At 41.3% G+C, this 121803-nt stretch overlaps 5 protein-coding genes across 15 annotated transcripts; 3 read left to right on the top strand and 2 right to left on the bottom strand.

The window, feature by feature from the left end:
* The first annotated feature begins 11784 nt into the window (after positions 1–11784).
* LOC129869596 (regulator of G-protein signaling 21-like) lies at positions 11785–14740 on the top strand. Of its 2 annotated transcripts, none has more exons than XM_055944136.1 (5): positions 11785–12099; positions 12460–12516; positions 13010–13071; positions 13208–13374; positions 13563–14740. In XM_055944136.1, the coding sequence occupies exons 1-5, from the start codon at positions 12014–12016 to the stop codon at positions 13749–13751; spliced, it is 561 nt and encodes a 186-aa protein (XP_055800111.1). In that variant the 5' UTR covers positions 11785–12013; the 3' UTR covers positions 13752–14740. The 2 variants fall into 2 exon arrangements, with proteins under 2 accessions (XP_055800111.1, XP_055800110.1); XM_055944135.1 differs by having other exon boundaries at positions 11788–12099; positions 13007–13071.
* A 5729-nt stretch (positions 14741–20469) lies between these two features.
* Positions 20470–22773, top strand: LOC129869595 (regulator of G-protein signaling 21-like). The gene is made up of 5 exons (XM_055944134.1): positions 20470–20899; positions 21008–21097; positions 21274–21335; positions 21596–21762; positions 21887–22773. The coding sequence occupies exons 1-5, from the start codon at positions 20811–20813 to the stop codon at positions 22079–22081; spliced, it is 603 nt and encodes a 200-aa protein (XP_055800109.1). The 5' UTR covers positions 20470–20810; the 3' UTR covers positions 22082–22773.
* Positions 22774–25527: 2754 nt separating this feature from the next.
* Positions 25528–34920, bottom strand: LOC129869594 (ubiquitin carboxyl-terminal hydrolase isozyme L5-like). 3 transcript variants are annotated; one of them, XM_055944131.1, is made up of 11 exons: positions 34642–34920; positions 34019–34082; positions 30101–30206; positions 29478–29603; positions 29292–29353; positions 28923–29053; positions 28148–28211; positions 27940–28042; positions 26941–27054; positions 26697–26795; positions 25528–26469 (listed from the first exon to the last, which is right to left on the bottom strand). In XM_055944131.1, exons 1-11 carry the CDS (start codon positions 34715–34717, stop codon positions 26425–26427), a joined length of 990 nt encoding a protein of 329 aa, XP_055800106.1. In that variant the 5' UTR covers positions 34718–34920; the 3' UTR covers positions 25528–26424. The 3 variants fall into 3 exon arrangements, with proteins under 3 accessions (XP_055800106.1, XP_055800108.1, XP_055800107.1); XM_055944133.1 differs by lacking the exon at positions 34642–34920 and having other exon boundaries at positions 30101–30459; positions 34019–34081; XM_055944132.1 differs by lacking the exons at positions 34019–34082; positions 34642–34920 and adding an exon at positions 30352–34012.
* A 214-nt stretch (positions 34921–35134) lies between these two features.
* On the bottom strand, positions 35135–37102 carry glrx2 (glutaredoxin 2). Of its 5 annotated transcripts, none has more exons than XM_055944140.1 (4): positions 37005–37102; positions 36176–36245; positions 35923–36099; positions 35135–35482 (listed from the first exon to the last, which is right to left on the bottom strand). In XM_055944140.1, exons 2-4 carry the CDS (start codon positions 36242–36244, stop codon positions 35318–35320), a joined length of 411 nt encoding a protein of 136 aa, XP_055800115.1. In that variant the 5' UTR covers position 36245; positions 37005–37102; the 3' UTR covers positions 35135–35317. The 5 variants fall into 5 exon arrangements, with proteins under 5 accessions (XP_055800115.1, XP_055800114.1, XP_055800112.1 ...); XM_055944139.1 differs by having other exon boundaries at positions 37066–37094; XM_055944137.1 differs by lacking the exon at positions 37005–37102 and adding an exon at positions 36791–36998.
* A 16394-nt stretch (positions 37103–53496) lies between these two features.
* LOC129869593 (volume-regulated anion channel subunit LRRC8C-like) lies at positions 53497–100792 on the top strand. Of its 4 annotated transcripts, none has more exons than XM_055944130.1 (7): positions 53497–53610; positions 84823–84965; positions 91049–91423; positions 91607–92205; positions 92618–92939; positions 95956–96318; positions 96534–100792. In XM_055944130.1, exons 2-7 carry the CDS (start codon positions 84828–84830, stop codon positions 97098–97100), a joined length of 2364 nt encoding a protein of 787 aa, XP_055800105.1. In that variant the 5' UTR covers positions 53497–53610; positions 84823–84827; the 3' UTR covers positions 97101–100792. The 4 variants fall into 4 exon arrangements, with proteins under 4 accessions (XP_055800105.1, XP_055800103.1, XP_055800102.1 ...); XM_055944128.1 differs by having other exon boundaries at positions 91049–91432; XM_055944127.1 differs by having other exon boundaries at positions 84823–85034.
* The last annotated feature ends 21011 nt before the right edge of the window (positions 100793–121803 follow it).

Here is a 121803-nt window from a genome sequence, read left to right as displayed (position 1 = left end):
TTCTGCTGACCAAGGCCCGACAGACATGGGAATTAGAACCATAATGCCTTAGCTGTTTTTTCTATGAGGGGATTTCAGAAACCACAAAATATAACACTGTCAGTCTGACTTCTCCTGAATCTCCTGTTTCCTCGGATGCCAAGCCGTTTCACTTCCACCTCAGTTCAGAGGAAGTCTGTGAGGGTTTTGCAGACACAGACACCCACCCTGTCCTCAGAGCTGTGGAGAATGGTGTCCCTCATCCTAAAACTCAGAGTTGTGCAGAATGGTGTCCCTCATCCCAACACTTAGAGCTGTGGAAAATGGTGTCCCTCATCCCAACACTCTATAACCCTGACAATGGGTGACAGCTCGCTGTAGCACCTAGTCCATAGTGCTTTTACCTCTCCACTGGTTTTCCGATTGCAGGTAAAGGAAAGGAGGAGAACAGGAAGCCACTTTAGACTATTGGGACCCACATTGAGTCCTGCATCACAAAACTATGATAGCCTCACCTATCGTAGGTGTGTACGTCATAAGCGGCCGCAGAATCGTACGTGTGTGCACGTCCACTTGTTTTATGTGTCAATAAAGTTTCAGCAGCACACTGGCATTTGAAAGTTGCTTTGCATAGTTTGACAATAACATTGGCACTCCTGAGATGAGATTGTCCTCATATATTTGCAGTTTTTCCCCAATATACAATAATTATCCGATAATATGCCTCTTTACATTGTCTACTGTACCTTCATGTTGTAACACTGTAGTAATCTGCCTTCCTGTTCTTACACTATGTAAATGGCTGTGCTGTTACCAGGTTATTATTGTAAAGATGATTTATTTCATGAGATGTTAGTGAGATGCTAGTGCAATGCAACAACTCCTGCTAGCAGTTCAGATATTATTGACAGTAAGAACAAAACTGAAAACTGAGAACTGAGGCAAGACTGAGTCTCCTTTCTCAAAATGTTTAATATTGAAGTACAGAATTTCACAATTGACGCTATGTTGCTAAATTGAGTTAAAATCAGTAGCACTTTCACAATAGGGATTGCCAAAACACTGTAATCGGTGGAAATAAACGGTTACATTGACATCCTGAGGCGTTAGTTCACTCATGGTTATTGCGAATGTGAGAAAGCTTATGTTTCTAGTCATGTCAGAGATGATTAGGTGCAAGTTGATTTGAGTGCATTCTTTGTAAACCAAAATGATATTTACCAAGCAGATCTAGAACCTCTTTCTTGGTACCACACCATCTTACAAGGAAGCAGACAAGTCAATGACAAAACAATAACCTTACCAACTGTCTGCTGACACAATAACAAAATTACAGAACAGAAAAAATTGTCTCTACAAGACTTCATGCTCTACCACAAATACAACTGTTTTGGTTCAATGTACATTATGGACAGTGATGTGGCCGTCCCTCTCCCAGATAGACCCAGACAGACTAACAGAGCTAACAGGGTCCTACTCTATTCACAGGCCAGGCAATTAATGAATTGACTGTTTCATCTGCTGTCTCTTAGCTACTCATTATAATTTAATTACAGCTACATTTAATTAGCCAGTCATCTAAAGACCTCATAATAGGTGTCATAGCCCGAGGCTCCACTTGAGAGAAGAGAGAAGAGAGAAGAGAGAGAGAGAGAGAGAGAAATAGCTGCTCTAAGGGTAACTTTCTCTGCTGGAAGATACAGTAGCACAGTATAGTTCCACTAAACATTTAAGAATGTCACATCAGATATCACAATATAAAATCCCTCTGTCAGGGTTTAACCTCCAGGTCATAGTCTACAAATACTAATAATGGGATTTTTTGGGATTTTTAGTTGCCCTATACAGTCAACAATTACCTTTTATATAGTAAGAAATTAAATGAAGTTGAATGAATGTTGACTTCGATTGTAAAAAAAAAAAAATCTAATGAAATTTGACTGAAGTAATTGCCTGCAATAATGTGTCCAAGTACTAGAGTAAAAATACACATTCTAAGAATTGAGCCATTTACAATGTAAATGTACTTTTAATCTGTCTGTTTGTATATTTCAAGACATGGCATATGAGGGCGCAGAGAGATACCGGATGGGTTGGATGATACTTTTCTCGTTAACCATTTCTAAAAAAGATATACAGTACTTAAAAACTGGAAATCAACCAATCCTCCATAGTTAACAGTGGAAATGTCAAATTATTTATTATCTAAATGTTGAAAGTAGTGGGCGACAGAGAGAAACAAAATGGTACAGTTTGAGGCCATGTGGCCGAGAGTGATGCTGGCGCTGGAGATGGGGGTGTGAGCAGGTGTGTCTGGCCAGGGGTGATGTTGTGGATGTTTGTGTGGGTCTGTATGTTGTCATTTGTATGTGTATGTTTAGTTTTGTATTGTAAAAATAAAATACAAAAATAAAATAAATGCAGCCATTTACAGTATCAATATAGTTCTCTGTCAATCATGTTGACTGTAGACTGCAAGTCGACATGTCCCAATGTCCACATCCTATGATGCAACATCATGGCTGACTGGTAGTTACACACCCTGTGATGAAATAATACCCAAAAAATGACAATCCAGTGTTCTTTCCTGGAGGGCCGTGTATACAGACATTTGTCTATGCCTAGCACTAACACACCTGAGTCAGCCAATAAATTGATTGATTATTTGTAGCCCACATGTTCAAATCAAATCAAACTTTATTTGTCACACGCCGAATACAACAAGTGTAGACCTTAACGTGAAATGGTTTTTTAGAAGCCCTTGACCAACAGTGCAGTTCAAGAAAGAGTTAAGAAAATATTTACCAAATAAACTAAAGTAAAAAATAATTAAAAGGAACATAATAAAATAACAATAATGAGGTTATATACAGGGTGTACCGGTACCGAGTCAATGTGTGGGGGTACCGGTTAGTGAAGGTAATTTGTAGGTAAGGGTAAAGTGAAGTGATTAATACATACTGTATATAATAAACAGCGAGTAGATGCAGTGTAAAAACAAAAGGGGGGTGCGGCAATTTGATTAATTGTTCAGCAATCATATGGCTTGGGGGTAGAAGCTGTTTAAGGAGCCTTTTGGTCCTAGACTTGGCGCTCCAGTACCGCTTGCCGTGCAGTAGCAGAGAGAACAGTCTATGATTGGGTGATCGGAGTCTTTAAAAAATGTTTGGTCTTTCTTCTAACACCGCCTAGTATATAGGTCCTGGATGGCAGGAAACGTGGCCCCAGTGATGTACTGAGCCGTACGCACTACCCTCTGTAGCGCCTTACGGTCAGATACCGAGCAGTTGCCATACCATGCGGTGATGCAACCAGTCAGGATGCTCTCGATGGTACAGCTGTAGAACTTTTTGAGGATCTGGGGACCCATGCCAAATCTTTTCAGTCTCCTGAGGGGGGAAAAGGTTTTGTCGTGCCCTCTTCATGACTGTCTTGGTGTGTTTGGACCATGATAGATCATTGGTGACGTGGACACCAAGGAACTTGAAACTCTCGACCCGCTCCACTACAGCCCCGTCGATGTTAATGGGAGACTATTCGGCCCGCCTTTTCCTGTACTACACGATCAGCTCCTTTGTCTTGCTCACATTGTCTTGCTCACACATGCTGCATGTGTTGGTGTCCCTCTTTACCACCCTGAAACTCAGTTAAATTAGATACACCTGAATGGAATGGATGAAAAGATTGGAAATAGAAAAATTATAGAAAAACAAATAGGAAAACACAATTACTTCTGTTCCAGTAAATCACATCAATAAACATTGGATGAGTGTCTGGATCACCCATAGTAATCAGATTCATAATCTAATCTTCACTGAGGGTGACAGGCAGGACTTCCATGGAACATTGTGTTACCAAAGTGTTTTCCCCATAAGATACCATTGTTGTGTTTTCTCTCACACCTTTACTCTGTTACTGATACAATTTCAACACACGGGTAGTGATATGATATGGGGCTGGTCATTGGTGTTTATGTGAGTGGAAGTAAAGTGAGAGAATGCTGCACGCGCACATGCACACACACACACACACAGGCACACACACACACAGGCACACACGTACACTACAGTACATACTGTACCTAGGGTATGACTCATCTGTTCATCCTTGTCCAAATCTGATTCACCAAGACACACCTCTATTTAGTTTAGTTGTATTTGTGTAAGACAATGTATTTTCTTAGTATCTGCATGTACGTATGTATCTAATGGAAAACGTAGTTAGTTCACAATTAATCCCTAAAATATGTATGGAATTATAAATCCACATATAACCACATTATTGGTGCAAAACACATAACACAAGAAACACAAATCAAATCACCACAAAAGGTCACATCTATGTGAGTATATTAATTATTTCTTCCTGGGGTTTAGTTTTTCCATTTCCACTAGCACAAACAACATGAATTTTCATGTCCTCTGATGTCAGGGTTTATCTGTGTTCATTGTGAGCCCCTTTGGGACCCAGCCATTAGTCAAGCATGTCAAATGAGATATACATGAGGAGATTCTCAGTAGGTGTGTTGCCCTTCTGCTTTTACCCCTCCACATCACACACCATCTCAGTACCAGGGTTTGTAGCTAGGAAAGTTCAAAATACTCACACTAACTATAGGTAGATGTGACCGGCCGATCTCTCCACAGGAGTCCACAAACACACCACAACACTCTAGGGGGAACTCAGGGGGAAGCTTCAAAAAAATGATTTGCATGTTATGAAATTCCATGTGACTACAATTTCAGTGAGTCTTTCTATTCTTATCTATGGCTATGGTAACCTAAGACAAAATAAAGCAGCAATAAGAAGATAAATATAATCTGAGTCACAAGCCTTGTTGCAATAGATGAGAATATCGGACCACTCCCAGTTTAACAGACACACCTTCATAGGACAGTATGATGGTTACCCATTTAGATTGCCATGGCCCCTTTTTCTATTACATATTATTCCCCCTCTTATGTTACCAAAGTTACCATTCACAGTAAATGACAGATGTTGTCAGGAAGTTGTATTTGGAGGAGTATAGATGTGAGTAAACCCTGATCATATTAAGGTGGGCAGACAGACACTGCTCCATAACATCTTCCTGTTTTAAAATATGGTAATTTCCATTCACTGGCATGCAATGTCTTCAGAGGGAATAATTATAGTGTTGAATCATGAAAGATGTGTCGTCATAGAGTGTGATTTAGTAATATATGTACTATTTATACTATAAAACACAAACACTGTAGGAAATATCCCTCAAAAGTTCCATTATATTGATGAATGGGAAAACGGTGGAAGAAAGTGGAGGCAAATGTGAAGAAATTTGAAATTAGAATTGTACAGGAATGTAAATGCCCTGGGGGAGCTATGCTATGTGTTTATACCTGAGGTACAGTATCTAGGGGCGGCCTGCACCAGCAAGTCCCAAATGTCACCAGAACAAATCTCTCCTGAGACTCCTGAGATGCCCATACAGTGTACAGCTATCTCCTAGGAGGAAACGCTGTCATTTACATGAAGATGCCAAAACTATTATTTTCAATGAATTTAAGGATCTGCCGCAAAATATGACGGACGAGAAGGTAAGATAATGTACAGTACCAGTCAAAAGTTTGGACACAGGCCCCGCGAGTGGCGCAGTGGTTTAAGGCACTGCAGTGTTAGCTGTGCCACTAGAGATTTTTGGTTCGAGTCCAGGTTCTGTCGCAGCCGGCTGTAACTAGGAGACGCACAATTGGCCCAGCGTCGTCTGGGTTAGGGGAGGGTTTGGCCGGCAGGGATGTCCTTGTCCTATCGTGCACTAGTGACTCCTGTGGCGGGCCGGGCGCAGTGCACGCTGGCACGGTTGCCAGGTGTACGGTATTTCCCCCAACAGATGGCTGGCTTCCGGGTTAAGTGGGCATTGTGTCAAGAAGAAGTGCGACTTAGTTGGCTTGTGTTTTGGAGGACGCACGGCTCTCGACCTCCGCCTCTCCCGAGTCCATAAGGAAGTTGCAGCGATGAAACAAGACTGTAACTACCAATTGGATATCACAAAAAAGGGCTAAAAAAAAGTTTGGACACATCTACTCATTCAAGGGTTTTTCTTTATTTTCTACATAGTGAAAACTATGAAATAACTAAAACTATGAAATAACACATGGAATCATGTAGTAACAAAAAAAGTGTTCATAAACAAATCAAAATCTATTTTAGATTTTAGATTCTTCAAAGTAGCCACCTTTTGCCTTGATGACAGCTTTGCACACTCTTGGCATTCTCTCAACCAGCTTCATGAGGAATGCTTTCCCAACAGTCTTGAAGGAGTTCCTGTAACGGCAGTCTAGCTCTTCCTCCTCCTCGGACGAGGAGAGGAGAGAAGGATCGGAGGACCAATGTGCAGCGTGGTAATTTTCCATGAATTTAATTAACACAAAGACAAGATACTGACAAACTAATACAAAACAACAAACGACCGTGAAGCTACAAACGAAAGTGCAATACACAAGCTACTAATGTTAGACATAGACACTATACAAAATAACAAAGGAACTAACCGTCACAGTCCTAGCTGGTGCAGACAAAACACAAAGACAGGAAACAACCACCCACAATCCTAACACAAAACAAGCCACCTATATATGATTCTCAATCAGGGACAACGATTGACAGCTGTCTCTGATTGAGAACCATATTAGGCTGGACACAGAAACAGACTAACTAGACACACAACATAGAATTCCCACCCAGCTCACGTCCTGACCAACACTAAACAAGCAAAACACATAAGAACTCTGGTCAGGACGTTACAGTTCCCACATATACTGAGCACTTGTTGGCTGCTTTTTCTTCACTCTGCTGTCGAACTCATCCCAAACCATCTCAATTGGGTTGAGGTATGGTGATTGTGGAGGCCAGGTTATCTGATGCAGCACTCCATCACTCTCCTTCTTGGTCAAATAGTCCTTACACAGCCTGGAGGTGTGGTTTGGGTCATTGTCCTGTTGAAAAACAAATTATAGTCCCACTAAGCGCAAACCAGATGGGATGGAGTATCACTGCAGAATGATGTTTTAGCCTTACTGGTTAATTGTGCCTTGAATTCTAAATAAGTCATAGACAGTGTCACCAGCAAAGCACCCCCACACCATCACACCTCCTCCTCCATGCTTCATGGTGGGAACTACACACGGGAGATCATCTGAGGTGCAGTGAAATCTAATGAACATATCCTCTGCAGCAGAGGTAACTCTGGGTCTTCCTTTCCTGTGGCAGTCCTCATGAGAGCCAGTTTCATCATAGCGCTTGATGGTTTTTGAGACTGCACAATTTTTCCGCATTGACTGACCTTCATGTCTTAAAGTAATGATGGACTCTCGTTTCTCTTTGCTTATTTGAATAAACGTTTACCAAATAGGGCTATCTTCTGTATACCACCCCTACCTTGTCACAACACAACTGATTGGTTCAAACACATTAAGAAGGAAAGAAATTCCACAAATTAACTTTTAACAGGGTTTAGCTGGTTGAGAGAATGCCAAGAGTGTGCAAAGCTGTCATCAAGTCAAAGGGTGGCTACGTTGAAGAATCTCACAATTGTTCAACACCTTTTCGGTTACTACATGATTCCATATGTGTTATTTCATAGTTTTGATGTCGTCAGTATTATTCTACAACGTAGAAAATAGTAAAAATAAAGAAAAACCCTTGTATGAGAAGGTGTGTCCAAACTTTTCACTGGTACTGTATATATCTAGGAAAGGGGCCTTTTAAGCATTCAATATATACAAACACACAAATATAATATAATAAAACAAAATGCAGTAAGTGTTTTATATTTACACCAATACAGAAATAAAGAGAAGCTGTTGGTAATATATCAAGATCAGATCTTAATGTATACTACTTCCTCAATTTCCACAGGATCGATATCCTTTTAAGCCGAAAAAGATAGAAAAAAGACATTCAGTGTATTCTGATACAGAAGATAAATGATGACTCCTTTTCTACAAAAATAAAGTAAGTACAGCAACAGTAGAGACTATTTCACAACAATAACATGTCAAATAGTAATATTGATTTACAAAACCCATCTAATCCAAGAACGTGTCGTCAAGCGGACAGTAGAAGAATTCAACCAACTCTTGAGAAAGAGTTGAAGGACAAAAGTAAGGACAACTGTTTTAACTACGTTGCCCCAGAGTACATTCATTATCTTCAATAGTACAGTCTCATAAGACCACCTTCTGACTTTAGGATGCTAATCCCACAGGGTTCTTTGCAGCCTTCAGATCCTTCCTGCAGTATGAATTCCGTGAGGAGAATATTGAGTTCTGGCTAGCATGCCGTGACTACAGAGAGAACACCTTACCAGCCGACCTCTCTTGGAAAAATCAAAAGAGATCTACCAGGAGTTCCTCCATCCCCAGGCCTAGTGAGGGGTCAGTTAGTCAGGCTATGCTTCAGCTTTCACCTTGGTAGTAGCAGCTATCCAAATGCTAACATATTACAAGCTAAAGTATTATACCCACAAATGTAGCTATAATTCCTAAAGTGTGACTAGATAATACCATGTACTTTGCTGATGTGGGAAAAGGCTATTTCATAATAGAGACAGCAAGATGACGGGCAAAGATAACAGCCTCTCATCAGAATCATTTGACAACCATTGTAACTTTCTGACATGGGAAAATTACTCTTTCAAGATACAGATAGCAAGCAGATGGGACAAGATATGGTTTGAGCAAGCTCATGCAATGAATGAATGAATTGGCAAGCTTAAGGTGGAAAGATGACAATACCGTTCAGCTCAGGCCTTTCATAAAATTTTCCCTTCACACTATTTTTCATGGTTTGTGTTTCGCCCCTACAAATTAATGTTGACCACCACATCCGTGAGAAGATCAAAACATCCATGAAGTCTCCTGGTCTGTGCTGCTTTGATGAGGCAGTGAGAAATGTGTACAGACTGATGGAGAGAGACTCAATGCCCCAGGTTCCTCAGGTCAGACGCCTACCTAGGGCTCAGACGCAAAGCCAGGACCCTCTGGTAGAGGTCAGGGATCAAGGGTTTTGGAGTCAAGATTCACAAAGTCAAACAAGGAGAATGACCACAGGAAATGACTTATGAGTTGTAGATGAAGAATAAAAGAATATAAAGTATGGAGAAGGATTAGACATGAGTGGTGTGTGGTGATGAGTGGTGACAATGATTCAGAGTACTAAACAGTACATCCATTCCAACCTCTAGACCACGTGTCAAACTCATTCCAAGGAGGGCCGAGTAAATGCGTGTTTTTCGCTCCTCCCTTGTACTTGATCGATGAATAAGGGTCACTAATTATTAAAGACTCCCCTCACTTGGTTGCCTCGGTCTAAATTGAAAGGAAAAACTAAAAACCTGCATTCACTAGGCCCTCCATGGAAAGAGTATGACACCCATGCTGTAGACTGACTGACGAGTCAAAAGTGGCGTTTGCATCAAAAGTCAAATTCTAGGGAATTTATATAGATTGGAACGACGGTACAGAATGTCTAAATGGAAGGACTTAAGTTATGAATGGTTACAGAAATAACTTGCATATGGTTGCAAAAATGCAGAACATAAAGCTGTTAAATCTTCTATTAAAGTGTCCTTTGTTGTGGAAAAAGAACAAATCTGTCTCTTCATTCCATGTTAATTGGACATTATATATATCCGTCAACAAATAACTGTTATTTGTTTAACTCTGTAAATACTAATATAGCATGGATGTATCATGTCAGTTCAAATGTACATTATACTTCCATAAATCAGGATGTAAATGTTGTCAGGATGGAGGGTTATCATTGACTTGTCCTATGACACTGAGTAATTGTCTGTGGTCGGTAGGCAAGGAGACTCACACAAAAACATTTTCCACAGCCTGCTACCTGCCTACCTGTAAGGCTGTTGTGCTCACATGTCAACTGTCTCAGCTAATTAGCCAGAGCTAGCCCATTAACAGTGTCATGAAGTTGGGAAAAAATTTGCCCTGTCACTCTTGACCTCTCTCTGTAGATGGCCCTATTCCTCAAAGTTGTCTCTTAAAAAGGCCATCTGGATGGCTCTAACAATAACTGTGAGTTTGACTCAGGACACCCACCAGTGGATTCAGTCATATGCAGTGATGCGTGGCAAATCACCCTGAATTTGTCACCTTGTTAGGGACGTAATCTCATCACCAAGGAACAACAGTTTTTTTCTATGGCTACTTTTATCAACTATGCACTTCTTCGCTCCATCTAGATGTCCAAACCGCTGAAAGACACAAATGCCTGGAGGCTAACTCAGCAGGATCTTCAATTGAGCATTGCATGACGATTCTGAGATAAACTACATTTTATTACACATACAAGGTTATGAATAAAAGCAGACTTCAAAGGGATTGTATTATGTGAGAGTTGTTGTTCTATTGGATAGAGGGAAGACCAGACAATAGTGCCTTATCTTACTATTCATTTGCTCAGTAAGCCTAGAGCAAGGTATAATATATTATATTTACAAACATTATTTATTTATTTTTTGGAGGGGCTGAGGGCAGCTAGTGTAAGGCAATGATCTTGCTAGATGACCAAGAGCTCACCTCTCCTATATCACCACAGCACGTAGGCGACATCAAGCCACCTTGTCCCTCACACACAGTCTGACACAGTTTTGCTCAGTCCCAAGCGGTTGTCATAACAGCCGAAGGGAAGTGGGTAATGTGCAGTGCATTTCAGACACTGTCTGAGTTACTCAATGCCGTCACTCAGGAACCTCTAGAAAGGATACTGTTTGTATGGTGTTAATCACACAGGCGATTGCGGTGTGTTCACTTAAAACCTCTGGTCAGTTGAGCTTTACTGTATTATATAAAGGTAGTTGTGGTGGTGTGGACGAGAGGGCACAAGGCACATTAAATATAATTGGACATGTTTTGGTGTCCCTTGGTTGTGCTTGACTGCTTGTGGCCATCTTTGGGCAAGTTGAGGAGGACCAGTCAGTTACTGTGCAGAATGACAGACAGGCCATTGGACATGGCTGCCTACTGGTAAAGATAATTTGGCAAGTGAGGTTTATATGACTTTGGCAACTGTGTGCAAAAGATAGTTAGAAGAGAGTGAAAAATCTGATGTTGCCTACTGCAATCGCTCTACAGTATATCGATCAGACCAAAACTGCTGTTAATATTTGTCAATAGAGCAAGTTTGCCTTTGATAATCCATTCACAGGGGTTTTACCTGTAAACCATCAACCTTCAGAGAAAGAAACACAACTTGTGGTGCATATGATGCTTTTGGATATAACTTAAACATCCCAATGATGTTTCAACAGGGTACAAAAACGCAGTAAGCGAAGGTCATGATTTGCCTATCACTCTCACTGTCTCTGTCATTTGCATCTGAGCAGCGAAGATAAAAAAATACTGTGGACATACAGAGCATGCTTTTAACAAAGGGATATTCGGCCCTCCCTAAAAACAGAGGGAGAGAGAGAGAGCATGTCACAGAGAGAGGGGGAGAGAGAGCATGTCACAGAGAGAGGGGGAGAGAGAGCATGTCACAGAGAGAGGGGGAGAGAGAGCATGTCACAGAGAGAGGGGGAGAGAGAGCATGTCACAGAGAGAGGGGGAGAGAGAGTGTGTCACAGAGAGAGGGGGAGAGAGAGTGTGTCACAGAGAGAGGGGGAGAGAGAGCATGTCACAGAGAGAGGGGGAGAGAGAGTGTGTCACAGAGAGAGGGGGAGAGAGAGTGTGTCACAGAGAGAGGGGGAGAGAGAGCATGTCACAGAGAGAGGGGGAGAGAGAGCATGTCACAGAGAGAGGGGGAGAGAGAGTGTGTCGCAAAAAGAGAGAGCGCATGTCACAGGAAGAGAGAAAGAGAGGCTTCCTCTCTTGCTACGGTTTGCTGGGCTGGGTCTGATGTTTCAGTGTTTCACCATCCAGCCCCTAAGCAACGCGGCGCCCTGCATATAAGGCCTGAAGTGGGGGGAGACCCCTCCATACAGAGAGTGATCCATCGCAGCATGAGCAGCACCAGGAGACAGAGAGTGTGGAGTTAAAACATGCCCAGCCTAATCATCACAGAGACACTGACACAAACACAGCACTTCAATATGGAGCAGGACGACAGGAGGAGGAACAAGAACCTGTGAGTTTAGCTTATAGATTTTTTTATGCAGTCAACAGCTGTGGAATTTGGTAAATGTACTGTGGAGCTTTTGTATAAGTAATAAGCTTTATATTCAATGTAGTCTAGTAATACTATGGATGTGTAATATACTTTCTAAATACAAAATAATTTGTATAGTTTATTTTAAAATACTTTTACATACGTATTAGCTTAATACTACAACTATAGGCCACATATTGTATATAAACACTGCATATGTTATACTAAACCTGTAAATACCTCCTACCTAGATACTACTTACTGAGATGTCCTTATACAGCAATGGAATAAGTCTTGTTTTATGAGACGATCATGACATTTCTCTTTTTCTCTCCATAGGGGAAAGAACTTTATTTGCCGACTGCAATGCATGTTCTCACACTCCACATCTGAGAGGTAAGGAATCTTACTCTTCCGTACACTGTCACTCTGAGAGGTAAGGAATCTTACTCTTCCGTACACTGTCACTCTGAGAGGTAAGGAATCTTACTCTTCCGTACACTGTCACTCTGAGAGGTAAGGAATCTTACTCTTCCGTACACTGTCACTCTGCATTGATGCTAATTGTTATTATTTTGCATGTATTTTATTGTTCAAATACCATGTGTGTTCTAGCGTCCATCTATGGTAGTGTGTGCGGATTCAAATGAAATTTCAGGACTTATGTTAACTTTGGCACAGCACAGGCACACACACGCACGCACACACACACACACACACAAAGGCCCAAGTGTTTGATACGTGAAAGAACTTGATAACTGTGCGGCTAAAATAATTTCTTAATTATGTTGATTCTATGTGCCCTTTTGTCCTCACATCAAATACCAGATTATTTTTACCCAGATTTGACTCTAGTTGAGTCATCAAACACACATTTTCTTCCCAGCAGGCTAAGTTTAGAAGATACCCAACAATGGTCTCAGTCACTGGAGAGACTCCTTGAGTCTAAATGTAAGTTTTACTTCACGAGACGATCAAAATAGTTAGAGATAAGTAGCTAAATCAGATAAAACAAAAACTCCATGTGTGCCGGCTTGGGGCTGTATCAGTGTTTCATGCCTTGGTTTGTTTTTATTCTTCCCCACAGATGGACTGGCCACCTTCAGAACCTTTCTGAAGTCTGAATTCAGCGCTGAGAACATTGAGTTCTGGCTGACGTGTGAGGAGTACAAGAAAATCAAGTCATCGTTCAGAATGTCATCAAAGGCAAAGAAAATCTATGAGCAGTTCATAAAGGCTAGGGCTCCTAAAGAGGTAAGACTGTTATGTATTACAGTACATGGCTACATGTTAGAGATTCAAATAACCCTCTGTAACCTCATTGATGTTTCAATGTATTTCATCAACACCATCCAGTTATTATTAAACCACCCTCAAATGTCTCCAGACATGCTATATGAAATGCTTCTGTACTTTGTAAATCTAAATGAATCTTGTTCCAGATAAACATTGACTACTACACAAGGGAGCAGATCAAGAGGGCTGTGAAGACTCCTAACCTCCAATGCTTCGACGATGCCCAGAAGATTGTCTATGGGCTGATGGAGAGAGATTCGTACCCTCGCTTCCTGCGCTCAGACATTTACAGATCCCTCCTGGAGTCCCTCGCCGCTGACGCCGTCAAGGGATGATATGAGAGGAGAAGACGACAGGAAAACATGAAAACAGTAACTGGAATGTTTGGGCTTCTACAGGATGGAAGGCTGACCAAGCACAGAGAGACTGACAGGCCATGCCCTACAAAACATGGTTCCCACAATGCAGGACCAAACCCTGAAACACTCTGCAAGCAGGATTAGCCAAGAGAAAAATAAAGAAGCAAAGACAGAAGGAAAAGCAGAGAGGATATGGGGAACTCTACGGTGATGCGTGTTTGACCTGGATACTGCTGTCCTATCAGTGACTCTGGGAGTGACATGTCGTATCATAAGTGATCAGATCGTCTTTGACAGTGAATGAATCACATAGTGAATGACGATTGAACTGAAACACAACGTCAGAGAACCATGCAGTCCCCACTCAACCGGAGGTGCTTCCTGTCTTGATAAAGACAGAGAAGAGTGTGTGTGCGCGCGTGTGTGTCCGTGTGTGTGTGTGTCTGTAACAGGAAGCCTATGATACTGTGATAAGACATGAGATGCAGGGTGGACTTTCACTAGCAGTACTAACCTACGTTGTCAGGAGGAATGTAATGAAGGAAAGAGCATGTATTCAGCGGATATCGGCCAAATGAATATACTCTCCTTTACACTATGAATATTTAGTCTCTAAAATCAGTCAAGTTTTGTGAAAGGCATTTGGATCTTTACATTTGTAAGGCAGTTAAAGACTTCTTACACTCTCTGTCATTTAAGAATGCCCTATTGAGAAGTTGTGCAATTGTAGAGAGAAGAATAGTCTATGTCCAACTTTGTATATTGAATTTAACTCCTACTTATTTGATACAGAATGTTTCTGATTGCTTACTGAGCTTGCACAATAGAATGTTTATTCATTCAGATTTGCATGTTGTACTATTTATAACACACAGTCACTGTTTGGACGCGGACTTTTAAAATGCTTGTAAAAAAAGTTATGATTATGTAGGATGACATTAAATGATTAAATTATTTGCAGACAAGGTACTTGTTGTCAATCACTAATTAGCAAAAATCTCTTCGGGCTCACTCTCAACAACTAAATTAAAAACCAACATTACACATAGCGATAGCTTTCATCTTTACAGCTCATTACATAGTAAATGTCTCAGACAGTCCATGATTTATCACGACAATGTTTTACCAGCAAAACATAAGTATAATATCACTATTCCATGAAGCATGGTATACATTTATAAATGTGTGGCAATATTACTGCCAAATCAATGTCACATGCTAATGTTAAATGTTATCCCTTGACACACCACCTTCCCAGAAAGTAGTGAGAGGGCTATTACCATATAGTAAATCATGAGTTTGAGCACACTTGATGGTCTCCAATGCACGTGAAATCATCTCAATGTGCAAAAATAAAATGTCTCAATAAAAATACAAATAATTCACACACCAGACAGTTTATTAGGTACACCCATCTAGTACCGGGACCTACCCGCCTTTGCCTCCAGAACAGCCTGAATTGTTTGGGGCATTCCATACGTTTTCGGGAAAATGTTCGACAAGAATGTTGGTCCATGCTGACGCGATGGCATCACGCAATTTCTGCAGATTGGACGGCGGTACATTCATGCTGTGAACAGTCCGTTCCATCTCATCCAAAAGAAGCTCCATTGGGTTGAGGTCTGGGGACTGCGCAGGCCACTCAAGTAAACTGAACTCGCTGTCATGTTCCAGGCAATGTTTTTCCATTCCTCATTTGTCCAGTGTTGATGACTGCATGCCCACTTGAGCGGATTCTTCTTGTTTTTAGCTGATAGGAGTGGAACCCGGTGTAGTCGTCTGTGGCTATAGCCCATCCGTGACAAGGATGGACGAGTTGTGCGTTCCGAGATGCTGTTCTGCACACCACTGTTGTACTGTGCCAATATTTGTCTTTTTGTGGCCCGCCTGTTAGAGTACATGATTCTTGCCATTCTCCTTTGACCTCTCTCATCAACCAGCTGTTGTCGCCCACAGGACTGCCACTAACTGCATGTTTTTTGTTTGTCGCAGCATTCTCGGTAAACCCTAGACACTGTCATGCGTGAAAAGCCCAAGAGGGCAGCCATTTTTGAGATACTGGCTCCAACACACCTGGCACTGACAATAATACCACGCTCAAAGTTGCTTAGGCCACTCACTTTGCCCATTCTAACGTTAAACCGTAGAGTAACTGAATGCCTCGATGCCTGTCTGCCTACTTTATATAGCAAGCCACGTGACTCACAGTCTGTAGAAGCGATTCATTTTCGTGAATGGGGTGGTGTACCTCATAAACTGGCCGGTGAGTCTATATACATTCATACTACACATACATCTGCTGCTACCAGACTCTTATTTACTATGACTAATAATGCCCAATTTAAAAACATGCCCCTATATCCCCCGTTACCTGATACATGTGTAAATATTGTATTATAAATTGTGCCTTCCTGTGTTACACTTATGCTAAAATGTCTATTCTACATGCTTTTGTTTTTATCTGAAAAACTACTGTCTTGTTTCAAAAGTTGTTTTCTGCATCATGAACAACAGAAACAGGAAGAGCTGCTGAGTTTCCATTTCTCATCACAAGACCATGGTGATTATGAGAAGTAATGTGTTTTTACAGGAAATAGATATCTGATAAGAGACTGTGATCCTTGTGTTAATAACTATGACAACATGACACTGCATGTAAAGGTGTTTCATCATGGCAATGGCAGTGGGCCTAACATGTTATTTTGCATGGCTAGAAAAGTGTAGTGTTTTATGTGATCATTGTACACCACTGTAATGTTTGCCAAGTTCTGACTTGCCAAGCTTTTATTTGGCCTCAGAAACAAAACAGCACTAATAGTGCTTCCTGACTATGGATGCTTACAAATCCTAGTTGGAGACAAAATATACTTCACTGGTGGGAAACAGTACTACATAAGGCTTTTTGGAAGCATTGCTGTCTTGGTAATCACAATAAACACACCAGACCAGTTCCCTCTCTGTGTTGTGGTCCTCAAAACATTTGGTGATTTACCTGCTAGTGCCAATTCACAATGGGAATCACGACACACAGAGACGCAGATGTACTGTGCTAATAATGATCTAGAACAAAAATACCAAAGTGTTAACACTAAGTCCTTTTTTTTGCTTGCTGCAACCACATGCATGGCCTCTGCTCAAAGTTTGTCAAAGATGGATGGATGAATGGATGCTGTGACAGTTGAATACGTGACTCATACAGTATGAGGAAGGATAATATACATGTGAGAGTTATTCCAATGAAAACAGATCCCTCGCCAAGCACATCAACAAGAATGTAGTTTCTTAATGTGGCTATTGTCTGAGAAGTGAATTACCTTTTCATCTGACTGGGTGAGTACAGTATGCATGGGCTGGCTGGGCAGAATAATATTTACATAGGATTAGGCTACCATGTTACCAACACAGATTCAATATTGAATAAAGGAAAATCTACAACACATTGCAGGTGTTGATTTTCTTCATCATTTTAAAAGGTAAATATAGATAAAGTGACACAGTTATTGATTTTAGAGGTTGTGATTGTGAGTCAGGCACTCTCCCTTCCCAGGTACTATGATGACCACATGTCCGGATATCATGTGGTTAACTGCCCTTAACCCTAACCTAACACCAACATCAACCCCAACTTGAACCCTAACCATAACCCCAACCCACACACCACACTGCTGGATAGGATGGTTGTGGTTTAAATTCTGTGCAGTAGGATGGTCTAGGCCTATCTATATAACTACAGTTGTAGTCAGAAGTTTACATACACCTGAGCCAAATACATTTAAACTCAGTTTTTCACAATTCTTGACATTTAATCAGAGTAAAGATTCCATGTCTTAGGTCAGTTAGAATCACCACTTTATTTTAAGAATGTGAAATGTCAAAATAATAGTAGAGAGAATGATTTATTTCAGCTTTTATTTCTTTCATCACATTCCCAATGGGTCAGAAGTTTACATATACTCAATTGATATTTGGTAGCATTGCCTTTACATTGTTTAACTTGGGTCAAATGTTTCGGGTAACCTTCCACAAGCTTGCCACAATAAGTTGGCTGAATTTTGGCCCATTACTCCTGACAGAGCTGGCGAAACTGAGTCAGGTTTGTAGGCCTCCTTGCTCGCACAAGCTTTTTCAGTTCTGCCCACAAATTTTCCATAGGATTGAGGTCAGGGCTTTGTGATGGCCACTCCAATATCTTGACTTTGTTGCCCTTAAGCCATTTTGCCACAACTTTGGAAGTATGCTTGGGGTCATTGACCATTTGGAAGACCCATTTGCGACCAAGCTTTAACTTCCTGACTGATGTCTTGAGATGTTGCTTCAATATATCCACATAATTTTCCTCCCTCATGATGCCATCTATTTTGTGAAGTGCACCAGTCCCTCCTGCAACAAAGCACCTCCACAACATGATGCTGCCACCCCCGTGCTTCATGTTTGGGATGGTGTTCCCATCTCCACAGAGGAACTCTGGAGCTCTGTCAGAGTGACCATCGGGTTCTTGGTCACCTCCCTGACCAAAGCCCTTCTCCCCCAATTGCTCAGTTTGGCCGGGCTGCCAGCTCTTGAAAGCATCTTGGTGGTTCCAAACTTCTTCCATTTAAGAATGATGGAGGCCACTGTGTTCTTGGGGACCTTCAAGGCTGCAGAAATGTTTTGGTACCCTTCCCCAGATCTGTGCCTCAACACAATCTTGTCTCGGAACTCTACGGACAATCCTTCGACCTCATGTTTTGATTTTTGCTCTGACATGTATTGTCAACTGTGGGACCTTATATAGACAGGAGTGTGCTTTTCCAAATCATGTCCAATCAATTGAATTTACCCAGCTGGAATCCAATCAAATTGTAGAAACATCTCAAGGATGATCAATGGAAACAGGATGCACCTGAGCTCAATTTCGGGTCTCACAGCAAAGAATCTGAATACTTAGGTAAATATGGCATTTCTGGTGAATTTTTTTATAAATTTGCAAAGATTTCCAAAAATCTGTTTTGTCATTATGGGGTATTGTGTAGATTGATGATTAAAAAAAAATGTAAATACATTATAGAATAAGGCTGTAACGTAACAAATTGTGGGGAAAAAATCAGGTGGTCTGAATACTTTCCGAATGCACTGTTAATGGGCAATCTGAATTCAATCACTAGCCCTCTGGTATCAATCCCATGGCAAGATCCAAACACTTGTATTCTCTTTTGAGGAATTCTGCCTACTTGTAATACCACCGACTGACTATGACGTTGAGCAGTAATTAAATGACACTGATGTAAAATATACCACTTTGTGTTTACGGAACATTTAAAACATTGTTCCCGTATTTATGCAAATTCACAGATTTTCCATTACTTTTTTTGGTGGTGCCACAGTGACATACAGTACTCCACCTGCAGTATGCTGTACTTTCTGGGTAAGGACTAACATATTCAAATCACATCCATCATGCATTTGCATGAACCCAGACATCTTCTGACAGCTTCAAATACATATTAACATAGTAAAATAAATAAAAGTGTGGAAAGATGCAAAGCTAGTGAGAAGCCAGGTGATGTGTGCGCTATTAAATGACCATGCTGGTGGGGCAAGAACCAGTCATTCAGGTTGGAGCACTATGCTGATAACTCACTTATCACTCTGAGTCAGTTGGACGAATACAACCATCTATTCAGTGTGTGTGTGTGTGTGAGTGAGTGAGTGAGTGAGTGAGTGAGTGAGTGAGTGAGTGAGTGAGTGAGTGAGAAAGGGGGTAAGAAGAGAGAGAGAGAAAGGGGGTATGAAGAGAGAAGTAGGAGAGCAGAGGGGGAGAGCAGAGGTGAAAGAGTTTAGAGGTGAAAGGGTTTAGGTCATCTATACAGAAAACAAAGTGGTTAACCTCAAAACCTGACCAGTGACCCTCCTAATTATTCCAGATAGTGGTTAACTGCATTACCTGGCACATTGTTGCATCCGGTAATGTCCCTCCTCTTTCATATCAATCTAATGAAGGCAGTTACTAAGTTAATTGCAGGTTAGCTCATTTCTAACTGGAATAAAATGGGGGGAAAAACTTGGAGAATCAAATTGTATTCGTCACGTATATGGTCTACATCAGGTATAAAAGGTGCAGCGAAATGCTTACTTACTAGCTCCCTCAACAGTGCAGTACAATATCAAGCAATTTATTTCCAACCCCTTCTTCCCATGTTGCTATTTTTAACAACCCAGAAACAGGAATGTAAGAAAACGTGTTTGATGGGCTACAGCATTCCAATCAGTATGTATCTTACAGTAGGGCCTATACGTTGTGTTGTGAAGCGGATACTGCATCATGTTCAGTCCTCCACATTATCACACTTTCCATGCCTTCTTTTCTTACGACATCTCCTACTGCTTGATTAGATCTGATTGGTTTAGTTCATCAAATATTTTGTTTGTCTTTACAACTGCTATTAGGTGGGGGTTGGAGGAATTTGAGACTTGCGCCTAGGAGCGAAATACGTTTTTAATTGTATGAAGTATATTACAATAATTTCCTTTGATGTTGCTGTAACTTTTATCCTGAGACTTGGAGAATTTCAGTTTAAGTGGATAGGAAAGACCCCAACTCAGAAAAGGCATCAAGGCCCATGATAAACAAATGTTCATGTTGACAAAACAAGGTTTCAAACTCACCCTCTGACCAATCATATCCTCGTCAGTCCTCTAAACTTTATTATGGTTTTGGAGGGCCTTGGTGTGCCTCTACGTCATTGGCTCACCGCCTCACCCCGAGTTAAAAATGGAAGCACAAGCACTCTCAGTAGTGTAAACATTTACACTAAACAGCCAATCACATTCCCTAGCACTGCCTTTTCCTCCCTCAGGCTCTTACCATCAGCGGATGGGCTAGTCAACTGTTTACATAGAGTGCGCCAATCAGGTTACAGATCTGTTACTCTAGGCCCACCTTTCTAGCATGACGATATCAGAGAGAAACTATAAAGTGCCCTGACTGCTCTAGAGGGAGGTAGATTAACTTGCTTGCTATAGTCAGGACTATATTCAGTGTTTCACCACAGAATCATGAGAGAGTGTGTTGTATCAGAAAGGAACATGGCGTGTACAGACTGTATGAAGGCATCGGATATCTCTATTGATACAAAAGGAATCAAGTAAGTTATTTAATGATTAATGTTTGTATTATTAATGCTGGTTGTTATGATATTGTTCAGCAATGATAGCAGTCACATTATCCTAACAGGAATTATTGAATTTTTCAGGAAGCGAAACTGGAGGACAAGGATACGCTATCTTTTGAAGATCACCTCTTCTTCTTCTTCTTCAAAATGCATGGCAGGAAGATCTTACAGGTGAGGCTCAGGGATTTGAATTATGTACTATTATGGAAGTAAAGTAAGGACTATGATAAGGCTCTATATTCTAATAATGATCCAACTTAATATGTATCAATATAAGCAGTATTTACTACTACCACAGTATGCTTCTTGTACATGTTGCTCTAATATGACTTTCTCTTCTTCCTCAGGCCAACAGTGGAGGAAGTCAACCAATGGGCACAGTCACTTGACAAACTCCTGAGTCACAAATGTAAGTGCCACCCCCTGAGTGTTATAGCTCATTTGATAGCAGCATGATTGTATGAAACTGGCACAAAGGTCATTGGGTAACAATTTATACGAATTAAGTGAGTCAACTTGAAGTGAAGTACAGTTGTAACTAAACTGCACCTCTGATTGGTTGATATTTGACCCTTGACCTCAACTTAGCTTGAAGGCTTCTTCCACTGCTTGCTTTGACATTCCCTCTCTGTTCTCTCTCCCTCATTCCTTCCTCCTTCTGTCCTGCAGATGGAAAGGCAGCGTTTCAGATATTCCTGAAGTCAGAGTTCTGTGATGAGAACATAGAGTTCTGGACGGCCTGTGAGGAGTTCAGGACCATCACGTCTCTAGGGAAACTGTCGTCGAGGGCCAGAAGCATCTATGAAGAGTTTATCCAGTGTGATGCTCCTAAAGAGGTGAGATTACCTTTCACTACTGTGAGATGTGATTTGGGAACAAAACAACTATCTAATGCCATTGTGTGATCATTCTGATTGTACAAAGACTTACTGTGGTTCTTGTCTCTATGTTTGGCTGCAGATCAACCTGGACTACCAGACGAAGGATGCTATCCTCCAGAGCCTGCGTCTGCCCAGCCTGACGTGTTTCCTGTCGGCCCAGAAGAAGGTGTTTAACCTGATGGAGAACAATTCATACCCTCGCTTCATCCACTCTGAGCTCTACAAGGAACTGTGTGCCGTCGCCAGGGGAGAGGGGAAATATCTCAAGTTTTAAGATTACTACGCGGAAGGATTGGCTATATAGTCACGCATTACATGAAGTTGCACTGACACCATGAAGTTACATGGAATGTAAAACCATTTCACATTTGAGCCATATGGTCATTGGCAATGATGTAGTGTAGGAAGTACAGTGAATAAACTAGCTGTAAATAGCTTTGCCTTTACACTTGAAAAATGTTCATTCAACTGTGCATCCTTGGTTTTGCAGAGTCAGACAAAACAACACCAGGACCTTTATACACATGATTTTGCAGATCAGATGTAAAGTTGTTTTGATATTGTCTCAAAATGGAATTGCTTATCCAGTTGTGTTTGAATGCACTTTAGTCAGTTTCACCAAACACCAGTACCGGTAAATAACTGGCTACTATTTGCATTTGATTGTATATGATGTGCGCAAGTACTTTCTGGAACCAGTCATATAGGTTAACATTGGCAACTGTTTCGCTGGAGAGGTGAATGGGGGTGAATGTTTGCATTGCATAGAGGTGTTTACACTAAACATTGTAGTGGAAATGGTTTTAACCATTCCAATGAGTTCAGTTCATCGTGGGTGAACTTGCTGTAAATAAAACAAATGACAGATGTAAAGGTATGGTGGCAGCTGGACTGCAACACTACTGTTTTTCATTATTTATCGCTTGTTAAATATATTTATGTCAAATAAAATAATGTTGAATTCAGAAACAATGTATTTTCTCGTTACTGGGCCCTGAAGGTTTTAACACAGTGTTAGTAATGATTAAAAAACCACAGATCCAACTGAAATAACAAACCATATTTTCAATATGACAGCGAATGACTGTCCATGACATGATAAACTATACAAATCAAATTTATTTATAAAGCCCTTCTTACATCAGCTGATATATCAAAGTGCTGTACAGAGACTCAGCCTAAAACCCCAAACAGCAAGCACTGCAGGTGTAGAAGCACGTTGCACCTTACAACTTCCCAGCAGTAGGCCTACCTTGAGGCAGCTGAGGAAGGGAATGTTTTGGTGTAAAGAGATTACATGATGTCTCCCCGGTCTTCTCCCTTCCAGGCCTAATATCTACTCAACAAACTCAAACATCAAAAGACATAAATACCCGCATCAGATCAATTCCCTTTCTCACAAGTCCTGGATGAAATCCATCTACTGCACTCTACCAGTAAAATAACGTCTGGAGAACACGTAATTCTGCTTCCAATGGAACAGTGTGTTCCCACAGCGGGATGGGATCATATCAATAAGAGGTTCCAGTAAGAATTGTTCTGTGGTCCCCATGCAAATGAGAACATCATGACTGACGTAAGGTACTGTATCTCTGTACCACTGAGGATGTGCAGACTTTGTGTCACTTTCCTGACATGACAGAGCGCTGTTATTAAGGATGTGCATGAGCTCATAGTAAAAGCTGACACTGAACAGACAGCCAGACACCTCTCCTCTCAGACAGCTGGCCTGTAGTACTAGGACCCATGGCTTGTGTTGATATTTCACAGGCTTAATATAGGACAATTTCTCTCCTAACACATCTCAACCCAAACAGCTCAAAAATAACTCCATACACTCCTAACATGAAGGCATAATAAGACATACATCTAACACATTAGTCCAAACAGACCAGAAACAACTGAATATGTTTCTTAGCAACAGGCTAATAGTTTTGCAAAAGGGCAGTTTTCCCCCGCAATAAACAGCCAGTCAAAACTGTGCAAGAACTATGGTGGTGGATACTAATACACCACCACGAGAATCAGAAAACATATCCTTGCATGTCTTTCTCCCTCTGAGTTTGTGCTTAAGCTATATATGGACTCAGCCATATCAGGAAAACAGAGTACTACAATGTATGCTCTAACTGTGCAGAGATGTCAGTTTCATAGCACTTAACACCTTAAAATAACATATTAAAGCTCAGTTGGTATGTATTCCAAACATACACTATCTATTCATGACACATGCACGTGGCCTATTTTCAGGAAGTAAGTGTTCCTTCTATTCTTTTGGGTGGATTGCGAAACTTGTTTTATATGCTCCTACAGTGGAACTGGGCAGGCCTGCAAACAGCAGATTCTGCTCCAAGGAGTGCTTAGGTTATTGTATACACAGAAAGGATACACATAGAAGAGGGTAAGTTGTAAACGTCAGCCTAAGTACAGTAAATTCAAACCCAGAAAGGCATGAGTAAAGCATCAGGCACATAATTTCTTAATTATTAGTATACATGGAGCCGTAAGATTGAAGAGGTTTCATGCTTGAAAAGGACTCCCAAGTTTCTTACAGTACTCAAAAGGTCCAGATTTCATTTTCTTTGCTAAAAGTAGTTTGGCAACTTGAGAACAAGATCTACACAGCACCCAACTAAAAGGAAACATTAAATGTTCTAATCGTATATATTGCAGAAAAACTATTCCTCATAAGCACACTTTAAATCATATATAAATGCATGTTCATTGGCAGAACTTTAGTGTACTTTAAAGCTGTAGGCTACAGATCAGGCATACTAAAACCAAGTTACGAGTACTAAAAAATGAAATACACATTTGGTCACAAAACATGGCTATGGATGAAAAACAGAGGAAGGACAGCGTCTGTATGTGTCTGGCTGTCTGCAAGTCAAGGCCCTATGCAAGGCACAATCTGCAGAAGGTAAAAGGAGGAAATGACTGTTTGATGTGGTTAGCTATAGTCTGCCAGTGTTGTGGACATGGCTGACTACAACTAGCCAACTCTGCGTCAGAATTCTGCATCATTGTGTCAACCTAACGTCATATGGTCAAAACTCACTGCGCCAGCTAAGAGGTTCAGTAATGGTCCCTAAGGTGAAACATGACTAATGTCCTGATCTAAAGAATTTTAACCGGATTTGATATGCTTATTTTAGACTGAGTGGCACTTATCTAAAGGCAGTTGGATATGACACTGTTGCTTTGTACAGTCAATTACTGATCGGTGCAATACAGGGTTGCCTGTATGTTTGTGACATCGTAGGCGGCTCTTAGTGATTAGACATAGGTTGACATTTGTCATGAGTCATGAGTCATTTCTGAGTGATTTCCTCTTATATAGACCAGCTGCAAAGTTAAAATTGACTATAATATAAACATTTCATGAAAACAAGAAAGAGCTATTTGGTCTTAATTTACAGTCAGGGTTAGGAGTGTGGTTAAGGTTAGGATTAAAATCTGATTTTATGACTGCGCCAGCTAGTGCCCACTGCAGAGCTGCCTCCAGAACAAGATCCATGACAAAAAATCCTAACCTGCTGATTAAGACCAGCAGCATCAAGGAATTTGGGGATCATACACCATGGGATAGAACATGATCTGTGACATTAATGACTATTTATGGATACTAATAATGATGGGAGTTGAATACTATTAAACCTGCAAACTTACTTGCATACACACAAACTTGACCATGTGGGCCTACACTATGACAGAATGCAATTAACAATCAAACTACAACACATTTTATTATGAAAATAAGACAGGTTCATTTAAACATATCTTTCCAGGCATACATTACAGCTTAGGGGTAGACGCGGGTGGGAGTCAACACAGTTCGTATCTATCCCACTGCCCGTGTGCTCATGTCTGTGGGGGAAGGGAGTCACATGAATACGACGACTGATGAGTGTTAGTGCTGAGCCATTTGTGCTTTTTGAGGTCGGTTCGGTTTCGGTTCAATTATAAAAAATATAATCACGATTTTCGATTATTTTTTTCAACATTAAATGCATTGTGAAATAGATCTTTTTAATGGAAATTTCAAAGCCAAAAATAGTGAGCATTCAATTGCCAAAACATTAAAAATATTCCATTGTCTTTGTCAGGTCCACATTGAGTAGATATCAATAGAAAAATACTATGAAATAATACAATATTTCAGTTGTGTATATTACTAAGTTTTTATTTGATTACTTTATTTTTTATTCCTTAAAGTCATCATCTCATCTCTGCTCAGGCAGTAGCAGTCTGTAGCAGCCAGTAACGGTATCTATATGCTCCCTATAATGTACTGTCTTTAGTCATCATATTTAGCTAGCATGCCTAAGTAGCCTATGATGCAGAGCTGTCTGATGAAATCATTTGACTAGTTCTTCAAAGTAGATAAGGCATACTTTCACAAACTGTCTCTATCCCTCTTGTCGTTGTGGGTCTGTGTGTATCTAATTACCTTCAGACCAGCGTCCCACATAGTTCTTGACTTGATTTCTGCGTTGGGCTCACAAAAAAAACTAAATGGAATTAAAGTAATTAAACTGAAGTCGGTCGATTAGTTGTTTTATAACCCACCCCCCAAAAACTAAATGTTGGTTAATCACTCAGCACTAGTGACTGTGTTCACTTGGCTTCCTGGACATTTTTGGCACTCTGCTTCTCCTTTGCCTGTGGAGATGACATACATTAGTTAGTGCCAGTGAGCAGCTGTCTGTAAGAGGTAAATATCACCCTCTAGTGGATATAAGTTATATAACACTATACTTCAAAACAGTTAAAAAAGACAAAAGTTTGCCATATATTGCATGTACCTTGTAGAGAACCTTCAACTACTATCATACAACAAAAGTATACACACAAAATTCAAGTTTCTGCATCGGCTAAAGAGATCTCACCTTTTCCACCAAAGGTATCAACTGCTGGTATTCTGCCAGTGTCTTCAGTAGTTCCATGATGAAGGGTAGGTAGTTATGCTTTCGTCTGATGTTTTCGATCTTTAACAAAGCAAAAATAATTATATTTAAGGCAAACATTAAAATGTGTAAAAACCTCACTAAATGCCCATATCATTGTTTTTGTTGGCTAAATGCCCATACCATTGTATTTGTCGGCTATTTGACCCATGGTCAGTGAACACACCTTGTATCGTTTGAGTTTCTGATTCTCCTCGTCAATCAGCAGCTGATACTTGGCAATTTCTGATTGGATCGAGCTGAGGAGGGTGCTGCTCTGTTCTGTGTCCATTGGATCTTCCTGAAAAAAAAAAGGGTGAGAGTGTTTCCATTCGGTCAAATGTCCAACCAGATTTTTGTTTTCCGGAGAGATGTGAGATTTCCCGGCCATAACAAATAGAAAGCCATTTGAATGCCACCACATGTATGGTAATGCTTTTTAGGAGTGCCCACTTGTCAATATCCTGTTTCCGTGTCAATTTATCTTTCCAAATGTCTGTGCCTCCATGCTTGATACAGTAGCTAGTTGACTAGCTAGCTTGATTTGTACAGCTGTCATTTTTAAGATATCTAATGCCTGGTCGAGCAGCTTAAAGAGAAGGAAAGCTAAAATCACTTTGTCTTAATACTCCTCCTTGGTGTAAATGTCTGTAAGGGGGATTCATCTAGCAAAATGTCAAAAACTAGCTAAACATTTCTACTCTGCCTACATACAGCAGTGTCTGACTCACTGGTGATGGGAAACTTAGTGTGATAGTACCATGATACAATTTTTAAGGTTTGTTAGCGAGAGTGCAAATTCAAGAGACAGGCAGAGTAGATGATGATACGATTGAAATACAATCTGACCCAAACTCCATGCATAGCAATGTGATTTATAGAGGATTTTATTTTATCAGGATATTTTCTGCCGGATTGCAATGTTTTTATTTTTTGGTTATTTATTAATTTTATCTGCCAAATGCCGGCAATTACCGGCTAATGGAAAACACTGGAATGAGACCAACGTTACTTACTGCAGTTAGACTATATCTTTCATCATTAGCAGCAATTTTAAAGGACTTGATAAATGACAGTGACATGGGTGGAAGTCTATCCATGGCCCTGGAGGGCTGGCAATTGGAAGGTCCTGGCCTGAAGGCTGCCCCATGGGCATCATGGGTAACAGTGACACCACTTACAGTACCTCTGCAAGCTGGATCTGCAGCTCCGCTATCTTCCTCTCATAAATCATCTTCCTGTCTGACACGATGGCCATCAGGTTAAAGCGGATCTCTCCCTCACTGTACCTGACAAGAGTGACGGAAGATGCACAAGCAAGCATAAACACAAACAGCATCAATATGACGCACTACTCAACAGTGGTCAAAATGTAATGGATCCAAAATATTTACTTCTGTATTCTTTTCTCAATCACTGGCCGAACTGCGTTGATCCAATCGTCCTGGTTGCAAACACCTGAAACACAAAACAAGAGGGGGTGAAACTATACATAACATTATTAAATAAATATAAATTTCATGGTAGAGCAGTGACTAGACACATGCAAGCATGTATCCTACTTTTCCCAGTCATACAACCAAAGAGAAAAGCTATATATATCAATGGCCAACAACCATATAGTGTAGAATAGGGGTTGTCTGGTTCAAGACATCACTACCCACACTCCCAATTCACTAGAAAAAACGCTGAATCGCCATCCAAAAGAATATGAAACGGCAGCTTATTTCAAATTCAGTTCTCTATTACTTAAATGATGTAGGACAATAAAACAACTTTCTCTCTCTATAAATCTAAATACACTGAGTATACCAAACATTAGGAACACCTTCCTAAAATGGAGTCGTTGTCCCCCCCCCCCCCCCCCCCCCCCGCGCCCTTAGAACGGCCTCAATTCATCAGGGCTTGGAATCTACAAGGTGTCAAAAGCGTTCCACAGGGATGCTCGCCCATGTTGACTCCAAAGCTTCCCACAGTTGTGTCAAGTTAGCTGGATGTCTTTTGGATGGTGGACCATTCTTGATTCACACAGGAAACTGTTGAGTATGAAAAACCCAATGATCAATAAAGGATCATAGTTTTCACCTGGATTCACCTGGTCAGTCTGTCATGGAAAGAGGTGTTCTTAATGTTTTGTATACTCAGTGTATATGACCCGTATGTGCATACCGAGGTCGATGGGCCCTTCACGTAGTCCGTCCAGCTCATAGAGCCTGCCGTTGACAGGGACGTAACTCACAAAGTGGAATGCTTCCTCATCTTTCGCTGAAGACTTGGCGTCAAACTCAAACATCTGCTGTCTGAAAACAAAGAAACAATAAAATAACATGGCAAAAATAAGAAATTGACAGTTATACCTCATTAGCAGAGCAACTAACATCGTATTAAATCCAAAGCCTTTTTTCTCCCAAACTCTGTCTATTGAAAAACTACATGCAAACAAAATGGCAGTTTGTCTGCATACAGCCAAGCCTTCGATTTGTCTAGTGATGTCTGCGGTGAGACTATCATTCTCTGAAATCAAAAGTGTCAACTCACCTGGCAAAGCCGTTGTGAACTTGTCGAATAACTTCAGAGTTGCTGAGAGCCAGACCTTTCATCTTTATAGAAGATAATATCATCAATGTGTGGGTGTTATGTACATCCCAAGGACAAAACACCGACTGACAATAAAGAAAGAACAGCCTGCACAAAGTAAACGCTAACCAGAATCATGCAACTTACAGCAGCATCGAAGCTGAGTGAGAATTCTCTGAACTCTGTGAGTGTCTCTCCCAACAGCATGTCAGAGTGAGTGCAGTTCAGCAGCACACTGACAATGGCCTGGGTAGCACATGCGTTATTTATCACCTGAAACAACACACAAAGACATTAGACATATGAGATCCTGCCAGATGATCTTAATCAGAGTTACTTTTTAAAATTTTATTAACTTGGCAATACAGTGAAAAACAAATTCTTATTCACAATGACGGCCTACCCCGGCCAAACCCTCCCCTAACCCGGACGACGCTGGGCCAATTGTGCGCCGACCTATGGGACTCCCGATCACAGCTGGTTGTGATACAGCCCAGGATCGAACCCGGGTCTGTAGTGACGCCTCTAGCGCTGCGATGCAGTGTCTTAGACCACCGCACCACTCAGGATCCGAAATGCAGTCAATACATTGAACACAGTTACTGCAAGTAGACTCTTCTTCAAAATAGCTGCTATCAGCAGAATCAGTGCCAGGAGGAAAGTGACTTCTGAAAACCCTTCTGATGACTTTGAATATGTGCAAACTCTGCAATAAATACAATGAATATATAATTTCCCCCTTGTCAAAGATGTCTAACCAAACCATATACCTGCTTGGCAAAGAAGATGTTGTCAAGTCTTGAATCCTGAACGATAGAGCCTGCTGGTGCCTCACCTGGCTGCCACTTAAACAGGAAGATCAACCCATGAACTGGTCTGGAGGAAGAAAGAGAAGCCTAGTAGCTAACACACTTTTGTACATCGCGCTGTAACTTACTATTCAACCTAATTTTAGCGCCCAAAAAACGGAATACTTCCAGGTCAACTGTAATTTGACAAAAAGCACAATTTCTCCCCTTACCAGCAAAATCAATGATGAAACCTTCATGCTGCCCGTCTCTGCATGATTGAAGAAAGCAATGAGCTCCGTCGATCTTTTTAAAAATGGCTGGTAGGGAAGCGAAACCTACTGCGTAATAGGGAAAGTGGTAGATAAGCCATGTAGGGAAACAGCTTTTTTCATTCAATCTGTCCAATTTATCACCTCTAAAATGTAAATGAAACACTATAAAGAGTTTATATAATGTGTCATTATATACCTATTTGAAGGTTAGTGTCGAATTTGAATCAGTTTTTTAGGGCGGCGCTAAAGTTATCTTCAGAAGTAAACAGCGGCTGTCGCGGCTTTTGAGAGTCATGATGGCTTGCAGTGATGACGCAAAAATACATTCCGTTGTACAATTGACTAGGTGTGTCCTGGATGCAATCATTGATGAAACACAGTCTGGCTTCATGAGGAACAGACATATTTCTAACAATGTCAGACTAGTATTAGACATACTTGACTACTCAGACCTAATAACTGAGGATAGCTTCATATTATTTTTAGATTTTTATAAGGCATTTGACACAGTAGAGCATCAGTTTCTCTTCCACTCCCTTGAAAGACTTGGCTTTGGGAATTTTTTCTGTAAGGCTATTAAGACTCTCTATGCAAATGGTAACAGCTCTATCAAATTGAAATATGGCACCTCACCTAGATTTGAGTTAAAGAGAGGAATTAGGCAAGGTTGTCCTATCTCACCGTATCTGTTTTTATTAATCACCCAACTTCTTGCAAATTCTTTAAAAAATAGTCCTGTACAAGGTATTTCCATAGCTGGTAAAGAAATTATTATAAGCCAGCTGGCTGATGATACTACACTTTTTCTGAAAGACGCTAACCAAATTCCCATATCGATCAATGTGATACAATCTTTTTCCAAAGCGTCTGGTCTATACCTTAACATTAATAAACGTGAACTCATAGCTGTCAAAGATTGTGTGACACCTTCATATTAGGGTATTCCGGTAAAAGAAGAACTTACATATTTAGGCATAACCATTAAAAAGGATCAGAAGTCTAGAGGCTTACTAAATTTTAACCCTCTTATTAAAAATACCCAGAAGAAGCTAAATCAATGGCTACAGAGGGACTTTTCTTTAAAAGGTAGAGTCCTAATAACCAAGGCCGAAGGTATCTCTAGACTAACATATGGCGCTATATCTTTATATCTTGGCAGTAAAATAAGCAAGGAGATAGACCAGATGCTTTTCAACTTTCTTTGGAGAAACCGTACCCATTACATTAGGAAAACTGTTGTAATGAACACTTATGAGAATGGTGGACTGAATTTTCTGGACTTTACTACTTTAAATAATACTTTTAAGATCAATTGGATAAAACAATTCCTAAGAAGAAGACCCACTTCTATCTGGAATTTTATTCCTCATCATGTCTTCTCTACTTTTGGTGGCCTTAACTTCATGTTGTTGTGCAATTATAATATTGACAAAATTCCAGTGAAACTTTCTGCTTTTCATCGGCAGGTTTTCTTGTCATAGTTCTTAATTTATAAACACAATTTTTGTCCACACAGATATTATGTATGGAATAATCGGGATATATTGTATAAAAATACTTCTTTGTTTTTAGAATATTGGTTCCGAAATATTATCCTATTGGTGAGCCAACTGGTAAATGCAGAGGGTCTTTTACTCAGTTATAAGGAATTCCTATCTCTTTACAAGGTCCCTGTAACACCTAAAGATTTTGCAATTGTTTTAGACGCCATTCCCTCAGGTGTTGCTCTGTTATTCAGGAACGTGTCAAGACCTGACCCTCAGAGCCTACCTTCTATTGACCCTGTTGACTCATCAGTAGGAAAGATTTGTTTCTCTTTTGGCCCATTCAACAACAGAGCAATACGAACCTTGTTTCAGCAGGATGTTGTATCTTTACCTTATGTCATGCCTTATTGAAATGGATTTATTTATAATATCTGTTGGGAAAAAGTTTGGATGTTGCCACACATATACCTACTGGTTAACAAAATTAAGGAGGTTTCCTTTAAAAGTATTCATAAATATTACCCTGCCAACCACTATATGAAGAAGTTTAAGGAAAACATAAATTCAAATTGCTCCTTTTGTAATGACCACCCAGAAACAGTGTTGCATCTTTTTTGGCATTGTATACATGCAAGAAAACTGTGGCAAGACATCAGTAGATTTATAATTGAACACATTTCTTAAGATTTTACATTTACATTTAAGTCATTTAGCAGACGCTCTTATCCAGAGCGACTTACAATTTTACACTATTGTGGAGAGATGTACTGCTTGGATTCTTTACATACGATAAAAATAAGCTGAAACATTTTTATGTAATTAATTTCATTATTCTTTTGGCCAAATTTCATATACACAAATGTAAATTTACAAACAAAAAAACACATTTTCTCACCCGACAAAAATAAATTGAACTGTATTTTAAGACAGTTAAATACTCTACTAACAAAAAAGCTGTTAGAATTGTAAGTATGTCCCTTAAGGTCCTTGTGTAATTGTTATGTGATATTGTACCCCCTAGCTCGATTGTACATTGTATATAATCTATATATACTTGTGTTCCCTCGTGTACTTTCTGTATTGATTTGTTGTTAAGAAAAAATATATATAAAATTTAAAAAAGACTAGGTATCACCTGTCCCTTTGTTGTTTTTAATCTGCGAGAGAGGCTGTACGACACAGAATGAGTGCATTATGTGTGTGTAACGGATGTGAAATGGCTAGTTAGTTAGCGGTGCTGCGCGCTAATAGCGTTTCAATCGGTGACGTCACTCGCTTTGAGACCCTGAAGTAGTGGTTCCCCTTGCTCTGCAAGGGCCCCGGCCTTTGTGGAGCGATGGATAACGATGCTTTGTGGGCGACCGTTGTTGATGTGTGCAGAGGGTCCCTGGTTCGCGCCCGTGTCGAGGCGAGGGGACAGTCTAAAGTTAAACTGTTACACGTGACGTGCTACCTGTCCCAAACCTGCTGTTTTCAACTCTCTAGAGACAGCAGGAGCGGTAGAGATACTCTTAATGATCGGCTATGAAAAGCCAACTGACATTTACTCCTGAGGTGCTGACATGCTGCACCCTCGACAACTACTGTGACTATTATTATTTGACCATGCTGGTCATTTATGAACATTTGAACATCTTGGCCATGTTCTGTTATAATCTCCACCCGGCACAGCCAGAAGAGGACTGGCCACCCCTCATAGCCTGGTTCCTCTCTAGGTTTCTTCCTAGGTTTTGGCCTTTCTAGGGAGTTTTTCCTAGCCATCGTGCTTCTACACCTGCATTGCTTGCTGTTTGGGGTTTTAGGCTGGGTTTCTGTACAGCACATTGAGATATCAGCTGATATAAGAAGGGCTATATAAATAAATTTGATTTGATTTGATGTACGTTACGTCGTGACAGGTCACAATTTAACGTACAGCGTCAAAGGGACCGTTTTTTCAACTTTTCTCCAATACTATCGGGCTATTACCATGTCAATCAACGCATGAATAGAAATGCTGTTCACACCCCAGATTCTGATGCCAACAGTCCCATTAGTTTTCATTGCAGCCTCTTTGGAATAGGGTTAGTCAACAGCGTCACAGCAATATTCTGCATTTGTGAAGTGTTTCGAAGCAAAGAGATTAGGGCATAGCTTACTTCAGGTTTTCAAAGTTCTCTGGTTCCATACTCCATATTTCTTCCACCTGAGCTCCTTTACAACCTGGGTTAGTAGAAAGGGGAAATCTGGGTTAGTTACTACGATCATTTAAAGCAATAGCTAACTAACTATATGGATAGTGGACAGGACACTAGCTATTCAATTTAACTAGTCTAGCCATTTGAATTCGCAGAGGATGGCATCAACTATGACCAGTTTATCTAACTAGTTAGGCCTTCGTAATGTGTACAATATTCAACTGGAAAAGCATGCAGTAAAAATGTGTCAGCTTTTAAAGGAATTTCAGTAGTCAGCTAGCTAACCCAGATACAGAGCCAGTGGGTGTCATGCTAATGCTATCTCATCATGCTTAGTTAGCTACCACGCTGGAATAAATGACGCCACCTAGCTAGCACGTTGGCTGTAGCAGATAGCTAGATGGTGTTCAATCTGATTCACAAATAGCTAGTTATGTTTATGAAATTTGCTGCACTGCAAACTAACACTACGGTCACAAAGGATCTGCGTAGCCAAGGCTACTTAATTAGCTCAGACTTTGCTATGGCTTGTAGGCAATCTTGCTAGAAAGTACTAGTAGCATGCTAGCATATAGCACACTCACCAAAGCCTTTGATCAATTCTGTGAAAACCCCAGGATCACTTTCCATAAGACACCATTCTCCTGCGCTTCCAGCCATTTTTATTTATTTCAAGAACTGTAGGACAAGTAATGTTATTGCAGTAGACAAGCTTATATCTAGTGGCGAGTTATCTAGTAAAATGAATCAATCCGCTGCGTAAATTGTGTTCAAGCAAAATCTCCCGGCATGTCTTTCAACAGGAATCGTGTGCAAATCGCGCAAGGGGGGCTGTCTGTGCAAATTATTTGTCATAGGCCTATATTTATTTGCTACATACTATTATATATAGTTGTCATTCCATTGGGCATTTCAAATGTTGCCACGTTACTTCGCTAAAAATAACACATTGTAACAAGTAACACATTGTTGCTTTTATTATGAAGCGCTACCATAATTGTAACCAGTGTATCATGTTAAACCAGTTAATGTATTTCTTACTTCACGGGCATGCAAATAATTAGGCACAGTCCTCCCTTGAAAATATTGGAGTTTAATTCATTAAAATACTATACATTCCCTGAATGTAGACGAAGGGTGACGATAACAAGTGTGCATCTTGGTAAATAAACCACATAGAACCCATATAATGTATCACACAAAGTCGAGGAAACATTAAATAAACACAGGGTAAATTACAGTGAGAAATAGAACGGTTAGTCATTTGGTGGACTCAAACTGTCCGCTGCCCGAGCCTTCAGAGTTAGTTTTCACGCAGCACGGGGCACATTGTTCTATCAGCGGCAGCAGCTTTCCCTTCTGGTGTAGCTCCTTTGTGTCAGAGCCTCCTCCAATGCAGTTTCCATTGATGAAGACCCTCGGAACCTGTAACCACAAGTAATCCCATTAAAAATAACACACTAAATGGTGCTCATTAAACTAGAGTTCAGTTCAGCTGTTCTGTGTGCAAAATAATAAGAACAATGTTCCTACTGGTCTGGTCCCAGTTGTGTTTACTTAGTGTTATTGCTATCAACAACAAGATAGCAACATAGTCAGGTCAAATGTCTCACCAATAGAATCAGCAGATATGTACGCTACATAGATGTACAGTATGTATGGCATTTAGGGTAAACCATGAACAGTACTCAACAACCTACTTTTCACTTTGAGGGTTACAGAGAATTATCTATTATACTAAAGCTAAGGTGGCATATGCGAGAGAATGCAATACGTAATTCAGCATATAGCAATGTAAAACGCCATGGCAAAATTGATTGGAGAATGCAAATTGGTCATGATATAAACATGAGGTTGTTTCATACTGTTCTGGCACCGGTCATCTGCGCCAAGGCCTCTTGTAGTCGTCTTCCATCATTGTGTTCATCCAGCTCTATCACCTTGTATGTAGCACCAATTTCATTGAATACATTCTTGGCCATTTTGCAATATGGACATGTGGTCTTGGAAAATATGACGATGCAGTTATGAGACACCACCTCCTGAAGAGAAGAAAATCAATGTCAGACCAAGTCACCAACACACACAGAATCATGAGATAAAAATGTTAAATCTTACCTGTAGAAACTGACCACACGCTGCTGTGCTTGACAGACCACTTGAGCTGAAGGATGTGAAGTTTCCCATCCTGAAAGGACACACACAGGTTTTTAACTAGCCAACGTTATGTCAGTAAATAGATAACTAGCTAGCTAAAGCACTGATACAGACATGCACCAACCCATCAATGAAAATATTGTAGCAATAACCTTAAACATTTCAAGGCGTGTGCAGAAGAGATTATCCCCATTATCAGTGATAATAGAACAATCAAACAGGTGAGACTCAGTTTGTATTTTGTGTCCATTCTGATGTCAGCTAGCTATCTGTAGCGTTCGCTAGCAACCCGCCGAACATTCACAGCAAAGCACTGGCTGTGTACTAATCTGAAGGATTAATTTGCGGTGGGATAAAGATTACCGCAACCATCAATTAACGTTAGCTACCTATTTTCACGAGACTTGTAAACATTAGCATGTTGGTCACATTTGATTCCCTAGCTTTCAAGTTTCGCCGTCCAAATATATTACAATAGTTTAAAATGAGTAACACATGGCTGACTACATACATTATATTATACTGACATTATTATTTAATATTGGCATTTCAATTTTAACTAGCAGGGAAAGTGACCTTCGGCAACCGTTCCATACGAATCTGGACAGGAGTCCTCCTCGCGCTAACATCATTAGCAAAGAGAAAGCAAATAACATAGAATCAACCTGTTGGCGGAGGTGGAACATGCGGTTAATATACACTCAGTAGTGTAGAAAAACATTAGCGTTTCTGTGTGACCACTACCTCCACTTGCTCTGTTTGCGATTTACAATTGGCCGCACATGCTTACCTTGACTACCGGAAGTACATTATTATACAAGAGGGGTGGGTCAAAGATATGTATAACTAACCCAAGAAGGTTCATCTGCGTCAGTTAGTGGGAGCAAATGAAGCGTAGTGGGCAGAACAAGCAAGGAGGTGGGCAAAGCCATCCACAAACTATCGAGATCCTATTGGTGCGTTGTAGCATGTATTTGTATATTTCTGTTAGGAACGCCTTCTCTGTGAGTGTGCACTAATTCGATTCGACTTTGCGCTCCTTCTAAAAAAAGCAATTTTTTAACAAACTTTAGCAAACCGTCAAGTCTGTAAAAATGTGTGCACTGTTTTCGTTACATATTTTAGGTTTGGGAACAGAAAAATGTATTGAGATAAGATGTTTCATCGATGACAAAATTAGCAGAATGTCAGCCCAGTTTCACCTAGTTCCATCCTCCATCCTGCGACTGGACTTCCTCTCACTACCATATTTGGTGGTGAGAAACCGTTATTTTTCTTCTTCTTTGAGATTGGGTTGGCAGATCACATCCAACTTTTAATGTGCATACACCGCCACCTACTGGAGGGTGAGGCCTGTCACGGCCTACCTAATTTCAATTCTCCTCATGAGTCCTGTTCCTCTAAGAAAGTGAAACACAGCCCTAAACACCACTTCCCCCCCCCCACTACACTACCCAAACCCCAACCTTGTCCAGCCTTTCTAACATTTTCACACAATCTCTCCTTAGAGATTAATGGCCCCAGATGGGATGCCTGCCGTTTTACGGGCTCCTAACCAACTGTGCTATTTTGTTAGTTTTTTTCGCATTGTTTGTAACAAATTTTGTACATAATGATGCTTCTTCTCTTATCACCAAAAATAGCTTATTTTTATCATTATTTTCTCCCCTTTTTCTCCCCAATTGTTAGTAGTTACTGTCTTGTCTCATCGCTACAACTCCCATACGGGCTCGGGAGAGACGAAGATCGAGAGCCATGCGTCCTCCGAAACACAACCCAACCAAGCCGCACTGCTTCTTAACACAGCGGCATCCGCATCCGGAAGGCAGCCACACCAATGTGTCGGAGGACACACTGTACACCTAGCGACCTGGTCAGCGCGCACTGCGCCCGGCCCGCCACAGTAGTCGCCAGTGCGCGATGAGACAAGGATTTCCCTACCGAACCCTCCCTAACCCGGACGACGCTAGGCCAATTGTACGTCGCCCCAAGGACCTCCCAGTCGCGGCCGGCTGCGACAGAGCCTGGGCTCAAACCCAGAGTCTCTGGTGGCACAGCTAGCACTGTGATGTAGTGCCGTAGACCACTGCGCCACCCGGGAGGCACGAAAAGAGCTTCTTGACATCAGAACAGCGATTACTCACCTCAAACTGGATGAAGAGTTTTTTCTTTAATGAGTCCGACGCGAAGGATATACTGCTTTTTCGAGACAAGGCCCAAATCCCCGTCATCAGCGTGAAGAAAATTCTGAGAAAGTGGGGGTGGAAGGTGGGGTACCTTATACGAATTCGCTGACGAGTAGGTAGACCACCACTACCACTATTATTGGCCAATGTGCAATCATTGGAAAACAAACTGGACAATCTACAGTTAAGACTATCCTACTAACGGGACATTAAAAACTGTAATATCTTACGTTTCACCAAGACTTGGCTGAACGACGACATGGATAATATAGAGCTGGCTGGCTTCTCTGTGTTTCGGCAGGACAGAGCAGCTGCGTCTGGTAAGACGAGGGGTGGGGGTGTGTGTGTATTTGTTAGTACCTGCTGGTGCGCGATGTCTAATATTAAAGAATTTGAGGTAATATTTGCCTGAGGTAGAATACCTCATGATAGGCTGTAGACCACACTAGCTAACAAGAGAGTTCTCATCTATATTATTCGTAGCCATCTATTTACGACCACAAACCGATGCTGGCACTAAGACCACACACAATGAGCTAAATAATGCCATAAACAAACAAGAAAATGCTCATCTAGAAGTGGCGCTCTTAGTGGCCGGGGACTTTAACTTCTCTGCGCTACGGATCCCTTTTACGGGATCACTTTCCTTAACAACCGCTAGAATTGCAGGGCGCCAAATGTAAAAATATTACAAAAAATATTTATAATCATGCAATCACAAGTGAAATATACCAAAACACAGTTTAGCTTGTTGTTAATCCACCTATCATGTGAGATTTTGAAAATATATTTTACAGCGAAAGAAATCCAAGCTTTTGTGAGTGTAGCTTTCAATGCTACAACAGCTAGCCCCAAATTAGCATGGTCACGAAAGTCAGAAAAGCAATAAAATTCATCGCTTACCTTAGATAATCTTCAGATGTTTGCACTCACGAGACTCCCAGTTACACAATAAATGTTATTTTTGTTCGATAAATATTACTTTTATAACAAAAAGACGACATTTGGGTGGCGCGTTATGTTGAGAAAACTACAGCCTCGTTCCGGTTCTGAAAGGAAGATGAAAATTTCCAACCGTATCAGATTAAAAAATATTACTAAAAATATTTATAATCATGCAATCACAAGTGAAATATACCAAAACACAGTTTAGCTTGTTGTTAATCCACCTATCGTGTCAGATTCTGAAAATATGCTTTACAGCGAAAGAAATCCAAGCTTTTGTGAGTGTAGCTTTCAATGCTACAACAGCTAGCCTTATATTAGCTTGGTTAGCTTGGTCACGAAAGTCAGAAAAGCAATAAAATTAATCGCTTACCTTTGATAATCTTCGGATGTTTCCACTCACGAGAGTCCCAGTTACACAACAAATGTTCTTTTTGTTCGATAAATATTACTTTTATCACAAAAAAAACGCCTTTTGGGTTGCGCACTATGTTGAGAAAACCAAAGCCGTGTTCCGTTCGACAAATTCCAAAAAGTATCCGTAATGGTCGTAGAAACATGTCAAATGTTTTTTATAATCAATCCTCAGGTTGTTTTTAACAAACATAATCAATAATATTTCAACCGGACCATAACCTATTCATTAAGAGACAAGCGGAAAATGGAGAGCTCCTCTCGCGCACGCAAGAACTATTCGGAGGACACCTGACTAGTTATGAAAAATCTCGTTCATTTTTCAAAATAAAAGCCTGAAACTATGTCTAAAGCCTGGTCACAGCCTGAGGAAGCCATTGGAAAAGGAATCTGGTTGATACCCCTTTAATTTAATGGAAAAAAGACGGTCCAGGAAACACAGTTTATTTTTATTTTTATATCACTTCCGGGTTATATTTTCTCAGGTTTTCGTCTGCAGAATACGTTTTGTTATACTCACAGACAATATTTTTACAGTTTTGGAAACTTTGGAGTGTTTTCTATTCTAATCTGTAAATTATATGCATATTCTACGATCTGGGCCAGAGAAAATGTCCGTTTACCTTGGGAACGATATTTTAAACCTGTCTAGCTGTCTGGTTTTAAACCTGTCTGGTTCCACTAGCGGAACTCCTCCCACATTCCACTGAAAAGGCAGAGCGCGAAATTCAAAAAAATATTTTTTTGAAATATTTAACTTTCACACATTAACAAGTCCAATACAGCAAATGAAAGATAAACATCTTGTGAATCCAGTCAACATGTCCGATTTTTAAAACGTTTTACAGCGAAAACACCACGTATATTTATGTTAGCTCACCACCAAATACAAAAAAGGACAGACATTTTTCAAAGCACAGGTAGCTTGCACATAACCAACCAAACTAACCAAGAGCCAACCAAACTAACCAAGAAACAACTTCATCAGATGACAGTCTTGTAACATGTTATACAATAAATCTATGTTTTGTTCGAAGAATGTGCATATTTGAGGTATAAATCAGTTTTACATTGCAGCTACCATCAGAACTAGCACCGAAGCAGCCAGAGTAATTACAGACACCAACGTGAAATACCCAAATACTCATCATAAAACATTTCTGAAAAATGCATGGTGTATAGCAAATGAAAGACAAACACCTTGTGAATCCAGCCAATATTTCTGATTTTTTAAGTGTTTTACAGCGAAAACACAATATAGCATTATATTAGCTTACTACAATAGCATACCACACAACCACATTCATTCATGCAAGGCACGTTAGCGATAGCAATAGGCACGTTAGCGATAGCGAATAAACCAGCAAAAGATATACATTTTTTCACTAACCTTCATAAACTTCATCAGATGACAGTCCTATAACATAATTTTACACAATACATATATGGTTTGTTCGAAAATGTGCATATTTAGAGCTGAAATCCGTGGTTATACATTGTGAAAACTTTTTTCCCAGAATGTCCGGATATATTTCTGACACTCACCTATTCTGACCAAATAACTATTCATAAACTTTACTAAAAAATACATGTTGTATAGGAAATGATAGATACACTAGTTCGAAATGCAATCGCCGTGTTAGAATTCTAAAAATAACTTCATTACGACATGCAGCTTACATTATAGCGAGAGAGCGCCCAAAATCTGGGCGCAAACTAAAAGTAAACATGTTCGACAGATATATGAAATAACATCATAAATGGGTCCTACTTTTGATGATCTTCCATCAGAATGTTGTACAAGGGGTCCTTTGTCCAGAACAATCGTTGTTTGGTTTTAGAATGGCCTTTTTCCCTCTTGAATGAGCAAGCAAAACTAGCCAAGTGGCGCTAAGCTGTTCATCGTCACCAAACGCAAAGAACGCAACACGCCTAAACTCCCGAAAAAATTTCAATAATCGGATTAAACTATATTGAAAAAACATACTTTACGATGATATTATCACATTTATCAAATAAAATCAAAGCCGGAGATATTAGACGTCTATAGCGAATGCTTTTCAGAAGCCAATACTGATGACCTTTATGCGCTTCCTGAACAAAGGAATTCGGGGGTCATGTCATTCCAAACTCTCTCTTTTGACCATAGAAATACCTAGAAACCCCATTTCACCTCTCACAGCCTATTGACATCTAGTGGAAGGCGTATGAAGTGCATGTATAGTCATAAATTTCAAGCAAAATGATAGGGAGGCCCTGGAACAGAGCCTCGATTTCAGATGTTTCACTTTCTGACAGGAAGTTTGCTGCAAAATGAGTTCTGTTTTACCCACAGATATAATTCTACCGGTTTTAGAAACTTGAGAGTGTTTTCTATCCAATAGTAATAATAATATGCATATTGTACGAGCAAGAATAGAGTACGAGGCCGTTTAAATTGGGCACGATTTTTCCCCAAAGTGAAAATAGCGCCCTCTATCCTCAAGAGGTTTTTAATTAAGAAAAAAAATTCTGACCCCTAGCGTCAAGAGGTTAACCTGTCTAGGTCATGCCTTCCGCTAGCGGAACCCCTCGACAACATTCCGCTGAAAAGGCAACACGGGAAATTCAAAAATATTTTTTTGAAATATGTAACTTTCATACATTAACAAGTCCAATACAGCAAATAAAAGATAAACATCTTGTTAATCTACCCATCATGTCCGATTTCAAAAATGCTTTACAGCGAAAGCACAACATATGATTATGTTAGATCACCACCAAGTCAAAAAAACACAGCCATTTTCCCAGCCAAAGATAGGAGTCACAAAAAGCAGAAATAGAGATAAAATTAATCGCTAACCTTTGATGATCTTCATCAGATGACACTCATAGGACTTCATGTTACACAATACATATATGTTTTGTTCGATAAAGTTAATATTTATATCCAAAAACCTCAGTTTACATTGGCGCCATGTTCAGAAATGCCTCCAAAATATACGGAGAAATTGCAGAGAGCCACGTCAAATAACATAAAATACTCATCATAAACTTTGATGTAAAAGATACATGTTTTACGTAGAATTAAAGATACACTTGTTCTTAATGCAACCGCTGTGTCAGATTTTAAAAAAACTTTACGGAAAAAGCTAACCATGCAATAATCTGAAACGGCGCTCAGAAAATAAAATAAAAATTCCGCTCTGTTGAAGTCAACAGAAATCAGAAATGACATTATAAATATTCCCTTACCTTTGATGATCTTCATCAGAATGCACTCCCAGGAATCCTAGTTCCACAATAAATTGTTGTTTTGTTTGATAATGTTCATTATTTATGTCCAAGTAGCTACTTTAGTTAGCACGTTTAGTACACATATCCAAACACTTGTGCAGGTCCAGCCGAACGTCGGACGAAAACTTCAAAAAGTTATATTACAGGTCGAAGAAACTTGTCAAACTAAGTATAGAATCAATCTTAGGATGTTGTTATCATAAATATTAAATAACGTTCCAACCGGAGAATTCCTTTGTCTGTAGAGAAGCAATGGAACGCAGGTCACTGTCATGTGAAATGCGTGTGACCAGGACCTGGCTCTCTGCTAGACCACTGACTCAAACAGCTCCCATCCAGCTCCACATCACAGTAGAAGCCTCATTGAAGGTCCTACAGACTGTTGACATCTAGTGGAAGCCGTAGGAAGTGCAAACAGATCCATATCCTAATGTGCATTCAATAGGGACTGAGTTGAAAATCGACCAACCTCAGATATCCCACTTCCTGGTTGGATTTTTCTCAGGTTTTCGCCTGCCATATGAGTTCTGTTATTCTCACAGACATCATTCAAACAGTTTTAGAAACTTCAGAGTGTTTTATATCCAATAGTAAAAATAATATGCATACATTAGCATCTGGGACAGAGTAGGAGGCAGTTCACTCTGGGCACGCTATTCATCCAAAAGTGAAAATGCTGCCCCCTATCCCAAAAAAGTTTTAATGCAGGAAAACTTAGGTAAAACTGATTTAATTTCTACCAGCATGTCACATGTGCAACCAGAGGGGAAAACAACTCTAGACCACCTTTACTTCACACACAGAGACGCATACAAAGTTCTCCCTCATCCTCCATTTGTCAAATCTGAACATGATGACTCGCTCAATACGGAAGTGGTCAGATGATGTGGATGCTACGCTAAAGGACTGTTTTGCTAGCACAGACTGGAATATGTTCCGGGATTCATCCATAGGCATTGACGAATATATCACCTCAGTCACCGTCTTCATCAATAAGTGCACCGATGACGTTATCCCCGCAGTGACCGTGCGTACATTTCCCAACCAGAAGCCATGGATACCAGGCAATATCCGCACCAAGATAAAAGCTAGAGCTGCCGCTTTCAAAGGGAGGGATACTAATCCAGACGCTTATAAGAAATCCTGCTGTGCCCTCCGACGAACCATCAAACAGGCAAAGCGTCAACACAGGACTAAGATTGAATCCTACTACATCGGCTCTTATGGTCGTTGGATGTGGCAGGGCTTGAAAAATATTATAGACTACAAAGGGAAACCAGCCGCGAGCTGCCCAGTGACACGAGCCTACCCCAACCCCTCCTTTTACACTGCTGCTTCTCTCTGTTTATCATATATGCATAGTCACTTTCGTGGTATCCAATCGCTAGTAATTACTGTCTCATCGCTACAACTCCCGTACGGGCTCGGGAGACACGAAGGTCGAAAGTCATGCGTCCTCCGAAGCACAACCCAACCAAGCCGCACTGCTTCTTAACACAGCGCGCCTCCAACCCGGAAGCCAGCCGCACCAATGTGTCGGAGGAAACACCGTGCACCCGCCCCCTTGGTTAGCACGCACTGCGCCCGGCCCGCCACAGGAGTCGCTGGAGCGCGATGAGACAAGGATATCCCTACCGGCCAAACCCTCCCTAACCCGGACGACGCTAGGCCAATTGTGCGTCGCCCCACGGACCCCCCGGTCGCGGCCGGCTGCGACAAAGCCTGGGCGCGAACCCAGAGACTCTGGTGGCACAGCTAGCGCTGCGATGCAGTGCCCTAGAACACTGTGCCACCCGGGAGGCATGCATAGTCACTTTAACTATACATTCATGTACATACTACCTCAATTGGGCCAACCAGTGCTCCCGCACAGTGGCAAACCGGGATATCTGCATTGTGTCCAACCCACCACCTGCCAACCCCTCTTTTACGCTACTACTACTCTCTGTTCATCATATACAGTGGGGCAAAAAAATATTTAGTCAGCCACCAATTGTGCAAGTTCTCCCATTTAAAAAGATGAGAGAGGCCTGTAATTTTCATCATAGGTACACTTCAACTATGACAGACAAAATGAGAAAAAAAAATCCAGAAAATCACATTGTAGGATTTTTAATGAATTTATTTGCAAATTATGGTGGAAAATAAGTATCTACATGTACATACTACCTCAATCAGCCTGACTAACTGGTGTCTGTATGTAGCCTTGCTACTTTTATAGCCTCGCTACTGTATATCGTCTGTCTTTTTACTGTTGTTTTATTTCTTTACCTACCTATTGTTCACCTAATACCTTTTTTGCACTATTTGTTAGAGCCTGTAAGTAAGCATTTCACTGTAAGGTCTACCTACACCTGTTGTATTCAGTGCACGTAACAAATAGTCTTTGATTGATTTAATTTGAAATGCCTTTTATGCTCGCTTCAAGAGAAGCTACATTGAAGCATGCATGAGAGCACCAGCTATTCCGGACGACTGTGTGATCACGCTCTCCGTAGCCGATGTGAGCAAGAACTTTAAACAGGTCAACATTCACAAAGCCGCTGGGCCAGATGGATTACCAGGATGTGTACTCAAAGGATGCGCGGACCAACTGGCAAGTGTCTTCACTGACATTTTCAAAATCTCCCTGGCCGAGTCTATAATACCTACATGTTTCAAACATACCACCATAGTCCCTGTGCCCAAGAAAATTAAGGTAACCTGCCTAATTGATTACCGCCCCGTAGCACTCACGTCAGTAGTCATGAAGTGTTTTGAAAGGCTGGTCATGGCTCACATCAAAACCATCATGCCAGAAACCCTAGACTCACTCCAATTCACATACCGCCCCAACAGATCCACAGATGACGCACCTGGGCAAAAGAACACCTATGTGAGAATGCTGTTCATTGATTACAGCTCAGCGTGCAACCCCATAATGCCTACAAAGCTCATCACTAAGCTAAGGACCCTGGGACAAAGCGCCTCCCTCTGCAACTGGATCCTGGATTTCCCACAAAACACCAGTCTCAACGTCAACAGTGAAGAGGCAACTCTGGAATGCTGGCCTTCTAGGCAGAGTTGCGAAGAAAATGCCATATTTCAGACTGGCCAATAAAAAGAAAAGATTAAGATGGGCAAAAGAACACAAAAGAACACAGACACTGGACAGAGGAACTCTGCCTAGAAGGCCAGCATCCCGGAGTCGCCTCTTCACTGTTGACGTTGAGACTGGTGTTTTGCGGGTACTATTTAATGAAGCTGCCAGTTGAGGACTTGTGAGGCGTCTGTTTCTCAAACTAGACACTCTAATGTACTTGTCCTCTTGCTCAGTTGTGCACCGGGGCCTCCCACTGCTTTCTCTATTCTGGTTATAGTCAGTTTGCGCTGTTCTGTGAATGGAGTAGTGCACAGCGTTGTACGAGATCTTCAGTTTATTGGCAATTTCTCACATGGAATAGCCTTCATTTCTCAGAACAAGAATAGACTGACGAGTTTCAGAAGAAAGTTTTTTGTTTCTGGCCATTTTGAGCCTGTAATCGAACCCACAAATGCTGATGATCCAGATACTCAACTAGTTTAAAGGCCAGTTTTATTGCTTCTTTAATCAGAATGACAGTTTTCAGCTGTGCTAACATAATTGCAAAAGGGTTTTCTAATGATCAATTAGCCTTTTAAAATGATAAACTTGGATTAGCTAACACAACGTGCCATTAGAACACAGGAGTGATGGTTGCTGATAATGGGCCTCTGTACGCCTATGTAGATATTCCATAAAAAATCTGCTGTTTCCAGCTACAATAGTCATTTACAACATTAACAATGTCTACACTGTATTTCTGATCAATCTGATGTCATTTTAATGGACAAAATTTGTAGCTTTTCTTTCTAGAACAAGGACATTTCTAAGTGACCCCAAACTTTTGAATGGTAGTGTATATACGAGGCAGTGTCAGAGGAAGGCCCAAAAAATTGTCAAAGACTCCAGTCACCCAAGTCGTTCGTTCCCTCTGCTTCCGCATTTCAAGCGGTACCGGAGCACCAAGTCTAGGACCAAAAGGCTCTTTAACATCTCCTACCCCCAAGCCATATGACTGCTGAACAACTAATCAAATGGCCACCCAGACTATTTACATTGACCCCCCCCCCCCCCCAACAGAGACAGTGAAATATTCCTTGATATTAAAAAAGACCCAAGCCGCTAATATTGTGAATTTTTCAGTACTTAAGTGGCAATTATTTATTAGTACTCTATATGTGCTCTAGGTCATTGGACACCGTTAGACATGCACATGGTTATTCTTGTAACTGTAATGGCCAACTATGGTTACACCTCTTGGGTTTTTTCCAGAACAGGGGTTCCCCTTTCAGTGGAGTCAGCAGGATGTCATGTATTGGTTAATCCTGTAGAGTGCCAAGGTCTGTTGCTATGGTCCTACATGCATGAAACTATTTCTGTGACTCTACAGGTTGCATGTCCTAATATGAAGGCAATATGATAATGGTTGCTAAATGCCAGAGGTGATGAGCCATTAAGAGAAGTTACAATGAGTATGACATAAGGAAGACAAATGTGTAAGTAGCTCAGCTTTTATTATGAACTAATAAAAAGTCTAATTGAACTCACATGCTCTGGTATTTGTGAAATTTGATTGACCAAATATGTCCACAACACTAATAATAACAACAATGCAAACCTATAGATACACTTTCCTACTCATTCATTTCTGCTGCACTGCTTGTTGTAGCGCTGAGTGGAAATAGGAAGAACGCGCATTTTATAGGTTATAAAAGTGTTGAATACAAAGTGTTGATAGTGCTGAGTAAGAACTTAAACATGAACTCACTCATAAAAACAGCAGCTCTTTGCTGTATTCGTTGACAGTCTCTCTAGTCATGGTTTTAAACGTTTAGAAATCTCACAGTATCAATTTTGCTGCAGCTTTCTTCTATGCCTGCTATGTTACTGCAGACTCGGTCATCAAAAAGGCTTCTCAGTTTTTACCCCCAAGCCTTAAGACTCCTGAACAGGTAATCAAATGGCTACCCGGACTATTTGCATTGTGTGCTGAATTTAAAAAGATTGGAACAACCTTAAACTTATTTACATTTAAATATATGGATGAGCAATGACAGAGCGACACAGGCAACGTGCAATAGATAGTATAAAATACAGTTGAAATACAGTTGATGTCGGAAGTTTACATACACTTAGGTTGGAGTTATTAAAACTCGTTTTTCAACCACTCCACAAATATCTTGATAACAAACTATAGTTTTGGCAAGTCGGTTAGGACATCTACTTTGTGCATGACACAAGTAATGTTTCCAACAATTGTTTACAGACAGATTATTTCACTGTATCACAATTCCAGTGTGTCAGAATTTTACATACACTAAGATGACTGTGCCTTTAAACAGCTTGGATCATTCCAGAAAATGATGTCATGGATTTAGAAGCTTCTGATAGGCTAATTGACATCATTTGAGTCAATTGAAGGTGTACCTGTGGATGTATTTCAATACCTACCTTCAAACTCAGTGCCTCTTTCTTTGACATCATGGGAAATCAAAATAAATCAGCCAAGACCTCAGAAAAAATGTGTAGACCTCCACAAGTCTGGTTCATCCTTGGGAGCAATTTCCTGAAGGTACCACGTTCATCTGTACAAACAATAGTATGCAAGTATAAACACCATGGGACCACGCAGCCGTCATACCATACCAGGGCCCCGTGTGGCTCAGTTGGTAGAGCATGGCGCTTGCAACGCCAGGGTTGTGGGTTTGATTCCCATGGGGGGCCAGTACAAAAAAAAAAAAAAAAAAAAAAGTATGAATGTATGTACTTGTAAGTCGCTCTGGATAAGAGCGTCTGCTAAATGACTTAAATGTAAATGTAATACCGCTCAGGAAGGAGACACGATCTGTCTTCTAGAGATGAACGTCCTTTGGTGCGTTTTGTAGATGTACATTTTTGTAGTTGTAAATCAATCCCAGAACAACAGTAAAGGACCTTGTGAAGATGCTGGAGGAAACAGGTACAAAAGTATCTTTATCCACAGTCAAACAAGTCCTATAGCAACATAACCTAAAAGGCCGCTCAGCAAGGAAGAAGCCACTGCTCCAAAACCGCCCCAAAAAAGCCAGACTATGGTTTGCAACTGCACATGGGGACAAAGATCGTACTTTTTGGAGAAATGTCCTCTGGTCTGATGAAACAAAAATAGAACTGTTTGGTCAAAATTACCATCGTTATGTTTGGAGCTAAAAGGTTGATGCTTGCAAGCCGAAGAACACCATCCCAACCGTGAAGCACGGGGGTGGCAGCATCATGTTGTGGGGGTGCTTTGCTGCAGGAGGGACTGGTGCACTTCACAAAATAGATGGCATCATGAGGTAGGAAAATTATGTGGATATATTGAATCAACATCTCAAGATATCAGTCAGGAAGTTAAAGCTTGGTCGCAAATGGGTCTTCCAAATGAACAATGACCCCAAGCATACTTCCAAAGTTGTGGCAAAATGGCTTAAGGACAGTAATGTCAAGGTATTGGAGTGGCCATCACAAAGGACTGACCTCAATCCTATTGAAAATTTGTGGGCAGAACTGAAAAAGCGTGTGCGAGCAAGGAGGCCTACAAACCTGACTCAGTTACACCAGCTCTGTCAAGAGGAATGGGCCAAAATTCACCCAACTTATTGTGGGAAGCTTGTGGAAGGCTACCTGAAACATTTGACCCAAGTTAAGCAATTTAAAGGCAATGCTACAAAATACTAATTGAGTGTATGTAAACTTCTGACCCACTGGGAATGTGATGAAAGATATTAAAGCTGAAATAAATTAATATCTCTACTTTTAATTAGACATTTCACATGCTTAAAATAAAGTGGTGATCCTAACTGACCTAAGACAGGGAATTTATACTTGGATTAAATGTCCGGAATTGTAAAAAATAAGTTTAAATGTATTTGGCTCAGGTGTATGTAAACTTCCGACTTCAACTGTACATGTGAGATGAGTAATGCAAGGTATATAAACATTATTAAATTGACTAGTGATCCATTTATTCAAGTGGCCAATAATTTCAACTCTCTGTGTTAGTGATGGCTGTTTTACTTCCCAACATTGGGTTGATACTGATAGGATCGAAAGAAAGGCAGGGCTGCTCTCAGATCAGCTTTCTCATTCAAATCTTACCTTAGCATTAGAATTATTCCTCTATACTGGCAACGGATCAGCTCCTAGAGATACACTATTTATACAAAAGTATGTGGACACCCCTACAAATGAGTGGATTTGGCTATTTCAGCCAGACCCGTTGCTGACAGGTTTATAAAATCGTGTTTCAAATCACAAGTGTGTAGGCCTATGCCTATTTTGGAAGCCCGCAATTTGGGCAACGTGCTTGGCAATAGGCCTAGATGATTATTGAGTTGCAGCTGTCTATGTGTGAAGATAATGTGTTTTCAGGGCCGGCTCTAGGCCTTTTCGGGGCCCTAAGCGAGATTTACTTGGGCCCCCCCCACCTTGCGGGTAAAACATTTTTATGGCCTCCCCCTCTTGACGGTAGAGAGATAAATTTACATTTTACCATGGGGCGGAGATACTTTTGTGCAATTTTGTGACAAATTTCATGCAATTCTACTAATTTTGCAATGGGGCACAGAGAAACATTTAGAAGTTTTACAGCTAATTTACTGCAATTACACTCGTTTTGCCATGCAGTGGAGAGACATTTTTTCAGTTATAAAGCAAATTTCCTGCAATTCTACACATTTTGCCTTAGCTTACGCCATGTTAATGATATCTGAGTGAGAGTGACTAACAAAATCAATATGGGCACATGCCCTGCGTGACCGGTAGGTATCAGGCATTGATTACTACAAGTTTAGATAGCTGGCTAGACTACTTTACCAATCTAAAAATTGTTAGCTGACATGGCTAATTGAGTGACTGTCAGTGACTGACATGACAAGGGAAAAATGTATGATGCATAACCCAATTTCGAACTAACACCTTGTGTATTCTACTATTCTAACTTTCAACAGTAAGTTGACACCCCAACTGAGATCTTAAAAATATACATTGTTTTTTTCCATTCTTATGCCATTCTCCATTCTTATGCTGTGTGTGTCTTGAGTATAATTTAAAATGTTGACACAAGAAGAAGGGGAGACATGTGGCTAAGATATGGTGGGTCTCTCTCCAGTCCAGAATGCATGCTCTCAGCTCTTCAGAATGCGCTCAACTGTCTCCCATCAATTCTTGTGCATTCATTTTTTCATTGTGTGAATTGTTTGCCCTTTGATTGTTTATTTTGATCACTTCCCCATTATTTTCACCAGTAGGCCAAGTAAATGTATTGTTAATCCCCATCATTTGGTTACATTATTTCTGTTAATGTGCGTATTAATTACAGAGTTCACAATCTGCTACACTTGTGAGAATCAAGTTTTTGTTTATATTCTAACCATCATTACGAGTTTTGTCAATTTCTGCATTGTCTTTTGTTTGGAGTGCTCCATGTGAGCAACGGGCATGTGTCTGGTTTCTCTGTCCTGATAACGTTGAGGAAGCACACACCTGAGCATGCAAAGAAATAGGCCTACTTGGCCTGCTATGTGCAAATGCAGGAAAGTGCCCATTTGGGGATGTCTGATTTCTGATTATCTTAACTCACCACAAATAAGCTAAGCTTTTCAGTTTTTCTTCGCCTCACACAGTAAGTCAACAAAGTTTATTTATTTCAACATCCATTGCAAATGATAATAGGTCCTCACAATATCTGAAAAAATATTTTTCCAAAATCTCCCGGCCTCGATAATAACCAAGCTTCAGAATGAAAGAACAACATATCATGATCTGATGATCCCATATATCCAATAGAAACATCATAAAACCAGCTGTCTGTCCCGACCTCACTGGCGTCGGAAACTCTGTGGTTAAAGAAGGATTTTTAAGCTTTGAGACAATTTAGACAGGGATTGTGTATATGTGCCATTCAGAGGGTGAATGGGCAAGACAAAAGATTGAAGTGTGGGGTATGGTAGTAGGTGCCAGGCACACCGGTTTGAGTGTGTCAAGAACTGCAACTTTGCTGGGTTTCCACAACAGTTTCCCGTGTGTATCAAGAATGGTCTACCACCCAAAGGACATTCAGTTAACTTGACACAACTGTGGGAAGCATTGGAGTCGAAATGGGCCAGCATCCCTGTGGAACGCTTTTGACAACTTATAGAGTCCATGCCCCGAAGAATTGCGGCTGTTCTGAGGGCTAAAGGAGGTGCAACTTAATATTAGGAAGGTGTTCTTAATGTTTTGTACACTCAGTGTATGTTTTATTTTTTGGGGGGTCAGTTTCAATTCACCCCAGAATAATTTCTTACAATGTGGCTATGTGGTTGAGTTGTAAAATGTTTATGAAATGTACCATCTTACTGCCTCTCCTGATTCTGATCTGTCAAAATAAAGCATAAATAATTAAAAAAAAATATTCTTCATAGACCTTCATCATCAATCAACATTTAGGCTATAAACCATTTGTATTTTGATTGTATGAGAAACACAGTTTTTGTGTTTTCATGCTTCCTTGTACATGCGATGAAACTCCAAAAAGGGCTTTCACAAAGCTTTCTTAAAAACACTTTTGGTGTTTCAGAGTACTGCATTTCTGTTTTAAAACACATTCTGTGTGTAATCCCATTTACATTGGGTTTACATTCAAACACCCTCCCAAGATCTCAGTTTAGGGTCCCTCCTTTTCATGATTTCAAATCACAATCATGGTGTTTTAAGACTTTCTATTTTTACAGTATTTAACGGATGACTACAGTATTTTTTACAATATTTTATTTTGACTGGATTGTGTTGGGTCATTGTTAATAATAAGTGCAGCATTTATTGCAGTTTAAAATAGTTTTTGCTAAATACTTAACTCATGCTGCTTTCCCCTATTAATTTAAAATAATAATTTCTCAAAGTGACCTTTTTTTTGTTTGAGAACATGTCCCCCAAAAGGTCTGTGCACAGCCTTGACTATTGACATCACTTCCTTCATTGCCAAAGCTTTGATCCTACTAACTGGAACCAATCAAGGGTAGTCCTTCCTTTTCTTGAACAAATCTGAGATGGTCTTCCAGATAATACAACAATCTACCCCACAATCAACTTTCCGTTAGCATTGAACTAGCTAGCTCACAAAAAAGCGGAGGACACACCACTGGTGTGTTCAGTTAGATTAAACGTTTGCTATATTTCGTGGTTGTTTATAATGGAAGACACGTTTCCCAAAAACGATCTTCAACGTTCTTGAACAGACTTTCGACAGGCCTACATTTGCTCGGTTTGATGGGTGTGGCGGGGTGTGGCTTGAAGCAATTAGTGACGTATTTAAAGGGAAGCAGCCATTCCGAAAGCGTTCCCCAACCCCTCCCCGTTTTTCAACTGGTCATTCAGAACAGCACCGTTTCCGTTAAGTTGAACGTTGCACCCCGATTTTTCGTAGCCTACTGAGCGCAGCACTGGTCCACAATGACATGATCGCTGCCGCTACACAAAAAAAAACAGAACCTATAGGCGGACGAACATCAAGGGTAAGTCATATTTTGTTATTGTACTGATGGTAACGGTCAATGTTGTTTACATAGAGCAAATTTCGTAGCATTATCTGTGACTGTATTTGGGTTTTACTGTAAATTAGCCTACACATCGATATAGATAAACATTTTAACTTTCGCCTGTCTATAGCCCATGTAACCTGAGCCTCCTGCACTAGCTGGCACTGCTACCGAAGAGTGTTAATATTGAGTTAGGCAAACGCCACATATCTCAATTAGTTTTATGCCCACACATTGTCTAGGCTTTATTCTTTTGTTTAAAGGAAAGAAATATAAAAAGTGGTGGGGATTTCTCAAGTTTGGATAATTATATCACCTATTCCCGCATCTTCTACCCCTCTTCTCAAAAAGAAAATAGGAGAAAAGTAGTTGTGAAATGGCTTCACAGGCCATATGAATACCTGGTTAACTGTATGAGTGCCTATTTATTATGCGAGGCAGATCATTCACACCATAGATTAGCCTTATACTGTATAGCCTATGACTAACGCCTTGAGTTTGTCGATATCCTGTCTAGAGGGAATGTTCTTTTTTAAAATGTATATCTTATATTATAGACTATCGTATGATAGTGTAACGACAATTATTGACAATAACCTTGAACCCACCAAAAAGTATTGTCATAATCGGGTTTCGGTAGGCCTAGGTTGTTGGGCCATTAACCGAAAGGTACACTGGTTCGAATCCCCAAGCCAGCAAGGTGGAAAAGTCTGCCTTTCTTCCCTTGAGCAAGGCAGTCATCCCCCAACAACAACTGCTCCCTGGGCATTGATGACGTCGATTAAGGCAGCCCCCCGCACCTCTCTGATTTAGAAGGGTTGGGTTAAATGCGGAAGGCACATTTCGATTGAATGCATTTCGTTGTGCAACTGACTAGGTACCCCTTTCCCTTTCTTGTGGCGGGGTGTGGCTTGAAGCAATGAATGATGTATTTAAAAGGCAATGCCCATTCTGACAGTGTTCCCTAACCCACAACCCAACCCCTCCCCATTTTTCAACTGGTCGTTCAGAACAGCACTATTTCCGTTTTAATTGAACGTTGCATTCAGTTTTTTTGTACTGAACGCAGCCCGGATCCACAAGAACACAGCTGCCCTAGAAAACACCCATCGACATCCACTATAGACACAAGGCTGTGGGACGGACATCACTACGGACAAGCCCTGTACACATTGTGACTTATTTCATTACACCGTACGTCATCTCCACGCAATCTTTTTCCGCTACGGAGAGCATAAGATTGACATTTTAGTAATTTAGCAGACACTCTTATCCAGAGCAACACACAGTAGTGAATGCATACATTTTCGTTATTGTAGCATTGCAAGTGCCCTGATCTATCAACTGAGCCACTCAGGACTAAGCCTCACAATGCAGAACATGATGGAGGAGAGCCTAGTCTCTCGTCAGTGATCACATTTGTTTTGGGAGATTGCAAAATTAAACCTTTTCATTTAAGACAGGAGAAACATTGTTTCAAGTGATAATAAAACATGTTTCACTTAGTTACTTTTCCTCAACTTCTTTCTCTAACTTTCTGCCAAGTCACACTAGCCTACAGAGCTGCTAGGTAGCTAAAATCTTTAAAAGCTATGTTGAAGATACTGTAGCTAGCGACCGCCACCTAATAATTATAATTAAAAACAAACGTCATTACCATTACCAAAAAGTAAAACGTCAGACAACAGTCATATAATATACAGTGCATTCGGAAAGTATTTTTCCATATTTTGTTATGTTTAAGCCTTAAAAAAACAACCTACACACACAATGCCCCATAATGACAAAGTGAAAACAGGTTTGTAGAAAGTTTTGCAAACTTATTAGAAAAAAAAAGAAGTAAGCTTATTTGCATAAGTATTCAGACCCTTTGCTATGAGACTTGAAATTGTGCTCAGGTGCATCCTGTTTCCATTGATCATCCTTGAGATCTTTCTACAACTTGATTGGAGTCTACCTGTGGTAAATTGAATTGATTGGAAATGATTTGGAAAGGCACACATCTGTCTATATAAGGTCCCACAGTTGACAGTGCATGTCAGAACAAAAACCAAGTCATGAGGTCGAAGGAATTGTCTGTAAAGCTCCGTGACAGGATTGCGTCGAGGCACAGATCTGGAGAAGAGTACCACAAAAATGCAGCATTGAAGGTCCCCAAGAACACAGTGGCCTCCATCATTCTTAAATGGAAGAAGTTTGGAACCACAAGCCGTGGTCAGGGTAATGATCAAGAACCTGATGGTCACTCTGAAAGAGCTCCAGAGTTCCTCTGTGGAGATGGGAGAACCTTCCAGATGGACAACCATCTCTGCAGCACTCCACCAAGTAGGCCTTTATGGTAGAGTGGCCAGACCGAAGCCACTCCTCAGTATAAGGCACATGACAGCCCGCTTGGAGTTTGCCAAAAGGCACCTAAAGGACTCTCAGACCATGAGAAACATGATTCTCTGGTCTGATGAAACCAAGATTGAACTATTTGGCCTGAATGACAAGCCTCACATCTGGAGAAAACCTGGCATCATCCATATGGTGAAGCATGGTGTTGGCAGCATCATGATGTGGGGATGTTTTTCAGTGGCAGGGACTGGGAGACTAGTCAGGATTGAGGGAAAGATGAACGGAGCCAAGTACATGAAAACCTGCTCCAGAGAGTTCAGGACCTCAGACTGGGGGCGAAGGTTCACCTTCCAACAGGACAACGACCCTAAGCTCACAGCCAAGACATTTACATTTACATTTAAGTCATTTAGCAGACGCTCTTAAGACAATGCAGGAGTGGCTTCGGACAAGTCTCTGAATGTCCTTGAGTGGCCCAACCAGAGCCCGGACTTGAACCCGATCCAACATCTCTGGAAATACCTGGATATAGCTGTGCAGAGACGCTCTCCATCCAACCTAACAGCTTGTGAGGATCTGTGGAGAGGACTGGGAGAAACTCCCCAAATACAGGTGTACCAAGCTTGGAGCGTCATATCCAAAAAGACTCAAGGCTGTAATCGCTGCCAAAGGTGCTTCAAGAGTCTGAATACTTAGGTAAATGTGATATTGCAGTTTTACATTTTTATGAAATGTGTAACATTTCTAAAAACCTATTTTTGCTTTGTCATTATGAGATATTGTGTGTAGATTGATGATTTTTTTCATAAGCATTTTAGAATAAGGCTATAACGTATCAAAATGTGGGAAAAGTCAAGGGGTCTGAATACTTTCCGAATGCACTGTAATTTGCTTAACAGCCAAAGTGTATTATTTTACATTACTATTAATATAGTGTTCACTTATAGGAATGGGTAATTGCTTACACATGGCTACTTATTCGATAAAGCCATCACCGAAAACCACATTTCATCTTGTTCTGTGGTTTGGTAATTCCTGTTCTTTTGACCGACTCTAGCTGCACTAAAGACGACTCAAAGTTTGTAAAAATGATATGTATGTGGCATCCGTTTCTCAACAGAGCCTTCAACTGCAACATTGCGATACGACTCCGTTGCGACGGTCGCCCTTGAAATGAATGCCATCCGGCACCATGCAACGGACTGCTCAGATATAATGTAAATTAGGCATAAGGCACATTTTGTTATTGTATTATGGTTGATTGTAAAGGTCCATGTTGTTTACATAGTGCATATTTTGTTAGAAGGAGTAGTTACATGCACACAATAATACGATAATTGTGAATAGTCAGATTAATTTGATAGTTTGATTTAAATGTTTACATCCGTTGCAAGAACAGCATTTGACCTAATAATCCTGTTTACATGGACACATCTGAAATAGGCTACTTGGTGGGGAAATAGAAATAAACGTTCTACCAAAGCGACCATGTTATTTTAAGAGAAACAGATAAAGATTTTTTACTTTCGCCTGTCTATAGCCCATGTTACCTGAGCCTTCTGCACTCTGGTACTGCTACTAAAGAGTGCTGATATTGAGTTAGGCATATACCACATAACTCAATTAGTTGACTCACACTTAGCCTTTATTATTTTGTTTAAAGGGTAGAAATATGAAAGTGGTGGAGATTACTCTAGTTTGGATAATGATATCACCTATTCCCCATTTCCTACCCCTCTGCTTCTCCACCCCATGGCTTCACAGGGTATATGATTAACTGGTTAGTAGAATGAGTGCCTATTTATACGAGGCATAGAATTCACACCATAGAATAGCCTTATACTGTTTGTCAATATCCTGTCCAGAGGGGATGGTTTATGGTTGTTGTTTTTTGGGAAAGACCAATCTAATAGTCTGCTTTAAGATCAGAAAATAGGCTCAGAGGTTTGCATTATACGGTTGAATAATATTTACCAGTTGTAGCTTATAATATATTTCCGGTTTCCATTGTACAAGTTATTGTTAAAGGATTTGTCCTACGTAAGCCTGACGTTATTGCATTATTGTTAACATTTAAGACCTATTGTTACAAGTTCACTCTATTCTCTCAAAGGGACCCTAGAGTCTAATAATTTCTACAGTGTTTTTCCCTGGTCCTAATGAATAACTAATGAATCCATATTGAACAGGATGTGTTATCATGGGGACTGACTGGGGACTGGGTGTGATCTAGCGCTGGCAAAATTGTTGTATTATAGTGTAACCGTCCATGGACAATAACGGTGAAAAAATAAATAAACGTCTAATCATCTTAATACATTGATTTTAAGAGAAAGGGAGATTCAACGTTATATTCAAATAGCTATAGTTTTACCCAATAGCAGTTTTACATTTTTTACATGAAATGGGTAAAGTTGGTCGTCCTTTTACTCCTTAACTTGGTGGTCCTTTTACTCATAAACTCTTCAAAGAAACAATGAGCAAACACATAATAATATGATTTTTGTGGATAGTCAGATTAATATAATCCATATTTTAAAAATCAGGCTACCCGATGGGACTTTTGATAAATGCAGAAAATCGGTAATCAAAATAACAATTCTACCACAGTGACCATGTTATTTTTGCGAAACCTTTTTGATTCTGAGTTGGGACATAAGGTTTGTATGTGAAAACTATTTCTAAGATGCATGCTTTCAGTTTTTCCGAAATCACTTCACTCATAAAAGGGAGACTTTGCTAAAGGTGCTGGCATATGCGTAGATCAAATACACAGCTGGAATGCCAATTAAGCTGTTTACATGTCCTAATAATTTGAAAGATTGCTTAGAAAACTAGATGTTTTAATCAGCGTATGCTTACTTCGATTTTGACCTTATGCCAATTAAGATAAGCAAGGTAAGGTGTTTACATGACTATTTCAATACTGGGCCTACTGCTACAATCAGTTTAACATCTAATTATTAGTCTGCATGTAAACATACTCAATGCTGTGAAGTACAATTAGAGATGTTAGTAGTACTGTATAGTCTCCACAGTGAAATGCTCAGAATCTGTCTGTGACTTGTATTGTTGTATAGGGTATTGTTTTTTACTGGCATGGTGGTCTATTTAAAACAGTGCAGCTGTTTTTAATTGAACCTTTATGTTAAAACAGAGTCATGTTGAGACCAAGGTCTCTGTTTCAGAGCAGTCTTGTAATTACAAAAATATTGAAGGAATCTCCAGAGTAAGCCATCCCTTAGACGAGGCCTGGTCTGGATGCTCTAAATCGCCACAACAGAACAATTCATACTTTGGCTTATAGAAACATCTATAACAAAAATATCACATTTTTGGGCTTGAAAGTGCTAAAATATTAGTGTTAAATATTTTGCTGTAGCTCTCTTGAGACATGTTTTGATAGTTGTTTAGTGCTAAAGACTATATACACATTAATGGGATGCTGGCCCATGTTGACTACAATGTTTCCAACAGTTGTGTCAAGTTGGCTGGATATCCTTTGGGGGGTGGACACTTCTTGATACACACGGGAAACTGTTGAGCATGAAAAACCCAGCAGCGTTGCAGTTCTTGACACAAACCGGTGCACCTGGCACCTACTACCATACCCCGTTCAAAAGCATTTAAATATTTTGTCTTGGCCGTTCACCCTCTGAATGGCACACATACACAAGTAATGTCTCAATTGTATGAAGGCTTTATACATCCTTCTTTAACCTGTCTCCTACCCTTCATCTACACTGATTGAAGTGGATTTAACAAGTGGCATCCAAGCTTTCTCTTGGATTCACCTGGTCAGTCTGTGTCATGGAAAGAGCAGGTATCCTTAATGTTTTGTACACTTAGTGTATATGTCAACAATCCTTCATCCAAAGGACCCTTCCATGGATTACATTTCGTGAAAATCCCCAATATCATGTTTTTTTTTGTCCTGATTTCATATGGAATCATTCAAGAACAAAATGAAAATTATTGTCAAACAATGACCATCTAGTTTGCTAATCTTCTTTCTAGAATATGATACATCTGTTAATTCTTCGGTTGTTTCCTTATACATGCTATTAGGGCTGGGCGATATGGACAAAATATAATATCACAGTTTTTTCCAAAAAATGTGCAATAGTGGGCACTTTTTATTCAGTGTTGTTTGACATGACAACGAATCAAAATGCCAAGGAGGAGTTATTGTGACAGGGTAGAAACTAAAGTGTTGATAGATGTTTCCTAGGGGACCCTATAATCTTTGGCTACTTCAAATGTTTTCTCTGAGCTACTTCATGTAGCAAACATATTCTTGCTTTGCGTATACCTCTTTAATTTAGAAGATACTATTGCACAAACAACATGCTGATTTAGTTCTGCACCATCACTGGTATTATCAGGCTCTATTGCTAATTACACTTGCTCTTACTCAGTACATTTATTAGCTAGCTAGCGATTAGCATTAGCGGCTAACAATCAGCGACTAACAAGATTTAGGAACAACTTCCTAAGAAAAGACAAACTAGCTGTTTGCAGATGTAAGAAACACAAGCTAATAGTGATTTATATTAAGAAGCAAAGTGGCAACTTCATCGTTGTCATCAACATTGTTGCATATTCTGTATTGACCATGCAGACTGAATGCAAGTGTCTCGTGGTCGAGGAACAACAAATGCGCTCCTTGAGTGACAGGAGCCGGGGCTAGGTCTGTGTGGAAAGCAGCATGGAGAAAGAGGACTCAAGTAGCGAAGTAAACTATAAAAATGGACGTCAGACACTGTGTATCACATTTAACAAACCAAACATTCAAATAACGTTATAGAAGGTAAAGTAAAAACCCAAACCAGTCCATGCATCAATACTGGTATATCGCAAAAAAACGGTATACCGCCTAGCCCTACAAGCTATACACAAACACTTGAACTGACCACCTGCTCTGTTTCTCCGCATCTTAGCACACATGCACTCTCATGGAAACACCCAGACATACACACACACATATAAACTCAGCAAAAAAAGAAACGTCCTCTCACTGTCAATTGCGTTTATTTTCAGCAAACTCAACATGTGTAAATATTTGTATGATCATAACAAGATTCAACAACTGAGACAAACTGAACAAGTTCCACAGACATGTGACTAACAGAAATGGAATAGTGTGTCCCTGAACAAAGGGGGGTTCAAAATCAAAAGTAACAGTCAATGCAGCCGGTGGCCACACCAGATACTAAGTACTGCAGTGCATCTCCTCATCATGGACTGCACCAGATTTGCCAGTTCTTGCGGTGAGATATTACCCCACTCTTCCACCAAGGCACCTGCAAGTTCCTGGGGGGAATGGCCCTAGCCCTCACCCTCCGATCCAACAGGTCCCAAACGTGCTCAATGGGATTGAGATCCGGGTTCTTCGCTGGCCATGGCAGAACACTGACATTACTGTCTTGCAGGAAATCACGCACAGAACGAGCACTATGGCTGGTGGCATTGTCATGCTGGTCATGTCAGGATGAGCCTGCAGGAAGAGTACCACATGAGGGAGGAGGATGTCTTCCCTGTAACACACAGCGTTGAGATTGCCTGCAATGACAACAAGCTCAGTCCGATGATGCTGTGACACACCGCCCCAGACCATGACGGACCCTCCACCTCCAAATCAATCCCGCTGCAGAGTACAGGCCCTCAGTGTAACGCTCATTCCTTTGACGATAAACACGCATGCGACCATCACCCCTGGTGAGACAAAACCACGACTCATCAGTGAAGAGCACTTTTTGCCAGTCCTGTCCAGCAATGGTGGGTGTGCAGGGGGTGACTGGTGAGGACCTGCGTTACAACAGGCCTACAAGCCCTCAGTCCAGCCTCTCTCAGCCTATTGCGGACAGTCTGAGCACTGATGGAGGGATTGTGCGTTCCTGGTGTAACTCGGGAAGTTGTTGTTGCCATCCTGTACCTGTCCCGCAGGTGTGATGTTCGGATGTACCAATCCTGTGCAGGTGTTGTTACAGAAATTCTTTCACTGTGGCGTCTCACAGTACGGACATTGCAATTTATTGCCCTGGCCACATCTGCAGTCCTCATGCCTCCTCGCAGCATGCCTAAGGCACGTTCACGCAGATGAGCAGGGACCCTGGGCATCTTTCTTTTGGTGTTTTTCAGAGTCCGTAGAAAGGCCTCTTTAGTGTCCTAAGTTTTCATAACTGTGACCTTAATTGCCTACCGTCTGTAAGCTGTTAGTGTCTTAACGACCGTTCCACAGGTGCATGTTCATTAATTGTTTATGGTTCATTGAACAAGCATGGGAAACAGTGTTTAAACCCTTTACAATGAAGATCTGTGAAGTTATTTGGAGTTTTATGAATTATCTTTGAAAGACAGGGTCCTGAAAATGGGACGTTTATATACATTCATGCTACACACACACATCACAACTTCTGCTACCAGACTCGTATTATAGTTGCTAAATACTGCACAATTTGGACTATTGGACTATAAATTCCTGTATTATACTTAAAGTGCCTTCAGAAAGTATTCACACCCCTTGACTTTATCTACATTTTGTTGTGTTACAGCCTGCATTTAAAAATGATTAATGTCTCTCTGGCCTACACAAAATACCACATAATGTTAAAGTGTAATTATGTTTTTAGAGATTTTTACAAATTATTATAAATGAAAAGCTGAAATGTCTTGCGTCAATAAGTATTCAACCCCTTCATTATGGCAAGCCTAAATAAGTTGAGGAGAAATATGTTGCTTACCAAGTCACATAATAAGTTACATGGACTCACGCTGTGTGCAATAATAGTGTTTAACATGATTTTTGAATAACTACCTTATCTCTGTACCACAGACATACAATTATCTGTGAAGTCACTCGGTCGAGCAGTGAATTTCAAACACAGATTCAACCACAAAGACGAGGGAGGTTTTCCAATGCCTCGCAAAGAAAGGCACCTATTGGTAGATGGGTAAATAAAAAGGTGACATTAAATATCCCTTTGAGCCTGGTGAAGTTATTAATTACACTTTGGATGTTGTATCAGTAAACCCAGTCACTACAAAGATGCCGGCGTCCTTCCTAACGGAGTTGCCTCCAACGGTGACTTTAAAACAGTTGCAAAGTTTAATGCATGTGATAGGAGAAAACAGGATGGATCAACAGCATTGTAGTTGCTACACAATACTAACCTAAATGACAGAGTGAAAAGAAGGAAGCCTGTAATGAATAAAACATATTCCAAAACATGCATCCTGTTTGCAATAAGGCATTCAATTAAAACTTGTCCTGAATAAAAAGTGTTATGTTTGGGGCAAATCCAACACAACACATCACTGAGTACCACTCCTCATATGTTCAAGCATGGTGGTGGCTGCCTCAGGTTATGGGTATGCTTGTCTAGTAATGATGAACAACCAACTTGACAGAGCTTGAAGAATTTTTAAAAGAATAATGTGCAAATGTTGTACAAACCAGGTATGCAAAGCTCTTAGAGACTTACCCAGAAATACTCAGAGCTGTAATCACTGCCAAATGTGATCATAACATGTTTTGACTCAGGGGTGTGAATACTTATGTAAATTAGATATTTCTGTATTTCATTTTCAATACATTAGCAAAAAGAAATCTAAAAACATGTTTAAATGGGTGAGAAATCAATTTAATCAATTTTGAATTCAGGCTTTAACCCAACAAAAAGTGGAATAAGTCAAAGTGTATGAATACTTTCTGAAGGGACTGTATGCTAAAATGTTTATTCTATTCTACTGAGCCATTTACTTTATGTTCGTATTCTTATCGTTTATTATTTCTTACTGTTGCATTGTCAAGAAGGAACCTGCAAGTATGCATTTCATTGGACGGTGTATACCATATCTCCATACGAATAATAAAACTTGAAACATACCTATTAGTGGGACCAAGTGGCGCAGCGGTCTAAGGCACTGCATCGCAGTGCTATAGGCGTCACTACAGATTTGAGTTCGATCCCGAACTGTATCACAACCGGCCATGATCTGGTGTCCCATAGGGCGGCTCACAATTGGCCCAGCGTCGTTTGGGTTAGGGGAGGCTTTGGCCGGGGTAGGCAGTCATTGTAAATAAGAATTTATTCTTAACTGACTTGCCTAGTTAAATAAAGGTTAAATAAAATGAAAAATAAAAACGTGTATGTTTATATAAGTAGCCTTCGGAAAATATTCAGACCCCTTCACTTTTTCCACATTTTGTTACATTACAGACTTATTCTAAAATGGATTAAATAATAAACAATCCTCAGCAATCTATACACAATACCCCATAATGACAAAGTGAAAACAGGTTTATAAAAATCAGATACCTCATTGTCCTCTTGCTCAGTTGTGCACTGGGGCCTCCCACTCCTCTTTCTATTCTGGTTAGATCCAGTTTACGCTGTTCTGTGGAAGGAAGTAGTACACAGCGTTGTATGAGATCTTCAGTTTAGTGGCAATTTCTCGCACCATCATTTCTCAGAACAAGAATAGACTGACGAGTATCAGGAGAACGTTTTTTGTTTCTGGCCATTTTGAGCCTGTAATCGAACCCACAAGTGCTGATGCTCCAGATACTTAACTAGTCTAAAGAAGGCCAGTTGTATTGCTTCTTTAATCAGAACAACAGTTTTCAGCTGTGCTAACATAATTGCAAAAGGAATTTCTAATGATCAATTAACCTTTTAAAATAAGAAACTTGGATTAGCTAACACAACTTGCCTTTGGAACACAGGAGTTATGGTTGCTGATAATGGGCCTCTGTACACATATGTAGATATTCCATAAAGATCAGCCGTTTCCAGCTATAATAATCATTTACAACATTAACAATGTCTACACAGTATTTCTGATCAATTTGATGTTATTTTAATGGACAAAAAATTTGCTTTTCTTTCGAAAACAAGGACATTTCTGAGTGACCCCAAACTTTTGAATGGTAGTGTATATAAATAAAATTAAAATATAGGACAAAACACACATCACGACAAGAGACAACACAAGACTACATAAAGATAGAGCTAAGACAACAACATAGCAAGGCAGCAACACATGACAACACAACATGGCAGCAGAACAACATGGTAGCAGCGCAAAACATGGTACACGCATTATTGGGCACAGACAACAGCACAAAGGGCAAGAAGGTAGAGACAGCAATACATCACACAAAGCAGCCACAACTGTCAGTAAGAGTGTCCATGGCTGAGTCTTTGAATGAAGAGATTGAGATAAAACTGTCCAGTTTGAGTGTTTGTTGCAGCTCGTTCCAGTCGCAAGCTGCAGCGAACTGAAAAGATGAGCGAACCAGGGATGTGTGTGTTTGGGGACCTTTAACAGAATGTGACTAGCAGAACAGGTGTTGTATGTGGAGGATAAGGTTTGAGGGTTTTATTAGTAAGCATCAACCAGTGGGTCTTGCAATGGGTATACAGAGGAGTATAGAGTGCAGTGATGTGTCCTATAAGGAGTGTTGGTGGAAAATCTGATGGCCGAATTGTAAATAACATTTAGCCGCTCGAGAGCACCCTCACCCTTTACTTAAAAATTATGTCTCCGTAATCTAGCATGGGTAGGATGGTCATCTGAATTAGGGTTAGTTTGGCAGCTGGGGTGAAAGAGGAACGATTACGATAGAGGAATCCAAGTCTAGATTTAACTTTAGCCTGCAGCTTTAATATGTGCTGAGAGAAGGACAGTGTACCGTCTAGCCATACTCACAAGTACTTGTATGAAGTGACTACCTCAAGCTCTAAACCCTCAGAGGTATTAATCACATCTGTGGGGAGAGGGGCATTCTTCTTACCAAACCACATGACCTTTGTTTTGGAGGTGTTCAGAACAAGATTAAGGGTAGAGAAAGCTTGTTGAACACTAAGAAAGCTTTGATGTAGAGAGTTTAACACAAAATCCGGGGAGGAGCCAGCTGAGTATAAGACTATCATCTGCATATAAATGGATGAGAGAGCTTCCTACTGCCTGAGCTATGTTGTTGATGTAAATTGAGAAGAGCGTGGTGCCTAAAATTGAGCTTTGGTGTACTCCCTTTGCCGACAGGCAGTGGCTGAGACAGCAGATGTTCTGACTTTATACACTGCACTCTTTGATAGAAATGGTTAGCAAACCAGGCCAAAGACCCCTCAGACACCAATACTCCTTAGCTGGCCCACGAGAATGGAATGGTCTACCATTCAAAGTGCAAAAATTCCCAAAATATAATTCAACCCCCTAACATATGGAGTCTTAGCATGAATTAAAAAGTGCTTATATTTGTTTCCTGAAAGCTCTATAGACAAATTAGTAAAAATAGCAGCACAACATTGATTAGAATCAAGGGCAATGGTAACGTCATTGAGGACCTTTAAGGTTGCAGTGACACATCCATAACCTGAGCGGATACCAGACTGCATACCAGAGAGATTAACATAGACATCAAGAAAGCCAGTCAGTTGATTATTGACAAGTTTTTCCAACACTTTTGATAAACTGGGCCAAATAGAAGGCCTATAACAGTTAGGATCAGCTTAATCTCCCACTTTAAATAAAGGACGAACTGTGGCTGCCTTCCAAGCAATGGGAACCTCCCCAGAAAGGAGAGACAGGTTTAAAAGGTCGAAGATAGGCTTGGCGATGATAGGGGTAGCAACCTTAAAGAAGAAAGGGTCTAAACAATCTGATCCAGATGGTTTTTTGGGGTCAAGTTTCAGGAGCTCCTTTAGTACATTGGACTCAGTGACCACCTGCAGGGATAAACTTTGTTGTGGGCAGGGGAAAAAGCGGGAGAACCGTCAGGGCTAGTCGCATTAGAAGGGGTGGGAGATGAGGAAATGTTGGACGGGCAAGGAGGCATGGCTGAGTCAAATAGGAATCCTGACTTAATGAAGTGGTGATTAAAGTGCTCAGCCATGTGCTTCTCGTCAGTAACAACCACATCATCAACATTAAGGGACATGGGCAGCTGTGCGGAAGAGGGTTTATTCTCCAGGTCTTTAACTGCTTTCCAGAACTTCTTGGGGTTAGACCCACAAAGAGAGAACTACTCCTTAAAGTAAATAACTTTGGCTTTCTGGATAGCCTGAGTGCAGTTATTTCTCAATTGTCTGAACGAGAGCCAGTCAGCCTGAGTATGCGTGTGCCGAGCCTTTCGCCAAATGCAATTCTTGAGGTGGAGTAACTCTGCAAGATCACGGTCGAACCAGGTGCTGAACTTGAAAAAAAATCTCAATTTCTTTATGGAGGCGTGTTTGTTAACAATACCACTGAAAATATCAAAAAAGGAAGTCCAAGCTTCTTCGACAGAGGGGGTCAAGCTGATTCTATACCATTTTACAGATCCCACAGTTGACAGTGCATGTCAGAGCAAAAACCAAGCCATGAGGTTGAAGGAATGGTCCGTAGATCTCCGAGACAGGATTGTGTCAAGGCACAGACCTGGGGAAGAGTACCAAAAAATGTCTGCAGCATTGAAGGTCCCCAAGAAAACAATGGCCGCGATCATTTTGAGATTAGAGAAGCTTCCAGAAGGACAACCATTCTGCAGCACTCCACCAATCAGTGCTTTAATGTAGAGTGGCCAGACGGATGCCACTCCTCAGTGAAAGGCACATGACAGGCCACTTGGAGGTTGCAAAAAAGCAACTAAAGGACTCTCAGACCATGAAAAACAAGATTCTCTGCTGTGCCAAGCTTGTAGCATCATACTTAATTAAGGATCGGCGTCCCGTCAACGGGACAGTTGTAAATCATTCAGCGCGTTATGTCAAGATTGCTGATTTTAGAGTAACAACAAATGTCTGTACATAGAAGTGTCTTATATCGGCTGAAAGCTTAAATTCTTGTTAATATAACTGCACTGTATAATTTACAGTAGGTATTACCGAGGGGAAAAAATGCCATGCTATTGTTTGAGGAGAGCTCCTAACAACAAAACTGTTTTTTCACCAAGATAGGTTTGATAAATTCACCTCTGAAGGTGAAATGTGTACTTACATTCTGAAATCTTGCTCTGATTTATCATCCAAAGGGTCCCAGAGATAACATTAAGTGTCGTTTTGTTAGATAAAATCATTTTTCATATCCTAAAAAGGTCCATATAGCATGCACGATTGATTTTGTATTTCCACTCGTTCAATTTGCAAAGAAAGGAATCTGTGAAAATCTCACCCTAAACGTTGTTTCAAAGAGACAAATCATGTTCGTATCTATTCCTCTGAGATCCTAGAAGGTAACAAGACTTCACTTATTCATTAGGGGTATAGTATATCCTATAGGACATCATATTTGGTCAGAGAGCGACGCCTTCATGGCACGCCGATGACACGGGCGGCCATCACTTGAACGACTGTATCTTTATCAAACAAAGCTAGCTAGATAGCCAATGCGCTGGGCTTCACGGGAGTATCCGTAAACCACGTATAAGTCGTAAAATGTAGCTTCTAACCTTGTACGACAGCATGCTTTTTTATTTTGGACATTATGAGGATATTCAGAGTTATGAAGTTATGAAAACTGGTTGTTTTGCAAATGTTCAACTTATAATATGGCTACTAATACTTGGAAGCTAAATCAAAGTCCAAGTATACAGATTTGACAATATTCTTGCAGAAAAATGGAATATGAATGCGAATGTCTCCTTCACGATTTGCACTAATGTACCTGGGGACTTCAAGTTATCCATCTGAAACTTTGCACATACACTGCTGCCATCTTGTGGACACTATCGGACTTACAACCAGAGTGATGGCTATGATTGTATCCGGCGCAGACAGAGATGGCCGCCTCGCTTCGCGTTCTTCGCGTTCTTAGTTTTTTAAACTTCTCTAGGATATGTGGGACGCTACCATCCCACTTGGCCAATAGCCAGGGAAAATGTAGAGCGCCAAATTCAAAAAAATGATATAAAATCAAACTTTCATTAAATCACACATGTAAGATACCAAATTAAAGCTACACTCGTTGTGAATCCAGCCACCATGTCAGATTTCAAAAAGGCTTTTCGGCGAAAGCATAAGATGCTATTATCTGATGATAGCACAATGTCAACAAAGAGAGAGTAGCATATTTCAACCCTGCCGGCGCTACTCAAAACGCAAATATAAAATATAAAACATGCATTACCTTTGACAAGATTCTTTTGTTGGGACTCCAATATGTCCCATAAACATCACAAATGGTCCTTTTGTTCGATTAATTCCGTCCATATATATCCAAATTGTCCATTTATTTGGCGCGGTTGATCCAGAAAAAAACAGCTTCCAATTTGCGCAAAGTCACTATAAAATATCTCAAAAATGACCTCTAAACTTTGCCAAAACATTTCAAAATACTTTTGTAATACAACTTAAGGTATTTGTAAACGTTAATAATCGATCAAATTGAAGACGGGTCTATCTGTTTTCAATACAGGAGAGCAACAAACTAACACTACTTTTTTTTAGTCTTGCACAACTCTCAAACAGTACACATGACGTTACACTGCTTCCTGATGGCCTTCTTCTTCATTGCACAAATGAATAACCTCAACCTATTTCCTAAGACTGGTGACATCTAGTGGAAGCGGTGGGAACTGAAAACAGAGTGATTAGAAATCCAGTATTCCAACGAAACTCATTGAACAGACGGTGACTTAGATTTTTATTTTATTTTTATGGTTAGTCCTCTGGGTTTTGCCTGCTACATAAGTTCTGTTATACTTACAGATATGATTCAAACAGTTTTAGAAACTTCAGAGTGTTTTCTATCCAAATCTACTAATATGCATAATATGCATATCTTATATTCTGGGGATGAGTAGAAGGAAGTTGAAATTGGGCACGCTATTTATCCAATAGTGAATTTGCTGCCCCCTATCCTAGAGAGGTTTTCATGTATTATTTCTTACACTCTTACCCCAGGAAATCTTAAGACTTATTACATACAGCCGGGAGGAACTATTGGATATAAGAGCAACGTCAACTTACCAACATTACGACCAGAAATACGACTTTCCCGAAACGGATCATGTGTTTGGTCCACCACCCAGGACAATGGATCTGATTGGGGACGGAGCGGTCTTCTGGTCAGGCTCTGTAGACGGGCACATTACCCACCGCTCCCGAGTATACTACTAGCCAATGTCCAGTCTCTTGACAACAAGGCAGACAAAATCCGAGCAAGGGTTGCCTTCCAGAGAGACATCAGAGATTGTAACATTCTCTGTTTCACGGAAACATGGCTCACTCGGGATACGTTATCAGAGTCGGTACAGCCACCTGGTTTCTTCACGCATCGCGCCGACAGAAACAAACATCTCTCTGGTAAGAAGGGAGGGGGTGTATGCCTTATGAATAACGAGTTGTGTTGTGGTCATAACAACATACAGGAACTCAAGTCCTTTTGTTCACCTGACCTAGAATTCCTTACAATCAAATGCATTATCAACAGCGTTATCTACCAAGAGAATTCTCTTCGATTATAATCACAGTTGTGTACATCCCCCCCCCCAAGCAGACACCTCGACTGCCCTGAAAGAACTTCATTGGACTCTATGTAAACTGGAAACCACATATCCTGAGGCTGCATTTATTGTCGCTGGGAATTTTAACAAGGCTAATCTGAAAACAAGGCTCCCTAAATTATATCAGCATATCGAATGCGCGATCCGGGTCTAACTTCCGCGACGCATACAAAGCCCTCCCTCGCCCTCCTTTCGGCAAATCTGACCACGACTCCATTTTGTTGCTCCCAGCCTACAGACAGAAACTAAAACAGGAAACGCCCGTGCTCAGGTCTGTTCAACACTGGTCCGACCAATATGATTCCACGCTTCAAGATTGCTTCGATCACGTGGACAGGGATATGTTCCGGATAGCGTAGGACAACAAATTTGATGTATACGCTGATTCAGTGAGCGAGTTTATTAGCAAGTGCATCAGTGATGTTGTAGCCACGGCGACAATTAAAACCTTCCCCAACCAGAAACCGTGGATTGATGGCTGCATTCGCGCAAAACTGAAAGCACGAACCACTGCTTTTAATCCGAGTAAGGCAACCGGAAACATGACCGAATACAAACAGTGTAGCTATTCCTTCCGCAAGGCAATCAAACAAGCTAAGCTTCAGTATAGAGACAAAGTAGAGTTGCAATTCAACGACTCAGACACGAGAGGTATGTGGCAGGGTCTACAGTCAATCACGGACTACAAAAAGACAACCAGCCACGTGGCGGACCACGATGTGTTGCTCCCCGACAAACTAAACAACTTCTTTGCTCGCTTTGAGGACAATACAGTGCCACCGACACGGCCCGCTACCAAATCCTGCAGACTCTCCACCGCAGCCAATGTGAGTAAAACATTTAAACGCGTTAACCCTGCCAGCCCAGACGGCATCCCTAGCCGTGTCCTCAGAGCATGCGCAGACCAGCTGGCTGGTGTGTTTACGGACATATTCAATCAATTCCTATCCCAGTCTGCTGTTCCCACATGCTTCAATAGGGCCACCATTGTTCCTGTTCCCAAGAAGGCTAAGGTAACTTAGCTAAACGACTATCGCCCCGTAGCACTCACTTCCGTCATCATGAAGTGCTTTGAGAGACTAGTCAAGGATCATATCACCTCCACCCTACCTGACACCCTAGATACACTCCAATTTGCTTACCGCCCCAATAGGTCCACAGACGACGCAATCACACTGCACACTGCCCTAACCCATCTGGACAAGAGGAATACCTATGTAAGAATGCTGTTCATCGACTACAGATCAGGATTTAACACCATAGTACCTTCCAAACTCGTCATTAAGCTCGAGACCCTGGGTCTCGACCCCGCCCTGTGCATCTGGGTCCTGGACTTTCTGACGGGCCACCCCCAGGAGGTAAGGGTAGGAAACAACATCTCCACCCTGCTGGTCCTCAACACTGGAGCCTCACAAGGGTGTGTTCTCAGCCCTCTCCTGTACTCCCTGTTCACCCATGACTGCGTGGCCATGCACGCCTCCAACTCATCATCAAGTTTGCAGACGACACTACAGTGGTAGGCTTGATTACCAACAACGATGAGACGGCCTACAGGGAGGAGGTGAGGGCTCTCAGAGTGTGGTGTCAGGAAAATATCCTCACACTCAACGTCAACAAAACAAAGGAGATCGTCGTGGACTTCAGGAAACAGCAGAGGGAGCACCCCCCTATCCACATCGATGGGACAGTAGTGGAGAAGGTGGAAAGTTTTAAGTTCCTCGGCATACACATCACGGACAAACTGAAATGGTCCAGCCACACAGACAGCCTGGTGAAGAATGGGCAACAGCGCCTCTTCAACCTCAGGAGGCTGAAGAAATTTGGCTTGTCACCAAAAACACTCACAAACTTTTACAGATGCATAATCGAGAGCATCCTGTCGAGCTGTATCACCGCCTAGTACGGCAACTGCTCCGCCCACAACCGCAAGGCTCTCCAGAGGGTAGTGAGGTCTGCACAACGCATAGTCCATTTTAGAATAAGGCTCTAATGTAACAAAATGTGGAAAAAGTCAAGGGATCAGAATACTTTAACAAATGCACTGTATATTTGAGTTGTCAACGAACACAAATTTAAAGTGAAATAAACAAATATGTTAACCATCTCATTGGATTTAGGGTAGAAATGGGTGAAAAAAATATCCAATCACTTTGATTCAATGTCATCACATTGAATTGTATTGTTGAAATGACATTGATTCAACCAGTTTGTGCCCAGTGGGTTTCTATTCTGAGTTGTATTATTTTACTTGTGCACTAAAGTGCGGACAGAGTAGAATCATGTTAATTCCTGTGAGTCAGAACTTTCCAAAGAAAGGCATCCTTCTATGGAACTCCTGTCTAAAAAAGCAGTCAGTTGTGTATTGCATTTCCTGCAGTTAAAAGTGCAATATGGAGAAATTGTCATTTCCTGGTTGCTAAAATTCTAATAGTTCACCTTATTTCCGTTTCTGTGACAAAACAAGTGTAGAGAATCATTGTACCATGTAAACCGCTGCAATAACCCAAAATATAGTATTTTATTTTTAGCTGTTTAAAGCTGGTATAAAAAACGAAAGTAAAAGATAAAAAAACTGAACTTAAAAACAGGATGCATAGAAATAGTGCACATAGAACAGATCTACCGCTTCATAGACTTTAATGTGAAGATCTATAACTCACGTTTCTATGTGAATTTGGTCTGTCATCTTAAAGTTACATTTACATTTTAGTCATTTAGCAGACGCTCTTATCCAGAGCGACTTACAGTAGAGTGCATACATTTTTATTACATTTTACATACTGCGACAAGGATATCCCTACCGGCCAAACCCTCCCTAACCCGGACAATGCTATGCCAATTGTGCGTCGCCCCACGGACCTCCCGGTTGCGGCCGGCTGCGACAGAGCCTGGGCGCGAACCCAGAGACTCTGGTGGTGCAGATAGCACTGCGATGCAGTGCCCTAGACCACTGCGCCACCCGGGAGGTCATATTGCAGCTTTAAGCTGAAACTTAGCACAATAATGGACTTCATACAGTAAATTGCACATTATATGGTTGGACTATTTGTTTCGAAAGGAATACTTTGGGATTTTGGCAATGGATCCCTTTATCTACTTCCCCAGAGTCAAATGAACTCATGGATACCATTTTTCTCTGCATCCAGTATGAAGGAAGTTCATTTCGCGAGCCAATGCTAACTAGCGTTAGCGCAATGACTAGCAGTTTATGGTATCTATTAGCATACTAGCCGTTTCCATATACTTCCAGTCATTGCGCTAATGCTAGTTAGCAATTGCGCTAATGCTAGTTATCAACTTCCTTCCAATTGCACACAGAGACATACAAATGGTATCCACAAGTTCATCTGACTCCAGGGAAGTAGATATTAAAGTGCTTCATTGACAAAATCCTGGAGGGAAAAAATATGGATAGATTTCAGAGTGATACCCGTAATAAACAGATTGCTGAAGGTGACCAGAAAGAGAGAGAGAGAGAGTGTCCTCCTGCCATAACCTGAGGGACAGCCAGTGAAAAATCCCATTTAGCTTAGTTTTGTTTTGTCTTTCATACCAGGTTATATGTCTTCTCAAGTCATGTTGACACTGGTCTACTACCATTGATTTAATGTATTGTTCTGATTTAATATTGTTGTTGTAGTTGTTGTTAATGGTGATCCCATGTCCACTACTCCCACCATTTATTTATATATAAATATATATATATTTTGTATGTATATACATATATATTTTATTTTTATTTTTCGATATGTATACTTTGACAATGTAAGTAATAATGATAATTGAATTGAATTGAGTGAGGGAGGAAAAGAGAGAGAGAGAGGACATAGAGAGAAACTGGGACAAAGAGGCACAACTTTGGGACTTCTAACTGCACAAAGTAGACCCCCACCCCCACTGGAGCCTAAGGGGCCATAAACTTGCACTTCACACCTCTGTCGCCAGGCCAGGTTGCTAGGATTGCCTTATTCAACTTTGGGGTCAGCCAATCACAGCCAGTCATCTGGGGTCACAGATACCCAATTCCTGCCACTTTCTCTCAGTCTTCAGCAAGCAGTGGCAGAGTGAGGAGCTCTCTTATAAACCTCTGCCCTGCACACCAACAGCTGGGCCACAACCAACTAACCTTTTTCCTGAACCCCTGGACTCTGACAACACACGCTAGTGTTAGTGCGTGCGTCCATGATATAGTAAGTGGACTTTGCTGGGTGTGGGTGTATTGAAAACTGCTTGTTTATGTTTAGGCCAGCCAGTAGGTCTACGGGAGTGTAGTCATTATGGAAACCGTTTACCGTTTAAGAACCAAATGGAAGCAAACAAAGCCAAACGAGTTTCTATTAGACAAATTCAGGTAGGTCCATCCCTGTTTCATTCTGCTTGCTTCCGCTTAAGGTACAATTCAAAATACAGAATTATAAATATTTAACTTTCATAAAATCACAAGTGTAATACATCAAAATAAAGCTTAAATGAAGATTGAATTTCACGCTCTGCAATTTCACTGGGTGTTGGCCAGGTGGCACACTACCATCCCACCTGCCTATAAGAAGTTAGCAAACTATAGCTTTGGCAAGTCGGTTAGGACATCTACTTTGCGCATGACACAAGTCATTTTTCCAACAATTGTTTACAGACAGATTATTTCACTTATAATTCACTGTATCACAATTCCAGTGGGTCAGAAGTTCACATACACTAAGTTGACTGTGCCTTTAAACAGCTTGGAATATTTCAGAAAATGATGTCATGGCTTTAGAAGCTTATGATAGGCTAATTGACATCATTTGAGTCAATTGGGGGTGTACCTGTGGGAAATTCAAAAGAAATCAGCCAAGACCTCAGAAAACAATTGTAGACCTCCACAAGTCTGGTTCATCCTTGGGAGCAATATCCAAATGTCTGAAGGTACCACGTTCATCTGTACAAACAATAGTACGCAAGTATAAACACCATGGGACCACGCAGCCGTCATACCACTCAGGAAGGAGACGCGTTCTGTCTCCTAGATATTAACGTACTTTGGTGTGAAAAGTGCAAATCAATCCCAGAACAACAGCAAAGGACCTTGTAAAGATGCTGGGGGAAACAGGTAGAAAAGCATCTATATCCACAGTAAAACAAGTCCTATATCGACATAACCTGAAAGGCAGCTCAGCAAGGAAGAAGCCACTGCTCCAAAACTGCCATAAAAAAGCCAGACCACGGTTTGCAACTGCATATGGGGACAAAGATCATACTTTTTGGAGAAATGTCCTCTGGTCTGATGAAACAAAAATAGAACTGTTTGGCCATAATGACCATCGTTATGTTTGGAGCAAAAAGGGGGAGGCTTGCAATCCGAAGAACACCATCCCAACTGTGAAGCATGGGGGTGGCAGCATCATGTTGTGAAGGTGCTTTGCTGCAGGAGGGACTGGTGCACTTCACAAAATAGATGGCATCATGAGGGTAGACAATTATGTGGATATATTGAAGCAACATCTCAGGACATCAGTCAGGAAGTTAAAGCTTGGTCGCAAATGGGTCTTCCAAATGGACAATGATCCCAAGCATACTTCCAAAGTTGTGGCTTAAGGACAGCAAAGTCAAGGTATTGGAGGGGCCATCACAAAGCCCTGACCAGAATCCTACAGAAAATTTGTGGGCAGAACTGAAAAAGCGTGTGCGAGCAAGGAAGCCTACAAACCTGACTCAGTTATACCATCTTTGTCAGGAGGAATGGGCCAAAATTCACCCAAGTTATTGTGGGAAGCTTGTGGAAGGCTGCCCGAAATGTTTGACCCAGGTTAAACAATTTAAAGTCAGTTCTACCAAATACTAATTGAGTGTATGTAAACTTCTGACCCACTGGGAATGTCATGAAAGAAATTAAAGCTGAAATAAATTATTCTCTCTACTAATGGGACCCCATTTAAATTTCAGGGAACACCACATGGGTCCCCGGACCCATGTTTGGGTACCACTGTGACCTCTATCTGCTTGCTTCCTCTCTGTGTGTCTTCTCTGCCTCCTCCTGCATTGCAGCCTGCCTCAGCATCACCACTGTCTGCCTCACCACTGTCTGTGTCACTACTCTCTGTAAAAAAAAATCAATTGATTTTTATATACCGTAATTTCCGGACTATAAGCCGCTACTTTTTTCCCACGCTATGAACCTTGCGCTTTATACAATGACGCAGCTAATTTATGGATTTTTCCCGCTTTCACAAATTCATGCCGCCAAAAAACTGAGCACCATCACATAATGTGAAGTAAATCGAGCGCGCTCAAACTTTCCATCATTCTGATTACGGTAGTCATTTTGTCACCCTCATCATGGCAAAGACACGGAGAAATGCATATGATGCAGCTTTCAATTTGAAGGCGATCGATCTGGCTGTTTGAAAAGTAAATAGAGCTGCTGCACGGGAGCTTGGCCTTAATGAGTCGATTAAAAGACGTTGGAAACAGCAGCGTGAGAAACTGACTTAGTGCAAAAAGACAACAAAAGCTTTCAGAGGAAAGAAAAGCAGATGGCCCGAACTAGAAAATGAGGCTTGGGTGACAAGTGGGGAGAAATCCTTGTCACCCATAAATCGCGAAGAGCGATTTATGGTCAAGTCTGCCAGTGGGTCCTGACAGCGTGGAGCTGCTGCGTATTGAAGAGGGCAGCATAAACTCAGCGGGGAATTTGCCTCCGGATGAAAGTGAGGAGAGCACAATGAAAACGATCCAACATCGGATGAAGCAATTCTGAGGCTATTCAACTCCGACACCAAAGGAGATGACAGTGGTTTCAGTGCACAGGAGGAAGATAGTGACCAAGGACTTTCTTGGTAGGCTACTGTTTACTGCTATTTAAAAAAAAAAAAATGTTACAAGCCTGTTTCATTAAAGCCTATTTATTTTTGTTACAAGACGTGTTTCGTTAAAGCCTATTTATTTTTGTTACAAGCCGTGTTTCGTTTAAAGGCTGTGTAAAGTTCATTTGTTTCAATGTACCGGTAGGCACCTGCGGCTTATAGACACGTGCGGCTTATTTATGTACAAAATACATTTTTTTTTTAAATTCAGTGGGTGCGGCTTATTTTCAGGTGCGCTTAATAGTCCAGCAATTACGGTACTTGAGAATAATATTGAATTGTCTTTTTTATTTAAATTGTCTTTATATTTCAATAAATGTTAGGTCCCACATGCTGTCCCAAAACATAATGGCATAAAAGTGCATTCTACCAGTGTAAAAGGCCCTTAGTTGACTCTAATCATTTGTTTCTCTTCACATAGGTATAGAATACAACATTTTAATCTGTTATTTAAGATTAAAAATTCTCTCTGGGGTCCCTATATATATTTCAGGGGACCCCTCAAGCTAGGAAACCCTGTACTACTAACCTATCTCTCTCTGCTTGCATCCTCTCTCTGTGTCTTCTTTGCCTCCTGCATTGCAGCCTGCCTCACCAGTGTCTGTCTCACTACTCTCTGTAGCTAGGTTTCCATCCAAATGGCGACAGATTTTCATGAGAATATTTTAAAATCTGCATTAAAACAATATGCGCATGTGTGTGATGACGTAGTGCACATAAAAATACTGTTTACAGTTAAATTCCCATGTAACGAATAAAAAATACAAGTTAAATATGTTTCCATTGCATTTTCAACTCTACTGATGGTTTTCGTGAAAAAATTGTGCTATATAGCGAATGTGCCCACTCTGGTATTGGCGCGTGTGCTCTAGCCAACAGTGCGGCAGATAAAGTACTCTATCTGCATGTTGTTAGCTAGAGCACACATATAGCCGTAATGAGATTATCATGGACAAAAGAGTGAGATGGGTATAGAATACAACATTTTAATACAGTATGTTTGATAAGAGAAATAATTCTCATAAAGATGGCACCAGAGAAGAAGGCTGACGTTTTAGGTGTTCCTATCCAATTGTGTTTTTTTGCTTGTTTCTTTGCGTTGTTTGTAACTTATTTTGTAACTTATTTTGTACATAATATTGCTGCTACCGTCTCTTATGACCGAAATTAACTTCTGGACATCAGAACTGCGAGTACTCACCACAAACTGGCAGAATCCTTTTTTTCCTTTAACAAGTCCGACGAGCCTGACGTGAATGACTTACTGCTTTCCCGGGAACAGGCTCAGATCCCTGTCGTTTGCGTGAAGTGAAGGCAAAGAAAAAGGGGCCAGAGGGTGGGCTGCCTTCTGAGAATTTGTAGAAAATCGAATAAACCCCCACTGACTTCCATTTTGCTAGACAACGTGCAATCTTTGGAAAATCGATGACCTATGCGGAAGATTAAACTACCAATAGAACATTCAAAACTGTAATATCTTATGCTTCACGGAGTCATGGCTGAACGACGACATTATCAACATACAGCGCGCTGGTTATACGCTGTATCGGCAGGATAGAACAGCGGCATCTGGTAAGACAAGGGGCGGAGCACAATGTATTTTTGTAAATAACAGCTGGTGCACGATATCTAAGGAAGCCTTGAGGTTTTGCTCGACTGAGGTAGAGTATCTCAAGATAAGCTGTAGACCAGACTATCTACCTAGAGAGTTTTCATCTGTATTTTTTTCGTAGCTGTCTACATACCACCACAGACCGATGCTGGCACTAAGGCCGCCCTCAATGAGCTGTATTCCGCCATAAGCAAACAGGAAAATGCTCACCCAGAGGCGGCGTTCCTCGTGGCCTGGGACTTAAATGTAGGGAAACTTAAATCGGTCTTACCAAATGTCTATCAGCATGTTAAATGTGCAACCATAGAGGGAAAAAACTCTGGACCACCTTCACTCCACATACAGAGACGCATGCAAAGCTCTCCCTCGCCCTCCATTTGGCAAATCTGACCATAATTCTATCCTCCTGATTCCTGTTTACAAGCAAAAATTAAAGCTGGAAGCACCAGTGTCTCAGTCTATAAAAAAGTGGTCAGATGAAGCAGATGCTAAACTACAGGACTGTTTTGCTAGCACAGACTGGAACATGTTCCGGGATTCCTCCCATGGCATTGAGGAGTACACCACATCAGTCATTGGCTTCATCAATAAGTGCATCGATGACGTCGTCCACACAGTGACTGTACGCACATACCCCAACCAGAAGCTGTGGATTACAGGCAACACCCGCACTGAGCTAAAGGCTAGAGCTGCCACTTTCAAGGAACGGGATTCTAACCCGGAAGCTTATAAGAAATCCTGCTATGCCCTCCGACGAACCATCAAACAGGCAAAGCATCAATACAGGACTAAGATTAAATCGTACTACACCGGCTCTGATGCTCGTCGGATGTTGCAGGGCTTGCAAACCATTACAGACTGCACAGGGAAGCACAGCTGAGAGCTGCCCAGTGACTCAAGCCTACCAGACGAGCTAAACTACTTCTATGCTCGCTTTGAGGAAACTAACACTGAAACATGCATGAGGGGACCAGCTCTTCCGGACGACTGTGTGATCACACTTTCCGCAGCCGATGCGAGTAAGACCTTTAAACAGGTCAATATTCACAAGGCCGCAGGGCCAGATGGATTACCAGGACGTGTACTACGAGCATGCGCTGACCAACTGGCAAGTGTCTTCACTGACATTTTCAATCTCTCTCTTTCCGAGTCTGTAATACCAACATGTTTTAAGCAGACCACCATAGTCCCTGTGGCCAAGAACACTATGGTAACCTGCCTAAATGACTACCGACCCGTAGCACTCACGTCTGTAGCCATGAAGTGCTTTGAAAGGCTGGTCATGGCTCACATCAACGCCATTATCCCAGAAACCGTAGACTCCAATTTGCATACCGCCTCAACAGATCCACAGATAATGCAATATATATTGCACTCCACACTGCCCTTTCCCACCTGGACAAAAGGAACACCTATGTGAGAATGCTATTCATTGACTACAGCTCAGCATTCAACACCATAGTGCCCTCAAAGCTCAACACTAAGCTAAGGACCCTGGGACTAAACACCTCCCTCTGCAACTGGATCCTGTACTTCCTGACGGGCGGCCCCCAGGTGGTAAGGGTAGGTAACAACACATCCGCCACGCTGATCCTCAACACAGGGGCCCCTCAGGGGTGCATGCTCATTCCCCTCCTGTACTCCCTGTTCACTCATGACTGCATGGTCAGTCACGACTCCAACACCATCATTAAGTTTGCCCATGACACAACAGTGGTAGGCCTGATTACCGACAACGACGAGACAGCCCATAGGGAGGAGGTCAGAGACCTGGTCATGTCATGTGGTGCCAGGACAACAACTTCTCCCTCGACGTGATCAAGACAAAGGAGATGATTGTGAACTACAGAAAAAAGAGGACAGACCACGCCCCCATTCTCATTGACGGGGCTGTAGTGGATCAGGTTGAGAGCTTCAAATTCCTTGGTGTCCACATCACCAACAAACTAACATGATCCAAGCACACCAAGAAAGTCGTGAAGAGGGCACGACAAAACCTATTCCCCCTCATGAGACTGAAAAGATTTGGCATGGGTCCTCATATCCTAAAAAGGTTCTACAGCTGCACCATCGAGAGCATTGTGACTGGTTGCGTCACTGCCTGGTATGGCAACTGCTCAGCCTCCGACCGTAAGGCACTACAGAGGGTAGTGTGTACGGCCCAGTACATCACTGGGACAAAGTTTCCTACCGTCCAGGACCTCTATACCGGCGGTGTCAGAGGAAGGCCTTAAATATTTTCAAAGACTCCAACCACCCTAGTCATAGACTGTTCTCTCTGTTACCGCACGGCAAGTGGTACCAAAGTGCCAAGTCTAGGTCCAGGAGGCTTCTAAACAGCTTCTACCTCCAAGCCACTCCTGAACATCTAATCAAATGGCTACCCTTTTTGCATTGCCCCCCCCCCCCCTACACCATTGCTGCTTTCTGTTGTTATCATCTATGCATAGCCACTTTAATAACTCTACCTACATGTACATATTACTTCATTCACCTCGACTAACTGGTGCCCCCGCACATTGACTCTGTACCGGTACCCCCCTGTACATCGTCTTGCTATTGTTATTTTACTGCTGCTCTTTAATTACTTGTTACTGTTATTTCTCTCTGTTTTTAAACTGCATTGTTGGTTAGGGGCTCGTAAATAAGCATTTCACTAAGGTGACACCTGTTGTATTTGGCGCATGTGACAAATAAAATGTAATTATTTTTTTTTTTAACATTTTATATGTCAAATGGCAGCCACGCATCGATGAACATGTCACCAGAATAAGACCCTAAATGTTTATTGGAAAGGAGCTCATCTAGCTCATCATCTAGCACTTTCACCACCTTGTAAAGTTAATCATAACTTATTTCATCTTTAGCCTTATAAGATGTCTCGTAGTGGGAGGACAACACGTCATCACGTGACTCCAAGTTTACTTCGATATGATGGTTATTATATCAATATTTGCACATTAAAAGCATTTCCACGGACATTTCTCGCATAATTAATTTCACCCACACAAAAAGATACTACCTTGTCTGGCTATTTTGTTTTTGTCAACATTTGTAAATTTTAACAAAAATGTACTGTTTCCATCAGACATGCCATTAAAAAATTGTTTATCCGGCATGTACTTTACTCGCATAAAACGATTGGATGGAAACCTGGATAGTAAAGCAAATTTATTCTGTTATGAGAATTTATTTATCCTATCTTTTGTTAAGATTATAGCTATCTTAATTCCAGTCAACTGCTCCTGCTTAGGTCAGGCTCCTTTTAAAGTTAGAACCTAACTTCATCCTTCTAGCCAGCTAGTTATAGCTAATGTTAGCTAGCTATCTGGCTAACAGTAGCTAGAGCCCTTGCACTAGCTAGCTAGCCACCTGACTGAAATATATATATTTTTTTTGAGGGATGTCTGTTGACAAGGCAGGAGTCGATGGACATTTTGCCAGCTTTGGCCTGGGCTGAGGTAGTTTGTTTCACGTCTCGGCCTGTGTCGTGGGCAGTTTTCTGTTGGTGAATGAATGCGCTGCTAACAATGCAAATCTGGGGGTATCAGGCAAACATTTGTATTTGGATTTACTATGGATCTCCATTACTCTTCCTGGGGTCCAGCAAACTTAAGGCAGTTTATACCATTTTAAAAACATTACAATACATTAACCGATTTCACAACAGACTGTGTGCCCTCAGGCCCCTACTCTACCACTACCACGTATCTACAGTACTAAACCCATGTGTATGTATAGTACGTATCTTATCGTATGTGTGTGTGTGTGTGTGTGTGTGTGTGTATGCATGTGTCTGTGCCAATGTTTGTGTTGCTTCACAGTTCCCGCTGTTCCATAAGGTGTTTTTTATCAGTTTTTAAAAAATCTAATTTTACTGCTTGCGTCAGTTACTTGATATGGAATAGAATTCCATGTAGTCATGGCTCTATGTAGTACTGTGTGCCTCCCATAGTATAGTCTCTTCTGGACTTGGGGACTGTGAAGAGACCTCTTGTGGCATGTCTTGTGGGGTATGCATGGGTGTCCGAGCTGTGTGCCAGTAGTTTAGACAGACAGCTCGGTGCATTCAACCTCTCATAAATAAAAGTAGTGATGAAGTCATTCTCTCCTCTACTTTCAGCCAGGAGAGATTGACATGCATATTATTAATATTAGCTCTCTGTGTACATCCAAGGGCCAGCCTTGCTGCCCTGTTCTGAGCCAATTGCAATTTTCCTAAGTCCTTTTTTGTGGCACCTGACCACATGACTGAACAGTAGTCAAGGTGCGACAAACTAGAGCCTGTAGGACCTGCCTTGTTGATAGTGTTGTTAAGAAGGCAGAGCATCGCTTTATTAAAGACAGACTTCTCCCCATCTTAGCTACTACTGCATCAATATGTTTTGACCATGACAGTTTACAATCTAGTGTTACTCAACCTGCTCAATTTCCACATGATTTATTACAAGATTTAGTTGAGGTTTAGGGTTTAGTGAGTATTGTTCCAAATACAATGCTTTTAGTTTTTAAAATATTTAGGGCTAACTTATTCCTTGCCACCCACTCTGAAACTAACTGCAGCTCTTTGAGTGTTGCAGTCATTTCAGTCGCTTTAGTATAACAAGCATAACGGAATCATGATTCCATTCGTTAACAGAGGCAGGTGTAATTAGAACTCAGATCAATAATATTAGCGTTCAGACCATTGATAAATGCTCGGAACGCAATAATATGTGGGTAAACGATAATTAACTAAATAAAAAGGTGAGTAAATTCAATTTCACAAATAAAAAGGGGCATAAATGGCATTTACCCTTCCACTAAGTCCCTGGCTGCAACTACCGAACACTTGCTCTGTCTAATTTGTAGACATACTGTATCAACTGTATTAAATTGTACCTTTTTCAATTACACAAATGAACACCCATCAAAATAAAGTTATTTCTTCTCTTTCTTGTGATGTACAGTAAGTGTCGAGACGGTGTGTTAATCTTAGACGAAGCTTTAGCGTTCTTATAGATTCAACTGAAAGCCAATGTATCCCACAAAACCCATTTTTTTGACAGATCATTACTTAAACATTTCCGAGGTCGTAACGTTAACAGGAAAAAATGACAGCAAAAGTATGAAAGAGTCGCAGGAGTAAAATGAAAGTAATCAGTCCAGCAAGATTTATCTGACAAGTGGATTTGGCACCCCTAAACACAGGAAAAGACAGATCCTCAGGTGGGCAAGGCATGCTTGTTATTTTTTATCATGCCTCAGTTTATTGATACATCACACCAGTTTATTGAGTTTGGTTGTTGTACAGTCAAATCTTTAATGTTATCAAACTAGTCTAGAAGCTGGCCATATTTGTAATGAGTGCGCTGAGAGTTGGGAAGCAAGTACAGGAGGTGAGTGTTTTTAAAAAAATAAACAAAACACTTCACACGAAACTCAAACAACACACCGACATGAAATAGAGTCAATAACACCTGAGGAAAGAACCAAGGGGAGTGACAGATATAGGGAAGATAATCAAGGAGGTGATGGAGTCCAGGTAAGTGTCATGTGGCGCTGGTGCGCTTGACGATGGTGACAGGTGCGCGGGATAATCAGCAGCCTGATGACCGAGGCCGGAGAGGGGGTACACGTGACATATTGAGCGTATAGGTCAGAATCCTCAAGGAAATTGACAAGGGGATTTAAATGGAGGCTTAAAGGCAAAATCCTTAATTTGTTGGGTGGAAAAATCTGCCCTGCCACTTGGTTTGCTCCAAAGCAATGGGATGAGGATGGAGAAATGTCACCACACTTAAATTCATAAATGGAGCTATGGTTGTAATAACTGGCACACAAGGACTAAACATATTTTTATGCTATATATTGTTTATTTACAAATGCATTGTTTGCAAACAATCCCAATGTCAGCTCTGTCCCAGCAGGAGCCATGATTCCTGTGACGGAGTTCCGGCAGTTCTCAGAGCAGCAGCCACAGTTCCGGGTTCTGAAGCCCTGGTGGGATGTGTTCACAGACTACCTCTCTGTGGTCATGCTAATGATCGGAGTGTTCGGATGCACCCTACAGGTTAGTGCACAGACTACCTCTCTGTGTGTGGTCATGCTAATGATCGGAGTGTTCGGATGCACCCTACAGGTTAGTGCACAGACTACCTCTCTGTGTGTGGTCATGCTAATGATCTGAGTGTTCAGATGCACCCGACAGGTCATTAGCATCAGACAGCTTCAAAATCTCTTCCATAAAAGTATGTATGAACAAGCAATTGTTTCTATGAGGTGCATACACATTCTAAACAAATGTAGCATTTGCCCAGAGGGCAAAACTGGTTGAAGTTATGTTATGTTTCAGATTTCTGGTTGTAATTATGTAGTTTTAAGTTTTACTTTTGTAGTTCACATAGTCTGCCTTATGTTCTGTGTATAGTACAGTCATGTTTTTATAGCATATATTATGTTTACTTTATCTGCTAGTACCACCTAGATATAATTAGAGATATGTTGAAATGGTTAAATCAAGTCTTTAAAGTGACTTGCTGAATAGCAGATATTAAAATAAATGGTAAATAGGAAGTAATTAGGGTGACAGCTCTAGACCTTTTATTGTGGCCGGTCCTGCAGTGACAAACAACCCAATGTTGGGTTCATGTTAATCTCACCCACCAGCTGGCTCTCTCTGGCGAGACATCTGGTTTCAGAGCGCCTCAGAACGGGGCTTAAATGGCAGTCAATGGCAGGCGTGGAGAAAACATCTGCAGGTTTTAATTGGCTGATCTTTCACTGCAGCACCATCTAGAACCTCCCCCTCTTTGTGGATTTCAATGTGCGAGCAAAGAATGTGCTAAACAAGGAAGTGAGTTTGGGAAATCAGAAAGTTTTCAAATATAAACTTTATATCCCCGAACTAAGAATCAATTGTGCACTGCAAAAATAGTATGTTTGCTGTGATAGAACATTCATTTTGATGGGTGATTTTCATTTTTTTTTTACGTCCCGTCAATTCAAGCCTGGGGAGGAGGTTAGGTTCATATAAGCAGCAGTCTGGCTGGAGTTTACAAGCGGAAGGGGAAGAAATTTCTGCACTCCACAAACACACAGAAACACACACAGACTGCACCGCGCACCAGAAATGGCCCTCCCACCTGCCCCACCTCCTCTTCATAAACACATGGGGAACACATGGGAAACACACACTGCACCGCACACCAAAAATGGCACCTCGCCTGCCCCACCCCCTCTTCATAAACAAATGGGTTTGTCCAAAATGGCACCCTATTCCCTAAAGTGCACTGGTCAAAAGTAATGCAATAAATACAGAATAGGAGGCCATTTGGAATGTAGTCATGATTCCAGCGGCCCATAACCTGTCACTTCTCTTCACCACTCTGATCAATTGGAGATGGTGGAGCTTGATCTGCTGATTCTGGACTGCGTCCCAAATTAACCCTATTCCCTAAGTAGTGACCTACTTTTGACCAGTGCCCATAGGGGCTCCATCTATATATAAACCCCTGTAGATTAGAACAAATACTTTTTTGAAACCACCAAACACCATTGATAGGAACTTTGTTAGGGTAGAAATATCCCCTGTTGTCCCCTTGAGCTGAGGGGAAGGATCTCTACAAAAAGACAGAATGAGTGTTTAGAAAAGGTGCTTTTACTGTTTGTTAACTTTGGGCAATTTCAAAACAAGCCTGGCCTCAGAGCCACATGAAACATACAATTGGTATTTCTGAGCACCTCGAAGACATATGATATGCACTAAAGGTTAGTTAGAAAACAACAGTAGGGAGGTTGGTCAGGGAGGATGAAAGCCCTATCTATTGAAAGGTTGCGTGTTCGAGCCACGTCAGGGACAACTAGCATTTTCGCTTCCCCTAACCCTTATTCTAACTTTAACCCAATTCACCTAACCTGCTACATAAATTATCTAAACCTTTGGTGTTTAGGAGAACTAATGACAATGTAAATTCTCCCCGAAACGCTCCTTTGTTGTTAGGACACAACAAGCAACCTGGTCTCAGAGAAAGACGTATGATACTATACGTTCTCCAAGATGTATGTTATATTAACTCATCCAATTCGTATGTTATTGAATGACTGGTTAAGATGTTTGAGACTATACGTCCTCTAATTCGTATGATATTGTACGATCGCTATTCTATTCATAATGTAACCTAACGTAATATTTCATACTAAATGGAGGGAACAGATTCACTTACCACATATTGCGAATTGCCCTGCAACCAGTGGTTGAAAAAGTACCTAATTGTCATACTTGAGTAAAAGTAAAGATTCATTAATAGAAAATGACTCAAGTAAAAGTGAAAGTCACCCAGTAAAATCCTACTTGAGGAAAAGTAAAAAATATTTGGTTTTAAATATACTTAAGTATCAAAAGTATAAACCATTTTAAATCCCTTTTATTAAGCAAACCAGACAGCACAATTTAATTTTACTGACAGCCAGGGGCACACTCCAACACTCAGACATAATTTACAAACAAAGCATTCGTGTTTAGTGAGTCCACCAGATCAGATGTAGTAAGGATGACCAGGGATTTTCTCTTTAAGTGCGTGAATTAGACTATTTTCCTGTCCTGCTAAGCATTCAAAACTGTAATGAGTATTTTTGGGCGTCAAGGAAAATGTATGGAGTAGAAAGTACATTATTTTCTTTGGAATGTAGTGGAGAAAAAGTAAAAGTTGACAAAAATATAAATAGTAAAGTACAGATACTCCAAAAAATTACTTAAGTAAAACATACTTTAAAGTACTGCTTAAGTACTTTACACCACTGCCTGGGACCAGTTTGTCAAAACACCACCCATGTGATAACTTCCATCCATTTATATTGGCAAACTGCAGCCTTGTCAAATAAGACAGTGTACTAGCTCTAATTAATACATTTCCTGCCTTTATGGGACTGTGTGTCTGAGTTTAGATTAGTGAAGGTTAACACTGGCTCGGCCAAAGGGACATTATAACAGAGAGAAGCCAATGAATAGCTCTACACACTAGCTACCACATATAGGGAGAGAAGGAGGGAGGGCAGAGAGAGACATAGCAGGAGAAGGAGTGAGAGTAAGCAAGGGGAGAGAGTGAGAGGGAAAGGGATAGTGAGAGTGAGAGAAAGTGAGCAAGAGGAGAGATTGAGAGAGAGAGATAGAGAGTATATATAGAAAGAAATATTTCTGCTGCTCCTCTCTCCAGAGATTATACCCAGCAGGCCCGACTGTGTTTCTCCTTTCCTGCCCTGTACTGCTGCAGCACAATCATGAGCCTAATTTCCTCTGTCCCATAAACCACACTGATCTGGATCTATGTAAAACCTTTCGAAGCTGAAGAAGAAAAAAAGGATATTTTATTTTTCTCACTGTAATTACATCACCACAACTTGGGTCCATGATTCATCTGAATTCAATAGAAACAAATATCTATATGTTTTAAGTGTTTATAAAAGATGCAATGGCAGGTCAAAGCATAACAAATTATTTTTTTGGTACAGTATTGCATTAGAGTGAGTGTCTCCCTCTTCAGTCTGCGGTTGGCTAAAGCACTAATTGGTTATTTCCTGTCTGAGTCACATCTCTACCAGTGACGTCAGAGCAGAAAATGAGACATGGCCTGGTTTCCTGATAACAATGGAACTTAGGCTTACGAGTGTTTTAACGATGCATCATTCCTACAACAGCTGAAGATGTAACATGCGTTTTGCAAACACCACGTAGAGAGAATGTTCGCTAAATGTGTCGTTAGACCATGTGTCGATACTGATAAGACCAAAGGAAAAGCAGCGCTGCTCTCGAATCAGCTTACTCCATTCAAATTTTCCCATAACATTAGAATTACGCTGCAATACTGATGACGGATCAGCTCCTAGAGATATTACCACATATGGCTTCAAATATTGAGGCGGCTTATAATGCTTACCTAATATGAATGCGGTAAATTACCGATTGGGCACATTCTTGTGCACATGTTACACATGCAATACACTGAGTCATAAATTATAGACAGTAGCCTATTGTCAAAATAGAACTCAATTGATTGAACATACTGTAGAATTTATTTCAATATGATTGAAATTTATAGGCCCATGTAACCTATATATAACCTGTATGGAATCGGTGTCCCCTCCACAGGACGGTTGAGCTAACGTAGGCTAATGTGATTATCATGAGGTTGTAAGTAACAAGAACATTTCCCAGGACATAGACATATCTGATATGGGTAGAAAGCTTAAATTTGTGTTAATCTAACTGCACTATCTAATTTACAGCAGCTATTACAATGAAAGAATACCATGCAATTGTTTGAGGAGAGTGCATAGTTATTGTCAAGGACTTCCGCCGAAGTCGGTCCCTCTCCTTGTTCGGACGGTGTTCGGCGGTCGACGTCACCGATCTTCTAGCCATCACTGATCTATTTTCCATTGGTTTTGTCTTGTCTTCCTGCACATCTGGTTCCAATCCCATCAATTACATGTTGTGTATTTAACCCTCTGTTTCCCATCATATCCTGGTCGGAGATTCTGTAATAGCGTGTTTAGGTGGCAGGGAAGTCAGGCGCAGGAGAATCGAACTTGGTATAAATGGACTTGTTTAATAGACTTAACAAAACTCCATAACCAAAATTACAAGATAAATAAAAGTGGGTACAAGAACCCGTCGCGCATCAATACATAATACACGAACATACAAACAAACAATCTCCGACAAGGACATGATGGGAAACAGAGGGTTAAATACACAACATGTAATTGATGGGATTGGAACCAGGTGTGAAGGAAGACAAGACAAAACCAATGGAAAATGAAAAATGGATCAGGGATGGCTAGAAGATCGGTGAGGTCGACCGCCGAACACCGCCCGAACAAGGAGAGGGACCGACTTCGGTGGAAGTCGTGACAGTTATGTACCAATTAGGCATATTTGGGCAGTCTAGATACAACATTTTGAACAGAAATGCAATGGTTCCTTGAATCAGTCTAAAACTTTGCACATACACTGCTCCCATCTAGTGGCCAAAATCTAAATTGCGCCTAACCTGGACTAGCACATTATGGCCTTTCTCTTGCATTTCAAAATGATGGGACAAAATAAATATTAAAACACATGTATTATCTTTTACCAGATTTAATGTGTTATATTCTCCTACATTAATTTCACATTTCCTCAAACTTCAAAGCGTTTCCTTTCAAATGGTATCAAGAATATGCATATCCTTGCTTCAGGTCCTGAGCTACAGGCAGTTATATTTGGGTACATGTATGTCATTTTAGACGAAAATTGGGGGGAAAAAGGGTCCGATCCTTAATTAATGCAGTCATTTCGGCTTTCATTTGAAGCATATTTGTAGCCTTCATTTGGTTGTAATTGAAGTAATCAGCATCATTTTCAGACAGATAAACATCTTGAACTTCTGTGAATAAAGTGACGAAGAAGGCAAAAAAGCATCTAACAATGCACTTAGCTGTAAATAACAAGTGTTTTCAAATGCAACTTTAGTAACTATTGTTTTGGGAAACCGCTCAGAGGTTTAATTATCCTCCGACAAAAGGTTCTATTGATGAACCCTTGGGAAACCAGGCCAGATTATCAGATATTCCCCCCGTTGTTTGAATGATCACTGTATCTAACTAACTTAATGTAATAGACTAGTTTCAAGTTCCAAGTATTGATGTTGCTGTGTTGCTAGCTTGATTATTCACAGAAAACCGGGAACATTCCCAGAACATTAGCTAAGGTTCCCATTAAGTTTTAGTTAGGGGTTTATCTAACATTAGGATGATAACATCCCAATAACATTCAAGGAATTCAGATTCTGATTTTTTTTTAAATGAAATAACATTGTAGCAACATCTGTAACAAGCACCACAGAACATTCCCCAAACATGCTCATTAGTTTTTGAGGTAATGTAATAACACAATGCACCAGTAATGTTTTAGAACATACTGCTGCATCAAAAGTTGAGAGCAACTTTCTGTCGACATCAGTCAAATGTTTTATACAAACATTGTATAATCATCAGTACAACTGGACAGTTTTTGTGTTATGAGAACATTTGTCGTGACCTAACGAATGTTCTGAGATCTTTCACAGAAACAATTTTGGCTTGCAGAGTTATTGTTTGTTCTTTGTTTTCTTTCAGGTGAGGCAGGACAAAATCATCTGCCTTCCCCAAAAAATGACCATGTACAACCAAACAATACTCTTACCAAATAAAACTGCTGTGCAGCCGGATGTGCACGAGATGATGGGCCGGAAAACGAACCTGGACTTCCAGCAGTATAGCTTCATCAACCAGATGTGCTATGAGAAAGCTCTGCACTGGTACGCCAAGTACTTCCCTTACCTAGTCCTCATACACACCCTCATCTTCATGGTGTGTAGCAATTTCTGGTTCAAGTTCCCAGGCTCCAGCTCTAAGATAGAGCATTTCATCTCCATCTTGGGAAAGTGCTTTGATTCCCCTTGGACTACCAGAGCTCTGTCCGAGGTGTCTGGAGAGAACCCAGAGGAGAAGGTATTGTTGGTATGTGTTTGTATGTACTGTATTTATGTATGTATTTACTGTGTGTGGGTGTGTGCATGCGTAAAATAATGTTTTGTCCAGGACTAGGCTCAATCTGTATCCCTGAAAACAGCCCTATATTGGATATATTTTAAATAAAATGCATTAATCCATTCATTCATTAATTAATTCAAGGACATCAAGAAGAGTAGAGCGATCCTCAATGTGTCTGTAGAGGGGAACCTGGACAGCCTGGAGAAGACCCAGTCCCTCAAATCCATCCCAGAGAAGATCGTAGTGGACAAGCCCACAGCCAGCGCCCTGGATAAGAAGGAAGGAGAACAGGCCAAAGCTCTGTTTGAGAAGGTGAAGAAGTTCCGCCTGCACGTCGAAGAGGGGGACATCCTCTATGTTATGTATGTTCGCCAGACTGTTCTCAAAGTGTTCAAGTTCCTCCTCATCATCGCGTATAACAGTGCTTTAGTCTCTGAGGTGCAGATCACAGTGAAGTGCAGTGTGGACATACAGGACATGACGGGATATAAGCATTTCTCCTGTAATCACACCATGGCCCACCTGTTCTCTAAGTTGTCGTACTGTTACCTGTGCTTCGTGGCTGTGTACGGATTCACCTGCCTCTACACTTCCTACTGGCTCTTCTACCGCTCGCTGAAGGAGTACTCCTTTGAATACGTGAGGCAAGAAACGGGAATCGATGACATCCCAGACGTGAAGAATGACTTTGCCTTCATGCTGCACATGATCGACCAGTATGATCCACTGTATTCCAAGAGGTGCAAAACTTTTTCTTTAAATTAGACAATTGTAAATTATTTCAAGTGATTCAGCTCTTTGTTGTTATTGATAAGTATGTAATGCCTCCAATTGTAAAACAAACTATTCATGTGCCAATGTATAGCTGCCCTCTGCTCCAACCCTTCGAAGGGGTTATTGTGTTACTATTTTTCCTTTAGTTTATTTAGCATATTTTTCAAACTTACTTTTAAATACTCTGCATTGTTGGTTAAAGGCTTGTAAGTAAGCATTTCATGGTAAGGTCTACACTTGTTTTATTTAGTGCATGTGACAAATATGATTTTGATTTGAATAAAGCAGAAGACAAGTTTCCATTGCACATCCTTTTACATTGTTTTTTGGACAATAAAGTAATCTTCTTATTCTCTTTCTTTTCTGTCTCTCTCTCAGGTTCGCAGTGTTCCTGTCTGAGGTCAGCGAGAACAAACTGAAACAGCTGAACCTGAACCATGAATGGACGCCAGAGAAGCTGCGTCAGAGACTGCTGACCAACCACAACGACAGACTGGAGCTGCAGCTGTTCATGCTGTCTGGGCTCCCGGACACCATCTTCGAGGTGACAGAGCTCCAGTCCCTGAAGCTAGAGATCATCAACAACGTATCCATCCCAGCCTCCATCGCCCAGCTGGAAAACCTCCAGGAGCTGTCTCTGTATCAGTGTTGCTTAAAGATCCACTCCACAGCCACTTCCTTCCTCAAGGAAAAACTCAAGGTACGCTATTCTGGTAGTCATTTGGTGTGGCATGTTTTTTGTATTTCTCTTGACTTTGTATTCTGTATTCTGTTTTTGTCTCGTACAGTATGTGGGTCAGCATTCCGGGCTCAAATCACCCAGTTTATAATGTAGTATATACTATAGTAATTACTGTAGTGTTTTGCGGACTGTATTGTTTTTGATGACATTATGGTAGTATTTACTGTAGTGTTTTGGAGTCAAGTATTGTTATGACCCCAATAACTAGCTTATGGATATTAATGCACTCGCTTTGTCTAGAGGTCCTAAGCCTAGTTACAGAGCCTTCAAAAGTTATTCACACCCCTTGTCATTTTCCACATTTTGTTGTTTTACAAAGTGGGATTAAAATTAATTTAATTGTCATATTTTGTCAACGGTCTACACGAAATACCTGATAGAAGAAAAATTCTAACATTTGTAAAAATAAAAATAAAAAGTTAACATTTGCCCATTATTCTTTTCAAAATTCAAGCTCTGACAAATTGGTTGTTGATCATTGTTAGTTAACCACTTTCAGGTCTTACCATTGATTTGTAAGCAGATTTCAGTCAAAACTGTAACTCGGCCACTGATGAACGTTCTTCTTGGTAAGCAACTACAGTGTAGATTTGGCCTTGTGTTTTAGGTTATTGTCCTGCGAAAGGTCAATTAATCTCCCAGTGTCTGGTGGACAGCAGACTGAACCAGGTTTTCCTCTATGATTTTGCCTGTGCTTAGCTCCATTCTGGGTTTTTTTATCCTGAAAAACTCCACCGTCTTTAACGATTACAAGCATACCCATAACATGATGCAGCCACCGCTATGCTTGAAAACATGGAGATTGGTACTCAGTAATGTCTTGCATTGGATTTGCCCCAAACATAACACTTTGTATTAAGCACAAAAAGTGAATTGCTTTGCCACATTTTTTGCAGTATTACTTTAGTGCCTTGTTGCAAACAGGATGCATGTTTTGGAAAATGTGTATTCTGTACAGGCTTACTTCTTTTCGTTCTGTCAATTCGATTAGTATTGTGGAGTAACTACAATGTTGTTGAACCATTCTCAGTTTTCTCCTATCACAGCCATTAAACTCTGTAACCGTTTTAAAGTCACCATTGAGTGGTTTCCTTCTTCTCCGGCAACTCCGTTAGGAAGGATGCCTGTATCTTTGTAGTGACTGGAGGTATTGATACGCCTATCTAGCAATAGGTGCCCTTTTTTTGCGAGGCATTGGAAAACCTGGCTGGTCTTTGTGGTTGAATCTGTGTTTGAAATTTACTGCTCGGCTGAGGGAACTTACAGATAATTGTAAGTGTGGGGTATAGGGATGAGGTAGTCATTAAAAAATCATGTTAAACACTATTATTGCCATGCAACTTATTTTGTGACTTGTTAAGCACATTTTTACTCATGAAATTATTAAGGCTTGCCATAGCAAAGGGGGTATATACTTATTGACTCAAGACATTTCAGCTTTTCATTTTTTATTCATTTGTAAAAAATGTAAAACAAAATTTCACTTTATGGGGTATTGTGTGTATTCCAGTGACCAACACATCTTAATTTAATCAAGTTCATGTTCAGGCTGTAACACAAGAAAATGTGAAAAGTCAAGGGGTATGAATACTTTCTGAAGGCACTGTACATCATCTGTAACCTGTAGGAATGTGTGCATCTATGTGAGTAATCACCGAATGCGCCTCGGTGTTGAATGTACACTACCTTTCAAAAGTTTGGGGTCACTTAGAAATTTTCTTGTTTTTGAAAGAACATCTCTTTTTTTTTGTCCATTAAAATAACATCATATTGATCAGAAATACAGTGTAGACATTGTTAATGTTGTAAATGACTATTGTAGCTGGAAACGGCAGATCTTTAATGGAATATCTACATAGGCATACAGAGGCCCATTATCAGCAACCATCACTTCTGTGTTCCAATGGCATGGTGTGTTAGCTAATCCTAGTTATTCATTTTAAAAGGCTAATTGATCATTAGAAATGTAACGGCTGTCTAATTCCTCCTCCTCGGATGAGAAGGAGTAAGGGTCGGACCAAAACGCAGAGTTGTTAGTGCTCATATTGATTTAATCAAAACGAAACTGAACACTTACAAACACAAAAAAACAAAACAAACGTGACAAAAGCGAAAACAGTCCCGTGTGGCACGAACACTGACACGAGATACAAACACCCCCAAAACACACGTGAAACCCCGGCTGCCTTAGTATGATTCTCAATCAGGGACAATGATTAACAGCTGCCTCTGATTGAGAATCATACCAGGCCGAACACAAAACCCCAACATAGAAAATCACACATAGACAGCCCAACCCAACTCACGCCCTGACCAACTAAATAAATACAAGAAAAAGGAAAAACAGGTCAGGAACGTGACAAGAAATCCCTTTTGCAATCATGTTAGTACAGCTGATAACTGTTCCCCTGATTTAAATAAGCAATAAAACTGGCCTTCTTTTGACTAGTTGAGTATCTGGAGCATCAGCATTTGTGGGTTTGATTACAGGCTCAAAATATCCAGAAACAAAGACCTTTCTTCTGAAACTAGTCAGTCTATTCTTGTTCTGAGAAATGAGGTGCGAGAAATTGCCAAGAAACTGAAGATCTCGTACAACGCTGTGTACTACCTTCAAAGAACAGCGCAAACTGGGTCTAACCAGAATAGAAAGAGGAGTGGGAGGCCCCGGTGAACAACTGAGCAAGAGGACAAGTACATTAGAGTGTCTCGTTTCAGAAACAGACGCCTCACTAGTCCTCAACTGGCAGCTTCATTAAATAGTACCCACAAAACAGCAGTCTCAACGTCAAAAATGAAGAGGCAACTCAGGGATGCTTTTAAAATTCAACATTTGTGTACAATTTCTACCTAAAATATCAAAGGGAGTCAAAAAGGCACTCATTTTATTGGAACAACCCATGTGTATTTTGTCTGCTGTTGTTGACATTTAATTTCTACGCAGGGATTAATGAAGTATCTATCTCTATCTAAGGTGCTCAGGGTGAAGTTTGATGACAGCAGGGAGCTGCCTCATTGGCTGTACCACCTGCGGAATCTAGAGGAGCTCTACCTCATTGGCTCACTGAGTCCTGACGCTTCGAAGAATGTGGGTCTGGAGTCCCTGAGGGAGCTGAAGCATCTGAAGACCCTCTCGATCAAAAGTAACTTTACAAAGATCCCCCAGTCCATCGTAGACGTGTCCAGCCACCTGCAGAGGCTGTACATCTACAATGATGGCACCAAGCTGGTGATGCTCAACAACCTGAAGAAAATGGTGAACTTGACTGAATTGGAGCTGGTGCACTGTGACCTGGAACGCATCCCACATGCTGTCTTTAGCCTCACAAACCTACAGGTATGATATACCATACTATGATTGCCTGATATGATCATCTACAGTGTCTCAAAACTCTGAGTAGTCAGCCTACAGGTGTGCTTTGCTGTAACTGCCTGCTATGATTGCATACAGTTTCACACAACCCGGGTTGCAAAAAAATATATGTATGGCCAATTGCTGTAATATTGTGGAATGACACTTATAATAAAAATGTTTTACTCTTAACTCTACAGGAGTTGGACCTGAAGGAAAACAACCTGCGCTCCATTGAGGAGATAGTCAGCTGCCAGCACCTCCACAAACTGACGTGCCTGAAACTCTGGCACAACAGTATCTGCTACATCCCTGAGCACATCAAGAAGCTGGGCAGCCTGGAGCGCCTCTACTTCAGTCACAACAAGATAGAGATCTTGTCCCCGCACCTGTTCTTATGCAACAAGCTTCGTTACCTGGATCTGTCCAACAACGACATCCGGTTCATTCCGCCGGAGATCGGTGTCCTACAGAGTCTTCAGTACTTCTCTGTCACGTGCAACAAGATCGAGAACCTCCCAGATGAGCTCTTCTTTTGCAAGAAGCTCAAAACCCTCAAACTGGGCAAGAATATGCTGTCGTTGCTCTCACCAAAGATCTCATACCTGGTTCTATTGACACACCTGGAACTGAAGGGCAACCATTTTGAGCTCCTGCCCCCAGAGCTGCGGTTCTGCCGGGCATTGAAGCGTGGCGGCCTAGTGGTGGAGGACATCCTGTTTGAAACCTTGCCTTCGGATATCAGAGACAAAATGAAGGCTGAGTGAAATGCCTTACAGAATCTATGCAAAAGGCCCTGCCATACACTAGCGTCCTTTCCAAGGGTTGTACTTGTACATTAAGCTGCCTTACATAAACAGGAGATTGGCTTCTGCCATAAGGGGCCATTCTGGCTTGGACAAGCCAATTTACATGTCTGTGCAAAAATAAAATGCCAATTATGTCTTAATCTGACAATCATAGTCGACCAAAATGGTAGATTTTATTGTATACTTAGCTCATCATGATCAAACTCTAAACACTATACCCTCAGTTCGTAATGGGGAACAGTTATGATATTCATGGGTGTATGTTTTTGAGTATTATGTCTAAGTGTTGCTATATAACAGAAGGAAATATAGCTTTATGTTGTAGTTTAATGGTTCTTAACAATATAATTAGTCACAGGCAAGGTATACTTAGCCCTGGTACCAGCCTATTTGTGCCAGGGGACAACAAATGCCCACTTTCATTGAAGCCACGGAAGTTCATGGCTGACTGCGGTTTTGCAGGCATTGATAGCAAAAAACAGGATCCCCATGATAGTGAATGAATAAATGACAATCTTCGTGGTCAATGCGCTATTGCATCTTCACATAGGAAAGGAATGGTGTCATGTGATGGATGTCTTTGTCCATTCATATATACAGTCATTGATTTGTGCTAACATTCGACTGCTTGTACTCGTAATGTTTTGCATGACATGGAGTGGCAATGAGTGGGATGATAGCATAAACAGATATGGGACCAAGCTAAGGTATACTGTCCATCAGAAGATATCAATTACTAGATTGCTTGTTCTTGTATTGTCGATACTGTTATTTATTACACTGTAATGTATTGTGCAGTTTGTCTAGCACACTTTTAATTCAACATAAACTGGATAGAATGCAGGCTTATAATCAGAAAGATAGAATGGAAATTGTTAAGAATTCTCTAGTCTGTGGGGTAAAAGTGGGGAGAAGCATTCAAGGACAAATGGCATTCAGACAGGTGTGCCATCTAACCAGCTCTATGGCCAGGTACAAAAACGGGCAGGTTTGAAGGCACCTCCTTTCTATTCCGGCAGAGACGGTAGAGAAGCGAAACATCCCACACCCACATTTTTCCTGATCGAGGCGGGGCCACTCTGGTCTACTTATTGCCCTGGCCCTGCGGAAGGGGTGCCCCAGAGACTGTAGGGAAAGGAGATATCTCACTGGCTTTTTTTTTTTTTTTTCGGGGAGGGTGGAGCGAGTGAGAAAGGGACAATAAGTAGACCAGCGACAGCTGTTCCCTCTTTCATGTGAGTATGCCAGATATTATAGAGGCAGTGAGCTCACACTGGAAAGCATGCTTAAAGTATTTTTATTATATTTGAGCATATTAGCGTATGTGCTACTGTGCATCTGCTGGTATAGTGTGAATATCTTTGAATGCATCAATGTTAACTCTTTAGGGACTATTGTGATGAGTCCAAAGACCAACATTGGAGTGAATCTGACTTTTGTCTATGAGAATATTTTTGGGTGATAAGTGTTACATAGTTAATTGTTAGTAGCTTAAAGGATTAAATGGACAGACCCATACAATCTGATTTTCTGATTTATCAATAAATCAGACATCTCCAAACCAATCCCTTAGCTTATCTCAAACTAAGTTACTAAGACATGTACCATGAGGCTACATACCATGTTATTTGGAAATGGTTCATGATAAGAAGTTTTTCAAAGGTTTAGAGGAGAACTTTAACCCTTGATACCCTTTTTATGTCTCCTCCTAATAAAATAAGATTGTCAATGAGCATTGATTCTAGAAAACGAATGCTCAGTTTCTGTTGCGCTTGGCATTGCAGTACCACGTACCTATAGAAGCATTTTAGCCACAGACTGTTATACTAGTTGTCTTTGTTTTATACATGTGCAATTATATAAGGAATCGGCAACTCGTTCTCCTAAGAAATAAGTTTGTCCACTTGATTTCAACATCTGAACAAAGTGGACAGGCTAGAATGCTCTTCAAACAGTTGGAGATGTACAGAAGGGTATGTTAATAATAATTCAACTGTTCTACCTTGCTAGCTAGCAAATAGATCCAAGTTGGCTTGACTTTAAGTATAAAGATGAGCTGTCTACTCACTAGCACCTGGGGGCTTGTGCTTGGTAATAGAGCTGGGTGACAAAAATCTATATCGTGATAAATTGCCTGAATTGATGTGATAACGATAAATATAACGATACGTTTATAACATTAACCTCTACAGGATCGGTCCCCCCCACGGGATGGTTGAGCTAACGTAGACTAATGTGATTAGCATGGGGTTGTAAGAAAATTTCCCAGGACATAGACAAATGATATGGGCAGAACGCTTACATTTTTGTTAATCTAACTGCACTGTCCAATTTACAGTAGCTATTACAGTGAAAGAATACCATGCTATTGTTTGAGGAGAGTGCACAGTTATGAACTTGAAAATGTATCAATAAACCAATTAGGCACATTCGGGCAGACTTGATACATTTTGAACAGAAATCCAATGGTTCATTGGATCAGTCAAAAACTTTGCCCATACACGGCAGGTAGCCTAGGGGTGGCAGGTTAGAGCGTTGGGTCAGTCACCAAAAGGTTGCTGGATCAAATCCCAGAGCTTACAAGGTAAAAATCTGTCGTTCTGCCCCTGAACAAGGCAGTTAACCCACTGTTCCCTGTTGGCTGTCATTGTAACTAAGAATTTGTTCTTCACTGAATTGCCTAGTTAAATTAAATAAATACACTGCTGCCATATAGTGGCCAAAATCTAAATTGCGCCTAACCTGGAATAATACATTGTGACCTTTCTCTTGCATTTCAAAGATGGAACACATTTTTTTTATGCAAGTTTTTTTTCTTTGTATTATCTTTTACCAGATCTAATGTGTTATATTCTCCTACATTAATTTCCCAATTCCACAAATGTAGTGTTTTGTTTCAAATGGTATCAAGAATATGTATATCCATGCTTCAGGTCTTGAGCTACAGGCAGTTCGATTTGGGTATGTCATTTTAGGCAAAAATGGAAAATAAGGGTCTGATCCTTAAGAGGTGTGTGTGTGCACCACATTTTTTTTAATTATCCTTTAAACTACTACTACTAATTTGATGGTTGTAGCCATCAATTGACCCATTAACAATTACCCATATTAGCAAACCTATTTTATTTTCAACTTCACATTTCTGTAGTATAGGCTACTTCTCATAATGAACGACATCAGCGAAATGCCTGCGATAAGAAGTTGGTCATTATTAGTGAATGTGCATTATGCATGGTTCTGGTCAAATTTGTAACAACAAGATCATTTTCATAGACAGACTTGAAAGCCAGATCAGTGAGTATTGCAAAAACCCAGGTTAAACTATTTCGATAAAATACTGCATTTATTAGTGGGTCTTATGGTTGTGGAAGGCTTATATTGAGCCTAAATATAATTTTGCAAGCCCTGAATTCGTTAGAGTATTGCTGACTGTTTAAAATGCAGTGTATTTTACCGTTAATTGTACAACAAAGCATATTTAGAGAAAAAAAATTTAAAGATATATCGGGAATCACCCACAAATTAAAAAAAATCGAGATATAATTTTTAGACCATGCCCAGCCCTAACTTCAAGTAGTAGAAGAAGAAAATGTACTACTTTAAAATGGATAGTCCACTCTTCAGTACATTACACACTCACATCAGGCAAGGATGCACAGGATTCTTGGAGGCAGAAAGACCCCATCGTCAACTGCGCCCATTTTTGTTTAGAAGTAATATCTAGATTTACGTCTAAACAAAAACCCTAATTTGGGTTCTTGTATGCTTACAATGTTTTGATTATTGCATGAACAGTCGTTAAGATTATATTTTTTTGTGACCTTTGCAAAAATACCTATTTTGGATCCAGCAGTTGTTACCTTTTGAGCGTTTGCTTAAATTATGCTAATTAAGGCCTCTTTTTTGTGGCTATTGCTTTGCTGCTTGAAATCTTTTTGTGAGCTTTATATTGTTTGATTGCCTGCCATATGCTATGCTATGTAGCCACCGCTAGCTTGCTCTAGCTTTTGTCTTCTATGCCACATGCTCTTGCAGCCTCTTTGCCATGAGATTTGTTGCATTTCTGCACTAATTATGTATAGCTTTACTCATTTACATTGTATTTGTATATTGTCATTGCATTGATATTCATATTATATAAGTTAACAGCCACATAATTATGCACATTATTGCGTGTTATTATTTGTACCTTTACTTTTGTAGATAAACCACACATACCTACGTACCAGTAACTCGAGACCTCGGGACTATAAGGTTCTAACTGTCTTTTTAGTTCAAATAAATTCAGCAAAAAAAGAAAAGTCCTCTCACTGTCAACTGCGTTTATTTTCAGCAAATTTAACGTGTAAATATTTGTATGAACATAACAAGATTAAACAACTGAGACATAAATTGAACAAGTTCCACAGACATGTGACTAAGAGAAATTGAATAATGTGTCCCTGAACAAAGGGGGGATCAAAATCAAAAGTAACAGTCAGTATCTGGTGTGGCCAGCTGCATTAAGTACTGCAGTGCATCTCCTCCTCATGGACTGCACCAGATTTGCCAGTTCTTGGTGTGAGATATTACCCAACTCTTCCAGCAAGGCACCTGCAAGTTCCCGGACATTTCTGGGGGGAATAGCACTAGCCCTCACACTCCGATCCAACAGGTCCCAGACGTGCACAATGGGATTGAGATCCGGGCTCTTCGCTGGCCATGGCAGAACACTGACATTCCTGTCTTGCAGGAAATCACGCACAGAACGAGCACTATGGCTGGTGGCATTGTCATGCTGGAGGGTCATGTCAGGATGAGCCTGGGAAGAGGATGTCTTCCCTGTAACGCACAGCATTGAGATTGCCTGCAATGACAACAAGCTCAGTCCGATGATGCTGTGACACATCGCCCCAGACCATGACGGACTCTCCGATCCCGCTCCAGAGTACAGGCCTCGGTGTTACGCTCATTCCTTCGACGATAAACGCGAATCCGACCATCACCCCTGGATAGACAAATCCGCGACTCATCAGTGAAGAGCACTTTTTGCCAGTCTTGTCTGGTCCAGCGACGGTGGGTTTGTGCCCATAGGCGACGTTGTTGCCGGTGATGTCTGGTGAGGACCTGCCTTACAACAGGCCTACAAGGCCTCAGTCCAGCCTCAGCCTATTGCGAACAGTCTGAGCACTGATGGAGGGATTGTGCGTTCCTGGTGTAACTCTTGCAGTTGTTGTTGCCATCCTGTACCTTTCCTGCAGTTGTGATGTTCGGATGTACCGATCCTGTGCAGGTGTTGTTACACGTGGCTGCCACTGTGAGGACGATCAGCTGTCCGTCCTGTCTCCCTGTAGCACTGTCTTAGTCGTCTCACAGTACGGACATTGCAATTTGTTGCCCTGGCCACATCTGCAGTCCTCATGCCTCCTCGCAGCATGCCTAAGGCACGTTCACGCAGATGAGCAGGGACCCTGGGCATCTTTCTTTTGGTGTTTTTCAGAGTCCGTTGAAAGGCCTCTTTAGTGTCCTCAGTTTTCATAACTGTGACCCTAATTGCCTAACGTCTGTAAGCTGTTATTGTCTTAATGACCGTTCCACAGATGCATGTTCATTAATTGTTTATGGTTCATTGAACAAGCATGGGAAACAGTGTTTAAACCCTTTACAATGAAGATCAGTGAAGTTATTTGGATTTTTACGATATATCTTTGAAAGACAGGGTCCTGAAAAAATGATGTTTTTTTTGTTGCTGAGTTTAGTAATTCACATAGAGTTGATATTTTAGAGTTCCTTCACATGTGAGATATGTCAGATTTGTGAAAAAGTCAATTTACGTTGGGAAGAAAACATCTATCTGCACAAACACTGTAACGGCTGTCCTCCTCCTCTTCAGGCGAAGAGGAGGAGTAGGGATTGGACCAAAGCGCAACGTGATAATTTGACATAATGAAGTTTATTAAAGTAAAAACGAAAAACGAAAACACTTCAAAAAACTACAAAATAACAAAACGACGTAGACAGACCTGAACATGGAACTTACATAAATACACAAAGAACTCACGAACAGGAACAGACTACATCAAACGAACGAACAAACCGAAACAGTCCCGTGTGGTGCAACATACACAGACACAGAAGACAACCACCCACAACAAACAATGTGAAACAACCTACCTATATATGGTTCTTAATCAGAGGAAAACGAAAACCACCTGCCTCTGATTGAGAGCCATACAAGGTCAATTAACACTGACACTTAACATAGATACACAAAACATAGAATGCCCACCCCAACTCACGTCCTGACCAACTAAACACATACAAAAATAACAGAAAACAGGTCAAGAACGTGACAAACACCTTTGAACTTTGTGCTAAAAGGTTCTAATCTGCAATCCAACCACACAATGCTGGACTGTCAATAAAAAAAATATTGTTTGTAAGGTGATGTACTTTTTGAGTCATGAAAGAGGAAGAAATCACAAAGCAGTTCTAAGATCTGGGACTTTAAAAATAAAATCTCTAAACCATCCATTTTGCAGCTAGAATCTTAGTCTTTGATTTTTCATATTTTTGATTTATTTAAATGTAACTACGCAAGTCGGTAAAGAACAAATTCTTATTTACAACAACGGCCTACCCCAACGACACTGGGTACCATCAGTATTATACACTGCTCAAAAAAATAAAGGGAACACTTAAACAACACAATGTAACTCCAAGTCAATCACACTTCTGTGAAATCAAACTGTCCACTTAGGAAGCAACACTGATTGACAATAAATTTCACATGCTGTTGTGCAAATGGAATAGACAACAGGTGGAAATTATAGGCAATTAGCAAGACACCCCCAATAAAGGAGTGGTTCTGCAGGTAGTGACCACAGACCACTTCTCAGTTCCTATGCTTCCTGGCTGATGTTTTGGTCACTTTTGAATGCTGGCGGTACTTTCACTCTAGTGGTAGCATGAGACGGAGTCTACAACCCACACAAGTGGCTCAGGTAGTGCAGCTCATCCAGAATGGCACATCAATGCGAGTTGTGGCAAGAAGGTTTGCTGTGTCTGTCAGTGTAGTGTCCAGAGCATGGAGGCGCTACCAGGAGACAGGCCAGTACATCAGGAGACGTGGAGGAGGCCGTAGGAGGGCAACAACCCAGCAGCAGGACCGCTACCTCCGCCTTTGTGCAAGGAGGAGCAGGAGGAGCACTGCCAGAGCCCTGCAAAATGACCTCCAGCAGGCCACAAATGTGCATGTGTCTGCTCAAACGGTCAGAAACAGACTCCATGAGGGTGGTATGAGGGCCCGACGCCCACAGGTGGGGGTTGTGCTTACAGCCCAACACCATGCAGGATGTTTGGCATTTGCCAGAGAACACCAAGATTGGCAAATTCGCCACTGGCGCCCTGTGCTCTTCACAGATGAAAGCAGGTTCACACTGAGCACATGTGACAGACGTGACAGAGTCTGGAGACACCATGGAGAACGTTCTGCTGCATGCAACATCCTTCAGCATGACCGGTTTGGCGGTGGGTCAGTCCTGGTGTGGGGTGGCATTTCTTTGGGGGCCGCACAGCCCTCCATGTGCTCACCAGAGGTAGCCTGACTGCCATTAGGTACCGAGATGAGATCCTCAGACCCCTTGTGAGACCATATGCTGGTGCGGTTGGCCCTGGGTTCCTTCTAATGCAAGACAATGCTAGACCTCATGTGGCTGGAGTGTGTCAGCAGTTCCTGCAAGAGGAAGGCATTGATGCTATGGACTGGCCCGCCTGTTCCCCAGACCTGAATCCAATTGAGCACATCTGGGACATCATGTTTAGCTCCATCCACCAACGCCACGTTGCACCACAGACTGTCCAGGAGTTGGCGGATGCTTTAGTCCAGGTCTGGGAGGAGATCCCTCAGGAGACCATCCGCCACCTCATCAGGAGCATGCCCAGGCATTGTAGGGAGGTCATACAGGCACGTGGAGGCCACACACACTACTGAGCCTCATTTTGACTTGTTTTAAGGACATTACATCAAAGTTGGATCAGCCTGTAGTGTGGTTTTCCACATTAATTTTGAGTGTGTCTCCAAATCCAGACCTCCATGGGTTGATACATTTGATTTCCATTGATCATTTTTGTGTGATTTTGTTGTCAGCACATTCAACTATGTAAAGAAAAAAGTATTTAATAAGAATATTTCATTCATTCAGATCTAGGATGTGTTATTTTAGTGTTCCCTTTATTTTTTTGAGCAGTGTATGTTGATTCTCAACATAAACAAGAGAGCTCTCATTATTTTTTTGCTCAAAATGGTAGACATAGTGAATGTATGCATGTGTTATATTTTTCTAGTTGCACAACTGTCTGTCAAGGATGTAGTCTGTTCACAATAATTCCCATCAAATATATTTTGACACACATGGCTAGGGAAACCCCTTATCACCCAGTAACTCTCCCTCTGACCACATCCGCCTCCTTCCTCAGGCTGATGATATCCGTACCCTGTTGATGTACACAATGCCCTCAGACGCAGAGAAGAAGGATCACCAGCTCATCAAACTGTCCATTCTCGGGACAACATACATTGTTCGATCGGTACATACATTGCTCGATCGGTACTTGATTGGCCCATTTGCCACCTAGCCAAACAGACTGATATTTTAATGCAGAAATCCATGACCTATTGTATTTTAACATTTTGTGTGTATTTCTTAGAAGCTGGCAAGCTAGTGGCGGGCTGTTCTGAGGTTCAAACAGTTTAATTGTGTTTAATATCTGCTTATAATCAGTTATCAGTTATTACACATGAAAAGATTAGCTGTGGAATTCTCCACTCTATTAGGATATTATTGCTTTGTAACTCATGTAAAGTGGAGTGCCTCCTCCACCAGTCCTTTAGGGTTGCAATATTAAATGTAAAGCTCTATTCTCTTATAAGCTAAGGTGAAACAACAGACAGTAGACCAGCAGCAGTCGGTATGTAACCTGACACAACTGGAGGTCATGATGGTATTTGTTTAGAACAAGAAAGAAAACAAGCAGTTGGCCACTGCGATGCAGAAAACGATATATTTACAGCGGCTCCAGTTCCAAACACAGTAGTTAAGTGGCACTGGAGGTCTTTATGGTGTTGAAGAACTCTTGGAAGTGATCCAGGCTGAGCTTGTGGGTGAGCTTGTTGTTCAGTAGGAGGGGAGCTGGGCTGTACCAGGCTGTCGTTTGAGCTTGACGAGGCCCTCGCAGCGAGGACACGTAGTCTTATGCCTCAAACAGGAAGGAGTAGAGTACACAGTAGTCATCATGGAAATGACTTGGGTGCCATATACGGAACTGGGTGGAGTCTTATGCAACTGTGTTGACTCCACAGAGCTAATGTTTCAATACAGAAGAAAACAAGGGAGGAGAACTATTAATTGCCTTATCGCTTTACAACTTAGGCCCATAACCTATAGTTAATTATATTGGTTTTGAGTACCACCTTGGCTCATATATCCAGCAGGGCCCTTTCTGAAATGAGATGGGATAAAACTATTAGTTGTTTTAGCGGTGTAATGGCTCAAACTGTATTGTCCCAGATGTTCATTTTGTTACATGTAGGGCTAACATAATACAGAATAATTTAGTTCTTTATTGCACCGCTCTCTGCTTGACACACTGCAAAGTGGGTCAACTATCGTAATCATCTCCTTTGATTTGACATATAAAAATGTCTCCATGTTTTTACTTGTTTAGTTTTGTCAGGTGTACCTCAGTTGGTTGAACATGTTGCTAGCAATGCCAGAGTTGTGGGTTTGAGTCCGGCCGGGACCACATATACCAGATTTAGCTGGTCTTCTCCTCAATTACTCTGCAGCGCCGGTGCATCCAGGTGGAGCAAGATTAACAAAACACGGCTATTGTGAACAATGTGCTGGCCATATTTGTTCGAGCTTTGGGTGGGCACTGGGTTAGGCATCCTCACATAAAACAAAACATGATAGCCCTGGCCTATTTCTGTGTGACCGAGTTCATTACACCCCTTTGGGGAAGTGTTTTTTAGATGCCATACACCATAGTCTTTAACAGTTGTTATAGAGGCAGCATATAATAGGCCAGGGCTTTTTGGAAGGAATGAGTATGATTGAACCCACTCTTACTCTGATGCAGCACTTATTGAATGTTTTGAATAGCAGGACAGAAATCAACTACCTCATGCTGTACTCATTTTGAAAAGACAGGTCTAGGGCCTCAAGGGTGGCGCAGTGGCCTAGGGCACTGCATCGCATCACAGCGCCAGCTGCGCCACCAGAGTCTCTGGGTTCGCGCCCAGGCTCTGTCGCAGCCGGCCGCGACCGGGAGGTCCGTGGGGCGTAGGGATGTCCTTGTCTCATCGTGCTCCAGCGACTCCTGTGGCGGGCCGGGCGCAGTGTGCACTAACCAAGGGGGCCAGGTGCACGGTGTTTCCTCAGACACATTGGTGCGGCTGGCTTCCGAGTTGGAGGCGCTCTGTGTTAAGAAGCAGTGCGGCTTGGTTGGGTTGTGCTTCGGAGGACGCATGGTTTCGACCTTCGTCTCTCCCGAGCCCGTACGGGAGTTGTAGTGATGAGACAAGATAATAATTACTAGCGATTGGATACCATGAAAACGGGGTCAAATTTAGGTGGTTAGAAAGGATGGTCCCCCTACAGGTACAGCAAACACTATGTTGGTTTGACATGAACAATGCTCCTTCTTTTATAGCCTGAATTACTGTGACAGTAATTTCAGTGGCTCTGAAAATACATTATATTGAGCATCTTATAGAATCGTTGAGTTGGTATAATATACTACTTACATGAATATTTTTATCAACTTCCAGTGCGTGTTTACTGTGAACACTGAGGATGTATCAACAGTTTCTGACGTTGGTCAAGTAGGCAACTGTGGCTATTTGATCACAATGTAGGCCTTCCAGAATGACCAACCATCAAAAACAATAGATAAAATACATGCATTCAACTTTTTAACATGGAAAAGCTGTTATTGAAGACAAAAAGCTCTTTACCAGACTAGCTTTTCAAAGATATCTAGATATGTAAACGTTTAGAATTATTGTAGGAAGCAATCAATGGCGATTACTGACAACAAATTGTCTATAGCTGGGGTAATAACTCACTAACTAGCAAAGAACATGAACAGGTTATGAGGATTGAGCTTTGATCTCAAAACAAACATCTTGGTTATTCTGCACCGGTCTATGTAGAGTATGGTTGAGTTATGCATGTCATGTAATAGAATCCTACTCCGATGCGTTGTGCCTACAATAAAATATCTTGCATAGTTAGTTTTACATACTAAGTCTTGCATAGTTCGTTTTGTTTCGATATGTTGCATTGAAAATTGATAATATTGCGTTGATTCGATCACACAGTAAAGGGAAACGTTGATATTGTTAACGGGGAAAACTAGAAAGTTGAGTGAAGTTCAATCTCGTGCTTCTCTTCGCTGGCTGATATTTGTTCTGCATTGCAGTCTCCGGGAGCTGCACGCAGTTTAGAGGAAACATTGCCTATGACCACATATATATAGTTCAGTAAATAAGCTCCCCAAAAATGCCATATTGTTCGATTTGGTATTGAAGCGTGAAAATTGGCATACTTGTATATTTTTTTACGTTGAACATTACCTGATAGTGCCATTTCAACAAGCCTCAGGTTGGCCTGTAGCTCTCCCTATAGGTCAATAGTGAAAATGCATTTGCCTGCTCTTACAGATCTACATGGTCCCAAATGTATGTGGACACATGCTCGTCGAATATCTCACTCCAAAATCATGGGCATTAATATGGAGTTGGTCTCCCCTTTGCTGCTATAAGAGCCGCCACTCTTCTGGGAAGACTTTCCACTAGATGTTGTAACATTGCTGCGGGGACTTGGTTCCATTCAGCCACGAGCATTAGTGAGGTCGGGCACTGATGTTGAACGATTAGGCCTGGCTCGCAATCGGTGTTCCAATTCATCCAAAAGGTGTTCGATGTGGTTGAGGTCAGGGTTCTGTACATGCCAATCAAGTTCTTCCACACCGATCTTGACACGTTGTCACGCCCGGACTGTAGATTGCTTTGTATGTTTCTATTTTTTGTTTGGTCAGGGTGTGGTGTGGGTGGGCATTCTATGTTTGTATGTCTAGGTTTTGTATTTCTATGTTTTGGCCGGGTATGGTTCTTAATCAGGGACAGCTGTCTTTCGTTGTCTCTGATTGAGAACCATACTTAGGTAGCCTGTTTTCCCACTGTTAGTTGTGGGTGGTTATTTTCTGTTTAGTGTTGGTTGCACCTTGCAGAACTATTTCGGCTATTCTTTTTTTGTTTTGGTCTGACGATTCCTCTTCTTCTTCCGATGAATGCCGTGACAGAACCACCCACCACAAACGGACCAAGCAGCGGGGTAACAGGGAGCAGAGGTTGATGGACTCCTGGGCACTGGAGGAAATATTGGACGGCAAGGGACCCTGGGCACAGCCAGGAGAGTATCGCCATCCGAAAGAGGAGATGGAGGCAGCTAGAGCGGAGCGGCGACACTATGAGGAATTGGCTCGAAGTAACGTGCACGAGAGGCAGCCGCAGAATATTTTGGGAGGGGGCACACGGGGAATTTGGCAGAGTCAGGTAGGAGACCTGAGCCAACTCCCCGTGCTTATAGTGGCGAGAGAGTGACCGGGCAGGCACCGTGTTATGCGGTGAAGCGCACGGTGTCCCCAGTGTGCACGTATAGCCCGGTCATCTGGCCTCCAGTGCGTCTCCTCGGCCCGGGTTATCCTGCGCCAGCTCTGCGCACTGTGTCCCCAGTGCGTCTGCACAGCCCAGTGCGTCCTGTGCCTGCTCCCCGCACGTGCAGGGCCAAAGTCACCATACAGCCAGGACGGGTTGTGCAGGCTCTTTGCTCGAGACCTCCAGTGCGCCTCCACGGCCCAGTGTATCTGGTGCCTCGGCCAAGGACAAGGCCTCCTGCATGTCTCCCCAGCCTGGTGAGTCCTGTGCCTGTGCTAAGCCCTAACCCTCCTGCATGTCTCCCCAGCCTGGTGAGTCCTGTGCCTGCTCCCAGAGCAGGGCCTGTGTGTCTCTCCACTCCAGTGATGATCCTTGGCAAGAAGCCTCCAGTGATGATCCATGGCACGAAGCCTCCAGTGATGATCCATGGCAAGAAGCCTCTAGTGATGATCCATGGCACGAAGCCTCCAGTGATGATACATGGCAAGAAGCCCCCAGTGATGATCCATGGCACGAAACCTCCAGTGATGATCCATGGCTAGAAGCCTCCAGTGGTGATCCATGGCACGAAGCCTCCAGTGATGATCCATGGCACAAAGCCTCCAGTGATGATCCATGGCACAAAGCCTTCAGTGATGATCCATGGCACGAAGCCTCCAGTGATGATCCATGCCTCCAGTGAGGAGTTATGGCACGAGGCCTCCAGCGACGCCCTTCAGTCCGGAGCCTCCAGCGACGCCTTTCAGTCCAGAGCCTCCAGCGACGCACTCTAGTCCGGAGCCTCCTGCGTCACCCTCTAGTCCGGAGCCTCCAGCGTCGCCTTCTAGTCCGGAGCCTCCAGCGTCGCCCTCTAGCCCGGAGCCTCCAGCGTCGCCCTCTAGTCCGGAGCCTCCAGAGACGCCCTCTAATCCGGAGCCTCCAGCGTCGCCCTCTAGCCCGGAGCCTCCAGCGTCGCCCTCTAGTCCGGAGCCTCCAGAGACGCCCTCTAATCCGGAGCCTCCAGCGTCACCCTCCTGTCCGGAGCTGCCAGAGTCTCCCTCCTGTCCGGAGCTGCCAGAGTCGCCCTCCTGTCCGGAGCTGCCAGAGTCTCCCTCTTGTCCGGAGCTGCCAGAGTCTCCCTCTTGTCCGGAGCTGCCAGAGTCTCCCTCCTGTCCGGAGCTGCCAGAGCCGCCCGTCAGTCCGGAGGTGCCACTCACTCCAGACTCGACCATCAGTCCAGTTGCGTCCTCTAGTCCGGGGTCGGCGGTGAGGGTTCCCGCTCCAGAGGCATTACTAAAGTGGGCCGAGCCAGAAGTGGAGCGGTGTCCACGTCCCTCACCAGAACCGCCACCGCGGAGTAATGCTCACCCAGACCCTCCCCTATAGGTTCAGGTTTTGCGGCCGGAGTCCGCACCTTTGGGGGGGGGGGGGGGGGGGGGGGGGGGGGTACTGTCACGCCCTGACCGTAGATAGCTTTGTATGTTTCTATTTTTTGTTTGGTCAGGGTGTGATGTGGGTGGGCATTCTTTGTTTGTATGTCTAGGTTTTGTATTTCTATCTTCAATTCAAACTACAGTTTTTAATGCGGATCAAGTCCAAAGACTGAGATGGCCAATAATTTAGACCCCTATACATACTTTTGTTCAGAACTTTGTTATCCTGATCGGAACACGAGAACAGAACAGAAACAGTGGTTATGTTCGGAACGAAATGGCTGAAAAATAACTTTGGGTCCAGCCATTCGTTACAATATTCTCACACCGAGGTAAAGACAGTTTCAGACTGGATATTCCACGGATATTCGCTTGTAGTTTTCCTTACGTCCACCAACAGCAGTTAGGGACCGTCAACATTGTGACAAATCACATTTTTCAAATGTCAATAGCTCTTTAACAACTACTCCAAACACTTTCAAAACTGGTTGTAGCTAACCCGATGGCATAGACACACATTGCACACCCTTTAGTTTGTCCATTTTCATCTCACATGGTTTTACATAAATTTTTCAAAATGTAGAATTTCAATGGCTCCTTGGTCATGTGACCTAGTGACTTCAAACAAGGTTCAGAATGTCCACTGACTACCCTTCTACATTGCACACCTTTTAGTTGGTCAGTTTTTATCTCACATGGTTTTACCCTCATTTTTCCAAATTTTGAATTTCAATAGCTCCTTGGTCATGTGACCTGGTGACTTCAAACAAGGTTCAGAATGTCCACTCAGTGGGCCTACACATTGCACACCCTTTAGTTTGTTCATTTTAATCTCACAAGATTCTAAAATAATTTTTCAAAATGTACAATTTCAATAGCTCCTTGGTCATGTGATCTGGTGACTTCAAACAAGTTTCAGAATGTCCACTCATTGGGCCTACACATTGCACACCCTTTAGTTTGTCAATTTTCATCTCAAGTGGTTTTACATGAATTTTTCCAAATGTAGAATTTCAATAGCTCCTTGGTCATGTGACCTGGTGACTTCAAACAAGGTTCAGCATGTCCACTCAGTGGGCCCACATATTGCACAACCTTTAGTTTGTCCATTTGCATCTCACAAGATTTTAAAATAATTTTTCAAAATGTAGAATTTCAATAGCTCCTTGGTCATGTGACCTAATGTCCGCTGACTACCCTGCACACTCTTGTTTGTGTACTGTAAAATCACGCAGTGTAACGTACATTTTTCATAGTTTCAAATTTTCAAATTAATAGAGTCATGCTATTAATTGTCCAAAGCAGGGATGGAGTGAGCTAGTGAGGTAGGCTGCAGTGGGTTTGCTGGTCAATACATTTACTGAACATGTAACCACAGTAATGGTGGCCAGTAAATCAATGAATAAAAATATAATATTGACAAATTAAACAAATTGTAGACCTTTAATCTTTTCCAACATGTCAACAGACACTTAACTTCAATTAAGTACGAAACATTTCACCGTGTTAACTTTCTCTTTATCCCTGGTTGATGTACATGTCCGAGCCTCTTCAGTGTGGATGGGGTATAGCATACATTTTCAACAACAAAGACTACACTTCCAGTTTGTGTTCTTTACTCTGTTGAACTATTTTATCTTCATTCCTAGGCACAGCACATGGAACCACCGTTGGCATGCAACACATTCAATCAAAACAAAACAAAGTGTAACACGTTACAAATAATATCAAATATCAATGTAGTGTGACGAATTAGCCGTCCATTGTGTTATATCATAAATTGTCTTACATGCCGTCAATGTTGTCAAAAGATTCTAAACATGTTAAATAAAGTTACTAACCCAGTCAGTCTTTGGGCCACATCCAGGTTCTTTATAAGTGGCACACATGAAGCAGTTGTTGGCTTTGTTGAACTCTGAAATCATAGGCAAGAACTGAACATATGGCTGTCCTACACAACTACATACAAATAAAGAATTTACATTTACGTTGAAATAAATGTTATAAGCAGACATTTTTAGTATATCCTCAGCCATTTCTTTTCGCAGTTGCTCCATATGTTTTTGAAGGTTCCATATTAATTTGGGAGGGGGATGTTGGGGATGTTCTGTGCAACTTCCTTGGCCATCTACACCAAAAAAATTAAATAGAGTTTTTTACCTAATTGTCACATAACAGCTAACCATTCATTATTGAAAATATAGCTATCAAACCTGCATTACAAAGACCCCACAGCTGAAGGTGTCCTGCTGCATGGTGTGAGTTATTTCCCCTCCTTTCCACTTTATGTCCACCCAGTCGTCTTTTCCATGGCAGGATCTTCTCATTTTGAAGTATTCTCTTTTTTATGTAAAAATAATGGAATTATGAATAGTTATAGGCAAATGAATACACAAGCCAAATGTGTATGTTGATTTCCTTATCACTATAATCTAGTAGTAAGTTATTAGTAGAGGTAATTTCCTTTATGCCCCATTCTACACACAGCCTAAATTGTAAGCACTGAACCATTTATAGGATAATAAAAGTATCATATAGGATCCAACCCTATCACAGAGTGAATAAATGTACAGTCATGGCCAAAAGTTTTGAGAATGACACAAATATTAATTTTCACAAAGTCTGCTGCCTCAGTTTGTATGATGGCAATTTGCATATACTCCAGAATGTTATGAAGAGTGATCAGATGAATTGCAATTAATTGCAAAGTCCCTCTTTGCCATGCAAATTAACTGAATCCCCCCCAAAAAATGTACACTACATTTCAGCCCTGCCACAAAAGGACCAGCTTACATCATGTCAGTGATTCTCTCGTTAACACAGGTGTGAGTGTTGACGAGGACAAGGCTGGAGATCACTCTGTCATGCTGATTGAGTTTGAATAACAGACTGGAAGCTTCAAAAGGAGGGTGGTGCTTGGAATCATTGTTCTTCCTCTGTCAATCATGGTTACCTGCAAGGAAACACGTGCCATCATCATTGCTTTGCACAAAAAGGGCTTCACAGGCAAGGATATTGCTGCCAGTAAGATTGCACCTGAATCAACCATTTATCGGATCATCAAGAACTTCAAGGAGAGCAGTTCAATTGTTGTGAAGAAGGCTTCAGGTCGCCCAAGAAAGTCCAGCAAGCGCCAGGACCATCTCCTAAAGTTAATTCAGCTGTGGGATCGTGGCACCACCAGTACAGAGCTTGCTCAGGAATGGCAGCAGGCAGGTGTGAGTGCATCTGCACGCACACTGAGGCAAAGACTTTTGGAGGATGGCCTGGTGTCAAGAAGGGCAGCAAAGAAGCCACTTCTCTCCAGGAAAAACATCCTGGACAGACTGATATTCTGCAAAAGGTACAGGGATTGGACTGCTGAGGACCGGGGTACTGCCATTTTCTCTGATGAATCCCCTTTCCGATTGTTTGGGTCATCCTGGAAAAAGCTTGTCCGGAGAAGACAAGGTGAGTGCTACCATCAGTCCTGTGTCATGCCAACAGTAAAGCCTCCTGAGACCATTCATGTGTGGGGTTGCTTCTCAGCCTAGGGAGTGGGCTCACTCACAATTTTGCCTAAGAACACAGCCATGAATAAAGAATGGTACCAACACATCCTCCGAGAGCACCTTTTCCCAACCATCCAGGAACAGTTTGGTGACGGACAATGCCTTTTCCAGCATGATGGAGCACCTTGCCATAAGGCAAAAGTGATAACTAAGTGGCTCAGGGAACAAAACATCGATATTTTGGGTCCATGGCCAGGAAACTCCCCAGACCTTAATCCCATTGAGAATTTGTGGTCAATCTCCAAGAGGCTGGTGGACAAAACAAAAACACACAAATTCTGACAAACTCCAAGCATTGATTATGCAAGAATGGGCTGCCATCAGTCAGGATGTGGCCCAGAAGTTAATTGACAGCATGCCAGGGCGGTGTCGCGATCGTTATGAGACGAATGAGTGGACCAAGGCTCAGCGTGGAAAAAAGACATCTTCTTTTAATGAAGAAAAACAAACACTTACTAAACGAACAAAAAACAAACGATCGTGAAGCTAAAACGAACTAAGTGCACACATGCAACATAGAACATAGACAATTACCCACAATCACCTAAAGCCTATGGCTGCCTTAAATATGGCTCCCAATCAGAGACAACAATAAACAGCTGTCTCTGATTGAGAACCAAACCAGGCATAGACTTTCCTAAACCTCTACACTGAACACAACCCCATACACTCTACAAAACCCCCTAAACAATACACACACACTAAACTAGACAAAACACACAAACATCCCCCATGTCACACCCTGACCTAACTAAACTAATAAAGAAAATCAATATAACAAAGGCCAGGGTGTGACAGGCGGATTGCAGAGGTCTTGAAAAAGAAGGGTCAACACTGCCAATATTGACTCTGCATCAACTTAATGTAATTGTCAATAAAATACTTTGACACTTATGAAATGCTTGTAATTATACTTCAGTATTCCATAGTAACATCTGACAAACATATCTAAAGACACTGAAGCAGCAAACTTTGTGGAAATTAATATTTGTGTCATTCTCAAAACTTTTGGCCATGACTGTAGATCGTTTGTTGACTTTAAGAAAAAAATATTAAGTGACAGTTTCATCAGTACCAGCTTAATCTTGGCGCACAGATCCCTTTAGCGGGATCATTTTTGTCAACATCCGCTGAATTGCAGAGCGCCAAATTCAAATTAAATTACAAAAAATATTTAATTTTCATAAAATCACAAGTGCAATATACCAAAACACAGCTTAGCTTGTTGTTAATCCACCTGGCGTGTCAGATTTTGAAAAAAAGCTTTACAGCGAAAGCAAACCAAGCGTTTGTGTGAGGACATCGATCAGAAGACAAAACATTACAAACAGCTAGCAGCAAATTAGCTTGGTCACGAAAGTCAGAAAAGCAATAAAATTAATCGCTTACCTTTGATGATCTTCGGGTGTTTGCACTCACGAGACTCCCAGTTAAACAATAAATGTTAGTTTTGTTCGATAAAGATTATTTTTATATCCAAAAACCTCCATTTGGTAGGCGCGTTTTGTTGAGTAATCCACAGGCTAGTGCAAGTCATGACGGGCAGACGAAAATTCCAAATAGTATCCGTAAAGTTCGTAGAAACATGTCAAACGTTTTTTATACTCAATCCTCAGGTTGTTTTTAACATAAATAATCAATAATATTTCAACCTGATGGTAAACTATTCAATACAAGAGAGAAAGAAAATGTCTAGCTAACAGTGTTGCGCGCATTAACTAATCGAAGGACATCTGGCAGTCCACTGACGCGATGTGATACATCTTGCTCATTTTTCAGAATAAAAGCTTGAAACTATCTCTAAAGACTGTTAACACCCTGTGGAAGCCAGATGGAAAGGAATCTGGTTGATATCCCTTTAAATGGAGGAAAGGCAGGCAATGGAACAGGGAGTTTTCAAAATAAGAGGCACTTCCTGGTTGGATTTCCTCAGGTTTTTGCCTGCAAAATCAGTTATGTTATACTCATAGACAATATTTTGACAGTTTTGGAAACTTTAGAGTGTTTTCTATCCTAATCTGCCAATTATATGCATATTCTAAAATCTGGGCCTGAGAAATAGGCAGTTTACTTTGGGAACGTTATTTATCCAAACATAAAAATACTGCCCCCTAGCTTCAAGAAAGTCATATCACAAAGATCACAGATGACAGTGCCCACCAAATCTATGACAATAGAGAACGAATTGTAAGCACCAAAGTGTGCTTGTCAAAGTAATATCTGAAAATGTCAGTTGTTGAACATAATACTTCTATTTGCAATAGCAGTTTATGATACATGCAGTTCAGGAATATTCCATGTACCAACACTACATGTAGGACGGACATAAGACATTCATACAGTATTTTCACCTTTATTCAACCAGGTAAGCCAGTTGAGAACAAGTTCTCATTTACAACTGCGACCTGGCCAAGATAAAGCAAAGCAGTGTGACACAAACAACAACACAGAGTTACACATGGAATTAACAAATGTACAGTCAATAACACAATACAAAAGTCTATATACAGTGTGTGCAAATTAAGTAAGATTAGGGAGGTGGCGAAATAATTACAATTTCGTAAAAAAACACTGGAGTGAGATGTGCAGAAGATGAATGTGCAAGTAGAGATACCGCGGTGCAAAGGGGAATTTTTTAAATTTATTTATAAATAAAATAAATAACAATATGGGGATGAGGTAGTTGGATGCGCTATTTACAGATGGGCTACGTACAGGTGCAATGATCTGTAAGCTGCTCTGACAGCTGATGCTTAAAGATAGTGAGGGAGAAATGAGTCTCCAGCTTCAGTGATTTTTGCAATTCATTCCAGTCATTGGCAGCAGAGAACTGGAAGGAAAGGCGGCAAAAGGAGGAATTGGCTTTGGAGGTGACCAGTGAAATATACCCCTGCTGGAGCGAGTGCTACAAGTGGGTGCTGCTATGGTGACCAGTGAGCTGAGATAAGGCGGGGCTTTACCTAGCAAGGACTTATAGATGACCTGGAGCCAGTGGGTTTGGCGACGAATATGAAGCAAGGGCCAGCCAACGAGAGCATACAGGTCGCAGTGGTGGGTAGTATATGGGGCTTTGTTGATGAAACGGATGGCACTGTGATAGACTACATCCAATTTGCTGAGTAGAGTGTTGGAGGCTATTTTGTAAATGACGTCGCCAAAGTCAAGGATCGTCAGTTTTACGAGGGTATGTTTGGCAGCATGACTGAAGGATGCTTTGTTGCGAAATAGGAATCCGATTCTAGATTTAATTTAGGATTGGAGATGCTTAATATGAGTCTGGAAGGAGAGTTTACAGTATAATCAGACACTTAGGTATTTGTAGTTGTCCACATATTCTAAGTCAGAACCGTCCAGAGTAGTGATGCTATGCGGGTGGGCAGATGCAGGCAGCGATCGGTTGAAGAGCATGTATTTAGTTTTAATTGCATTGAAGAGCAGTTGGAGGCCACGGAAGGAGAGTTGTATGGCATTGAAGCTCGTTTGGAGGTTAGTTAACACAGTGTCCAAAGAAGGGACAGAAGTATACAGAATGTTGTCATTTGCGTAGAGGTGGATCAGAGAATCACCAGCCGCAAGAGCAACATCATTGATGTATACAGAGAAGAGAGTCGGCCCGAGAATTGAACCCTGTGGCATCCCCATAGAGTCGGGCAAAGGTCCGGACAACAGGCCCTACCATTTAACACTGAACTCTATCTGAGAAGTAGTTGGTGAACCAGGCGAGACAGTCATTTGAGAAACCAAGGCTGTTCAGTCTGCCGATAAGAATGCTCTGATTGACAGAGTCAAATGCCTTGGCCAGGTCGATGGACATGGCTGCACAGTATTGTCTTTTGTCGATGGCAATTATGATATCGTTTAAGACCTTGAGCGTGGCTGAGGTGCACGCATGACCACCTTGGAAACCAGATTGCATAGCGGAGAAGGTATGGTGGGATTCGAAATGGTCGGTGATCTGTTTGTTAACTTGACTTTTGAAGACCTTAGAAAGGCAGGGTAGGATAGATATAGGTCTGTAACAGTTTGAGTCTAGAGTGTCTCCCCCTTTGAAGAGGGGGATGACTGCGGCAGCTTTCCAATCTTTGGGGATCTCAGACAATACGAAAGAGAGGTTGAACAGGCTAGTAATAGGGGTTGCAACAATTTCAGTGGATAATTTTAGAAAGAGAGGGTCCAGATTGTCTCGCCCAGCTGATTTGTAGGGGTCCAGATTTTGCAGCTCTTTCAGAACATCAGGTATCTGGATTTGGGTGAAGGAGAAATAGGGGAGGTTTGGGCAAGTTGCTGTGGGGGGTGCAGAGCTGTTGACCGGGGTAGGGGTAGCCAGGTGGAAACCAAGCCCAGCCTTAGAAAAATGCTTATTGAAATTCTCGATAACCGTAGATTTATCGGTGGTGACAGTGTTTCCAAGCCTCAGTGCAGTGGGCAGCTGGGAGGAGGTGCTCTTATTCTCCATGGACTTTACAGTGTCCCAGAACTTTTTGGAGTTTGTGCTACAGGATGTACATTTCTGTTTGAAAAAGCTAGCCTTAGCTTTCCTAACTGCCTGTGTATATTGCTTCCTAACTTCCCTGAAAAGTTGCATATCGCGGGGGCTATTCGATGCTAATGCAGTACGCCACAGGATGTTTTTGTGCTGGTCAAGGGCAGTCAGGTCTGGAGTGAACCAAGGGCTATATCTGTTCCTGGTTCTACATTTTTTGAACGGGGCATGCTTATTTAAGATGGTGAGGAAAGCACTTTTAAAGAATAACCAGGCATCCTCTACTGACGGAATGAGGTCAATATCTTTCCAGGATACCCAGGCCAGGTTGATTAGAAAGGCCTGCTCGGCTGAAGTGTTTTAGGGAGCGTTTGACTGTGATGAGGGGTGGTCGTTTGACCGCGGACCCATTACTGACGCAGGCAATGAGGCAGTGATCACTGAGATCCTGGTTGAAGACGTTAGAGGTGCATTTAGAGGACAGGTTGGTCAGGATGATATCTATGAGGGTGCCCGAGTTTACGGATTTGGGGTTGTGCCTGGTAGGTTCCATGATAATTTGGGTGAGATTGAGCGCATCTAGCTTAGATTGTAGGACGGCCGAGGTGTTAAGCATGTCCCAGTTTAGGTCACCTAACATTACAAACTCTGAAGATAAATGGGGGGCAATTCATTCACATATGGTGTCCAGAGTGCAGCTAGGGTCTGAGGGGGGTCTGTAACAAGCGGCAACAGTGAGAGACTTATTTCTGGAAAGGTGTATTTTTAAAAGTAGAAGCTCGAACTGTTTGGGCACAGACCTGGATAGCATGACAGAACTCTGCAGGCTCTCTGCAGTAGATTGCAACTCCACCCCCTTTGGCAGTTCTGTCTTGGCGGAAAATGTATACACATATATAAAGGCATTTTCCAGCTATGATTTTACCACTCAGAATCCAGAATGGATATGACAATGGGGCCAGCACAGGATGTAATACACCCTTACACCCTTACAACAATCTACTTTTTGTTCTTCTTGACTTGTTATCTGGTAAACTGCTACTATGTGTCAAGAAAAGAGCCCCAATTAGGGGTTAGTGTACTCCAGTAAAAAAGGGCTGGTTTAGATTAAAAACTATTGCCCTGTGTCCCCGTTCATAGGGGCATGAGAGACTAGTCAGTGGTAGAATTGAGTTGGCACTTTATTGGCCCAAACACCCATAGACCCACAAGGTTGAGGTTACTCATGGACAGTAATTAGTAATACATTTTTTTTGCATTGATGCATTGTGTCTTCTAACTGTCCAAGAATAGGATCCAAAGTGTTAGGAAGTATTTGTTCCCATAAATACAAAGGAGGATGTCTCTCCTCATACCTCTGGCACTTTAGTCAGACTGCCAGACTGTGCACCACAGAGCCAATCAGGAGAGAATACATATAGGTCAATGGTGCCAATTGAAAGTCAAGGGGTGTGTCTGTGCCTTTTGGATTACTCTCTTTACAGAGAACCCCTGTGGTTCAAGTCTGCTCTGCGCATGTCTGAAAGTGACAGAGCCAGCAGCCAAGAGAGTTTTGCACAGTATGTCATAAAAAAAGTATTACACTTATGAATGTATGTTAAATGCTAATATGTATTAGATCCAGTACAATGGAATAACGAAGACCTGAATTTGAATGCAGCGTGTTCCGATTCCTCCTTCTCTTTCTGTTGTCGTGGAAAATTGCAAGATTATGTTATAATGCTTGTATTGCATTATAATGGTTGTTTTATTCGACAGAATAGAGTATTCCGTTAACTATTGCGTGTGTGGTCCACTGAGGATGGGCCTCTATGAGATAGCACTGACAGAGGAGATTTACGATGTCTTTGGGTGATAAAACCTAAAGACCATTCCAGAGAACATGAAGTAATGTTTGTGTGCTATGAAGTACCAGGAATGAGATTAGAACCTCGTTTTAGGGACCAAACTGAACGATAATTTATAGCGAATGCTATCTGGCTATGGGATATTCCTCTCTATGTTATGCAAACTGCGTTCTAATACTCAACGTAGAAGGATTTGTCTTAATGTACAGTATATGAAAGTGATGCTAATAAAAGGATTCTTTGACGTTATCAAGCTCACAGTGACTTACAAATCACTGCCTATTACTGTGATTAAAAAGAGCATATGAAACAGTGTTTTTCATGAGGCCTACCTGTGTGCCTTCCTTTAAGCACCTCTGTTTGAATACCGCTCCTGTCCTTGATCCATTCCACATACAGCCATTTGCGGATCTTTTCAGTGTCCATGTGAAAGATAGTTATTGCGAGGATGGAACATTTGTTGACTTATACGTTTTTTTTTAAACACCCATGTAAAATGAAGGCCTGCAAAGCTTACATATTTAAGTCCAATAGCATGAGATGAAAGTAGACAAACATCAGAGTGTGCAATATGAAGGTGTAATCAGTGGACATTCTGAACCTTGTTTGAGGTCAGTAGGTCACATGACCAATGAGCTATTGAAATTCTACATTTTGAAAAATTCATG

This window comes from Salvelinus fontinalis, chromosome 14 (genome assembly GCF_029448725.1).
Source record: "Salvelinus fontinalis isolate EN_2023a chromosome 14, ASM2944872v1, whole genome shotgun sequence".
Lineage (NCBI taxonomy): Eukaryota > Metazoa > Chordata > Actinopteri > Salmoniformes > Salmonidae > Salvelinus > Salvelinus fontinalis.
Note: the sequence above shows the minus strand (reverse complement) of the source record. Positions and strands in the feature narration are given on the sequence as shown.

Coding starts and splice junctions, on each gene's coding strand:
- LOC129869596 (XM_055944135.1), top strand. CDS start 12,014: ATGCCCAGCCTAATCATCACAGAGACACTGACACAAACACAGCACTTC. Junction 12,517..13,006: donor TCACACTCCACATCTGAGAG/GTAAGGAATCTT, acceptor TTTTCTTCCCAG/CAGGCTAAGTTTAGAAGATA. Junction 13,072..13,207: donor GAGACTCCTTGAGTCTAAAT/GTAAGTTTTACT, acceptor TCTTCCCCACAG/ATGGACTGGCCACCTTCAGA.
- LOC129869595 (XM_055944134.1), top strand. CDS start 20,811: ATGAGAGAGTGTGTTGTATCAGAAAGGAACATGGCGTGTACAGACTGT. Junction 21,098..21,273: donor ATGGCAGGAAGATCTTACAG/GTGAGGCTCAGG, acceptor CTTCTTCCTCAG/GCCAACAGTGGAGGAAGTCA. Junction 21,336..21,595: donor CAAACTCCTGAGTCACAAAT/GTAAGTGCCACC, acceptor TCTGTCCTGCAG/ATGGAAAGGCAGCGTTTCAG.
- LOC129869594 (XM_055944131.1), bottom strand. CDS start 34,717: ATGGCTGGAAGCGCAGGAGAATGGTGTCTTATGGAAAGTGATCCTGGG. Junction 29,604..30,100: donor ACATCTTCTTTGCCAAGCAG/GTATATGGTTTG, acceptor GTGTTGTTTCAG/GTGATAAATAACGCATGTGC. Junction 29,354..29,477: donor CACTCAGCTTCGATGCTGCT/GTAAGTTGCATG, acceptor TCTTCTATAAAG/ATGAAAGGTCTGGCTCTCAG.
- glrx2 (XM_055944137.1), bottom strand. CDS start 36,900: ATGTTCCACCTCCGCCAACAGGTTGATTCTATGTTATTTGCTTTCTCT. Junction 36,246..36,790: donor GTATGGAACGGTTGCCGAAG/GTCACTTTCCCT, acceptor GTGTCCTTTCAG/GATGGGAAACTTCACATCCT. Junction 35,483..35,922: donor AGATGACCGGTGCCAGAACA/GTATGAAACAAC, acceptor TTGTGGTTACAG/GTTCCGAGGGTCTTCATCAA.
- LOC129869593 (XM_055944126.1), top strand. CDS start 84,828: ATGATTCCTGTGACGGAGTTCCGGCAGTTCTCAGAGCAGCAGCCACAG. Junction 85,035..91,048: donor TGTTCGGATGCACCCTACAG/GTTAGTGCACAG, acceptor GTTTTCTTTCAG/GTGAGGCAGGACAAAATCAT. Junction 92,940..95,955: donor TCCTCAAGGAAAAACTCAAG/GTACGCTATTCT, acceptor TCTCTATCTAAG/GTGCTCAGGGTGAAGTTTGA.